The following is a 121,969-nucleotide window of genomic DNA, read 5'->3' as shown; positions in this document are numbered from 1 at the left end:
AGGGATAAGGATTTTTGATTCAACAGCAGGTAGATGGCATTTAAAGCCACGGGACTTGAGGTTATTAAGGGAATATAGATGAGAAAATGAGCCCTTGAGCTACTCTAGTGCTTACAGGTCGGGAAAATGAGGAATAACTGGCAAAGGAGGCTGAAAAGGAGTGGCCATAGAGGCGGAAGAAGATGCAGAAAGACTGGCCACCTGGGATTCCGATGTGGGTAGCATTTCATAGAGAAAGGAGAAATCAAGCATGTCTGATCTAATTCTTGAGCCAAATAAGAAGAGAAACATTAGATCCAGCAACAGAGAGGTAGTTGATGATATGTGAATTAAGAAGGAGAACACTCAATTGCACTGGATTTAGAAGAGAGTGGGAGGAGAGGATTTTGTGACTTAAGGAGCTGGTAGCAAATTTCACCAAAGGAAAAGAAAGAAATGAGCTGTACCTAGAAGTAAATTGAGTCTAGAGAAGGTTTTGTATTTTTAATGGCAAAATTGAGTATTGAATATTTTTATGGAGTGACTCAATCTGTGGAGCACAGTGGAGGATGTAGGAGAGAGAATTGGTAGAATGATGTAAGTGAGAAGAGATGGGCTCTTATGCACAATTAGCGGGGTTGGGTTGCACAGAAACATGGACGGTTCATGTGTAGTAGAGAGAAAGGTAAGTTGTGACCACAGATTGAAGATAATTCTCAAATTCCTTAATAATTAACAGGGCATACATAATTATATATGTAATTTCACTTAGTTATTATAAAGACCTCATGAGGTAGAAATGACTCTATAAATAGAGAACTGAAGTTTAGATAAGTTAAATAAATTCAGCAAACTCATGCATCAAGTGACAGAAGCAAGACTTAAACCCTGTGTCTTTGATCCTAGCACCTTTGAACTAGTGCATCAGTTTATCCTGCTTGTGGTCTTCCCACCTCTGATCCTCCCATTTCTTCTCTCTTGCATTCTTCCTCGCTGCTCCCTCATTCTCCACATCCCAATAATCACAGGTCCTGTCTTTGTTACTTGTTCCTTGATTCTGAAATTATTCCTTTTGTATCCTTCCTATTCTCACCAGGTCAGTACCTGTTCATTCCAACCCAGTGTATCCTATATTAGACCTCCGATGGAGGCTCAGAATGTTCCAGCTGAAATGCAGCAGTTCTCTCTTCTGGAATTTCCATACCTGAACTGCCTAATGAGTTCAGGCTCCTTAAGCCACGGCATAACCTGTCACTGCCTGGTTACTGCCTGTTTTCCTATCTCAAATCTTACTGGTTTCTTCCTTGGCCTTTTCCTCAATAGAGCTGGGCCTTGAAATCCCACGTGATATTTCCACCTCAGTGTCTGTGCTTTTTGCTTTCTCCCTGTCCCTTCTCCCAGATATTTTCTACTCATTTTAAATTCTCAGCTCCAGTTGTTTTCTCCATAAAGACTTTCTGATTCCTCTAACTTGGATTCCTGTAGTCCCTGGCCATATTTCTGTCTTACTCACCATGTGTCATTTAAAATGGTCTGTTAAACATGTTTGTCTCTACAGCAAGGATGGAGTTCCTTCTGGGATCCTGTCCTGCTCTGTCGATAGCCCTACCACATAGCTTCACATTAAATAGCAGAAGTGCACAGTTGACCCAGGGAAGAGGAGAGGGAGCATCTTTTCCTATTAGATGTGAAAAAAGTGAATGACTGTGTTAAAAAAATATTTTAAATTATAGGTAGGAGAATGCAAGAGAAAACTTAGAACAGTTTACTGTTCAGTAGACATTAAGCAGCTGCCTTAAACCAGGCACTGTTGGAAGAGCTGGGGTTAAACAGAGATTCCTCCTAGCATGTAGACCAGAAAATTAAAAAAAAAAAAAGTTCAGAGAATGATAAGAGCTATGATAACAAAGTGGGGTGTTACGGTCAGGAGTTCTTAGTGGTTACTTTAGGTGGTGGAAAAGACCCACTGTTGCAAGGAGGAATTGACCACAGGGAGTTTTAGGGTTCAACAGTTCAGTAGAGTGTGGTAGCTGGAGCACTGTGACTGAGGAAGGAGTTAGCCTATCCGCCTTGTGGATGGGAGAGGAGTTTGGATAAAGAGGAGCCATTCAGAAAATTAGAGGAGAATAATATGGCCTGAGTTATGGTTTACAAAGAATACCAATTACTACATGAAGAATGGAATGTGGGAAATGAGAAGTGGAATACCAGTTTAGAAGGTGTTGATGTGGCTTAGAGAGGGGAGATGCCTTAATTTAGGGCAATAGTAGGGAAAATGAAGATAAGGGCATGTTTGGGATACTGTGGAAAATGGATTAAGCTAATTTACCAATGATAGAAGTGAGAGTGAGAAATAGAGGGATACAGGATGATCACAAAGGTTTTGGCTTGAGTAAAATGACTCAATAATCATGTCACTCACTGACAGTCACCTGTTGGAAGGAGTAGGCAATCAAGAGTTCTGTTCAGGATGTGTTGATCTTGAGACGCTATTGGGCATCCAAAAGCACACATCGAGGTGCGAGATGTGAGTCTGGAGTTCCTTGCCAAAGTCGGAGTAGAAAGAGAACTGAGCTCTAAAGGCTTTACAGGCAGGAGGAAAACAGTGTGCTCTTGCTGAACCAGAGGTTTCAGGAACAGTGTTGTCAATATGGTTAAATATACGGAGAGATTAAGGAAGATGAGAAGTACCCACTGGGTTGCCAGAGGGGAAGTTATCTATGAACTTGACAGTCTTAGCTGTTTCTTTGAGGTAGTGGAGATTGAAGCTCATGTGGAGTAACTGAGGAGAGCATACAGTTGCAGAATTAGAGCCTGTAACCATAGATCACTCTCTTCCAAGTTTTACTCTTGTCTTAATTTCTTAGTGAAGTGCATAGGCCTTTGGACTAGTTTCAACTGAAAATGGGTAGCACATGAATTAAATTTTTGCCACAAGGGGTCGCCAATTTTTTACTGGTTTTATTAAGTAAAATAATGGCAGCACAAATGTATGTTACGTTAAAGAAATGTTGTTTTTTAAAAATCACGTTTATAAAGTAGGTCATTTGGAAGAAAATATTCGCATTGTGGAAGGGTTTGCTGTCAGAGTCTTTCCTGTTTGACAAATGTGCATAGGTGTAGGGTGATGATTTGAGCTTCAACAATGGAAGATCACAGCTCTGGATTTAGAGTAAGACCTGAGTTCAATTCTTGGTTTGCATTGCTAGATGTGTGACCTTAGTTAAAATTTAAACTGTAGTATTTGTTTTATTTTGTTGTTTGTTATTTTAAAACCAGAGATAGTAAAGCTTCCCTGCTCATCTTACTCAATGATCTTTATATCTCAAAAGAGATAATGTAACAATGTTTAGAAAAATGTGAAATGCTATGTTAATGAAAGATTTAAACATTATTTATGCCAAACTTTATACTAAAAATATAATATATGTTATATATATTACATAATGAAAGTCGTAATAATGTGGACTCTCAGTTGTTTATGTTAGAGACCTTGCTTGGCAAAAGGGGATGGTTTGAGGCTCAAAGGGCCTTCAAGAATGGGCACAGGAACTACCTGTGGGCTGCAGGTAGCCCTGGAGTTAGGGGCTTGAATGATGGCAATGTGTGTACCCCTCTGTTTTTTCAATCTGATGTCTTTGTACTTTTTTGTATAAAAAAAGTTCAACTTGCTTTATTTGCCTCTGGGGAACATTGTGATATTATGAAGGTTGTAAGGACATCCAGAGGACAACAGTCTGTAGGTTGAGTAGGTGAGATGCCAGGACTGGAGAAGTAGAGGCTATATAATTACCTTGATTTGGTAAAGAGAATATGAATTTTGAGTTTTGCAGTTGATACTAATCTTCAACATTTTAAAAAATAAAACTTAGGTGCTCAGAAGTAGTCTAATATGTTTGAATCTGTCTTTGTTTTCTTAAATTCGACAGTATTATTGTCTTTTTCTCAAAAGTTTGGAGTTATAAAAGGTTTAGATAAAGAGATTGATGAACCTAGTTTAGAATAAATTTAAAAAATAAAATAAATAAAAGATTAAAAACTAAAAATTTAAGCGGGGGTTGTAGCGCGTGGTAGAGTGTTTGCCTCCCATGTGTGTATGAGACACTGGGTTCAATCCTCAGAACCATATATAAATAAATAAATAAATAAATAAAAATAAAAGGTATTGTGTGCATCTGCAACTAGAAAAATATTTTTAAAAAAACGAAACTAAAAAATTACCCAAGAAATGGCTAGGCATAATTTTTGACAAAATAAATTTTAATTTAAAACTTTTTATAATGATATTTCTTTAAGACACATTCTGATATGAAATATATATTAATGCTAGAACCTTTAATTTTTATATAATTCTTCAGGAATATATTCTATTGCATTTTATGAAATATATTCTATATTTCACTTCTTTTACCTCCCCAAATATGCTAATTGTTTACAACCCAAAACTCTTGAATAGAACTTTTTTTAGTTGTAGATGGACACAATACCTGTATTTTATTTATTCATTTTTATGTGGTGCTGAGGGTCAAACCCAGTGCCTCACATGTGCTAGGCAAGTGCTCTACCACTGAGCTAGAACTGCAACCCCTAAATAGAACTATAAATAAATGTTGTTTCCTGTGTATGCATTAACTAATTCTAAATCCTTTAGTTATCTGAGAGATCTCATCTAAACCAAATTTTTTTAACCTGAATTCTCTTAGTAGGAAGCAAAAGTATAAACTTGCTTACACTGAATGCATGGGGGATCTTCTGCAGGACCGAGATTATACTGAAATCCAGAAGTTGGAGACACTGCGACAGTTAAGTCCCTGTCCTGTCAAAAGAAAAGCATCTCAAAGTAGAGGTTGGGAGGCTGGTGTCTCCTGCTTTTTCCCTTCGTGTAGCTTACCTGGTGTCTGAAAACACTGGTAGTATTGGTAGGGTGTGCATTGTTGTGTATGACTGCTTGTCAATATTAAACACTTGGGTCTCTTCAATAAGAAACTCTAATGTAATGTATATGAATAACTAGGCTCCCAAAGTGTGTTCAAGGATACTTGCCAAAAATTTCTAATATGTACTCATCCCTAGAATTTGTTTTAAAACTCAAGGCTTGGGACTCCTGGTTATAATGGCACAAACTGAAGGTGAAGTTTCTTCTAAGTTCTAATGAAAGGGCATGGGCAGCAGGGACAGGGCACATCCCCAAATCTGCAAGACCACAATGGGTGGAAGCAAGGTGGGGGCAGGGTGATGGGAATTGAGCATAGCAGTCTGTTTTTTGCCTGAAAAAGAAATTGACCATACACCAAGGTTAACAGACTGAGGTCAAGGGCAATTACAACATGTGTCTCTTGGCAAGCCCTGGGTCTGGGTTGACTTCCTTTGTTGGAGGATGGGGGTTAGGAGGAGCTGGAGGCTGAGGAAGAGGAGAAACTGAGCCTATAACAAGCCTGTCATGTAGGAGGAGGAAGGTTTTTTTTTTTTTTTGGTAAGATATTGGGGATTGAATCCAGGGGTGCTTTACCACTGAGCCACATCCCCAGCCCTTTTCATCTTTTATTTTGAGACAGAGTCTCACAAAGTTGCCCAGGCTAGCAGTCATCCTGCCACAGCCGCCCAAGTTGCCAAGCTTACAGGTGTGCACCACTGTGCCTGGCGGAAGCTTGCTTTGAACAATTAGACGAAGGCATCTCTTTGTTTTTCCTAAAGATGCCATTGGCACCAACAGGGTGTAAGAGCAGAGAGCCATAAAGGGAAGCATTCTTAAGAGTAAAGATGACAACTGGATGTGATAGGGAGTGATGTTGTAGGCAAAATAATTTTTTGAGTGCTTATCATGTGCCTGGAATTTGTGTTAGGGGCTGAGGATAAAATTGTCCTTGTCCTTACAGTTTTTGAGGTGCCAGACAGGGAGCAGCATGCCCAGCATGGTGTGCTATGTGACAGGGGGCAACAGCAGCACAGGGACCCCTGAACGTGTTGGGAGTTGAGACAGCTTCCTGTGGGAGAGGTGCCTCAGCCCAGACCTTAGGAAATGCAGGAGTTTGCTGGAGGAAGCAGGTGGGGCAGGGGTGTTCCGGGCCAAAGAATCTCCTGTATGTGAAGCCTAAGAGGTGAGAAAACCTCAGAATTTTGAGGAGTTGAGAGTAGTTCATTGTATCTCAATCAGAGTATGAGTCAGGGAATGTTAAAAAAAATAAGTGATTAAGAGGAAATTAAAAACACAATGATGGAATTCCAACCCACATTACAGAGTGTTGCTGAATGAAAATCAGTAATTTAAAGAACCAACCTGAGAAATGTTCCTAGAATGTAAAAGATTAAAATTGTTGACCAAGTTCATAGATACATAGGAGAAAGGATAATGATTCAACCTAAGAATCTTAGGTATTTCTATTGGAAAATACAAGCAATAGTTAAAGACCTCAGTAAACAAGTGTTTGCTGAGTTGAAAAAGTACTTGAATACACAGATCAAAAGGACGCACCCAGTTCAAGTGAAGCTGTTTTAGTCAGCTCTGCATCACTGTGGCCAAAAGACCTGACAAGACAATGCAGAGGAGAGAAAGTTTATTTGAGGCTCATAGTTTCAGAGATCTCAGTCCAGAGACAGCCTAGTCATTGCTCCAGGCCAAGATGAGGCAGCAAATAGTGGGGTCAGGAAGCAGATAAAGTGAGAGGGGAGAGGGGCCACAGGGAAGATGAGTCCTTCCAGGGCATACGCCCCAGTGACCCACCTCCTCTGGTCAGCCCCACCTGCCTACAGTGACCACCCAGTTAGTCCATTCAAACTAGATGCACTGATTGGGCTACAGTTGCACAATCTAATGGATTCACCTTGAACATTCCTGCCTCAACACAGGAGCTTTTGGGAGACACCTCATATTCAATCCATAACAGATGCTAATGGCAATATTTTTATGTTACCAGGATGCAGGAAACAGATCTTACAAGTATTCAGGCATAGAGAAGCCAGTAATCTACGTAGGAATTTGGAGTGGGGACATAATTCAACAGATAATACAAACCCAAATCCTATCTGCCAAAGAAAATTAACACTGGTGACTTACTTGAAAATATTGCCATGAATTCATTCTTTCCATTGATGGTGGGGGCTTTGTCCCCTTTCTCTGAGTTGGCAACTGCTTTGCCCAGTGATCATGACCCAGGCACCAGAGAGAGAATGAAAGAATTCCAGACATTTTTTGGTCCCCAGCTATCAAGTCTTATATCCAGCTTGAGTCTTATTGACCTGAGGTCCCAAATATCATGGAGTCAGGGCAAACCATTTCTACAGACCCTGTGAAATTCTGCCACCCCAGAACCAGTGAGCACAACAAAATGGTTATTAAGTATGATGTTTAATTTTATGTGTCACCTTGACTAGGCCACAGGGGGCCAAGATATTTGGATAAGAATTATTCTACATGTGTCTGTGAGGGTGTTTCTGGATGAAATTAATATTTGAATCAGTAGATTAAATAAAGCAGATTTCGCTCCCCATTGTAGATGGGCCTCAACCAATCCACTGAAGGATAAATAGAACCAAAGATGGGGTAAAGGAGCATTTGATCCCTCTGCCGATCTCTTAAACATGGACGTCAGTCTTCTTGCCCTTGGACTGGGATTTACACATCATTGCTCCTGGTTTTCAGTCCTTTACTCAGTCTGGAACTACACCACCATCTTTCCTGAGTCTCCAGCTTACAGATACAGATCGGGGACTCTGCACCTTCTATAAGCAGATGAGCCAATGCTTTACAATAAATCACCTATACCTAGGCACACACACATATACTATTGATTCTATTTCTCTGGAGAATCCTAATAACATCATAAGCCACTAATGAGCAGGGGGACCAGTTATACAGCAATGAAAATTAGAAGTATCAAGGATTTAAGTATTAAAATTTTAAATATTATGTCTTCTTTCTATGCCTTTGAAAACATATCTCTTCCTGAATTGAGTCATTAACTTCTTAGATCAATGAAAATGATAAATTCCTCAGAATGTGGTATTATTTGGAAATAGGGATTTTGAAGATGTAAGTAGTGAAGTCAGAATGAAGTCCTACTGGAGTGGGGAGGATCTTTAATTCAATATGATTGATGTCCTCCTCAGACAGGGAAATGTGGACACAGACAGACACAGCCATGCCCGTGGGAGCAATGCCAAGTGAAGATGAAGGCAGAGTAGGGAGGCACTTTTACAATCCAAGGGAGGCAAGACTTGCCAGCAAACCACCAGGAAAAGCATGGGGGCAGAACCTTCCCTCATAATCCTCAGAAGAACCAGCCAACCCTGCCAGCACCTTGACCTTGAATTTCTATTGTTTAACACCCCCGACCCAGTCTGTGGTACTTTATTACAGCAGCTCTGCAAAGTGAACATAGGAGGCTTTTAGTTTACTATTTATGTTTTTAAGCATTTTTCATATATTTGACAAGGGACAGATATTTCTTTAATAATGACAGAAGTAGGGTTGATTTCATATAACACTTTCAATTTTCATGCCCGTAAAACATGAAAGTATACCAAAATCTCGGTTTGGATGTGTCCAGGAGGTACTGTGATTATAGGTAATTTGTTTGATCCCTTCTATTTCTCTATGGTTGAATGTTCTCTTTAGTGAGTGTGTGTCACTTAGAGTGAGGAAAGGAAGGCCGGGGCGAGCTGCCAGGGATGTGGAAAGGGCCAGGGCTTCAGTGGCTTGCCCTGGGACCTCCAGGGCCACTGGGCAACTCTTAGCCTCTTTCCTGATGTGCAGCAGGGGAATACATCTGGGTACTGCTGGGAGGAATAAGCGAGCCAAGTAGGTGAACCCCAGCGAAGCACCTGGCACCCCCTGGTGCTGGTGCCTTTCTTCTCTGTGTTTGGCAACCTGTCGCCAGGATTATGGCTGGGTGGGGGAAGATGTAGGTACTCTAAGGGCAGGCATGTTCTTTTTAATGATTGTTAATGGAAGACCAAAGGCTTAAAAGAGTAGGGAGCCCAGAGGTGGCTCTTACTGTAAAGCAAAGCAGCTTGGGGCTCAGGGCCTCTTGCTTACAAAGGTCCCACGGAGGCTTTGGGAAGAGTCCATATTGGGTTCACGTGCTTATGTGACTTTGTAAAATCTCCAAAAGGTATTTTGATTCTAACAATTAAGACTGCTCTTTCCACGCTGACTTCCCATGGAGGGAGTGGCTGTGAGGATTTTAGGACCAGGTTAAGGGAAAGTTGACTTAATGATATATGTAGTTTAGGTTCATTGAGTGTCTTAGTCCCTTTGGGATGCTATAACAAAATGCCATCAACCATGTGGCTTGTAAACAACAGAAACCTAATTCTCACAGATCCGGAGGGTGGGAAGCTCAATGTCAAGGCACTGGCAGATTCAGTGTCTGGTGTCTGATGAAGACCCCTGTCTGGCTCATAGCAGGTGCTTCTTCCCTGTGTCCTCCCACGATGAAAGGAGTAGGAGGTCATTCTCGGGCCTCTTTTCTGAAGCACAAATCCCATTTGTGAGGCTGTACCCTCATGAGCCCAAGGTCTCAGCCTCCCAATACCATCACCTTAGGGACTGGGATTTCAGTCTACAGACGTTGGGGCCACACTAACATTCAGACCACAGCAGGGTTTCTTTATGTGCTTTGCAGTCACTTCCTTGAAGAGGTAAGTGAGGAGTAGCTGCCCTGGGGTTGGAAGGGTTTCCAGAGAGACTCCCACTAACCATGGTGGCTTCCAATAGGTACTACTGTAAGAACTCTCCCGCCATCTAGCCTTAGCAGTATGTGTACAGTGGAGGAACGAGGTTTGAAACAGATGGAGCCAGAAGGTAGTCTCTGGACAGATTCCCCCCCCCCCCCCCCCCCCGATTTTACATTGTCTTTATGCAAAACGTGATAGAGTTTTCTACAAACTCAACAATCTCAAAAATTTTACATGGCCATTACTGATAATGACTGGAGAAACTGAAATAAATCATTCTGAACTTCTGCTGTAGAAAGGAACCCCAAATTTCAATCAAGCTAAAAGGAAAACACCTGTCATTCTTTCTATAGAAAATATTTTTATTTTTAGAAAGAAATGATTTAATGCCTATGCAGTTAAAAATGTAGAAAAAGGAGCACTTGAGAAATATGTCAGGCGGTCAATAAAAGAGATGTGATCAGGAGGATTTGTTTGTTGTGTTTATCAGTTTTAGTGAATTTGTAAATTGTGATTTTGTTTCTCATTCTAGATAAATATTTGTGTTCATTTGTATTTGTAAACTTGCCTTTTCTTCCTTCCTTCCTTCTTTCTTAATAGAGAAACTCCAAATGTATATAAGCATTGGGGCCTTAAAACCACAGTTTGACCTGTCGAAGCAGAGCTTTCAGATTGATACTTGTTCTTCTGCCAAGTTGTTATTTGAACTGATGTGAGTACTTAGAATTGTAGACTCTCTACTTTTCCATTTCCTACAGAAGAACTCAGAATCAGAGAAGATATTTACTGATCATTTCCTTTTGATCTAGAAGCTTTCGGTGACTCTCTAGCAAGAGTTTGGGGATGCTCACCATTCACCCAGTCAGAGTAAAACCATGATTCAGAGTGTGAACAAATGGCTCTCATTTTCCTAGGAAATTTTCAATATAAAAACATTCTTTTGAATAAAAAGTAAAATTTAAAGCCAATGAATGGAAATTTCTTGTAAGAAAATATAAAAAACCCCTAACCCTTCTATTCTTGAAAATGAGAGTTGTTTTTGTCAAGAGATCTGAGAACTGAAGTTGGCAGGTAGTGGCAATGACTGTGATCTGTGCTTCCACCCGGGGCAGACCCCCTAAATCACATGCTGTGGTGTCTCACAGTTTAAAAACACAGGAAGCGTACTTATGGTAACAGGAGTACTTCTGGCTGTATGAGATTTAAATTTAAAGCCAGGTGTGTCTTTGCCTTTTTCTCTGGTCAAACATAAGCTTCACTCATTTTGATGAAACTATAGTGGTTTGAAAAATTCTTCAGGTCTGTCAAATATAACAGATTCATTGCAGAAAGAACATAAAATCAGAATCCATCCTTGAATATTTCCGTGCCCCGACCCCAGGCATGGAGTGAAATGGCAGGTTTTTAGGGTATGGCACCCTATGTTGAAATACCCGCTTCAGCTCCGCTTAGCTGTGGGACCTTGCACAAATTACTTAATCTTCTCCTCTACCACAACATGGGTGTTGTTACACACCTCAGGAGGTGGTTGTGAGAATTAAATGAGTTAGCAGTAAAAACAAAACAAAACAAAAACAAAATATGATAAAGAAAAAACCCTGCCTACCTCATCTAGTTGTAGTACCTGGCACAAAAATGTAACTAAGTAAATCTTTAAAGTAAAAGAAAGATAGGCCTTAAATGGGCATCCAAGGAGTGAAGAATCTAGAATGTGGCAGACAAAAAGGCTTCATGGGAAAGGTTAAAGTATGGAGCATGTGGCAAATTGTGAGGGAGAGGGGAGAAAGCGAATGAATGATACTAGTCTGGGGGAAATTCCAGTGCAGGGAAAGTTTTATTCAAAACTGAGATGCAAGTTGCTAAAATATGTGCAAGGAACCACTGTCATATTTTCTTGGTTGAATTGAAGAGCGCATGTTCATTTCTTTTTTTGTTCTTTCATTAATTAAGCAAGCACATAATGAAAGCTTTAACAGGTTTCAGTAAGTTTTTCAGCACTAGGGAAAGCAAGGAGGAATGGCACCCTTAAAGAAGTTCCAGTCTACCAGGGGAGAGAGGCAAGGGAACGATGAATTAGAGTGTGGGATACAAAGGAGGATGGGAGGTGGGCTTCAGGGGATTCCTGCGGTGAGGTGGAGGGGAGCCAAGCGTCCCAGGTGGAATAGGCTGGGGAGGGCACAGCTGAGCATCAGCTTTGCATGTGGTGGGAGCGGTACCGGGGTGACAGCTGCGGTCCCAGGGCACACTTGGAACAATGGGCTGCAGAGGGAGGGAGGCAGGGTCAAGGGAGGCACCTGGTCCACCTGCAGGTCACATTGAGAAGAATGACAGTAGTGGAGGTAGTGTCTCCAAGAGCAAATAGACGTCCTTAAGTGGAAAGCCTGAAAAGCCAGGCTGAGGGGGTGTAGAAGATGGGGCTTCCAGTCTTTATGATACCATATCAACCCCCCAGGGAAGACAAGTGAGGCAGGGACATTACATAAGGAGATGTTTTATGAGCCTGATGATGCGGTGCTCAAATCAGTCAAGTGTGGCTTAAATATTACTTGTCTTCTAGGAATGGCTGGAAATTTTGGGAAATCACTCTCTTCTATGGGGATAGATAGATACCAGGGTCCACAAATTGGATTTGAAATCTGTCTCAAATAACCTGCTTAAAAACAGATGTAATAGGAGGAATCTCACACATGCAAATGAACACCTGTGAAAATTCTTACACAAGAAATGCTGGATTTAGCAATACCACATTAGCAATTTGAGAGGGGATCTGTTTTGGGGCTAGATGCCCAGTTTCACAGATTGCTTTGCTACTTGGATCTGCTGCAAGGTTTGTTGAACAGACAAGCGATCCCTATCTTTAAAAGAGTTATGGAATGTTCTTTCTAATTAAAATTCCTGAAATGAGTGAATTTAGATTATATGCATCTCAATGTGCCATGAAGCCTGTGGTGCTATCCTTTAAAGAATTTAGACATCTAAGAATTGCCATACAAATGTTTTCTTAGGAAATATATGCATGTAATTCATGTGTCATACCACCTATAAATTGGCCAAAAATCTAGATGGAGGATCTTTCTTATTTTAAATCATAACAAAAACTTATAACTTTTTGCTACAAATCCATGCATAAAAATAGATTGGGTCACTAGTGAAATGATCAGATGGTGACTCTATCACCTACCAGTGAAAGCCCTCCACTTAATGTGTTGCTGTTTTATTTTTTATAAAAGACTTTAATATATCTTAACATTTATTTGGAACATATTTGCATTTTGGGAAAATGGCCAGTTTCTACATATATCTAAATAGCTCCTTGTACTGGATAGTACATTTACACTGCCAGAATAATTGTCCTAGAAATAATTATATGTTATCGTTTTAATAAACCTGTCAGTGGGCAGGGACACCAGCCCATGGTTGAGGACTCTTAATGAGGTGTTGCAGATGGAGAGGTAAAGGAGACTCACACCCAGAGGTATGGCTAGTAGGCCCAGCCTTCCATGAATAGCACTATAAACTCTGGACAAACCACAAAAATCCATGACCTAAGGGATTCGGGGAGTGAACAAAAAGCAAGTGGGGGCGGGGAGTTGAATCTTGGAGCTTCCTACTTTTAGTTTGGGCAATGGCCACAAAGTGTATATGTGTGTGTGCCGTCTTTCTTGTTGGAAGAACCAGGGACTGAGTCTGGGGCAATTATGGGCACAAGAGTTAAGGAGGAGTCCTTGAAGGGACCAAGCCATAGAAGGGGTGACCTAGATTCTGTGTTTGAATTCTGCCTAGGTGTCTAGCTGCCCCAGGAACCACATGTGTACAGGGCAGATTTAAAGCAGCTTGAAGGTAAGGTTAGTAGTGAACTGAGATTTGAATTGCCACCCTCCAGAGAAGAGACAGAATTTACAATTTGAATATAAGCAGGTCAATTGCCCATTAAAACAAAATATCAGCAATCTTGGGATGAATATAAAAGAATTTAGAGTCTTGACTATATAATACCCACAATGTCTAGGATAAAATCCTAAACTACTCTAAATCTGAAGGACTAGAAAATTATGACCTCTTTTCTAGAGACTTTACAGAAAAGGAAATTATGGACTAATTTCCCTCATGAACACAGATGAAAAAATCCTGAACAAAGCAACAGCAGATCAAATCCAATGACGTTGGAGAGAATGTTAAAGCAATTTGTTAAAGAGAACATATCATAGAGCATACATAGATAATGCATATTAAAGTTTATTCTATGAATTCAAGGTTTGGTTGACATTAACAAATCAGTTGCAATTCATCACTTTAACAGACTAGAGGGGGAAAACCATATGATGATTTTTATATGCAGAGACAAACTATAGAAAAATTCAACATCCATTCATAAAAAAATTGCATTGAACTAAGGATATAAGGGTAGATCTTCAAACTCATAAGCAACACTATTAAAAACCTATAGCCAGCATCACATAAAGGTGTAAAAATAATATCCTACTAAAATTAGGAAAAAGGTAAATGTCCTCATTTTCACCATTTCTACTTAATAGTGAAGTAGAGTCCTAGCCATTGCAATAAAGGAAGAAAAAGAAAATGACAAAGATTGGAAAGGAAGAAGCAAAATTATCCTTGTTTGTAGATTATTTGATTATTTCCATAGAAAATACTGAGGATATATTAAACAACTAGAAGTAATAAGTGAACATGGCCAAGTTTGCAAGGTTAAAATACAAAAATCAATTCTGTTCTTATGTTCCAGCATCAAAAAAACTAGAATATACATGGAAAAATCACTTCTATTTATAATAGGTTCCAAAACAAAATAGTTGGGAATAAATTTAATAACAGATGTTCAGAGAACACTGAAAATCACTGGACACTGCTGGGAGGAATTTTAAAAGCCCCACATGAGCAGAATTATTTAACACATATTATTTTCATGGAATGGAAGACTCAATAATTTTAAGGTATCAATTCTCATTAAATTGTTACATAGATTCACTTCAACTCAAATCAAATTCTCAGAAATTGACAAATTGATGTTAAAATTTGATGGCTGGCTGGGTATGGTGGGGCATGTCTATAATCCCAGTGGCTTAGGAGGTTGAGGCAGGAGGATTCAAGTTCAAAGCCAGAATCAGCAATTCAGCAAGGCCTTAAGCAACTCAGCAAGATTCTATCTCAAAAGAAAAAAAATAATACAAAACTTTTCTTAGATGGATGCAAAGGACTTAGAGTAATCCAAACAATTTTAAGAACAGAGTTGTGGGACTTATATCATGTAATTTACAGACATCCAGTGAAGTTTCAATAATCACAACAGTGAGATATAAGCAGAAGAATAGATATGTAGATCAATGGAACAGAATAGGGTCCAAAAATAGACCTGTGTGTACATTTATAGTCAATTGATTTTTCACAAAGACATCAAGGCAATCAGTGAGAAGAGTCTTTTTAAGAAGTAGTCTTTCAATGTGCAAGAAAAAAAAATCTACACTGAGTCTTACCTCATATCATACACAGAAATTAGCTTGTGGTGGATCACAGATAAGCCTAAAGATAAAATCTTAAACTTTGACACTTATAGCAGAAAACAGAGGAAAAAAATCTTCATGACAAGATTTAGGAAAGGATTTATTCAACAGAACATAACAAGCACAATCAAGAGAAATATTGGAATGGGTTTCAGCAAAATAAAATCATTTGAGCCAGGCATGGTGCAATACTCCTGTAATCTCAGTGACTCCTGAGGCTGAGGCAGGAGGATCACAAGTTTGAGGCCAGCCTCAGCAACTTAGAGAGAACTTAGTCTCAAAATAAAAATTAAGAAGACTAGTTTTGTACTTTAGTGGTAAAATGTCCCTTGGTTCAATCCCCAGTACCTAAATAATAACAACAATAATAATAAACAAAATCAATAGAAAATTCAAATTAAATGAGAGTCTATTACATTTCCATTAGAATGGATAATCAAGATAAATTTGTCAACAACAATAAAAAAATGAAGCAAATCTGATTATGCCAAGTCTTACCAACACCATGTTCAGTGTTTTGGCTGATGATGTTTCTACAGGTGTGAAAATCAGGTACAATTCCTCCAGTTGTACATTTTTAATAGATTCGTATATAAGTTATACCTCAATAAAGTTGATCAAAAATATAATCCAATGGAAGAATAAAATAGTTCATTATCTTGATGAAAGACCAAAGAAAAAGATGCTTAGGTACTTATTAAAGATGACATTCACATCCTAAGTGGAGCTGGATCAGACTATTTTCTAATGAGATCATACTGCTGCGACTTGAATGCAGGATTGAAGGGGAGGAAGAACAAGCAGGGAAAGAAATGTCTGAGAATTGATCTCAGCTTCCCCCAACAGTGACATCAAAACCCTTCCCCAGAATGTCCAGGACCTGTCTTGCTTCTGGCTGTGAGTGTGGGTTCTCTACTGAAAGCAAAACAGACTGGGAGTCCAGGCCTGGGGGCGGCCGTGATATCCTGGGGATCCAGGTTCTTTGCTCTCGGGGCGGCTGGGCAGGGCTGGGAGCTGGCACTTTTAGTTGTTGGTCACTGTGGGACAGGGCACCCTGCATTGGCATTGTGAACTGGATCCTGCAGATTTGGGCACTGTGTTCTCACTTTCCAGCTTTCCGGTCCTCTGTCCTTCTTGCGTAAGCCTCTGTGACTGGGATTTCGGCTGCATGGGTTCCCCAGCTCACGCACGTTACTATTTCCTCATTTCAGAGGTGGAGAGACCGCTGCTCAGACAGGGCTGGTGCCTTGTCTCTGGGAGTGGATCTTGGGGCATTCGCAGCTCAGGTTCTGTGCTCTGGGTTGCGTGCTCCGACCGGGTCCACGTGTTGTCTTTCTATTCCCACGGAGATGTGAACATCCTGTGTTTCCTTTTTCTGGCAAGAGTTTGCACTCTGCAGGGTTGCTCATCTCACAGCACTTCCCTCTCAGTACAGGAAGAGGGAGGCACGTCACGCCACTGGGTTTTCCTCACGTTTGGTGTGTATTCTGGAGTGGATGAAATGCAGGGTCTCAGCCTCAGCTGAAATAGTGTTAAAATGGGATTCACTTCCATCTCTAAGGAACTATTTCTATTTCTGTCTCTTTAGTAATTTTCCCATTGCAGGTGAAGAGTTGAGATTATATAAATCAGTTGAAAGAGAAACTTGAACTATGTGGGATCCCAGTGCATTGGCCTTTTGTAGGCTTGACCCTCCAGGAGGAAAGCAAGTATGGTGGTTCTTCCCACGAGATCACTGTCAGGAACATTCACCCATCTATCTTTTTGGTCACTCGTGAGGATCCACAGTGTTTGTAACAGCTCTTTGGACGTTCTCATCTCTGGTCAAGGAAGCACCATGGCCTTTAGCTATTATTTGACTTATTAGTGCTGCACACCCCAGCAGCTGCTTCGGCTGCCGGAGGACCTGGGGCAATGCCACTAGAGTACTTGCTGGGTTTAAGCTCTGAGGCATGGCAGTTGTGCTCGGCTCCAGCAAAAGCACCCAACTTTAGTTCTCTTTAGGAGGAGAGAAAATTTTCCAGGGGAGCAGACCTGGGTTTAAGGGGAAGCCTTGACTTCCAATCTCGTTTCACCACGTGCCTCACTCTGGGGCATCAGGCACATTTGTGACTGCCCCATTTGCCACGATTTGACCTTGTTATGGTTTAGATCTTTAATGTCTCCTGAAAGCTCAAGTTTTGAAAGCATGATTCCCGATGCAGAAAGGTCCAGAGGTCTGACTTTTGGGCAATGATAAGAGCTGTAACCTCATCAGTGGATTAATCCCCTTGATGGATTAATAATAACTGGAGGTAGGTGGGGTGGGGCAGGAGGAAGTAGGTCACTGGAGGGGCAGGTCCTAGGCATTATATCTTGTCCCTGGCTTCTCACAAGCTTTCTCTCTCTGCTTTCTGGGTGCCATGAACTGAACAGCTTTCTTCTGAATGCGCTGTGGCCATGATGTCCTGCCTCAGCTCAGGCCCACAGCTAGCGGACCATGAACTGAAACTCTGAAACCCTGAGCCCCAAACAAACTCTTCCTTCTCTAAGTTGTTCTTACCAGGTATTTTGGTCACAGTGATGGAAAACTGACCAACACAGGACCTTACGATGCCCATGAAGAACAGGACCCTGGTGTTCCTGGATTCTTGACTGAAGTACCATGCTAGTTCCATCCAGATATCTATGGAAGCCTTAGTCTTCTCGTTATGGTTAAGCATTAACTGAGTTGGTGTAATCAAGGTATCTTTAAGTACTATTTTGCAAAATTTGGTGATCTGAGATGAATTATGTCCCCCTCCCATCAAAATTCACCCACTTATTAAAACTATATGTGCATTTAACTACCTATACCTCAGAATGTGACTGTATTTGAAGATAGGGCCTATCAAGAAGTAAAGTGCTGTCATTAGAGTGGGCCCTAATCCAATGTGACCAGTGAGTGTCCCTATAGGTAGGGGAAGCTTAGAGACAGACACACATAGAAGGAGGACAACGTGAAGAACGCACCATCTGCGCCAAGGAAGGGGCCTGGCACAACCCTCCCTCACAGACCTCAGGAGGACCCAACCCTGCAACCCCAGATCTCAGAGCCACAATAGCTACCTGCTGGCCGCACCACCTGCTCTGTGGTACTTTGTTAGCAGCCCTTGCAAATGAATGTATGGAAAATCCCAATTGAAAAGTCATGGCCCACATGGATGGAAGGGGGTTCCCACACCACACCGTACCTGAGATGGTAACTGTATCTTCTCCTCCACTCTTCAAAGAGTAATGAGGATGATATTGCTGACTTCCAGGAGCCATAAGCATCTGCCAACAGTGTGGTTCACATGTGCCAGGGAATGCCAGGCTCACTCCCACTTCTTAATTTTATTTATTTATTTTTGTTGGTATTGGGAATTGAACCCAGGGCCTCATGCGTGTTGGGCAAGAAAGAATTCTGCTATGGAGGTACAGAGCTCTTGCCCCTACTTTTTTTTTTTTTTAAAGAAATTTGGAAATGATTTCCATAAACTGGGTAAGATCACATGGAGCTCAGGTCAGTGGTAAAGTGGGGACACATTTGATGCTTCCTAACTTACAGTCTTAGTGACCTTTTGAAGGGAATTCTCTGATTCCCATTAAGAAGTTACTAAGACCATAGTGGAAGATATGTTTATTTACATATATATCCACAAATCTCTCTATGTAACTATAAATACATTTTATCAAACACTGAAATACTCAGCAACTTAGTGAGACCCTGCCTCAATATAAAACATAAAAAGAACTGGGGATGTAGCTCAGTGGTAGAGGACCCCTGGGTTCAGTCCCCAGACCTAAAAAAAAAAAAAAAAGAAAGAAAATTTTCACTTGCAAATAAGAAAGGTAATTTATTGTAGTGAAATTACATTGAAGTTTTGTATATAAAATAATTTACCTCCAAACTGTTGCATGACACCATTGAACTACAAAGAAAACTCAAAGTGCTCTAAGTGAGTTAATATTGATGTAATGTGTTTCCACTAATCTATCCTAATTTAATTAGATAGTCCTTAAAAGGACTTACTTAAGTATTTTCGTAATTTTCTTTATGGTCTTTTTTCTAATGTTTTTTGACAACTCTGAACGCTGGACTCCATTTCTGTCTTCTGCTGTGGTTAGTTAACAAACAAACCTCCTTAGTAAATATACACTGACGAGTCAAACATTTTTCCCTAGATGGAATTGGTGGAAATTGTGAAATTGGCATGACATTTGAGGAAACATTAAAAAAAGCAAAGATGATTTTAAAACACTAACCCACAAAAATATGCCCCGGGGGGCGGGGGGCAAAGAATAGCAACGTACCACAAATACACAAATAAATGCATTCAGGCATTGGGTAGGTACAGTCCTTGTACCTAACACCTGTCTATAATACATTTGCTACATATTGCACAAATCCAGGTATGCACAGAAACTCTCTGAAGTGCCACCGTGACGCTGTCCTCCTGCAGGGCTCTACACAACTTTCTGAAAGAGCTTATTCATGACTTTTTTGAAGACAATCTACAAGCAGTTCTTTCTGTAGTTACATATTTACAGAGATGCCACCAGCGAGTCATGGCCGATGGCCTTCCTTCCTAAATGTAGGATTCTCTAGCATATTGGAGTTGGTCAGCCTCAAAGATGGGCTGGCTGCATCGTCGCCGGAGATAGTCCCGCTTGTCCTTCTGCATAAACTCGGACACAGTCCTGAGCCTGGGAAGCTCAGGCCTCCCCGGTGTGGTTCCAGGCCCTGGAGTTTCCCCAGAGGGACTCGCAGTCCCACCCTGTTCCCAACACTCAGTCATGGAAGACAGGCTGCGTCCACTAAGTGCTTCTTCATGGCAGACAATCCTGGAGCCTCCTCCATGGTGAGAAGGCAGAAGAGGCGGCGGCATGGAGTCCTGGCTCAGCATTCTCGCCCGCATACTTCCCACGGTCTGGCTGCCATAGGCTAAGAGTCCAGACGCCTGGCACTGAATGGCCTCTTCATAAGATGGCGGGCTTCCTGGGCTCCTCTGGTCAACCATCTGGAACACGTCATTGACTGAGGGGGCCCTAGGTGGCAAGCCGCAGCCTGCAGCTGCTTGGCTGTAGACGTCAGGCCTGCCCTCCTGGACGATCCTTCCAGCAAGCTGACTTTCTTTTCTCACGCCCTTCTTGACTTGGTCTCTGGTGAAGTCTTTGGGTTTCCCAGTCTCACCGCTCGGGGTCTTGGGCAGCACTTTTTTGTGAGAGGCAAAGGAAAATGACAGGGAGTGCTTTTTGATCTCTCTGCTGGGCTTGCTTTTCTCCGTCTTCATGGTGAAAGAAAGGTGTCTGGTGAAGAAATTTTTTTGGGGACAGGAAGGAGAAGCTGATGGTGAATTGTCAGAGGACCCACCCAGGGAGCCGCTGGAGAAGGCTTTGGGTCCTGCTCCCTGCAGCAAAGGCAAACTCTGGGTTGAGTTCTTGATCATCAGGTCCACTGGTCTCTTGGCTCTGCCTTCTACTGCAGGGAAGACCTCCTCTGGAAATGGGTCTTCCGTGTCCTCGCTTTCCAAATGAGGGCTGGCCTGGGGCGCGGTGAAGTCATCCTCACTTTTGGTTAGTTTTTGGTTTGTCATCCGGCTCTCAAGGCACTCTTGTGAGGGTGGCATGCTGGGTTCTGAGAACCTCCTGTCTGCCTGGTTGATGGAGCGTTTCAGTCTGGCTACTGTGCTCACAATGGGCTCTGGGCTTAACTCATAGGTGTCCTGGGGCCCTCTGCTGTCCAGACCGGCAGCCATGGCTGTGTGAACCTGGGGCTGCCTGCTGGGATTGTGGATGGCACTGGTGGGTTCAAAGTCAGGATCATAGCTGTCGTAGGCTGAGTCGTTCTGCAGGGTCGACATGTCTGGGGAAAGTTAATGAAGAGTTGAGCTTTGTGTTCAAGTTCTTTAAGAAATAATATTTACTAGAGCCCACCCTATTCATGCCCAATATGGTTCTAGGTGATTTGGTGGAACTGTTTTGGAGCGTGATATGACTAGAAATTTAAAATCACATTAAAATTTTGTTTCCAAATTTATTTCAGATGGGAAGAAGTAAAGAAGAAAGAGGAAATGAATGAGGGAGGGAGGAAGAAAAAAGGGAGAGGGAAAGAGAGAAAGAGTAAGGAGAAGAAGGAAGAAGGACAGTCTTCACTGAATTTTTTTTTAAATTTTATTTTAAATCTTAAAACTAATCCTTTGAATGGTTCCTTTGTAGGATCCATTTCCATTTTAATAGACTTGTACTTCATTACATAGAGACTAAAGTTTCTTACCCAGATATATAGTTCAAGGTTACTTAGTAAAGTTAGCATTTATTTGAGATCTAGAATATGAAGGAGAAAAGTTTCAGACTCAGGCTAAAAGAGTGACGGAAGAGATATTAGAAAGAAATTTGGGAGCAAGGTTCTCAGGTTTCCTGACTTTCCTATAGACTCGAGGCCAGTCTGATTGGTGATTGTAAAGGCAAATTCTTTAAATACCAGGGAGACTTCACATCACTAGTATGGACTGGCACAAATTTCTCCCCAGGATCACAATCGAATGAGAGCACAGTCTATACCTGAACTGTCGGTGTGTTCCAGAGAGTCATCAGAAGTGATGCTGGAATGAGCTGGAATGTTCTCCCCGAATATCTCAAAGCAGTTGTCAATGAGGAATTCCACCAATGTCTTTACCTTTGGAGAAAAAACAAGCAGATCGTAAACTTTAGGGCCATTTGCTTTAGGACAGAGGCAAGGAAGGAGGACGCACTGGAGTCAACTACTAGGGAGGTGCCCAAATGAGACTAGAGCATACTGGAATTTGGTAACAATATACATTCAAGTTAGATATATGTTTTGAGATATGCATTTTTAAATGGAAGAATTTTTAAAAAACTGACTTTAAAATAACTAAAGTATCTGAGTGGACATTTCATAATATTACTGTGAAAATGCAAAAAATATTGTTTAAGCAGATAGTTTCCCAAATTGGTAGTTGGACTGCCCGAGTGCTTTGGGTCCTGGTCCCAAAGACAGAAGCAAGAGGGCTTCCTACCCAGGGGGTGTGATGTTCTCTGTCTCCCAGGAAGACAGGACACAGACTCATTCAGTTTCCTCCACACCTCTAAGAGAGCAGAGCCACAACAATAGCACTCTGCATTTTAGACCTGAACTGTGACCTGAGTCACTTTGAGAAATCCAGAAGTGTCTCATTGCTTGGCTTTTGCCAAAGAGGGTGATATCATAAACCAGAGGTTTCTCATAAATAAGCAAAACCAACCTTATTGTTCAAGTCTCTCTGGGCCTCCAGTGATAAGTTGTGGTCATTCTCCAGGGTGAGCATGTTGGGGCCGATGCAGATAGCCAGGTTGCTGGAGTCCATCTTGTTAACCTCGGAGTTTTTGCTGATCAGGTGCAACACGTAGACCAGGTGCCTGAGCAGCAGGAGGTTGGGTCGGGGGAGCTGATCTGCAACCCTGGAATAAAGAGAAGGGACAGTAATTTTTAAGGGGGCTGATGGCCTATCCAGCCTTATTGTAGCTTGTTCAAAGCTCTGCCCAAACCAGACTTCCTTTAAAATGGGGAAGGTGCATTTTCCCAGTAATATTGTGAAATGCCCATTCAGATACTTTAGCGGCAACTGACACGGAATGAGACTGATTAACCACAAGGTTGCTAGAACCGTGACACCAGTAGCACCGCCCTTTATTATTTATATGGATCTTAAATTATGAAACAGAGCCTGCATTAAGCACCAGGATGTGCCTTTACATTTTCAAAACCATTTTGTTGAGTAAGCATTTAACTTTGTAGAAATTCTCTTTGAACATTACAAGACTGATTTTCTTGACATTTTTTTTGAACTGTGAGCACCAAACCAAGATGACCCATTTCTATACCATTCTGAGAATAAGTCAGACTGTCTGGATGTTTCCATAAATGTGGTTCTAGGAAGCACTTAAATAGAAACATTACTACTAACGACAATCATTGGATTTTTAAGTCTCACTTTTTCAAAAGAATGAAATGGTGACCCCAATATACAGATCCTTTTCCTTTCTCAGAAGAATTGTTGTTATCAAAGAGTTTTATGTCTAGGTAGAAAATTATTGTGATAATCTTAGGATTTTTTTTTTGGTGGTGGTGGGGCAAACACTCTGATGTCTTCATGTCTGCAAAGTTGGCATTGAAAATTTTTTTAGCTGTGGGGGACATTTCTAATACATAGATAGGCTTCCTTAGGATGTGGCAAAAGTGCTGTCTCCAAGAGGTCACACTGTCATATATGCAATCATTGTGACTCACTGGAATGTCTTATATAGTGTTCCTTTTTGATAATTATAAGAACATAGAGAATATGCAGTGGAATTTTATGAACAAAAAGTCCCTTCCAAATGGCTCTCCTACCCTTTACGGGAAGTTTATGGTAGAAGTGTCTTGCTCGACACCAATCACTGTAGTTAAGAATAATCCTAATTCCTACTCTCCGCTGATTAGTTTGGGTTAAAGTCTCCACGTTTGATTTTCTCTTATACCCTTTTGAACGCTTTATATTTTTGGATCCTCCACTCCTTGAACTCTGTGAGTATTAAAGTCATTTTCTGTGTTTTGAAGAAGTACTTTCTTCTATTTGGCTAAAATTACTTTTAAAAAATCCAGGGAACCTCCTGGTTTTTATCTTGGGAGTGAATGAGCGATTACACTCTAATTCCCCAAGGTCACAATTTCAGGGAATCATGGATTGCGGTGCACTTGGCCAGTTTTATGAAGGAGCAAAAGATGGAGACCCTTGGGCCCTGCCTCCTGGGATGACTTCGAGGACTTACTGCTTGAGGGCCTCAATTCTGTCCTCCTCGTTCTGCTTCTCCAGGGCACCCATCCACTCCTCAAAGAGGTCACAGGACAGCAGCTTCAGGGGAATGCTCCGGAGGAAGTCCTGGAGGGGAAAATGGGGTGTGGCTCTTTACACCTCGTGTTGTGCTGCGGCCTTACTTCCCCTGACTTCTGTTCCACCTCTAGGTGCCCCAGCTGGCCCTGTCACAGACGCATCCATCCCCGCATCCTGCCTTTGGTTCATCTGAGGAAACCTTGCTCAAGCTCACGCTGTGTCAGGAACTTCCTGACCAACAGGGAGAGGAAGAGGCACCATCTCCAGAGCAGTGAATTCCGAGGGTACAGATTTAGGGGTATGGGTTCTGCCCCAGGACAAGGAAATTTCCAACGTTTTGGAGGAATGAAACCTGGGATTGTTAAAGCAGCGTGCTTATGAGAAGAATCAAGAGGCTCAGCTACAGTAATGAGACTCCAGTTTCAGCTGTGCCTCGTAGGAAGAGGAGCCTGCTCCTTGCTGCCTGAGGCGGTGGAGGCGGAGCCCTCTGACCCAGGTGTGGTGGCTCACCTTGAAGACCACGGCCAGCAGGTGTACGGGCAGCCCTTCCAGGTCCACGGTTCCCCCGCAGTTGAGCGCCTCCTTCAGCTCCTTGCGGGCTTTCTCACTGGCTGCTTTCCTGAATATTCCTTCAGTCGAGGGGCCTTTAAGGCAGAGGATAGCGAGAATATCCTGTGGGAACAGACGTGGGATCAGGAAATGGTGACCCAAGGCTTGGACACATACTTTGCTGGTACAGATACATGAAAATCTATACAAGTTGGAAAAAGAGAATTAAGACAATGTTCATGAATAGTCCCTCAGTTTACCTGTCGTAAAATATCCTTTCCCCCCAAAGCTAATTCTCTTTTTTATACTAAGATAGTCATAACGAGAGTCTTGAGGCCAGAGCTGGCTCCTAGGGCAGCCACTGCCAACTGTCTCCCTTCACCCTGCTGTTTTTCTAAGAGGTAAGTTGTGAAGCGCTCATTTTTTCAGTCTCAAATGACATCGGGCCTCCCACCTGTTGATACTTCCATGAAAACGTGGGCTCTCTGATCATATCCTCTGTACTCTGTCTCTGCCTGTTCATGTTCAGAAGCTATACATTTCCAGCCTTCTTGCCTCTGTGAAGTCACCCTGAGCTCACTGGCAAACACTAATTTCTAGAACATAAACTGGCGTCTTCTCTTCCAACTGTGCTTGGATGTGGGAGCCCCATTTGCAAGAATGGAAAATTCCAAAGCTCAACCCCAATAAGGTTAGTAGGAGAAGCACCCTCATATTATCCAAGGATTTTTCACATGTCAGAAACCAAAGCAGGTTTACAAGTGAAGCACACCCACCTGAATGGGTCTGGGCAGGGCGCCGTTCTCTTGGCAGATAATTGACAAGGGTTGATCAAACAGTGACACTTTCAAGTCTGGCTCCAAAGTCCCAGAGAAATCTGACGAAGGGGACAGTCTTCTTATGAGGAAGGGCCAGGACAGAACTTTCTTTCTCTTCTTAACTTCTAGAGACAAGAAAGCATGAGAAAGAGAAAAATCAGCTTACAGGGTTCATAAGCAAGGATCCAAGGAAATGGCTACGTCGGTCGCACACTGGCATCTCTAGTAAGTCGTGTGGGGAAATAATTCAGAAAAACTGAGAAAGCAAAGGGCATGACTTTTGATCTAGAAAAACAGTTGAAAAAACAACCACTTGGTTACCAGGGCAACCAGCCCTTGTATATCACACCGAGGTTCCTCATCGTCCCCACCTTTCCTGTTTTTATCTTCTTCAGCTATTTGTTGCAAGAAATTAGCAAAACATAACTGTGCAGGTCATAAACAACCATCTTAAGGTACTAGCCTTAATAACTACAGGGGGCATTTATGACTAAATAGATTATTTTAATTCGCTACTTTGGCTGGTGAATGAAAACAAAACTTCACAGGAGAGGAAGTGACTTACTTGCCCAAGATCCTTGAGAAGGTTCTTGGCTGGGCGGGCCCCATCAACCCTCGGCAGCCGCACTAGCACTACGTGGTCACTAGAGGGAGCCACACCACTCAGGACTTCTGCTGTCCCCTTGGCTTTCAGGGTGCTACTTTAGGACAGGGGCCCCATGGGTTGCTTTAGGAAGGCTGGAACCTAGTCCTGGCATTTGAAAGTTATCAGCCACACATTGTCAGTGTTCTGTTCTTCCAAAAATCCAGAGTGCGCAATGAGTATTGTATCTCAAAAGTTCCCTTCCTTCTCTCTTTGGCCTAATCATGAAATCTGCATTCTCTAAATGACTGGCATATGTTACCACATGCTTTGTACTGGCAAGTAGAAGCCGGATGAAAGTGAAGTGCCCTGTCCTGAGTCTTCAGGAAAACGGGCTCGGGGTTATGTTACAATGAAAGGCACCGTAAAAATAAATAAATAAATAAGAGCAAATGTAGGTTCTTTGGGATTTGAGAGCAACAACAATCGCTTCACGAGCTCTTAGATGCATTCTCCATTAGGGAAGGAAGAACCCAGAAAAGGGGCACTGTGTATTTTTCAACGTGCACACGCTGTGACCATCAAAACAAGTGGCCAGGAGATTTGTCAGCCCCACTAAAACCCCCTGGCATTGCGGAGTTTGCCTGTAAGAGGATCTCTGTACTGACGGTGCTCGCTGTTCTAGTGAGCTGGAGCACACCGGCCAGTCAGGGGTTAATGTTCTGCGGTCTTTAGGAGAACAGTTATAAAAAAAAAATTCCTCGTAGAGTAAAATACTGTGGTTTTGCAAACCAAGAGCACTGGTCGTTAGCACTTGCAGAAAAGATCAGTATTTTTCAAAACTCACCAATTAGCTGGCAAATGCTGTCTTCACTCGCACATGATGCCAACAACAGGGGATGTTCCTTGATGTCACCCTAAAAATATAAATCACATATCAATCAGTATAAATCGTGACTGAAGAAATCTATTCAGTCTTTCTCCACAAAACACACAACATTTTATTCATCTTAACAATTAGGTCAATAGAATGTATTGATTTTTCTAGTAAGAATCAGTATCATAGGAGATCTCAATTAATATGTTTAATTTGTTGCATTTATCATGTTCATTTCTGACTGATAATCAAACAGCCTAAATAATATTCAATTAAAACAGAAAGCTTTTCATCTTCTGGTAATACAAATAAGAAGTTTAAAAAAAATCACTTCCTTACCTCTGACTGACATTCAATTAATGTCTCCATGTTACTGGCACTTAGTGTTTTTGACTAAAAGAGAAAAAAATAAAATAAAATTAAGTAAATGTCTTTTGGCTCTTGCCTCTAGAAAATATGAATGAGCAGATGTAAAATGGGCACATACCGCATCGAAGTTGCTTCTCAACCTCATTGGTATCTGGGCTGGCTTTTTAGGGACGGATTTCACTTCTGAGGGACCTTGGCTCTGTCTACAATAAATCACATGGAAAAGAATAAGTTGGCCAATTTCAGTGCCTCTTTGCCAAAGCGGAGTTTGAAACTGTTAGAAAAGTTTTCATTCAGCCTGTTACCAAATGTCAGATGCCACTAAGAACAGTATTTGATTGCACTTATTTCTGAATCCTTAAACCAGATGTCCTTACCATCACGAACTTTGCTATTTATTATTATATCCTCAACAAGAGATCGGCTGAATATTAATTCCAATAACAACTACCCTTTTTTTCCTGGAGAGCTCTCAAGTACTATATTAATTGCTCCGTATTATTTTTTTTTCATCCAACTCAAAAAGTATAAAGTGTATATCCAGGATGCTACGTATAGTAAGCACGAACCAAAGATAACATTTAAAGAATTCCTACTCCCTGAAAGTGCCACCTTCGCATTGAAGCCAAGCATTCCATGTTTGGAGCTTTTTAAACACGGACATACCCTCCGCATCGCTGTTTTCTGTTGCACGTCATTTCAGGGAGCTGTGACCTGGGAGGCAGCTCGTTTGCTAGTCCTGTTAGTTCTATGTACTTACCCTCGGAGGGTCTCTGGCCAGAGTGCTTTTATCTCGGGTGCGCTGTGGGAAAGGAGAGGCACGGCATGTCACTCCGCTCTGGCTAGCCCACTGACAGAGGGACTGACCTGCCCTAACTTCATGTGCTGTGCGTTATAAACTGCAGGGGCGGGCAGGTGGAAATTCACAATATTGCTGGGACCGGAAGGAACATCACGGGCTGTCACACAGACCGAGCCAGCCAGACACTGCTCAGTTCTCATTTCCTCATTCCTTTTAGGGCAGGGATGGTTCCCCTCAACCCTACCCCCGCCTCCACTTCAAAGCACAAAATCTGTAAACTCCTAGGGTTGGAAAAGATGACATCCTGCACAAAGGTAAAGGTGCTGATTAATGTCAGAGGTGGGTTGTGCAAATAAGAAATTGTGTTATTCTGTGCACAAACGTCGTTTTATTTTCTAAAGTGGTAATTTTAGGTGCCTCCCCCGACCCCCTGCCTTTGTATCCTGTTTTAATGCTGTTTCCCTTCCACCCTCCCTGAGCTCTGTCCACCAGGACCAAACATTGATTGGCAGCCCTGGGCGCAGGGCACTGTCCTGGAACCTGAAAGAAACCCCAGACATGTTCCCACCTTTGAGAACGGGTCACCATCAAGAGCCAGGCTGATTTCTTTGGAATGAGGGAAAACCTCACGAGGGACAGTAATCCACATATTAACCCCTTTATCCTTTCCATAACTCCTCGTCAAAGTGATTGATACCTGATTTATAGTCGGATCGATTCTAATTTCCATATGGAAGGAAAACAAAAAAATTCCTTTGGTCAGACCAATTTAAAGTGGACAAGGGAGGGCGAGTGTCTCTGCAGATCCCTCCTGGGCATAAGGAAAGTTCTGAACTTTTCTATGGATAAGAGGTCTGTGGGAAAGAACTTCCACACACACACAAACTGTGACACATCACATGCAGACAGTCATGGAGCACTGAGAGGAACAGCCTAAGCCGCCCAGGGATGGGCCCAATCCCACAACGTGGTGTGCAGCCGCGAGGAGCGTCCCGCACACTGCCGTGAACGCACAGCTCCAGTGCCACAAAGCAGTCTGCTCAGCAAGAAGTCCCAGGACGGCTCCCAAAGAGGACAGTGTTGACTTCAAGGGACCCCATAAGGGCTTGTCGTGGTCCATTTCTGGATCAGGATGCTGCAGACATAGGCGGATGTTATTAAGAAAAAGTTTCTGAATAACTTGACTGGTTCATCGTTAGCATCTTTAATTCCAGAACCTTTCCATATCGATAGCTCTGTGGTCCATACATCGACAGAGGTCATTTTGAGGGGTGTTCAGGATGTCCAAGGACAGAGCAGTGGAGACTCGTGGGTCCTGTAACTGGTCCTGTAACGTCCTGAGGGCAAATTCCAATTAACCGACTTCCTGAAGAGAGACAGATCCCTCTCTTAAAACTGCCACAGCCCATCGCCAGACTTTCCCCAGGGTCCCCAAGGTGGCTGCAGATGCTACACCCTGATTGTCCCTCTCTTGCCTTTATAACCTCCAAAGCAAATATGCTGATTTTTCTTTTAAATTAAAAAGGGCATTTATGAACTGGGGTTGTGGCTTAGTGGTAGAGCACTTGCCTCGCATTTGTGAAGCCCTGGGTTCCATCCCCAGCGTTACCATGAAGAAAGAGAAAGAAAAGAGCATTTGTATTGAATGCATGCCCGGACTAGTGCCAGGCTCACTCAAGGCACTCACTAAACAATTTCTGAGTAAACATATTTACTTATAAAACAGTTGTAATACATTATTTTATAATATTCTCTCCATGTTATGATATGTCTTCTTTGCTAGTATATTTTATAAAATTTTCCTCACTAGAAACACACACTTTTTTGATTTTTCTAGAAACCTTAAGGTAGGTATATATATACATACATACATATATATATATATATATATATACACTGTTCCTACAATTGAAATATCAATGCTTGATTGAAATATTTCCCTCCTTTTAAGAATGAAGATCATCTTTCCTAATCCTCAGGTTTTTTTCTCTAATAAGTACTGTGCCTACAATACACATTGCACCAGTGGTTTTAAAAACTACAATTCTGTTTTGTTCTGTTTTTGAGGTGCTGGGGCTAGAACTGGGGCCTTGCACATGCTGGGTAAGCCTCCCCCAGCATAGCCCTAGCACTTTTTCTTTTCTTTTTTCTTCTAGGTTCTCTGAGAGATGCATCCTCAGGGATTTGTCGTGGCTGGACATCAGAGTGTATAAGCATGACTTGACTAATTCATCATTAGCATCTCCAACATCACCGGGGATGGAATCCTAAGAGTCCTCCACTGAATGTCCAGTCTGTTGTTCACTGAAAGGTCATGTGGCATGTAAATGTTTATAGGACATAAAATTTTCTTTAATAAGAAGTATGTTTCTCTGATGGGAGAAGGGTGGGAAATCTTGGGACTGTCCACTTGCCTCTTCTGACAAACCCAAGCTGTGGCCCTGGAGGAGATTCCAGAAAACTCAGGATCGCTCTATATCAGGATTCTCAAAGTGTGTTCAGAGGCCCCTAGGAGTCCCTGAGACCTCCACAGGGGTTTGTCAAGTTGTTTTTGTAATAATACTAAGATCTTATTTGCCTTTTGAATTTTATTTTATTTTTTTTGAAAAATTCAGGGTCTCATGTTTCCCAGGCTGGACTCAAACCTGAGACCCTCCTGCCTCAGCTTCCTGCAGAGCTGGGATTACGGGCATGGACCACCAGGCCTGACTTGTCTTTTAAATTCTTATTTTCTGGAGTACACGGTGGCATTTTTCTAGAGGCTGCATGAAGTGTGTTGTTCAGATGGCTAATGAAATGCAATATTGTATGTGTGTGTGTGTGTGTGTGTGTGTGTGTGTGTGTGTGTGAGAGAGAGAGAGAGAGAGAGAGAGAGAGAGAGAGAGAGAGAGAGAGAGAGAGAGAGAGAGAGATTTGAGCCCAAGGCTTCGTACATGCTGGGCAAGGGCCCTACCTCTGGCCTACACCCCTACCTTCTAGTCTTGTATATTCTTGTGTTGGTTTAAGATTTCCTCAGTCTTCGTTTCTCCTGTGGAACGTAGCGATAGGCATGACTTACATAAATTAAAGCTCCTGAGCATTTGCCAAGAGGCTCCAGGGACCCAAACGTGTGAGAACTGCTGATTCACCTCGTGGGTTTTCAAGTGAGAAAACGCAACGTCCTTGGGTACTACATGCCTATGATTCCTCCCTGGTAGCCGTCGCTGTTTTCAAAGTCCTTCTCCAGGTACGTCGTCCCAGGACCCCCACCCTGTCATATTGCTCTCTTCAGTTCTGACAGTGCCTCCCTGCCCAGCGCACCGCAGCCCTGGCCTCCAGCTGCCCCACGTGGTCTTCACCCCCTCTCCTCCATTCCGGGACTCTGATTTTTTATGGTGGTCACTTCACTTCTCAGTTCCTCTCATGACACAAATGTCCCCCCATCAAAAGACCAGTGGAGAAAATGGGGAAGTCCGCTGTACCCAGCCAGGGCCATTTCCCCTTCGATGGTACTGTAAGGCTTTTCCAATTCCTAAGTGAGAGTTGATTGTTGCTGGGAAATATATTCCTTCCTCAGGAAGAGAATGATGTCTTTCAATTGATTATGCCTTACATCTAAACGTGTTCAGTTTTGAAGAGTGGAACGAGGGTTCCAGGCTTGTTAACAATATTGTGGCAACTTGGGAAGAAACGATTTAAATGCAAATGCTATAAATCACGTTGCATTTCAAAAATGCCTTCTACTTCGGCATCTTCTTCCTCTCCTCCTCTTCCTTCTTCTTTATTTGAGAATGAATTACGGGATTCTAGGCGGACAATTACTGACTACATGGGGCAGCTGGAGGCAAGAGCTACGAGTGGAGAGTGTGGGAAGCCTCAGCTCTGCGGGCCTTGGTGGGCAGGAAAGTATCCTTCCTCCTCTCTGAGATGCCTCAGGGCTGTAATAAAACAGAAGACACGTGGAGCGAAGGTGGAGCAAAGGCTGGATGGGTTTAACACCAGACCTGTGTTCTGGTGGTGTTAGTGCATCTGCACTGAGTTGTCTAAGATTGTTCCTTTACTTTTCAGTGCTGGGGACTGAACCCGGGGCTTCAGCATGTGCTCTACCACGGAGCCACACCCCAGTCTGGGTTGCTCTTGGCATCCTCGAGTGCTGCGGCATTGCTGGCCCTGACATTTCTTCATCAGGCAGCAGGCTCCTGGTGATGGGAAAATGGAGCCTTCCAAAAGCTTCCATCTGAAATGCTGACTTTTCTCTGGGAGACGCAGCTAGCAAGCTCAGCATCTTTCCAAACCCCATGTTCTTGCCCCAAACAAACAAATAAATAAATAGGATGTCTCTTTTTGAAATGAAAAGACTTGGATGTCTTCATCATCCAGTAGGAGCTGTTCTTTCAATACCATGCAGCATCTTAGAGTCTGTCCTTAGCTCTGTTTGCTATGATTCTGAGGCTGGAAAGCGGTGGAGGGTTTCTCTCAACACCTCCACGTGCTCTGCTGGGCGTTCTCAGATATTTCACTGCCGTCCGCGGCTCACTTGAAGGAGGTTGTTCTCCTGGTTTCATAGTGAGATAGCTGGCATCCTCTGGTCAGTTAACCTGCCCAGGCCATTTGGCCACATTCGAATATCTGGATCCTGAGTCCTGACCGTTCCATGCTTTGTCTCAAAGATAACCCTTTAAGAGCTTCATCTGTAGTGCATCGATTTACATCCGACAAGCTAAGGTGGTCCTGAGGGGGAGCACTCACCTAGCAGACAGTTAGACACAGAGCAAGATCCTGAAACTTCAGCATCTCTTTTGTCAGTTTCTTTAATAAAAGTAATAAATAAATAAAATACTGTTTACATCATCTTTAAGTGTACACCAATGATTTGGTGGCCTGCATAAGTAAATGCTTACATCAACAAAATTTCCCTCTTACTTGCAAGTCTTGCATGAAACTACCTACTTTAGTAACCAAGGAATGTGCTCTCTGGAGTCAAGTTAGTAGTAAAAGAAAGGGAAAGTTAGGGTCCCCACATTTTTAAAAGCAGGAAATCTTTGGCTCCTATCATAGACTCAGTTATTGATAGGACCCAGAGGGAGGTGTCCTCACTTGGTGGCCCTGGAGAGTTTGGCAGTGGGTATTTAATTAATAGGTACATTTTGTGACTGATAGAGAGCCACCATGGGCAGCTGGTTCTGGCAGGATGCTGCAGAAACATTCTTTTGTCATTAGTGTGGCCCTGACCAAAGACAGTTATCACATGGAAATGGAACTGTCCTGCACCCTTGACTCTGAAAATCTCACAGTAACTTTAATTGAAGTTTTCTGAGCAACAGCAGAAATATGTGTAAGTACAGTGTGAGGTTTGGAAGCAGTCATGTAAAAAAATTTTTTTTAAAAAGACGAATAATCAGTTTTATTTTTTCATATTTTTGGGTCCTACAAGGCAAGTTTGTAACATCATGCATGACCAGAGTCTTCAGAACATGGGAAGGAAGTGGTTTTGCTAGGTTGGATTGAAGGTAATCTCAAGGAGACCCCATATAGCACCTGTACAGGTGCTTCTTACACCAAGACTTTGATCACAGCTGACTTTTCTCCCAAGAATGGGCTTTGCCTTCTCTGTGGCAGGTCTGTAAAGGCAGCAGGCTCTGCTCCCAGGCCTGTCCTTGCTATACCGTGTGTGTGTGTGTGTGTGTGTGTGTGTGTGTGTGTGTGTGTGTGCACGCTGTCCCTGGAGGAACTATTGTCCCTTCTCCTGCTTCCAGGCTCAGGTACCACTTTGGTTCTGCCTGTTGGGAACAAGACTTTGGGAGATCTCTGCCCCTATTGTTTACCTATCTTGCCTGGGACGCACCTCCCGAACACACTTTCTTTTCTCTTCCTAGCCACCTAGTGAGTCAGACCTTGTGTCCCTTCGTTTCTTGGCCATATTTATGTCAACAGCCTCCTGCATACATGGCTGTTTTCCCAAAGAGTTCCGTTTCCTTAAGGAATGGCACATCACCCCAGTGTCTGGCTACCCAAGGGCCGGTCTTCTAGGAAGATCAAGTTAGGATGGTTTTTAAAGGAGGAATCCAATCTTTTCTCTACCCTCTTTCCCTCCCCCGCCTGTCATATGCTTTAGCTGCATGGTGAGGGTCATTCCCTAAAAGTGTCTCTGGTTCTCCTTTGGTAAACTGGCCCTCCTCCTGGAGCGCTGCTGGCGGAATCCCCTCCTCTCCCCAGGCCAGGGAGCCCTGTCTCCCCAAAGAGCCTCTTGCAGATTGGATCAAACTTGTTTTCCTGCCCTTTGGCATCAACCTCACCCAAAGGCTAACCTTACAAGCGCCTGACACGGTCTTTTGCACGTGGTAGGCATGCATTATGATACTTTCTTTTCCCGACTGAGATGGTGTGATAAAATGAGGACTTTGAAATGTTACTATATGTTTCTGATACTGAAATTTGCTTTGGGAGATCTTATTTTTACTTATTTTTTATTAACTATTTTCCTTTCACTGAGAGAGAGCCTTCTCCTTGTCACAATGGAGTAGTGATCATTCCTGCAGACTTGGATCCCTGTGGAGGCGGCCAGCCTCTGCCTGCACACCTGGCCCCGGCCCTCGGCAGGCTTATGTTAACAGCGGGCTTCAGAGTGCATACCTGGTCTTTCCACCTGAGTTGGACTGGAGATAACACCCAATCACCATGGACGGTGATTTCTGTGAGTAGACATCAGGGACAGGACAGGTAAGCTCGCACCTGTCCTGTGTCTCGCCTCCGTCTGTCTCTCACCTCTCTCCTCCAGAGGAGAACACCTCCTTAGGCTCCTCTTGAACTCTTTAGTTCCCTCTGCCCTGAGTGGTTTGGATGTGTGACTATTCTGGGGCCAACTTCCTTGGATGTGGAGGCTGAGGAGGTCCTGGAAATGGGGACTGGTTGTCCTGACACAGGCACCCGCTGGACTGGACTTCAGTGTTCTCCTTTAAATGACCATCTGGGATTCAGTGATCTGCAAAGTACCCCCCACCCTGCTAATACGGTGACTGCTTGCTGACTGTCCTCTAAGAAACGTCTAGGAAAGCCTGTGGGAGCTAGGATGTGGCTGACGAGGTGTTGCATAACTTCCCAGCCCTGGTGCTCACCGGGGGCCCAAGGCGAGAGTAGCTAGGGACTCAGGCTGGGCCAGGGTAAATGAGGCCACCGCCTTTTAGGGCATCGTCTTTTTCCTGGCAGAAAAAGGGCCGTCCTCCAGCCAAATTTTAACTCTCTGTGGTTTGAATGTCACCTGAACTTCTCCGAGGTTTGCTGGGACCCCGCATCCCTGAAATAAGGCTGAGCTGTCACTGTGTCTTGCAGAATAGTTCCCCGTACCCACAAAGGCCTGCATCTCTGAGGTGGTGGGTGCACATGTCTTAGGTTTCCTCTCAGATCTTTGTGATAATTAATTTATCTCTGTGTTGGAACACAAAACAGCCTCAGCATAAAATAATATTTTAAGAACTCCATGTTTTCAGAAAGCTGGCTTGAAAAAATAAAGACTAGAACAAAAAGATCTTTTGAAATTGGCTTCCACACCTATTGAGATTAAGATGAAGGATGAAAAATAAAACATCCTGAGATTAAGTGATTAGGATGTGTATTGCTGATGATATAAACTACAGGTGAAGCTTCAACTAATCGCATATGTCACCTCAAGAACCAGAAAACCCCTTCTTACTGAGAATAATTTGACCTGGAAAAGTGCCCACAGAAAACACAGTGTCAAAAAGGGCACAGCAGTGACCCTGAACATCAGTCTCCTATGATATGAGCCAGTAGTTTATTTTTAAGAAAGAAAACCGAGGTTCTTTGTTAGTAGCCTACAAAATTCATGTTTGGCATCTGTGAAAATATGAACAAAAAAAGTAGAAACTACAGAAAAACAGTTAGCCATGTGAATTTCTTTTAAAGATATATTTACTGCAGTTGAGTTTGATTTTTTTTTTCACTTAGTAGTTTCTTCATTTGTCATATGAAACAAATTAGCCAATTTATAAAAGTATTTGTTATTTTGAGTGTGTGTGGTCTCCTTTTCAAATGCTGTGCCTTATTTGGTGTCTCCTGAGGAAACCTCTTAGCAATGGCCTTTGAAGATGGCTCCCAGTCCTGGGGCTGGGTATGTGGGCAGCCGCCTTGCAGCTCTTGCCCGGGGAGAGGGGTACGCTCCTGCCTGGCTGGAACGGGCTGGCAAGATCAGGGTGCTGTGCTCATTGGCTGGTTTTGTCTTCTCGTGTCCCTTCTTAGCCCGAGTCCTGACAGCCACTCAGCAGGCCCTCACCCATGAGTGGTTGGGCCTGTTGAGTTAGCTGCTCACTGCAGACCTTTGCTGACACGACTGGTTCTGACTTAGACCCCGGGACACATCCTGGTGGGCTCCTGGAAAGCTCTCAGTGAGAACGATGTGGCTGAAGAGCACACTTGAAAGATGCAAGTATCAAGAAAGAGTACAAAGTAATGCACTGCGCCTCTATTCCTGGGTAGGGAATAGAGGCGCAGTAGGTTTAGTTAGTGGTGTCTTACAATCACTTGGTTATTTCCTGATTCTTTGCTGGTTTTCACACTTACATTTGCTCCTGAAATTAGACCACAGGCCATTAAAATGAAAAACTTCATCTGACACCCAGAGATAAGCCCCGGGATCCCGGCCTGCAGTTCACCAAGGCTCACTTTTGAGTAGGGGTGAAATGACAGGATCTCCCATTATAATTCATACTTCTGCTTTTTATGGGTTGTTTGGATACATTTCTGCTCCCAATTGCTGTGCTCAACCCTGTTTTCACAGACAAGGATGTTGGGGGGCTACTCCTAAGGAATTTTTCAAACATATACGTTAAGAATAACCCAAGGAGGGGGAAGGGATCGCGAGGTAGAGGTGGGTTGGAGTGGGTAACGGGGAGGGTGGATACCACCCAAGTACATTATACATATGTATGGAACTGTCTCAATGAAGCCATTACTTTGTACAATTAATATGCACCAATAATTATAATAACTTTAAAAAAGGAATAATCCCTAGAACTTTTACTAGCTAAACAGAGATAATTAAATAGGCTTTGCTAATTTTATGGGTTTTTTTTTTTTTCAAATAAACATGGTATTCCCCCATTGGTGACTCACTTCCAGTGGCCCTGGGTTAAGGAAATGAGATGAGCCACAAGCGGCACCAGCTTGCTCTGAGCCTGAGAGTCCGTGGTGTGCCTACAGGTGTCTAGTCCCCATCAGGAGAGCTCAGTTTCCCCCAGTGACCCTTGGAAGACCCGGGATACTTGATGGCATGCTTCCTTTATTGTCACCTACAAGAACACGCAGGGGTGTGTAACATGATCCTTTTCCTACATGTGTTTTCCACACACGAATGACCAGGTGTGTACAGTAAATAAGGCATTAGTTGATTCTTTCTTGCCAAACGAGAAAAGGCAGTTTAAAGTTTAAACACCAGTTCTCCTCAATCTTAGCTGCGTAAGAGAATCCTCTGGGGAGCTTTCAAAATTTCCAATGTCCCGGCTGCTTTTTATACCAATGAAATTGAAATTTCTGGAGAGGGGATCCAGATATTAGTGCATATATGTGTATATGTGTGTGTGTGTACATATACATATATATACACCCAAGTATATGCATACACACAGATGTTTATGTGCATTTATGTACATGTATACATATAATTTTTTTTCATTGTTGGAGATAGAACCCAGAACCTCAGCATGCCAGGCAAGTGCTTGACTCCTGAACCACCAGCCCTTGACCTCAGTATTTAAAAACAAAAAAATATCTCTCCACACACGATCCCAATATGGAGCCAAGTTTGAGAACCAGTGGCTCAGCAGCAGTTTTCTGGGTGGATTAATCTGTACGGTTTGTGTTGAATCCTCTCCCACGGCAGCCATAGGCCCTGGGCCACCTTGGAAGCAGCAGGTGCACTCTCCACGTGGGTGGGAGGCAGGGCCTCAGGCTCCCTCCATTGAAGAGCACCATCTCAGAGACGCCGCTTTCCCAACTCGCCGGTTTGTGCTCATCGAGTGAGAACACTGGAGCCACTGAGGCTGCAACCCTGCGGTTGACTGAATGTGGCCAGAAGCGTTTGCAGCCTCCCTGTCAAGAGATGGAGTCTACTTCCCCAGACCTTGAAGCTGGGCTGGTCCCATGACTTGGAGAATGTAGCAAAAGGGATGTTGAGCAAGTGCTAGAGCTGGGCTCCAATGGCCACGCGCTTCTACTTTTGCTCTCTCAAATCAGCCCTGCGACAGCCACGTGAGGAAGCCAGTCTGGCCTTCTGGAGGACGAAAGGCCACGTGGAAGAGAGGCAAGATCCGCCAGCCCACTTTCAGATATGTGTTTAAGGCCTTCTGGGGCTTTCCTCCTCAGACACTTTCCTGAATGTTGTCATTTGAGTGAGCCCTGTACAACCAGCAGAGGATGTGCCCAGCCAGCCCGTAGGATCAAGATAAAGCAGAACCTGATGCTGTTTTCACAGACCCGAGTTTTCCGGTTGTTATCACTCAGCCGTAGATATCTGATATAAATCATGACTCCATAACTAATTACCATGACTTTCGCACATGAGCCCTGAAGACACCACTGCAAAGCACTGCAAATGCCAGTTTGAAAAAGCGCCAAATGCCTCTCTTTTCTCAGCAGAAGCCATCTCGTTTTATTTTACAGCACCATAGTGAGCCATTCATACACTATTCCTCATGGTGTTAAGAATAACCCTAGGATTATTATGAAAGGGGAAGGGGTCACGGGTTAGAGAGGGCAACACTTGTCATTTGTTTTTAGTGCATTCAAGATAATAAAGTTTAAAATACTGAAGAGAAGTAAAATTAAAGCCAACCAGTTGTGTGGGGGGGGAAACCAGTGCTTATAGATAAAATTAAATAGAAGGTAGTTTTCAGGATGCAAAACTGAAGGGTGGAGAATATACAACTTTGAGCAGGACTTCTACAAATTCCAGAAAAGAATGACATTCTCTGGGTGTTCGAGGATTAAACTGGGATCCTTCTGGAAATTTAGTTTTGATATTATTTGTATTTCGTCAATCAATATTTTTGGAGTCCCCACAATATGCACAGTGTTTTACTGAGCGTTAAGGGAGTTTGAAACCCATGGCTCTGAAATGGATGGAGGGTATATGTTAGGCGCCTTCTGTTTTTACATTTTTCCACGTTGTCAGCTGCTGTCGATGTGTGTCTCTTGGTTCTTGCAGCAGGCATTCAAATTTAGTCTCTGGAAAGTTCCACGGTCCTTCCGTGTGAAGAGAGGAGCACTGGCTCACAGGGCATGCTGTGCCCTTAGGGTTCTATGGGGCAAAGTAGCTGACCACGTGTCAGAGTGTGGCCACAAGGGCCCTTACACCATTAGGAACAGAGAAGGGAGGAGTGGACTCTTCATTCTCAGTGTAGACAAGGGGCTTCCAGCGGACACCAGGATCATAGGATTCAACAATCAAGAACTGGTTCGGTGAGTAGGCTTTTCCTTGGGACTACTCAATCCAATTTTTATCAGTTCCTCATTTTATACACACATGTGCGCGCACGTGCGCGCACACACACACACACACTCACACACACACACACACACTCACACACACACACACACACACACACACACACACACACACACCCTATTTGCTAGAGCTGCCAAAATAAAATACCAAAAAGTAGGTGGCTTACATGACCAAAGTATATTTCCCACAGTTCTGGAGGCTAGGTGTTATCAGGTGTTGGCAATTTTGTTTCTTCCAAGACCTTTCTTATTAGCTTGCAGACGGCTGCCTTCTAGCTGTGTCCTCTCTGTGTACGCCTCCTGGTGTCTCTGTGTCCATATTTTCTTTAGTAAGGATGACAGTCAGATTGGATTAGAACCCACTCTAATGGCCTCAGTTTAACTTGATCCCCTCTTTAAAGACTCCATCTCCAAATATAGTCATATTCTGAGGAACTTAAGGCTTCAACCTCTGAATTTTGAGGAGGACGCATTTCAGCTCCTTTGTGTGTGTGTGTGTGTGTGTGTGTGTCCCCAGCAGCACACCTGCACTTGCTTTTCTGTCAAAGAGGATCAGTTCTCTACCTTGTGGGCCACCTTATGTTTTGACAGCTAAAGACAATAAATAAATAAATAAATAAAATAAAGCAGGTGGTTTTAAAGCAGCACCAGGAGAGCTGCTGGGTCTCCAGGGCTCAGGGTCAGTGGCATCAACTCAAGTGACTATGCAAAGCTGCAGGCCAGCCAATACCATCAGGAGGGGCATGGGCTGTCATTTCTAAGTGAATTAAGAGGGACAAAACCCTCACCTCCCCGAGAGATTGCTCAAGTTCTTATTCAGAAATAATTGTCAGAGGGGAAATTACATTTTTTGGCGGTTCTTTTCTTCCTTCTCATTTTCTAAGCTCCCCTTGGTGTGATAGGCAGACAGGAGTTCTGCTTCCTTAAACGAAACTCACTCACTTCCTATTTTCTCCAACTGGAGGCATTTCAAATAAAGAGTCAGGTTATCCGAGAGACCAAAAGAAACAGAGCCACACCCACTTCATAACTGAAGGGGAATTCTCCAGAAGGCTGGGAGATCTGGGCACAGGAGCCGGGGAGGCGTTCCCCGAGGTTCCCCGAGGTGGGCTCATTTCCCAGCTCTGCCCACGTGCCTCGGTTGGCTCAATCCTCCTGTCTGAGCTTCCTTTCCCAAACTTTTTTTTTTTTTAAAACTATGTCATTGTTTATTGACTTGTTCTATTGGTGACTGAGGTATTTCACACACAACCAGGAAAATTCTAGGTTACTTGCACAATGGTAGAAGTTTAACAAATATTCAGTCACTCACCCTCCAGCAGCGCTGTCCTTGGTGAGAGCCGCACTGTATGATAGGATGCTTTGCTGCTTCTTCTTCTTCTTTTTTTTTTTTTAAATAATTTGTTTAGTTATACATGACAACAGAATGTATTTTGACATATTGTGCATACATATAACTTATTCTAATTAGGATCCGATTCTTGTGGTTGTACGTGATGGGGAATTACACTGGTCGTGTATTCAATAGAAGGATAAGAAAGTTATTATTATTATAACTTTCCCAAACGGTTTTCATGCAGACTCTGCTCAGTGTTCTTGGTGGAGGTGTTAGGGGTAGGCAGAGGGGGACTTCCCGCACCCTTCCCCAAGAAGGGCTTGGAGCCTTCGGGGCAGGAGGTGACGCCCTTCTGCTGGCTGTGGAGGACAGAAGTGGGGTTTCAAAAAGGAAATATGAAAAGCCTCCCCAGGAACAGTGAGCCCATGCTGACACCACAGCCCCCAAACTGGAATTGCCAGCAAAAATAGCCAGGTGAAAACATCACATCCTACAGACGCTGAGTCCCACGGCAGAGGTCCACACGAGGAGACTGGGGGGATTCTGCTCATGTCCCCACAAGCGTCCCAGATGGAAAATCTTATTCCTGCAGGTTTCAGTTTTGCAGTTGGTTTGCCTTCCTGCACACTTTTGTTTTATTTTGATTTTCAAGAGGGAAGACTCCAAGAGAGCTTGTGTGATATTTCAGCAGTGTCCCTGGACATGAAGCTGTATACATTTTACTCAGAGCTCATTAAATGAGAGAAGTATGTAAATATTTCCTGTACTGCTATTTCTCAACAGGGAACCCCCTAGCAGGAGCCTTATCTGAGACACCTCATCTCACAGCCTCTTCTTTGGAAATGAAGGGTTTGCTTGTCTGGGTGAGATTGTCCAAGAGCAGAAGGCCCATGAGGGTCTCCTAGGGGTCTCTGCCCAGATTTCCTCACTTACGCTGTTGCTGAGCCTAATAATGGAGGTCTCTTCCTAAACACCAACAAATTTAAGTTGAGAAATAAGGCTGGCTTAGTGTGAACCTTCCCCGCTCTCATATTTATCAAGAGTTTCTCACTAACACTCACCTATGGTGAAATCTACTCTGTGATGCTGCTGGACTTGGTACAAAACTATGTGCAGTCATACAAAACTATTTTACAGTCAACATATTAAAGTCTTATGGTGACTCAAAAAGCTTCACCTGACTTTCAGGCACTCTGACACGTAAACAAGACTGGGGAAGAAGCCCTGGGGTATCTAGGAGGTCAGGAGCTGCATCTCATTAAGACCAGTGCCCTCCCACAGTGGGTACACACTGGCATTCCAAGGCTGCTAAGTGAACAAGTTCCTGTAGGGGACATGGGTGGGCTTCAGGCCCGCCCAGCTGTCGCTCTGCAGCTTGTGGTGATGAAATGTCATCCATTGGGCTCATCCAGGTGTTAGTCTACAGGCAGGAGAGAGGAGAGGCAGAGACCCTCTGGTTTGGGGACTCTGTGCCACCTGGCCCTGCCCAGGTGGAAAGGGAGATGTGTTTCCTATGTGGCTGACTTTCTCCGTGGCCCTTCTTGGAAGCCACACTTTCCATCATGAGCAGAGGAGAGAACTCCATCCTGGCAGCTTCTTAGAAAACTATCACGAGTTTGGGAAAAGACAATGGGAAAAGGTGGCCACAGAATCAGGAGGATGGCTGGTCTCCCAGTCTGTCTCTTGTTCTTTGATGGCCACAAGCTCAAGAAGTACTTTTCTGAAGCTGGGCAGGGGGTTGCTCACTATTAATGCTAGTGATGAGCCAATCTCTCCCTAAGGGTCAGCAGTGATGACTAGCAATACTGTCCCAACTGTGTATGGGGTCTATCAAGACGTGTGAGCTGGGCCTCCACATCTTCCTCACGGCCAAATGCTTCAGAGATAACAAAAACAACTATTTTTCCTCTAACAGGTGGAAAATGATCTCCAGACCTCTGGTCCTTCTGGGAGTGTGGATATTGGCTGGTCATGTCTTAGGACATCCCTCAGGGTTGCTGGAGCACTGGGATCCAGGGCCTGCCTGGACTGGACCCAGACCAAATTTCTCAAATATTTAATTTCTTAAAACTCATCAGTATTTATTTAAAAAATTTCTTCCATCAGTATGATTTAAAACTCCTCAAGGGTTTCAATGGGAAGCTATCCCTGGGCCCAACTGCTCAGGGTCCATATAGTCCTCAGATGCAAAGGTTTTTTTTTTGTTGTTTTTTTTTTTTAATTGTTAAAAGACTTCCTGGTTGATGACATTTATTTAGTTATTGTGGTGCTCTGGTTTGGGGACTCTGAACCCAAGGACCCCATGCAAGCCAGGCTAGTGCTTTACCACTGAGCTGCATCCCCAGCCCAAGTGCAATGGTTTTAATTTAAAAAAATGATAATAAGGCTAAGGTTTCTTTTACTTGGAAAAAGGTTGTTTTAAAAAGCAGTCACACACCTCAAAAGTTATTAACAGGATTTTTTCCCCCTGAACTTTCCATTAATAATAATCGCACATAAACAAAAAAACAAAACAAAACAAAAAAAAAACCAAGCTAGACTGAAAACAATTATGAGAAAATTCAGCCCAAATAGAAGTTTCCTGAAAGTTATGGGCAAGTGAAAAAAAAGCAAACATTATCACTGAAAAAAGAAAGTTTTTACAGGAATTTGATTTTAAGTTCATTTTAATGAAAGTTTCATCTCAAAGATGGATAAACAGCATTTGCCAAAAAGTCCCACCTCTGGCTGTTGCTAAGAAACTCGATGTCAAGTGGTGGAAATGCCCACGACAGAGTTAACTCAGTGTGACTCAATGTGGGTTTTAAAAGAGAAATTAACAAAGTTTAACAGTAAGAGCACAAGTTGGGGACAAAATGACTAGCCACCAAAGAACTACCTGAATGGATCATCTAGCTCTCCAGGACCGATGGCTCATTGTGCAAACACAGCTGTCTAAAGACTGTGACAACCCTATCTTTTGGTGTCAAAAGAAATGTGTGCCTGCATTTTGATAATACTATACAGCATATCTCAAATCACTCTGAAAAGAGTAGAAAAGGTAGCGTGTAATGTATCTCTTCTTGCCCCCGTCCAAATGCATCTAGGAATTGCCGACCTTAGCTTTCATCTGCCACAGACAGTGCCCTCCCTGATTCTATGGTATCATCTTCCCATTAATTGATGGACATTTATGAGCTGGTGGATACCTTGCATTAGCCACAGGATAAAGTAGAATTGTCCTAAGTCCCTCCACAGTGAGCTCACATTGTGCCTTTCCATTCTTAACATGTCCCACTGTGCCTCTTCCAGAGCCAGTGTCCCTAAACCTTTCTAGCAGGGACTCAATGACAAGTGAGAGTCCAAGAGTGTCTCCAACCCTTTGGTTTCCACTTTCTATCACTGCTGGAGCCTTCCTGGAGGCCAGCTCTCTACAGGGACTTTGTAGACTTTTACCTTTCTTGCTCCTCATATGAACCCACCCTGGGATTGACCATCTGCTTTCTGCCACGGAATCTCAGGGAACTGTCATAGTCTCCAGGGTGACGATCATAATAAAACAGAATGCTTTCTTCACTCTCAAATCATCAGGTAAAGTTGAGGTGCAGGGAGCTATGCATGCCTGGGCCCTGCTAATCTCCCTGGATACTTTTGCCTGAACATAGATATTTTAAGGGAATTGGAACAAAACAACTCTAGGCCAAGCTGGAATTGCTCTACAGGAAGGGAGGAGATGGGCACTCTGTGTTTGCTATTTCTGTTGTGTTGCTTGACTCCGTGTTGGAATTCGGCAATGACCTTGGTCATGACGGAGGTAGCTTCAGATACGAAATCCAGCTCAGCCTCTCCTCCAACATGGCTGCTGTCTTCTGTGTGGGTGCACCTTCTCCCGGCTTGACCTTCTGGAAGGTCCTTTCCACTTTTCTCCACAGGCCCAATCCTGCCTCTCCTACAAGACCCAGCTCAGAGACTCCCGGCATCTCACCCTGAACTTGAGGTTAACTGCATATAGTTGGTTGAACCGTGACCCTCAACAAGAGTCTAGCTCTTGGTACCTGTGAAGGCGATCTCACTTAGAAGCAGGGTCTTTGCAGATGTAATTAAGACAAGGATTTTGAGATGAGATCATCCTGGATTAGGATGGACCTTAAATCCAGAGGTGGGTCCTTATAAGGTCCAAAAGGGGGAAGACACAGGAGGACCATGTGACGATGGAGGACTAGTGCTAACATCTTCTGAGACTTCCAGGACCCCGCCCCATGCAAAAACTAGTCTGGCATGACATTTTCCAGCAAGTCCAGACACTGATGCTGATGGCCCAGCCATGACAGGTGTCAGGAAGGGCACCTGAGGCTCACTCCCACCTCTGGAGGCAGGGATTAAAGGAAGGAAGGCCAAGGAAGGCCACGGAGGTCAGAAGGACAAAGGCCCAGAAGAGATTCTTCCTCTGACCCTCCAGAGGGAACCCACCCTGTGGGTATTTCAGGTTTGGACTTCTGGCCTCTTGAGCTGTCAAAACTTGTTACTGTAGCCCCCCAAATGAACCCATGGCCATTCTCCTGTCATTCCACCTGGTTTTCTCTGGAGAACCGTCCCCTTGGACTCCATGTCTTACATTTGCATGCACTGTCCACCTTCTCCTGCCAGGCCATACCCTCCACAGGGCAGGATCTGTCCCATGGCCCTGCGTAGCCCCACTCCTGCCTGGGGATTTCTGCAGAGTTGGGGTTCAGGAATATCTGCACAGAGCTGTCCAAGGAAGCTGGAGCCCCTCGGTCAGTGCTGAGGGGCTGTAACAACCCGGGGGAGGGCCGGGCCCACAGGGCTGCTCTCCTCTGTGGCTGGGCACAATCCCATCCTCACCCAACCTCTCCTGGCCTACTCCAGGCAGCACGGGGCAGGAGGCTCTTCCTCGGTGACCCCCATTGTCCCTATCAGCACTTGGTCTCTCACAAGCCTGTCTTCATCAGACTCAGCTCCTAAGGACAGTGACGGCCTCATTTATCTCTGAATTCCCTTAGCCCAGGCGGAGGATGTACAGTGGATGATCCGTGAACACCTGTAAAGGGGTTGGTTTCCCGCTAGCTTTTCAGGCCCTTTGTCTTTTTTGTTTGCCCTGCCTGCTCCCCCGAGCCTCACTGTCCAGTCTCCTACTCAATCCAGTGGTACCCATCTCTTGCTGATAGGTTGAATTGTCCCTTTTCCTCAATTCATGTGTTGGAGTCGTGACCTCCAGCACCTTGACAGTGGCCTGACATGGAGATAGCACCGTTGAAGGAATGATCAAGTTTAAGTGAGGGCATTAGGCTGGGCCCTAATCCAATGTGACTGCTGGCTTTACAAAATGAGATACTTGGGCATAAAGATGCATAAAGGGAAGAGCACACGAGACCCAGGGAGAAGACAGCCATCTACAAGCCAACAAGAGAAGCCCAGAACAGGCGCTTCCTTTGAAGCCCTCAAAGAACCAATCCTGCCAACACTTCGATTTTGGTCTTCCAGCTTCCAGAGTGTGAGACAATCCATGAAGCCCCTTTGTCTGTTGTACTTTGTTAAGGAATCTCTAACACACTCTTTTTAAAAAAAAAAAATTAAAAAAAAATTTTGTAGTAGTAGATGGACAGCATGCCTTTATTTTATTTATTTTTATGTGGTGCTGAGGCTCAAACCCAGTACCTCACATGTCCTAGGCAAGCGCTCTGCCACTTAGTTACATCCCTCCCCCTCTAACACACTCTTGTAGTTCTCAGATCAACCAGGTTCTGCCCCAAGCAGGCTCTGAGCCTGGGGCTCACGTGCATCAGCTCATAGCAGCTTGGAATCTGAAGCTCCTCTGCATGAAGAGAAATGTCCCAGATGCTGGGTGGCCTGGGATGACATTAGAAATGGACTCTGGCTGAGCCAAGAAGGGCCATCATATGATCTCATGATATCCCAGTGGCTACAATAGGTCACAGGGCGTGGCCATCCCCTGGCCACCATGAATGGATTTGCAGAGGACCTCTGCATCTCCTGGTGGTGGAGGGAGTGGGACTCCCGCATTAGTAAAAGAAGTAACTTTCTGGAACTCAGGGGAAGCCAGGCTAGAAAGAGGAAAATCTGTCTGTGACGCCCAGTTTGAAAGACTTCCCTCACGTGTGACAAGGACATTTGGATCAGAAAGACAGTGGGTGACTTTAGGTCAAGTACTCAGAATGGTGTTGGGCAGGTAGGGAGCACCGTGTTACCGTGGCTCTTGTTAACTGTTAGCCGTTATTCTAAGGCATCTTTGCCGAGAGAATGTGTTCCAAATGTTAAATTCAACTCCTACCTTGGATTTGATGAGCTGAGCCTATGAAGTTTATGGGAACACAGTTTTATCCACAGCAAAGATGAAATACAAAGCATTTTTCAGAATATTGTAGCAAGTGGGAAAGTAACCCAATCCTGTCTGCTTCCTGCCCAAGCTGTCCTCTGTGGCTGCCGACTTTGTGGGAGTGAATTTCCTCACATCTCAGTTCTTGGGGTGACTCTGGAGGCCTCGGCCTAACGTGGGCCTCCTCAGGGCTGCAATGTACCTTCTTCCTAGCTCCCTCTGTGCAGATATATCTGCTCTACAATATAAAAACTCTCCTCAGATTTTACATTTAGCACTTTTAAAAACATTAAGCACTTTTTAAGAACAATTTGAAGCAAATAGGAAGGTTGTTGGTGAATTCCTAAAGTCATCATCAGAGATCAATTGAGACCAGAAACTTTGATTGGCAAATCTTTTTTGTTTGTTTGTTTGTTACTAGGGGTGGAACCCAGGGGTGCTTTACCACTGAGCCACATCCCCAGCCCTTTTAGTTTTGAGATAGGGTCTTGCTAAGTTGCCTAGGCTGGCCTTGAACTTGTGATGTTCCTGCCTTAGCATCCTGAGTTGCTGTGATTACAAGGGGTATACCAGAATATCCATCATTTTGATTGGCAATTCTAATCTTATCAATCATCTCGGTTAATGGCCTCAACTTCCCCTTGGAGAAAAAGCAATTAGCAGCCAACATTTCTATTACATATCTGCTAAGGGGTAGGAATTCCCTAATAACCATTTTAATTAAGGTGCCTCATTTCTCAATCCTCAAAACTTACTTATTCCTCAAAATTTTATGAGGCAGGTATAATCACTTCCTTAACAGATGAGGAAGCTGAGAGGGAATTTGCTCATGGAAAATAGTAAAAGGTAGGCCCCAGATTCCAAGGTAAGCCTCCGTGGTTCTAGGTTCTAGGTTCTTCATGTCCAGAAGAACCTCCAGAGCAGGTGGGTCCTGCCAGCTATCCAAGGGCCCAGGTGAGTTTGGAGAACAAAGAGATGAAGAAGGCGCCAGAGAAATGGCCAGAAAAGAGCAACTCAACACAATTTTTGGATGCTACCATGTGCCATTGCCAGGCTGGGGACCAACTGCAGGTGGGGGACTGGGAGGCCTCAGTTTCTGGGGATGAGGATGGAACCTGCCCCTAGCAGTGTGTGTGTTACAAGGGTCCACCTGGCAAAGAAAGTTGAAAACAAACTTGAACTTGTCTGCACGCGGAAGGAACAAGTGCTGATCTTTGGAGGCTCTTGTCCGTCCACGTGGCTGACATGGACAACCATTGCCAAAGGCAGAAACAATCACTGTAATAATGCTGTGCTCATGCGGACTGCAGTGGCGCACGCCTGTGATCCCAGAGACTCAGGGGGACCCAGGCAGGAGGAGTGCAAGTGTGAGGCCAGCCTCGGCTCAGCACTTTGGTGAGGCCCTAAGCAACTTAGTGAGACCCTGTCTCAAAATAAAGATTAAAAAAGGTTGGGGATGAAGCTCAGTGGTAGAGCACCCTTGTGTTCAATCCCAGTACCAAATAATAATGATAATAATAATAATAATTAATAATAATAGCATATCATTATCTTTATGCAATTTTACTCTGAGAAGGACTCTGGGAAGGGGCTGCTAGAAACATGTAAAGAAAGAAAAAAACATCTCCAATTCTAACCCGATTCGGAGTCTTCTCACGAGAGATCCGGGTAGGAGCAGCCCTTGTTCCTGTGCTAGTCTGCCTAAGTGACAGATTTGTTTATTGGTTGCATGGTCACAAGTGCACTTTAAGGAAAAGGGGCTTAGTTTGTGTAATAAGACCTTTATAGAGAAACCACACTAAGAGTCAGCCCGAGTCCTGGCATGGATAGGGAAGGATACGAGTCAACGCCTTCTCTTCCAATGTTCCTTTTGCATACAACTTACTTCTTTAATTTCTTTAAAAGCAAAATAATTTGGGTAAATTCAGGAAAAGGTAAAAACAGACTGAGAAACCCTCAGGGGACCATACTGCAGCCACACCTGGGTCTCCCTTCCGCAGACACGTCCATGTTCCGTCTGTTGTGATGGTCAAGAGTAATGGGAGGACTGGGGGCTCCTGGAACATTGTGTGGTCATTATGCAGTATAAGTGGCTGGTACTCACTGAAACTCTGTGACACAAGGGTCCAAGGCCACGGGGAGGAAGGGAGAATTTCCTCGACTGGGAATGAGATCACAGGCATCATCCAGCAGTTCCTCTCTGTCCCAGGACGCTGCCTGCAAGTCAGAGAGAGGCAGCTTCTCTTTGGATCTGAAGCTCTTGGTAGACCTGAAAAAAGAAAATGAGAAGTAAAAAAAAATTAATTGAGCTATAATCCTTGTTTATATTTACAGGGCACAGTGTGATAATTTGATAGAAGAATACAGCGTGTAAAGATCAAATCAAGGTAAACAGCATTCCAGCTTCTTACACATTTATTATTTCTTTGTGTTGGAAAACTTTGAACTCCTCTCCTCTAGATGTTTATAAAATGTATAATAAATTGTTGTCATCCTATCGTGCTGTAGAATGCTGAAAATTACCACTCTAACTAGGATTTTGGTACCAGTTGTCCAGCCTCCCTCCATCACCACCAATCTTTCCAAGCCCCTAGTGACCACTACTCTACTCTCCACTACTGAGAACAACTTTTTTTGGCTTCCACAAGTGAGCGAGAACATGTATTTGTCTATGTCTGGCTTATTTCGCTTAACATAACAACTTCCAATTGCATCCATGTTGCCACAAGTGACAGGTTTCCATTCTTTTTATGGCTAAGTAATATTCCATTGTACATATACACCACATATAAAATGAATGTTTGGTCTGGATCCTCCATCCAACTGTTGGACACTTCTGCTGGAGTTTAATGGAAAGTATCCAGTTAAGGGCCTCAATTGTGAGAGGCCCTGAGCAGCCCCAGTTTGGAAGATTGGCCCTCATGCCTTTTCTATCCATTCTTTTACTTGGTTGTTCATCTATTTAGTTAAAGATATTTCCTGGACAGAAAGAGAAGCATCAGCAAATGTTTCAGGATCTTCAAGGATGAGGCTCTCAAGGAAGGAGCTGCCTTGATTTGACATGGCACCCACAGGCACCCACACACCTGAGACTTCTACCAGGTCCAGTTCCAAGTGGAGAGGAGACCTGTGTTGAGATCTGGCACAGCCTCTATAACATGGCATCCTGAATGCAGTTGAGAGAGGTCACTCCCCTGCCCCCCATCCCAGATGACGCACTTGTGGCCAGGCGTTCTGATAATAAAAGCAATAATAACAGGTGAGGGTCGGGTCATTATTTTTTTCCATGACTTTGGTTTTGAAAGCATCAAAAGTCAATGGAAGGACCTCCCCTCTTTTATTTAGGAGCTTCCCAGCTTTGTTGTAGGTATAAATAAAAAGTGTAATTTAACAGATCAAAAGAAAAGTAAAACAGCAGGCCAATGGTAGGCACTTAATGAAAGGAAATTTACAGAAGAATCAGAATTTATCAGGAGCTTTGAAGGATGAATAAAGACTCCTGGGCTCCCAAGAGGTTCGAAACATTCCCTCCTGCCAAGGACAGACTTGAAAGTTTCCCTCTCAATCTTAGTGACCGCCACCATGTCCCATAATACAGTTCCTGCAATTAATAGAAGAAACAAATTCTGAACCTGCAGGAAATGTTCCCCCCAGCAGCAGGATGTGTCTGGACTTCTGGACTCTCATCAAGCTTTTTCTGTGAAGCTCCTAATTTCAGCCCAACGGGAGAATTGAAGGCAGAAAACAACCATGGCTTTGGCTGGGAGTGGAGAAGTTGAGCCAGGGCTGGGAGGAGGCCCCTGTTGCCCCTGATTTAGGAGGGGAGGATGGCTTTATCTTGCTGGGTTGATCTCAGTTGAATAAGAATGGAATCATAGTTCTGTGCAAAACAAGGGACCCATAAATATCACTGAGCCTCAGGATGTTTGCAAAACATCTCAACCATCTCTGGAGTACACGGCAACATAACACACAATGGGCAACAGTTGACCAGGGGGACCCGCTGGCTTAGGGAGCGGGGAATGGGGACAAAAGGGAGGGAGGGCAGGGGCTGGCCACTGCAGCAGGTCTCTCATTTCTCCATAGGTGAACCAAAGGGATTCTCCTGACTGCCTTGAAACAGCCCCGTTACTCCCTAGGGCAGGCTGACCTGTCAGTCCCCAATATATATATGCATAACAACAACTTTTTTTTGCCTAAAATAATAAACAAGAAATATGGGTGCATTCCATTTCCCTCTCTCACACTGCCACCAGGGAACCTCGGCTTATTTAGACTGCTGAGATTTAAGGAGGATGGCCAGTGAAGGTCTCCACCAGGACACCAAGAAAGAGGTCAGCATGCACTTCCCTACGGCTTGCACCACTGTGCAAATTTATCCTCCTGAAAGATGTCACCTGCTATGGTGAGATCATGGGCTATTCAATTGGAGGAAAATAGGATTTCAAGTCCTTCTTTCAAAACTTGCTTTTGTGAGGAATGGAGTATGTCAAGAGCTGGTGTGACAGCCCTCTTCCCAGCACCGTTTTGGGATGCGTCTGGGGTACAAACTTTGTACTAACCCAGCTCCCCCTTGCTGCCCATCATCTGTCAAAAGCATAAGAGAGGCTCAGTGTCTTTTTTTTTTTTTTAAAGCAGTGACAGTCGCCTCCTTCCTCATTTTGAGAACTTAAAGCCATGCCGTGGATACTCAGCAGTGACTGTCCCTTCTCCTGTCCCTCAGCCCATCCCACTACGCTTTCTGATCTTCATAAAGGATTTTTGCCCACCCACCTACTCAAGGGAAGCAGCCGGGTCTTGGTGTTTGCTTGTGCTATTGTGTTATTTACTGTGGGTGGCTATGCACACTACCAACTAATACAGGTCTTCCTCCTTTCAATCAACTCTGTATCTATCAGGACAAAGGATACTGAATCCAGTAAGATGCCATGTTTTATTTATTATTATTATTATTATTTGGTTCATGTGAACAAAAAAAGAAAATCAGGTAATGGTTAATATTCTCTCCTAGAAGATGGGATGAAGCCTTTATCTTCACAATCAGTTTTTGGCTCTTATTTTTTCTGGACTTTTGACTTCACCGTGACTGAATATAAAAATATAAGGTGTGACGTATGATCATCAAGTGGTGATGTGGGTTCCAGGAACCCTGTCCTTGTTTGTAGTCACCATTGGTACGTAGCCATTAGAACACGGAGTCCAGCGGGAGGGCCCTTCCCCGAGAGAGGGCCCCGAGTGGTGTGTATTCTGGGGGGCTCATGGTCTCCCTGAAGTGGCCAGCATCTTGCCTCGCTTGCAGAGGGCTGCTAACTGACGTGACGCTGACTCAGTGAGGCAATGTGTCTTCAATTGCTAGGCAGCTCAGATGCCAGGAGGACAGCTTTCCATGCTCCCGGGAAGAACTGCATTCCTATTCTGGAGACACACTCTTATTCCCAGGAGTAGGGGATGTGCAGTGGGGATGCCCCCTCTCTGAAGAGATGGTGGAATTGGCTGTTGAGAGAAGATGGCCAGGGGATGGCTCTGAGGCCTCAGAAGAGGGGGAGGCATTCAGAGAGGCCAAGATGGCGGCCCCTCAAGCCAGGGAGCTGTTATCCGGAAAATGACCATCAGTAAGTTTTACCAGGTGACACTGATTACAACCTGGGGAGTGCCCGGGTAGCGGGGGAGAAAAGTGAAAGTGAGCCAGACTCAACTTCCCCAGTTAATGGATGTGATCTTGCTAGTTGACTGGGCTTCAGCATGTGGTGCTGCTCCTCCCTCAGCCAGGATTAGAGGGTCAGAAATAACACACTTCTAGCACTTTTGTTTCCCATAGTCCTGATTTTGAGCTCTTCTGGGACATCTTGTTTAGAAGGAAGGAATGCTTCCACTAGAGGACTCAGTGGTGAGCCCACTGACTGGAAGATGAAGCTTCCCCTGAGCACCTGGGGATCCTCATGCCAATGAACCAGATGAAAAGGAAGGGAGTGACCTCTGGCAGGGAGCGGGCCATGCAATCAGGCATCAAGAGGAAATTGGGCTGTTGCCACACAGATCACAAAGGAGGACTGTCTGGGATCCTGGTGATTCACGGGGCTGTCCCTTAGTCCCTCTCTAGCTAGCAAAGACAGCAAAGGAAAACTACAGCAAGAGAGAAAACTGAGAGCCAGTGAGGATTTAGACCCCGTGGAATGAGGTTCAAGTCACTGTTCAGAGAACTTCCACAGACTGAGGACCCAGAACACAGAAGGGGTGGTGGAGAAAGAAGTTACAAATACCAACCACACAGCCGAGAGACTGGACTGCAGAAGCTGCGTCCATTTTCTCACGTGTTTGTCGTGTGCGATCCGAGGGTGGGCCTATTTATCATCCTGTCTTCTTTTCTTTCTCTTTCTCTGTATTACTCTGAACAAGTGTTCTGGGAGGTTGGTGGCCTTCCGGTAAACACCGTATTCAGATGGGACTGTGGCTGAACTGGAGGAATGACGGGTCCAGCCCAGAGGTTACGATGGTGACCGTTCTCCAGAGACAGCCACAGTGACCGCTAGGACCTGGTGTCCCCTCATTTTGGCGGGGAACGGGAGCTTCTTCATTTTTTATGAAAGAGTTTCACATCCTGTTAGGTTGGAACATGGAGTTTAAACCAGGAGAAAGGGGCGGGGGGGGGGGGGGGGTGTGTGGAAGCCAGGCTGCCGCAGGCCACGTTCAGCAGTGTTCTCCCAGGCCCAAACCACCTCTCTGCTCTGGGAGGCAGGTCTGGGCCCGCACACCTCATTCCTGCTTTTCGGTCTCTGCCTGGGAGGCTCTGCTGATTAGCAAGCTACAGAACAGAGGAGGGGCGTGGTGGTGGGGGCTCCTGCCTGCTTTTCCCTGCTCTGCTTGCTTTCATCTGGTTCTTATCAGCATCACCTGAGAAATGCATCCTCACTTTGGCAGAGCTAGTCCCACCCAGTAACTAGCTGATGGCTGAGTTCAGACCCCCCCATCCCCCACCCCACTGAAGATTCGCAAAATCTGCCTTGTCACACAGCTTTGGGGCCATTAGCCCCTGCTGTCCTGGCACCTCCTCAGAGCTCTAGGATGCAGCCCCAGGTCCCTCTTCTGATCTTGGAGATCCCCGCGGAGCCATGTCTGAGGATCCTAGTTCCTGCTCTGCAATACGCTCCTCCAAGATGCTAGGAATTCCAACTTCTTCCCTCTGTTCTCCCAGCCCAGCCGAGATAGCTGCCTCCGGCTGTCACATTGGTGACGTCTTGCTGCTTCCACTCTGCCTTTCCATTTCTTCAGCTGGTCGGCCACTCTGCAGGTCACACTCTCCCTCTCAAACTGGCCAGCATGGCTTCTGCCTCCTGCCTGCATCTTTTAACATCGCTTCTTCTCATTTCCCTTCCTGACTTCCTGGAACTGACCAGACTTTCTTTTAGGTTGTTTCAGAATTTTCTTTGATCTCCTGTTAAAATGTAGAAACATACATTTCTTTTCACTATTTTAGAGGTAACCCACTCATTTTGAATGTGTATACTTTGACCTTGAGTTTTTCTAACAAAATCTAGGGTAACTAATAGATCTATGCTTTTCTTGAAGAGTTGGAAGGGAAAAGAAGGAAGTGAAGTAGAATGGCTTCACTTCCTTCTTTTCCCTTCCATCTTTTTGTTATTGTTGGTTATATCAGGTCCAGTCTGATTTTAAGCAATTCCCAATTAGCAGTTACTATTATTTGTACAAGTCCATAAGTATTTAGACGTATGAATACACTTAATTGAATTCTTGGGCCGCCATGGTCTTTGGATCTCCACTTTCCTTCTAGATTTGACTTCCTTCTTGCAGAAGTACCTCTTTCCTTCTCATTGGACAACAACAACAAAATAGTTATTTTTTTTCCCCAATAAGACTATAGGCACTCATCTCTTTTAGCCTTTGTATGTCAGAAATTGTCTGTATTTAGCTGTTAATTTGAATGGTAATTTATCTAGAATTTAGATTTGTGTGATGATAATTTTTTTGCTGAGTCTTTTAAAGGCGTTCATGGTCTCTGACATACATTATTGTTTCTTAGAAATCTGTCAGTTGACTTGTTATTCCTTTCAGTTCATCTGTTTTGTTTCCCTTTAGATAGAAGTTCAGGTTTTTCTCATTTTCTTTGATAGTCTACAGTTTTATTACCAGGTGCCTGAGTGCTTTTATTTATACTGCCCTAGATCCAGGCTACTTAGAAAATCTGAAGACTCGAGTTTTTCCTCTAGTTCAGAAAAAAAAATTGGCTATTATTTCTTGAATTTGCCTCTCTTTTTCTTTACCCTCTGTTCTGGCATGCTGATTAGACCCCTGAGAGATTTTTCTCATTCTGCCTTCGGATCTTTTGTACTTTACATTTTATCTTTCTGACCTATATTCTAGGTGATTTCTTTAGTTCTAGATCCTAATTTACTACTTGGTCAAATACATGTAAAGTACTGTTAAACTCATCCACTGAATCTTTATTTCCAGGCCTTCTAGCTTAATTTGCATAATTTATATTTGGGCTTTTTGGGAAAAGGTTTATCTACCTTTCCCCCTTCCCCGTACTCATTCTTTATGATATATCTTTCCTTATCCCTATGTATATACATACATACATACATATAGATATATTCTTTAAAGATTGCCTTATTATTTCCAGATCTTACAATGCAAATATTCCTATTTTCTGTAATTACTAACAGCCCCTTTTGGTGTTTGCTCCCTGGTGTGATTTGGAGTCTCTTATGCTATTATTTATGGAAATATTCCCAGAGAGCAGTTTGGTTTTTCCCAGAAGACACTAGGAAAACTTTCTCAACATTTCATTGGCCAGAATAAAGTCACATGTCTATCTCTGAACCAATCATTGCAAGGGGTAAGGATTAGCCTTAGGTCAACTAAGTCCACCAGAGTCAAGCAGAGAAGGGATCAGCTTCCCCTAAGAACTGAGGGCTAAGGGGGAAGAGTGAACTTTTACAAAACCAGGATTCTTCAGAAAGGAAGAAGTGTATATGCATATGTGACACCAACACTCTGAGATCTGCAAATATTCACTTTAGAGTTCACCATCCATAGAGAAATTCTTCAAGGGATGTAGAAGGGGGAAGGAGAGAGAGAATGATTAAAAACAAAAACACAGTAAGGATAAATTCTGGTGAGACATATTTTGGTGGAGTGTCATTTGTATGTTCTTCAGAAATGCCTCACATTTTTGGGAAAGAAAACTTTGGTTTTTGTTGTTGGGTGTGGGGTAGTATTATCCATACCATGGTTTTTCTTTTTTTCCTTTCTTTCTGTAGGAAAATAAAAATGTAAAAGCCATTCACATGAAGAAAATGTGAATGAAATTATCTCTAAATGTCAAGAGTAACAAAACAAAAATTTAGTTTTAACAATTTGAATTAATCTGTACATGTGCTGTGGTCATTTAAAGGAATAAAAGTAATTCAAAGTAGAAAAGGCTATGTTTACAGTATTGGCCCAGAGCCATGCTTGGTTCCTGGTCAGACACCATGGTAGTGAGGTAACAGGGAACAGAATGTCTGACTCTTGGTCTAGCATGATCACTAGCCACACAAATTTGGCAACATCTCTTCTGTGCTTTGGCAAGCAAAGAATCATTTTGGGTGCCCCCCGCCCAGTTCTGTAAAGTTTTGCTAAGAGTAGTTCACCTTTCTTTATTCAGCCAGTATTTGATGAGCCCCTACTATGTGTCAGGCACTGTGATAGGTATTGAGGACACAACGGGGATCAATAGAGTCTCTGCCTCCACTGGAGCAGATTTGGGCACCCAATTTTTGAGGGGATGAAAACATTGCATCAGACTTTAGATGCATGTAAGTCTGTGGATACTTGAATTCTTCATCATTCATGGACACGTTTGCCACTTTGTTAAAGAGTAAAAACAACACTGGCCATACTTGTGGGTGCCATTCATAAATCCACAGATTTCGGAGCTCAGACGTACTAGGTCTCCAGCCTGCCCATTTGCTTGTGTAACTTCTTCCTGCCCATTTACTCATTCATTTATTAGGCGATGGATGCTGGATGAGATGGCAGGGAGACCTCTCTGCGAGGTGATCATTAGGCTTTGGGGAAGAACGGTGGGTTAGAGTGAGAGTAGAGGTTGTCTGAGGCAAGAAGAATATTCCAGAGACAGGGAGCAGCACATACAAACCACCTGAGGTGGGAAAGGGCTCATAAAGTTGAGAAGTCACCATTGCCTTCTTGTGTTAAAGTCATTGGTGCCCCCAGCCCATGTGCCTCACTGCCCCCTGACATTCCCATCCTAGCTGGGGATGTCGGCTGGCTCTCTGTCTGTTCTATCTTCTTTTGTTATTTTCTCCCCCTTAAGTCCCTTCTTAGTCACTCTCACCTCCCACCTTTCCTATCTTCTTATCATCTTCATCCTTGAACTTTAAGTCTGTTGACATTTTGTTATTTTTCTGACCAAAATGTTATTGTTTAAATTCTGAAATCTGTTGATTTATGAACATGCTTAGAATCCTTTCTGACTTTCCGGTAAACCAGCTTTCAAATACCACGCCATAAACCTGTAACAATTTCACACATAAACCGTCTGAAGAGCAGCATTTGCTCACCATGTTAGCTTTCAAGGTGGACTTTACACATCTCATTTAATCTCATCCCCACCCTGTCGGAGGTTTCTTTTAAAGGGAAAACCAAGGCTGCAAGGACTTTGCAAAAACCTCATAAATAGCAGAACTGAGACTGAAACCCAAGCCTTCAGATTCAAAGCCTAATGTTTTCCCCAAATCACTTCTTTGCCTTTTTTTAAAAAAAAAATAACAGATAATACCATCGTCCTGAATAAAGACAACAGATTTCATTTTAATAATTACAGGACACCTTTCACGAAGCTTATATTGAATAAGAATGAGTCTTGATTGATTTTGGGGGCTGGACATCTATTTAGATCAATTTAATATTTCAGGTGGCAGGAAAAAAACAGTTTATACCATTCAAGTTTACCTCCTTCTCCAACCCCACCCAACAGAATTAGGATAATTTCTTTTTTTTTTTTAAACAGCAATTTGGTTGATTCTTGGAATTTTTTACATCGGGAGTCAACATACTTCTTCGGTAAAGGACTACATAAGTTAACATTTTTTGCTTTGTGCAACTACTGGACTCAGCCATTGTAGTACAAAAGTTGCCTTAAACTATGTGTAAACAAATCATCATGACTATGTTTCAATAAAACTTTATTTACAAAAGCAGGAGGTAGAGTGTGGAATTTTCCACTGTGGCATCACTTGAAAAGGTTTGGATTTGGGCAATTTCAGATTTTGGATTTTCAGGTGAGAGATGTTCAATTTGTACTTCTTTTCCCACTCTTAATGCCCAGAACTTTCTTAAGGGAACCATCTGTTGGGACTTGGAGTGCTATTCAAAGATGACCATGGGGTTCATGGTTGCTCATGCTTTCTGCACACATCCTCTTTTACCAATTAGACTGGATGAAAGCCCCTTGATGTACCAGGGACTAGAATAGAACCTGGCATGAAGGTAAGTAGAGAAAAGCTTCCTGATAATAACAAGCATCAATCCTTTCCTGCACCTCCATGCCCAAGTGTACTAAATGATTTGTTTACTTGCAATGTCAGGTTCTTACTTTGGGGATGGAGTGAAGTACTATTCACGGCTCAAGCTTATGTTGAATGAAATCCTGACTGACCTCTGCGGCTCCCGTTGACCTGGGCAGGTGCTCCCTCCTGGGACAGTGCTTGGGAGGCAGAGCAGTGTGAAGCTCATTTCCAGAGGGGACAAGGAAAGTCAGTGAGTGCGATCCTGTTGCTGCCCACTGGCCAGAGTCACTGCTCAGCAGAGATGCAACTACAAGGCCTTTTGCCAAAAGCAGATCTTTCTCAGGACTGCAGCTGCCACAAAAAGTTTCAGATCTTTTTAAAAGAGGATAAGGACAACAGTAACTCCTTAAACCTCACGGTGGTTTGCTAGGGGAAACGGAGGCTGCCACAGGCTCCTTTTCTCAAAAGCCCTGGCAGGAGGAATCCCAGTGTCCAAAGAGAAGTGAACAGTGCTCATGGGAACCCGGTGAGCTTCAGTGTCTAAGCCAGTGCTTTGGGGCCAATAGGAAGAGGCCTGGTCTGTGATTCCCCTGCCTCTGGGGTGTGAGGCCTCCAGGCCCGTGAGTAATAGTGTCGGAGCCCACTCAGCAGCAAGTGGGAGGACAGGAAAAGTCAAACCACAGAGTGGGCTTCCAGCTGCAGGCGCCTCTGTCCTTCCACGGGGGGGCCCAGTGGAGGGAAGGCAGGGCTGGTGTTACCACAGCCCATCTTCTGTGGTCAACCATGGGTTTTCCGAACCCCTAATTCCAGCCCCCTGCAGCCCTGCACCCATCCCCTCCTGACCCAGTGCAGCTGTCTCCCACTGCCACCTGCAACAAGGACTGGACACTGGGCTCCTTCTCACTGAGAAGGCAAGCACTGATGTCACTTCTTTCTGATTTGTGAGAGATCCAGGGACAATTAACAACAACAAAACAATAATACAACGAGAGCTCATGGAACCAGGTTCATTTTTAAATGTTGGCATTTGGGGGCACTTCCCTCGTCCTTAGGTCTGTGGTACGTATTTCCCAATCATTGTCCTTCCACCACTGTGTGGTGGTACTGTTACTGCGTCTTACAGAGGAGAAGGCTGGCGTCCAAGGTTTAAGACCCCCTGATATCTGGGACTGAATTCTGGTCCAGCTGAATCATCAGTTTGTTCTTTATCATGGTCCTTCCTTGTATTTCTGATTGGAAATTTCTAGTTGAAACAACTCTTTCATAGGCACTAACTACCTCTTGGGCTTGCATTTCATTTGTCCATTGAAGTTCTTTGCACCTGTTTCGGGTGCCCCCCCATGGCCAGGGTGACCTGTCCTAGTCAGCTTTGTCATTGCTGGGACTAGAAAGACCTGACAAGAACAATTACAGGAGGAAATGTTTACTTTGAGGCTCGGGGTTCCAGAGGCCTTAGTCTATAGATAACTGTCTCCTCTCCTCGGGGCCTGAGGTGAGGTAGAACACCATGCTGGAAGAGTGGGGAGGGGAACGCAGCTGGGAACGTGGCATCGGGAAGGAGGGGGGGGGAGAGAGAGAAGGGGGGGGGAGGGAGGGAGAGAGGGAGGGGGGAGAGAGAGAGAGAGGGAGGGAAGAGAGGGGGGGTAGAGAGGAAAGAGAGAGAGAGAGGGAGGGAGGAGAGAGAGAGAGAGGAGAGAGAGAGAGAGCGCGCTCTGCTCAACAAGGACAAAATGTAAACCCCAAAAGGCAGGGCGCAGGGACCCACCTCCCTGCCTGTAGGCGCCACTCAGTTGATCCCTGTCAGGGGGTAAACACACCAAGGAGGTTACGCTCTCATTATCCAAAACCCCACCTCTAACCTTGCACTGTCTCACACGTGAGCTTTTGGGGGACAGCCCACATCTTCCCCTCCTGGGGGCACGTGTGGTCTAGTGCCATTATGGGGGTGAGGCCAGAGTCGGGGGGCCTGACTGAAGGGTCAGGCAGGAGTGGAGGGAGTGGGGTAGAACGACGTACTCTTGTTCACTGAATGGACCTGCAAGAAAAGGTGGGAGGGCATTTTGGCTTGTGCCCTGAACCCTCGGTCTCATTCTCATGATAAGGAGAAGTCTGTCTTGACTTAGTGTACCCCTAAGTGAGCTTTCAGGGTTGCTGCTATGTAAGGCCAGGGCGATCTCTTAAAGTTCCTATGTTCTACCTGGCCGTTTCTTTTATTTGTCTCCCTTGCATACTCTACAAGTAAAGCTAGCCCCTGGAGAGCTGTGCTGGAGGAAGTAGGGAGTCTCTGGAGAGGTGATGTAATTAGCTGTCAAAGACGGTGTCCCCTTCCCTGTCGCCTTCCAGCTGCTCCCTCCCTTGGGCTGGGCTCCCTGCATCAGAGCACAGCAACCTGAGGCTCACAGTTTGGGAGAAAAAAAATCTATTTGGAATGCAATAAAAAGAGACTGAGGCCTGCATGAGGAAGTATTAACCCCCAACCGGTGGAGGACAAAGTCTCTTCAAGGACATCTGAATGACCCAGAGCTTTAGGTTTTTATAAAATATGTGGGCTATAAAATGAGGAGAAGGAAGAAGACAAATTCAGACAATTTTCTTAATTAGAGAACGTTGGTAAAATTGAATTACAGTCTCCTGGGACAAGTTGTTTTTGTTTTACATTTTTTCCCCTTACTTTGTTTTATAATTTTTCCACTAGCTATTTCAAGAAAGCCTAGTTCACATAAACTATGGATGCATCTGGGCCCAGATCTATGAAGCCTCTGCACAGCAATTCAAAGCAGGGGCGAAGCCAGGTTCAAATCCCCAGGGGACTGCTCACCAGTGCTGCGGTTCTAGGGATGGAGGTAGCTCAAGCGTCCATTCTCCCATCAAAATGAGAACAGAAATGCCTAGGACCAGTTACCATGAGGACCAGATTGTGTAAGTAATATAAAAACGTCAGCACAGGGCCTGGCACATAGACAAGACAGAATAGAATGTGAGCTCTTTGTTGTGTCATCAACCTCCAAACTGAAGTCACAGAGTGGCATTTGGGCACATAAGGCTTCCTGGCCCTGCAGAGCTACCTTACTTGGTTTATTTTCAGAAACAGCTGTGTGCATCTGGAATTCATGAAACGGAGACTGGACCAAGGACCCTGGGAGGGTCCCTTGTACTTCAACAGTACAAGAGATACCAAACCTTTAAGAAGGTTAAAATAGCCCCAAACTTTGCCCACATCCTCCATCTCCCCAAATTCTGGGCCTGTACACAGCATAGAAGCTGTCCTTTGTTGACATTGGCCCAGTGCAACTGACCACATCTGCTAAGGGGAAAGTAGCTGGGCAGAGTATGGCTCCTGGGGCTTCCCCTGCTGCAGAAAGGGCTGTGGAGCTCAGATACCGAGTCCAGAGCCATGGAAGGTCCCTTTCTTTCCCTCCTGGCTGTGCATGATAGTGTAATGTCCAGTGAAGGGAAGAAAGGATCTCAAGGGCTTGTTTTGTTTATTAACATAACCCTCATTTCTATTATTCCTCCCTATGTGAAGCCAGCAATGGGATAAAGAGAGACAGATAAAGGGGGGTCCTCAGCCCCTCATCTGGCCCCACATCCCATGGCTGGGCTGTCCTGCCAGCTTTCCATCATCCTTACAATCAGGTGTCACTGTAAACAACAGATCAGGAGTAAGAGAATATATTGGGGGTGAAAACAAAGAAAAACAGACTCTACCTGAATTTGGATGTACTTAAACCTTCACACTTTCCTAAAAACCTACCCCATCTTAGTTTTTACATCAACATTTAAGGGAAGTAACTAATGTCTGTTGAGCACCAAGGACTTGACACATCAATTCTTCACTAATGCCCAATAGGGGAGTTCTGTTTCCTCTTTGCACAGGTGAGAGAACATGTGTCCAAGCTCTCAGAGCTCAGAAATGAAAAGAAAGAAAAATCCTTTCCAAAAGGGATTTGAAACTGCCCATCTCCAGAGCTCACCACGTTTACTTCAAAACTCTGCCCTGGCCATTGCTAATTAAGATAACACAGCACCCCAGGGCGAAGTCTCATCTCCCAAGGAAAGGAGATAAAGCAAATTGCTTTCAATAATGAACCTCCTAGAGCCAGTGCTGGAAAAAAGCAGCACACTGTGCAGAATCAGCACAACACAGAATCGCACTGGCAAGCAACAGATAATGGAATGTCCCATCCACCCTTGACTCTCAAGCTTTGAGAAAAGGATTTTGACATTCCAATTAACAACTAAAAAATTGCAAAAGGACAGGATTTTTTAGTAAAGTGAGATTCATTGTATGTATAGTAATTGACAGGGCTATAGCCAAATTTTATTTCTGTGAAAATGATGAAATTGGAATCTACTAATAGCAGACATGTGTATGTACATATCTACATATCGCTGTATATCTGAAGACGCAGTCTGTGATGGTGCACAACATCACTAGGCAATTTGCAATGTCCCACATTCACCCTATGGTATTGTTTAATGTGGGCCATCTGCTGGTGCTGCCGCTGTGCAGATTTTCTTTTTAAATGCTCATTGTTTCCTATAGTTCCTCTTCTTCCTTCTTGTTCTTGCCGTAATGAGATATATTAGTCTTACACGTTGTCATTTTTTTTGAGGGGGGGGGGATAAACTGATATTTAAAAACACTGAAAAAATATTAAGAAGAAAAAAGCAATCATCCACAATGCCACCACCTGACTATGTCTGCCTTAATTTCTGTGGCTTTATCTTTTGTTTTGGTGGATGATAGGGTCTGTCTCCCTACTATATTTGTAGACTTGCCTTGGCTATTTTGGTGCACTTAAGAAATTAATAATTAGATCTATTTAAAAAATATCTCCTGAGGATTTTGATCAACACAGCAATCATAGAATAATTTAGAAAAAAAAAAAATAACAGCCTCATAATTGAGTCTTGCCATCCATGTATATGGTATAATTTTCTACTGTTTAAGTGTTCTTTTATTTTTATGTAATTAAAGCTTTGTTTATAAAGGTATTGAACATTTTTTCCTTAGATTATTTCCTATTATAATTTAAAAAATAATTTCAAATTAAATCTTTATTTTTACATTTTATGCTTTTGTTATTTCAATTTAAATTTTCTTCTTATGTTTTTCTATTTGTATATATTTTAAATTTGGTTTTCTATACGTTTTAATTAAATGGATGATTCATGTATTATTTATCTTTTTTTATTTTGTGATCATTGCATTTAAGGTAAACAATATATGTGAGAGAAAGTCTGGTGGTACACTTTCAGAATACAGTATTTAGACTTCATTGGGATGTAAGCCCTTCTCTTTTCTCTTCCCAATTTTAAAATTAGCTAGTCTTCTAGATTGTGACCCCAAGCTCCTCCTATCAGCAAGGGGCAGTGCTGTTTTAGGGATAAAAACAGGTGGACTGGGGTGGCCATATAGCTCAGTGGTAGAGTGCTTGCCTAGCATGTGTGAAGCACTGGGTTTGATTTTCAGAACCACATGTAAATAAGTAAAATAAAGGTTCATTGACAACTAAAAAAATTAAAAATGAAAATAAAAACAAAAACAAAAAACACAGGTGGACTACCTACCTCAGTGTGCTTGCTTGTCAGGTTTGGTAGCACACCCTCCTGCAGAAGGAAAGCTTGCTTTGCTGAGCTACTTCTGAGTACATGTTTGATTCCTTGCAGCTCCCCAGTATTTCTAACATATACAACATGGGCTAGTTTTTAAGTTTTGTGTTTAAGATCAAAATAAAAGATTCCTTTAAAAATATTTATTATTTATAGTTAGTTTAACAATATGCTTAGATTTTTTTCAACCACAATTATATCTAAAGGCTTTGACAACCAAGATGAAATTTGTATATTATGTTTACAAATATGTGTCCAAGCTCTCAGAGCTCAGAAAAATCTGAGAAGAAAGAAAAATCCTTTCCAAAAGGGATTTGAAACTGTCCATCTTCAAAGCTCACGTTTACTCCAAAACTCTGCCCTGGCCATTGCTAATTAAAATAACACAGCACCCCAGGACAGAAGTTTTACAGTAAACCAGGGTGGCATATGCCTTTGCAGAATGACATAGTACATGAGAATCCTTTTCCTTTCTATGAAAGTACTAGGGTTACATCATCATCATATTGAGTAATTGCAACTTGATCTATTTTGGGGTTAAAACAAGTTTGTTATTTCTCCTTTGATGGTTTTTTCCTTTGAATTACTCTTTCATAATCCTTTTGCCTATTATGTATTTGATTTGGTCAGGAAAAAGAAACTGATTGATAAGGAACAGCTGCTTGAATTTTACTGAAGTTTTTAGAAATATGGTCCACATTGGCAACATTTTGCCATAATAGAAAATTAAAACATTGAAAACTTAAAATGTAAAAGACTCTTCTCATCAATTATAATTATGTTCATTATCTTATTTTGTTATGTTCTGTATAATTATTGGAAATATGAAGACAAGTTACATTGATTTTATTACTTTTTTATCTATTGCATGCAAAACTAGAGTACTAAGAAAACACTTTTGAAGTCATTGAAATTTATTCCTGTCTTAGACAAGCAAGTAGCATATATTTTCGGGTTCTGATAAAAATAGTTTTAAAAGGAAAATCTTTATAATTCCACAAGTTAAAATAATCTATTTCAAAATATATTTAAATATACTAAATGTATGACAAAGGCTTCTTATAAACCAACTCTCAAACAAGGGGAAAGTACTATAGTATATTTATGAATCATTTCTCATTTTTAAAGTTATGATTTTGTTTTGCTCTGTGCAGACTATTTGAATACAAATATAATGAAAAACGCAAAATATTGGATAATTCATGGGAATTTCAAAGATTTGGGAGTAACTTCCCCACTGTGACCATTTGTGACACTCCCTGGGCCTAGAGTGGGTTCTCTACACCCCGCAGGCCACCGGATATGAAGACAGGCATGGCGCAGCTCAGGCAGGACTGCTCTGAGCTGGCTCCATCTGCTCCTCCCCTTGGCCTTTTTCTGGTCCATTTCTGACCCTTTGTGTCTTTTCTTTTGCTCACCTCTCAGGCCAGCCTGCGTGAGAACTGAGCCCTGGGTCCACTTGGATTTACATCTGACATTAGTGGGACATAGGGCAACTCTTCTACCTTGTCTTGGTGTCTTCGTTTTTAAATGACCATAGTAATAGTGCCTGTGCTAGATTTGACTATTGGTCTCAGTTTTCACCCAGACATGGCCTCATAGTGGACACAGCCTACTTCCCTGACTCTGGACCTTGGGCCATCTGACTTGTTTGGACAACAGGATGAGAGTGTCATTGAGTGAGCTATGTCTGAGGCCCTTGTGACTTGGGTTTACTCTCTTGCACTCTGCACCATCAGAAACACATGTCTTGGGCTCTGGTGGTGGGGTAGCTCAGTGGTAGAGCACCAGAGAAGCATGTGGAGGGTCCCAGGTTCCATGCCAGGCACCCTGCCCACCCCCCCTGAAAACAGGCCTTGAGTGTCCTACTCATCCCTGAAGAATGAGAGACCCTAAGAGCTCTTGACCTTCAGCTGTGTTGGGCAGCCAGCCTGGCTGAGCCCAGCTTAGATCAGCTGAGTGCTACACAAACTCCAGGTGCCTGAACAAGAAATACAGGCTTGCATTTTAGAAGCTGCCATATTCTGACATTTTGGTGTCAGGAGCTGTCTTCTCCAGTATCTGACGCATAGAGTTATTGTAAAGGCAGAATTAGGTATTATAGCACAGGGCTTCACACAGAGTGTATCACACAGCAGCTGCCCCGTGAGCGCGGGCTTTTGGTCTCCACTGCCAACCCTCTCTGTCGTGTCCCGACTGCATTCTTGCAGGGGGCTGATTTTTCTGACTTGGGGCTCTTTTGAGGAAGGCACCCAAAAGAGCGAGGGCCTCAATGGCCGCAGGCTGACTCGGAGGACGAGTCATTTCTCGTTTGGTGCCGCGTAGTCAGGGCAGGTCCCCATAGGTGGGTTCTCTGTGGAGACGCTCACTTCATGGTTTCACCTGTTTATAAGGAGGACAGTGCTCAGATCGACACTGGGGCTTTATGTAAACAATTCCCCCGAGTCGTACGAGATAGTCAAAATGACCTACTCCTGTGGATGGAGGTTACTTTTTCCCATGAAGCCCCGAGGAAAAAAAATTATCTAAGACTGAATAAGTAAAATGAACCTTAATCTCAGCTTTTCACTTCCAATGCCAAAAACGAACCCGGGTTCTTTTTTAAACAAAGGCTGATAGTTCACCTTAGTTCTTTTTTTTTTTTTTTTTTACCGGACACGTGACAACACACTGTGAGGGGTTATTTTGCTCTGTGATTTGGGCAGGTGTGTGAGGTGCCATCCAGGGATTCCAGCTGTCAGTGATCAAACAGATCAATTCTGCAAAATCATAGACATGGCACTTGTGCCATTGGTGGGCAACTTGTGAAAATGTGCTGCAGGCCAAGTGAGAGCCTGGGGGTAGGGTCCCCTTCCATGTATCCAGCAGGGAGGACAGGAGCAGGGGTAGCGCACTACACCAGGAGTGGGCCATAACTGGATCTTTTAGATGTTTTATCCTATGTAAAGAATTTGATGAACTAATATGAATCCTGGGACGTCTGTTTTTACTTTATCTACTTGGATTACAGTAGTATGTTCTTTGGGGCAGCTTGTCCAATCATTTTGTATCAGTTCTGTAGCACTAGAATCGACGTAAGTTTTTCAAGATAGTTAACTTATAAAGTGAGTTTGAATAAAAGCTGTACTCAAACTTTTATGTCATATGTGATTACATGACATAGCGATTAAGAAGAGTTAGACCTTACTGAACTAATTGAGTTTGTGATTTTTTTTTAAAAAAAAAATCATGCTTCAATTTGGAATGTTATTTCGTGTCGTACCTCCGCTGATGCTAGCTGATACTTTTCTTACCTCTAAGACAATTTTTAATAGAAAAAGTATGTGGAGTAATGTGACCTGGTAGAAGACAACTACACAGTCCGCTCCCATAGGCAGCTGCCTCCTCACATCTTCCTTTAAATGTCCAACATCTCCAGGTCAACTTGTCCAAGACCAAACTGCTGGTCTCATGGTCCAGAACCTTCCACTCAGACTTTCTCGTGTCAGGGAAGGCCAATCCATCATTCTGGCTCCTTGGGCCAGGAAGTCATAGTCCTCCCGGACATTCCCTTTCTCCAGCACCCTAAGGTGGTGGGTGGTTCTGGCCTTCACAGTGTCTGCATTCGGGACCCATCCCCCTTTCAGCGCTGTGCTGCAGGTCTGGGCGCCAAGACCCCACCAACCCTGGCTTGGTTCTTCTTTCTACCCCTGGCATCTGTCCTGAGCCCTCAGCTGTCTTCAGCACAGTAGCCAGAGGGACACAAGTGAGACCATCTGCCATGAACGGCCCATTCCTGGGGCCCGAGTCTGGACCCACGCAGTCCCCCAGGTCCTATATTTATCCAGCTCTTCTTTACCACCCCACCCGTAGCACCCGACATACTGTATCACTTACGATTCTCACCTATCTCCCATCTCCCCTTGCTGGACTAGAGCTCCATCAGAGCAGGACTGCTTTTCCCTTTTATCCCAATAGTGCCTGGCATGTACAAATGCAGTGGATATTGGTTGAACAGACGAACAAGAAATTGTGCAATAAACTAGTGGCAGAAACTTTGAGGCCAAGACTTCCAGAAGGAATGGATCCCACACACCAGACCAAACAGCAAATACCGGTTTATGCACCTTCATTAGCCTTCCTATTTGCCCAACTTGGTCACTAGCTTGGTGACCTTGGGAAGCTGTGGAACTTCTGTGCCTCAGTTGCCTCTCTAAAAACCAGAAATCACAGCTTTTGAATGCTGAAGCATCCTAGGGCTCAGCCCTGGTATCCTGTCCACACTCACTCCTAGGTGAACTTACTAGATTTACTGACACCTTAAAGGGTAATCTAGACATCGATGCCTGGTTTTAAAGGATGCCCAGAAGTTCTTTGGTATTTCTCCTTTCACAAGACAAAACTTAACTTTCCACCTCTGGAGCATGGGCTGGGTGGGGCGACCTGCTTCTCAGCTTAGATTAGCAGAAGTGATGGAATCTTGTTTCCTCCCAGATGGTTTTTTTTTTTTTTTTTTTTTTTTTTGCCAGGATTCGAGGAATTACTGCAAGCAAAGGGCTCAGAACAATTCCTGGCACAAAGTGAAAATGAACGGTGACACCTGAAATCTTGGGCAGGTGTGCTGTGTGACAGCCCTAAGGTCTTCCTTCCAGATGGACTGCCCTGGATGAGTGTTGATGAGGAAATTTCCCAGCATGTGGGAAATAAATGGATCTCTATTATGGCAGGCAATAGGAACAGATGAACTATAATTTCTAAATTCACCGTGTTTGATGGTATGGCCTTTGTAAAATGAGAAACTCAGGTTAGGTCAGCCCCTGCATGAGATCACCTGATACAATCTATATCAAATTCTCATTTTCACTTTAAAATAAAGTTATTTATTTAAATGCACATAAAATGTGAGAAATGAATTTATGTAACTTTTAAAAATAATGTTGAGCTTGTGTCTGTTTTATTTGAAAGCATGATTTTTGGCAAAGAAATGAGTTTTTGTTTTTGTTTTTTTAAGCAAAGTCAATGTTGTTTAATATGGTCAATGTTGGTAAAGGGCTTCACTTTGGAAGTGAGGATTTAAAACTCATTTAATCAGTAAGAGGGGAAGCCAGGGCCAGAGCCCTGGACCCATGCAGTCCCCCAGGTCCTCTACTCAGAGGCCCTTGTGTTGGGCTTAATGTCCTGCTTTTGCTGTCTGAAAATTCTATTACTTTTTGAAAACAGGGCCCCCTATTTTATTTCACCCTGGGTTCTACAAATTTTGTAGCTGGTACTGGAGTTGCTTGTTATCAACTGTGAGTAGTTATTGCCTAAAGGCTAAAAAGATATTTCAAAACAATTCAGGCAGGTTATGAAATACTTCCTCACATCTACTATTTATAGTAAAATGCAACTGACAAAGTTGCCCTCTGGCTTTGGAGGCAAAGGGCGTGCTTTTCTTGTCAATGGATGGAGGAGGCTAGACTGGATTTTCACTCTCAGAGGCTAATCTCATGGATCGGAAAATAACTACGTGGCTCTGCATTCTTTGTGCTCTAAAAATCACATCTCCAAGCTTGTAAAAATATGGTAAAACTGCTTTAAAACAGTTCTTCATGTACATATTGGAGTATAGTAGCAAGTACATCTTGAAAACATAGAGTAGAAAATTCAACTCCAAGTTAAAATTGGATATTTTGGATAAATTCCCCACACTCAGCAATTTCCCTCTTGAATAACACACACGTAAACCAGGGAGTCATCCAGCCTGGTGGATTGTAAACTCTTCCATTGCGTCATAAACCCTTTAAGAGCTGGGACTGAGGCTCCTGCCCCAGAGTCCAGCAGACCCTCCGCCACGTCAGCAGCGATTAGCTAATAAGCCATTAACTTCAGTCTAGGGGAGGAGACTTTTTTTGTGTGTGTTTGTATGTGTGAAACGTGGGGCACAGAACCCTCCTGGAAAGCACACAGGAAGCAGCCCCACTTCATAACAAGCACGGACACATCCCAGCCCCGTCTGGTTCTGCATGGCAAATAATCCTGCTCACTCCCCACGACGCCTCCTGGAGGCAGGCCCTATTCTCATTCCCGTTTTGCAGGTGAGACATGAAGGCGCACAGCATCGGTCAGTAAGCGCAGGGCTGAGCCCCAACCCCTGCACTGTGGCTCCAGGATGTGTGTTTGGATCCACCTGGGGCCAGGTCCCCACACATGGAAAGAGCTGGCCACAGGAAGAAGGTGTGGTGTCCCAGGTGGCCTGAGCAGCTGGGGAAGGGAGGAGCAAGGTCCACTGAGGAATGTGACAGGGCAGGGGGTGTGTGCACTGCGCCATACCTTCCCGGTCCCCTCCTTCTCTATGGGGTCGTGGAGGAGAAGGCTTTCTGGATCATCTCCCTCTTGGGGAGTGGTGTGAATGTTCAGCTCCTGGCGGTGCTAGGTCACTGCCCGGTGGGCATTTCTCCAGGTCTGGCAATGTCCCCTGCCTAGGGTGGCCACAGGGCCGCGAGCTTGGCGGTGTGCTGGAGGCTGACTCTGAGTTTCCCCATGGCGGCTCCTCCCCACACCCTGCCCGCAGCGCTTCCTTCCTCCTCACTCAGGTGAGCAGGAGTGCTTTGAGATCCGGTGAGCCCCGGGCACAAAGCCAGTGGCAGTTGGGTGGCAGCCTGCTTAGTGCTCTGTGAGCTCCAGCAGCTGAGAGGCTGTTTCACTTTCTTGGGGACGTCCTCTGCCCGTGTGGAGACTGAGTCCCCTTCCTGACCCTGGGCAGGCAGGATTTCCCCAGCCTCTGTTTGTCTCCGGGGCTTTCTGGGGCCTCTGAAAACATCGCATCCCTGGCTGGATACGGGCAGAGGATGCCAGATAGCTTCTGAATTCTTTGAAATCTCTAAACATCTAAAATAATCATAATAAGCCTGGTGGGTAGGTGTGAGAAGCTCTTTAAAATGTGGCGCGTTTCCCCACAAAGCTTAAATTAGAACTCTTCAGGGGAAATTGAATGAAAGTCTCAAAATATGTAAATGTTCTTCTTCCTACAAAACAGGACTCAGTGTTACCCCCACCCCAGAAGGCAGGCCCCCTCTCCAGGGCTCTGGGCTTCAGCCAGCATCGATTCTGACCTTGACCCTTGATATCCCGTGCTGCCCCAGGGGGTCCCACTACTTGTCTTATCAATCCCACAAGCCTGTTTCTACATTTATTTCCCTGCTTGCCTTTCTACTGTGGAATTTTTGGAAGGCTGGTTTCTTTTGAAAAGTGCACAAAATCCTGGGAGATGTGGCTCACTGAGAAAGCGTCCTCTAGGGCCAGGGCCAATGGGCCCCAGTGCAGAGCTGTACCCTCGGAGGGACAGGTGGCCCAATTAAGTCCTGCTTTTGCCCCTTATTTTCTGTGGACGCAGGGCCAGTTCCATCTCCCGAGCTTTACTTTGCTCATCTGTAAAATGGGTCGTGAGGCTGGAACTGAAGCACGAGAAGTCCTGGAAGCTGCTCCGTCACAGAGTGGCGGGTGGGGCCGGTGTCTGTCCCTTTGGTGCTGCAGCTCTGCTCTGGGGCTCCTCTCCGGATCTTGTGGCAATCGAGGGGCTCTGAAGCTGCAAGCACAACTCGTGTCCAGGAGGTGAGCCTGACCCTCTGAGGTAACCTTCGTGCATTTAGTCATGGCCCTGGGATTCCACCTGGGGCCCCGGGTTCTGGTGTGGGAGCTCATACCTTCTCATCCCCTGTGTTCTTCCTCACGGCCACTGGGTCCTTTACTCAGGCTCAGAACATCTCTGGCATCCAATGCCAGTGGGCAGCCTTTCTGGCAGCCCATGCCACTGTCCCTTGCTTGAGTTGGTACTTTGCAGACAATACCCGGGTCCAGGGCCTGCTTCTGGGAAGGACTCCTTTACATTTCCATTAGGCTTTGTGATCCTCAGGGAACAAGAGAGAATCCCAAAACCGAGGGGAGAAGAGTGGGCAGGGAGGTGAGGAGGGTGGGTGCTGGCCCTGGGTGGCTGCCCCTCCACTGGGCCATGAGGTACTGTCCCACTCTGGTCCCATTCTGCTGCTTCCCCGGGGGTTCTTCACACCCTCAGCCTCTATGGTCCCTTCCCCAGCTCCTGGGAATGCAAAGGAGTGACCTCGTTGGTGCTGACCCTTGGTCCCATTTCTCCTTCAGTTAATATGAGAAAAATGTGAGGAGGAAGGGGCAGGGGACCCGGGAGCGGGGCAGGGAGAGGCCACCTGGCCTCTTCCTTTCCTCTGCACACCAGGTCCAGGCCGCGGCCTGGGGAGGCATATTTGCCCTGCAGATTCAAACTGAGCTCCTGGAAAAGAATTTATTTGGGCCTCATTAATGACCTTGATAATTAATTATCTGGGCAGTTTTAAAGATCTGTGGAGTGGGAACTCCTGTTCCAGAGAACCGTGTGAATTAGATGGACGCGTATCCAGAACACATAGAAACGGTACAGTACGTGTGCACACCCGCATGTCCTGGGAGTGGGAAATCAGGAGGAGGCATTGCAAGCACACAGTTGTCCTGCAGGCACACAAATTCACATTGCATTCTGTTGACTTACCTTCCCTTAATCTAAGGCAAATGCTGAAGAAGTAATAATTGAAAAGCTTCCCAAAGAGAAAAATGATGTGGGCAACATTTGGGTTTCCAAATTTCCAATTTATGGGTGTGAACCCGTTATCTACTTTGGATGAGATCAAAGGGTCATGTTCTCATAGGGCTTCTTTTTGAATGATGGATTTCTCATACTTTCTTCACCCTAGTTTTCTACACATTATCTGTGTGATGTTGTCCCAGGGATTTAGTCCTTTGGGGCTTCACCTGACAATCAAAAGGTTAGAATCAAACCATCCCAGTCCTTGCAGCACAGAAATGCCATGAATGCTCCGGGTCCCTTGCAGCGCTGTGGGTGGTGGCAGGGTCTTGGTAAGAGACTGTCAGCAGAGGGAGAGACTGTCTACCACTCACCTCTGCTTGGTGGTGACCAGCCAGTTCCTGAAGAGCAGGAGGCGCCTCCTGGTGGTCTTGGGGCCTGGGGTCAACACCACAGGGCTCTGGAGGCCAGGCATGGCATGCTCGCAGGGCAGGGTCTCTGCGGACTCCTGGCTTCTCCTGGGGGGAGAGTTGGGGTCAGTCTCTGAGGGTAACTCAGTGGAAGCCAGCACACACAGTCGCATCCAGGATGGATGCAGCAAGACACCGCTCCTGTTTGGCTCCACCAGGTGGAGATTAGCAGGGGAGAGAGCCAGGGGCCAAACTGTAGTTTTGCTTCTCAAATGTGAACTTTGTAAAAAAGAGATTTACAATAAAGCACAGCAAAGTGAGTATTGTTGGACCCACTTCCAGGAACAGCTGATATGTGCTTGTCGTGTCCATGTTAAGAATTCCTCTGAGAATTTTAATCTAAGGAAATACTTTTCAGACTTTTTTTTTTTTAAAGAGAGAGTGAGAGAGGAGAGAGAGTGAGAGAGAGAGAGAATTTTTAATATTTATTTTTTAGTTCTCGGCGGACACAACATCTTTGTTGGTATGTGGTGCTGAGGATCGAACCCGGGCCGCACGCATGCCAGGCAAGCGCGCTACCGCTTGAGCCACATCTCCAGCCCACTTTTCAGACTTTTTTTACACCATAGCACACACAGTGGAGGGTAATTATTCAGGTCACGTGTTGAGGTAAGCCAAGGCAGCTCAGGCCACTGGCCCACCCAAGGAACTGCTCAGAGCTGAGAGGATCAATAGCGTGGTTTGTCCTAACTCCTTTGTGGAACATGCTGGAAGCTCCTGCTCGCTCATTTACCCAGCAGAAATTTTCCCCAAAGGCAGAGAAGGTTAGCTATAGGCTCCTGCCGAATCTGAACAAATCCTCTAAATGAGAGTTTCTTTCCTTGAATGGTCTTCTTCCACATGCTGTTTCTAGCTCCTGCTCACAGCCAAATTCTTTCCATTCTACAAACAGCCAAAGTAACTCTTTGAGCTTAATCTTTTGCACAGAGAAACTTCTATTTCATTCAAACATGATATTTGAATAAAATTGTATTGGGACTTAAGGACACATTTCTGTAATTCAAAACACAAACACTGAAAATGTCAGTACCCTGTAATTTCCAAAAATCAATTATGTGGCACGAGTCTTTGATTTTGCCCCTGACAACAGGTTCCCCATCAAGGGCAACTGCTCCCCGGCCTTTCTGCCCACCAGACACCTCCCACTCAGCATTTCCCTCACCTCCAGGCACTGTCCATAAATGACACAGCCCCAGAGAAGAACTGGGGGCGGGAGGCAGGGGGTTTCAGCCCTTGCTGAAGACTGGTTGACTGTTCAGGGAGAGAACAGCGTAGAGAAACTGGGGCTCAAACCATGGGGCACGGGACCCAGAACTTCCTGTTCTGCTTTTAAACGTTTTCTGGTTTCCTCTGAATTTATTTGGGGAAAGGATTTTCCTTATATTTGAGGGATAAATAACTCACCAGAATGGAGGACCACTTGGTCCACCTATAGCTAACTTTACAACCTTTGGGGAAGACTTCTGCGGGGTAAGTGAGTGAGCAGGAGCTTCCAGCATGTTCTACAAAGGAGTTAGGACAAAGCCACACTATTGATCCTCTCAGCTCTGAGCAGGACCTTGGGTGGGCCAGTGGTTTACCTCAACGTGTGACCTGAATATTACCCTCCACTGTGTGTGCTACGGTGTAAAAAAGTCTGAAAAGTATTTCCTTAGATTAAAATTCTCAGAGGAATTCTTAACATGGACACGACAAGCACATATCAGCTGCTCCTGGAAGTGGGTCCAACAATACTCGCTTTGCTGTGCTTTACTGTAACCCCCCCCCCTTTTTTTTTTATAAAGTTCTCATTTTGAACTTTATGGTTTGGTCCACCTGGTTCTCCCTTCAGAGCTGCCTCACTGTCTAGCCTACAGTAGCCGTCTTTAGCTCCTGAGGGGATCTGGCTGTGGTGTTGCCACCTGTAATCTCAGCTGCTCAGGAGGCTGAGGCAGGAGGATCACAAATCTGAGACCAGCCCGGGCACAATGGTACTTGAGGGAATCGCTCTGACCTCCGGCCCAATTCCTCCAGCCACCTGCAGATTTAAAGCAAATGAGAACACCCAGCTGATATGGAACCTCTGGGGGAGTGGGTAAAATATTTGAATAGTTTCATTAGGATGTTATAAACCAGACTGAGATCACAGGTCTGCATCTGTCAGATAAGCATAGAGTGGCCACGTCCAGAAACAGGAAGCAAAGGAAGTTTCTTCCTTGAGGGATCCCTGCCGAGCGCCTGGTCCTGGGGTGGCCGGGAATTCTGTCTCCTCTCCTGGGATTTCTGTTCCCCTGTCCTTCCTCTGCCCTCTTTCCCTCATTTCTTTGGGACCCCAGCAGAGCTGCCAGCTTCCTGGGGCTCTACTTTTCTGACACACACAGAGACTAACCCGAGTGAGTGATGTCATGAAAACAGAAAACCACCCGGCGCCTCGTGTTAACCAGATTTCACAACAGAGGCCTCGGCCTCTCGCCTGGGGAAATTTTTATAACACGCTGAAATAGGAAACAAGTGACGTAGCTAATACCTGGCGAACGGAAACAACTTTGCCCGTTGCCTCTCTGGGCGGTGACAAATTTCCAGCTGACAGTGGGCTGGCTGGTGGCTCTTGCAGTGCAAGTGCTGCTGGCCTTGGCTTCTGGGACCTCACCTTCTCTCCTGAATGCTGCAGGGGAAATGGTCTGGTGTGCGGTCAGCTCGTGGCCGGAATGAGTTTGGGGGGTGCATCCTGGTGGGGGTGGAGCAGGGAGGTGTGCTCCTCCAGTCTCTCCAGCCCGAACTCCATCACCCGCAGTGGGTTTGGCATAAAGGAACAGAGCCGGATTAAGTATTTGGGGCTCTCCGAGTAACTGGTGACTTTGTTAAAAAAATTCGCAGACGAACTGATTTCTGAAATCAGGGACTGAGCAGGAAGCTGTCCTTCCTTGGGGGCCTGGGGTTCGAGGTGCACAGATGTGGGTCTTCTGTTCCACCCGGCTTGGGCTGGGCTGCACACGAAGACCCTGTGCATGGAGCCTGGGGCACGCAGCTCTCAGCAGCAGCCGTGGAAGGCTTGCCCAGCACTGCCCCAGAGCCCCTCCTCTCCACTCATCCCTCGCTCCTAATGTTCACCCTCAACTCGACTCAGCCTAAGGCACAAGTTACCATTTCCTTCAGTGGGGCTAAGTTTATGGCTGCCTGTCACGTGCGGGCTTAACCTCTTTACCCTTGTTGTTTTTCAATCCTCGAAACACTCTGTAGAGTTGGGCCCACCTTGCAGATGAAGAAACCAAGGCTCAGCAACCTCAAGCAGTCTGCAGGTCCCACAGCTCCCACACGGCAGGGCTGAGAGCGGGAGGAGGTCTGTGTGGCCCTGGTGACCTTCCCTTGGAGTCCATCTGCTAAGTATTTCCCATTCTCTGCTTCCTTTTCTTTTTAGTTGCCATTGCTGAAGTTCTGTGCTCTTGGGGGCAGGTCACCCACATTATTTCCAATATCTTCTTCCTCCTCTTCTTCTTTTTCTTTCTCTTTTTCTTTTTCCGACATTTTCTTTATTTCACATCTTAACTCCCTCAACTCTCTGTCCCCTCCACAAAGCTGCTGGGGGAAGCTTCTGCATGTGTTTAACCCGTTGCCAGGCTTCCTACCTGCAGTGCTGCCCTCTCTGTGTGACAGCGCCCTGAAGCTCTTGAGGGGCCTCTTCCCATTTCAACCCAGGGATGGTGTGCACTTTGGAGACCCAGGGACTGTGTGCAGTTTGGAGTGGGTGTCTGTTTGCAAACTGCTATTGCCTGATTATCCTGCTTGTCTATCTTCTCTATTGTAATGCACAAGGAATCTCACTCATTTCTGCATCCCTGGTAGCTGCTGGGATGTGGAACAGGCCCCAGGAATGAATGAGGCATTCAAGGACATATGGGGCTACATTCTTTTTTCCCCCATATTTTTTTAATTGGTGCATTATAGTTGTACATAATGGTGTTACACTATGTAACATATTCATATGTGCACTCGGTATCACACTATAATTTGGCCAGCATCACTCCCCAGTATTCCCCGTTCCTCCCACCTCCCCGCCACGTCCCTTTCCTCTACTCTACTGATCTCCCTTGTTTTCATGAGATTTCCCAACCTTTCTTTTCCTTTTCCCTCTCTAGTTCCACATAGGATAGAAAACATACAACCCTTGACTTTCTGAGTTTGGCTTATTTTACTTAATGTATTGTTCTCAAGTTCTACCCATTTTTCCTGCAAAAGACACAGTTTTATTCTTCTTTATGGCTGAATAAAACTTGTGAAACTACGTTACACCTTTCTGTGTCTTGCTTAATTTGCTTTCCACTGAGGTCATCTCGATTCACTTCATCCTGAGCCATCACCTCCTGTGGCCATTTTGAAGTCAGGGGCAAATTGTGGAACGATGTGGAAGTACCAGGCTGGGGAACCTGGGGGTGGTGGGAATCCATCCAGATCCCTACCTGGATCAGTCACCTATGGCCTGTGTCCCAGGGTGGCCTGGTGGGGAACATTCCTACACAGTCCTTCAACACAGCAGTCCTTCAAGGCCAGCACACTCCTGAACAATAAAAACAAATGTTTTCTGAGCACCTACTATGTGCCAGCGAGGGCTCTAGGTGCCAGATGGAACTAGCAGAAAGTGCCTAACTTTTATTCGGAATGATATTAAAGGTCCCATTCTTTCCTTCTCTGTTCTAAAATTGTCCAATGGACAAACATAGCAGAGATTGATGATATTTTCTCTTGTAGCTGGGGGTTGAACCCAGGGTCTTGCACATGCCAGGCAAGTGATCTATCACCAAGCCACCGCCCCATCCCCACTGGGTGTCTAGATTTTTAACTTTTTCCCCTGTTGGTATTTTATTCTTGAATTGCAGTAAAATGCAATTTAAAACCCAGCACGATGCCAACACCAGGACCTCTATATTTTCTACAATAACAACAATGCATGCTTTTTTTTTTCCCCCACAAGATTTAGAGTTCAAAGCACTTTTACTTGTGTTATCTCACTTGATTTTAATTCTTTCTGGTCCCATGAATAGGATGGAAACCCTCCAGCTTTGCTTATAGATGGGAAACCTGAAGCTCAGAGGAAAGAAGGGGCGGAGGATGATCAAGGCAGGGCCAGGTGGAAGTGGGGCCTCCACACTGGGCCTTCAGTCATGCGCACCAGTCAGAGTTGAAGACTGCGTCTTTCTCCCTGTAGGTGTCATCTAGAGCCTCCCACTTACATGAAGGCCACCATGGAACGTTCTATTTGCAGAGGCTGTCTGCTATGAGCTCACCCGGGGCTCAGGGGAAACACCACGGTCTTGGAGACGCCCACGTGTGTGAGCGGCAGGAAGAGGACCAGGTCGCCTGCAGAGGAGCTCGTGCTGGGCAGCCCACGGCTGGTGCTCAGGGTTGCTCTGGGCAGAGGAGGCCCAGCGCTGTGACATTTCACTCTTCCCAGCACAAACTGGTGAAAGAGACTAGGGTGGTTTGGAAGGGAAGCCAGACAGGGGAGGCAGAGGCAGAGGAAGGCAGCCCAGCCCTGGGGGCCTGGGTGGAGGAGGAGGGCTCCAGATGGTTGTCAAGCTCTTTATGTTGTATAAGAAGATTTTTTTTTTTTCATGAACATGTAAATAACATGTTCATCTAAAGCGAGGGTGTTCTTATTGCCCCCAGGTGGTTGTTGAGGTAGGGCCACACAAATGGCATTTCCTGGGGCCTTTCAAGGTACCATGGCATTTAGGGTGCTGCGCTTCTCCACTTGAGCAACACACTCTGGCTCTGCAAGCCCCTCTGGTCTATCAGAACCCAGATCAGATCCCACCTGTAGGTGGAACTGCTGGACCTTTCAGATTCCCCGGGCATCTCCCATTAAGCTTCCTAGCGCCTGCTCCATCTCTCACACCGTCTCCTGGCGACTGGCTCACCTGTCACTATGTTGATAGCTCCTCGAGAGTGGGGCCTTTGTTGTGTTCATTTTTATATTCCCAGCACCCATCTCTGTGCCAGGTACATGGAAGGAGTCCAGAGATCCTGCTTTGACTGGCAGTCTGCAACTGTAGTTGTGAAACCAGATCTGAGCTAAATCAGGTCAGGATTTAAAGACGTGGTTAGTCTGATTCACAGACTCTTTAAATGTCATTGGAGATGATCACTGGCATTTGGGTCTTTGTGCAAACAGGGCAGAAAATTCAATTATTGAGCACCTAAGGTATGCAAAGCACTCTACAGGATCCTGTGGGTAGGGGGAAGTTTCAAAGAGGATGAGGAATCGCCCCTTCTTCTGGGAGGTGTTTGTATTGTATCTGATTGGGTGAAGCTCAGAGGACATGTAAGGCCCCCAGCCTGGGTCACACCATGAGAACAGTGGCCTAGGTCTGCAGGGTTCCGGGCTGGAAGGCTGTGTGTTCTCAAACTGCACGTTCCAGATCAGCAGGCAGGACAAGCAGGTTTCTTTTCACGCATCCTTACAAGAGGAGCCAGCAGATCAACTGGGTCAGACTGAGGTAAATAAAAAAAGACTTAAGGATAGGTCGGAAGGAGACGTATGAGACACCCAGGAGTGGCCAAGATTCAATTCCAGGTTTAATGTACTTTCCCACCTGGATTAAGAGTCACTTTTGCTCTCCTTGACCCCAACCAGCACTACTCCATCAGTTATTAGGCCCTATCCACAGGTAAACCAATGTAGTACCGTGTTCAAAGGCAGAAGGAGGCAGAAAAAAACGACCCTCCACGCCATTGGGGGTCCACAAGTAAATGATCCCCTGCTCTGGGAGGGGCCCACTGCACAGTTAGCAACCCAGGGGGAATTAAAACACCCTCTTAGATCACGCCCCTGTGGATCTTCCCTGTGTAAATAGGCAGCTAAGCTGGAGCCAGGGCTTCCTCTCCAAAGCCCCCACTCCTCCCTGTCTCTCAGAGTGATCTGCGCCTCTCTGGTCTGTCCTCAAATTCCTTTCTGTGACGATCTCCAGGGCCCTCAAGCCTGGGTGGGTGGGGGGGACTCTCAGGACCCTCCTCCAGTGAGAGGATCACTTACTGGTGACAGAAGCACTTGAAGATGCTGGAGGAATCTGGGTCCCCCAGCGGAGGAAAAGGTCTGAAGTCCATCTGCATGAGGGACAGTCGCACACGCTGTAGTGCCACTTAGCTTCTTTATTCAAGACCAAAAACTGTTTATTTGACTTCTGTAAACTGGGTTTCCATTCTCATTCGTCCCTACTGTACATATTGGCTTATGACCGATCATTCGTGTCTCTTTTTACTTTTATTTTCGCAGGGCTGGCCATTGTGTCTTGACATTGAGCTACAGCCTCAGCCACCTATACTAGAATCTTTTATTTGAGGTTTTAAACACTAAAACGATTGTTTCAGTCACAGTGTGTAGATTTAGATACTTGGTTGTTGGCGAGCAAGTTGACAGTAACTCCAACCATTGTCTTAAGGGGCTGCCATTGTTCCTGCAGTCCTCCCTGGGAGGCACAGGAGGGGAGTGGCCTTCAGGTCAGTGGGGACCCCTGCCCCAGGCCAGACGCTCTGGCCCCCTGGAGGCAGTCATTCTCAGGCACTACTCAGACCCGCAGTCAGTTTCTCTGGTGTTTGGGGAGTTTGGAAAAGCAGTCTTCCTGTGCTTCACGAAGAAGCACGTTTCCGTAACTGTCCATCCTCGGTGCCCTAGGAACTCCCCAGGTCCCTGACCACACCTAGGTCCCAGCTAAAGGAGGCTTCAGCGGATCCCCAAGTGCAGGAGGCTCTGCTCCGGCCCCTCCTCCGCAGTCCCCTTCCTCTCTCTGCTCCCCTGCCCGCAACCTGGGCTCAGTCGGGGAAGCCACCTGCGGAGGGTCTCTCAGCAGAGGACAGGGCGGGGTATGCAAATGCCCCCTCAGCCTTTCCTCCCCCCAGCTCTCCCGGTCCTTCCCCAGAAGTCCCCACGACACAGCCTGTGACTCAGAGGTTCGGATCGCAGCTGTATAGCCTTGGTTCCCAGACGCCGGGCGACAACGAGGGCGAACACTGCCTCCCCTCCACCGCCGCGGCCAGCTGAAGCAGGGACTACGTCCGACCGGGTTCCAGGCTCAGCAGCGCGCTCCCGCGGTGAGTGCTCCGGCCTCCGAGGGCAGAGGGCGCCCTCTACAGGCGGCCCGGGGCGGTGCCGCAGCAGAGTGGCTGCAGTCGGGCGTGGAGTGAGTCCTGCCTCCAGGGCAGCCTAGGGTGGCCTTTGGGCCCCAGGAGAGTGTAGGGTGGGAAGGGGCTGCCGTGATATCACCGGACGCCACCTTTCCTGGAGGCCACTCTGGGCTTTCCCAATGCTGTCCACTGTCCGGTGTAGCTTTGATGGCTCCCAGACCCGCTCCTTCCAGTCATTTAGGTCCATCAGGTGCACTTCATGAAGAGCTGTAGGTAAGAGCCCAGGCTTTGGCGTCCACCACATCCGAACTGGGGTCCCAGTTTCTTACACTCTGTGCCGCCCACCGTCCCAAGTCTAGCTGGGGTGATCTCTGGGTCCACAGCCCAAGGAGGTTTTGAAGGGAATGGCTTCACCGTTGTCATGGTGAGAAGCATCTGGCCAATGACAAATGCCCAATCCCAGTCCAAGTTTTGTCCTGCCCAAGTTCCAGCCAGTGCTAAGTGAGAGCCTCAGGGAAGGATATTGAGGCTCATCAATTTTGGGCCAACTCAGTGAAGAAAAATTTAAACAACCTTCTTGGATTCACTGCACCTTACTTTTTGAACTTGTTTATTTCCTGCTCTTTGGTTCTTTTTGGAGTACACCCACATTGATGCCAAAAATACCTGAGTGACTCAATGAACAACCTGATGTCCTGTCCCTGGGATGCCATGTATCTGAGAGCAATCTGGGCCTTACTTACTGTCTACATAGTTCACATTCTGCTGCTGTGATGTGAGTGCCCAGAAATGAGATCAGCCAAGCCGGCAGCAGTGAGACCTCAGTGCAGAGAGAGGCTGGGTGGTTGGTGAGTTCTGGGATGGCAGTTCCCCTCAGTGCGTTTTCACCTACCTGGTGATTGTCCATGGCTTGCAAAAAATCTTCCTCCATCCAGCAGTCTGTGCTGAGGTACAGCTCTGGGCCAGGCTCTTGAGCTGTGGAAACAAAGCAAAGCGGGTTGGTCTTTGTCTCTGCCTTGGTAGGAAACAGCAGCTGAGCTCCAGGACAGGAGCACTCCTGTAAAGCATGTTCTTAAACAAGGCTTACAAAGCAAGCTCTCTCCTTGTTACCACCATCTGTCCTGCCGTGCTGTTGGGAGGGAGTTACACCTAAGTCAGAATACGTTCACCTGGTGAGATGATAGGTAAGCCAGACCCAGTCCAAGGGCTGGGCCGTGGACCCTTTGAGAGCTCCAGTGGTTGAACTGCTGTTAGACCATCAACCCAGTTTCGCACAGAGCAAAAGCTGTGGTAGCACAAGCCATTGCCGTCACCCTGGCTGAGGAGCCACCAGGGCTGGAGAGATGAAGCAGAAATGCTCCCTCCCAGGCCTAGTCCCTTAATCAGGAGCCCTGACTTCTGGGTCTCCAGTTTACCACCTCTCTGTCCTGGTGTGCCGTCCCTGCTCTTCCATGTGCAGCCACTGGACGACCATAAGCAACACCCTGACTGCAGGTCTTCACGTCTTTCCTCCACCGTGGGCTGCGTTCATCTCAGTGAGTCTTGTTCTCCACCCTGTTGGGAATGGCTGCAGGACCCTGCCGGCACTCTGCTGTATTCTGTCATTCACCCCTTATGTCCTCTGGTTACTCCCAGTTTGTAGGCCGTAAGGAATCCCCAACAGGTCCTGGGGGCATCACTGCTTCCCAGGCTGGAGGTGGTGATGGGCCGTGCAGAGCACTGGGCATCTTCCTGCCGGTGGAATGAGGCCCCCAGCTTGGTCACCCATTTTTGGTCACCTTCCTTCTAGGTGTGGTGCCAGATTTCAGTGCAAGTAGATTTCCCTGAACATCAGAACTGCTGACCACCAAATGCAAAGACCTATCCCAAGGTCAAACAGAAGTCATATTCACTGTTGGCTCCCCAGCCCCCCAGGATAAATAAGATAAGAATAGGGAGATGGTATAGGTCTCACTGCAGGTGAACTTGAGGGTAACCGAGGAGCCAGAAGAAAGGAAGACTGGGAACTGGACTGAGGGCTGCAAAGCTGTTGGGTGTGAGGCAGGGAGTCAAGGTCCCCCAGAGGAGGAGGCACTGTTGGGCTAGGACCCAGAGCCTACCACCGCCCATAGAAAGGCATCCTTTTACAAAGGCTTTCTTTCTTTTTATGACTTTTATGGGTACATTGTATACATAATTGTAATTACATATAACAATGGGTGTCATTGTGGCATATCTCTGCAGGCACATAGCTAATTTGATCAGCCTCATTCCCCAGGGCCTCCCCCTCCCTCCCCTCCCTCCCCTGCTTCCTTCCTTCCACGGATCTCCTTTTGTGCTGTATTTGTCCATGGACGCAGCATCATGGGGTCAATTTTGTTTCCCAGAACTTCCCCTCCTCCTCCGCCTTGTCCCCTTCCTCTGCTCTATCTGTCTATGTCCTAGTTTGGTTTCCTTTATCACAGCACAGTTCCTAATAGCCAAGTTATGGAGCCAGCCTAGGTGTCCGAAAATGGATGAGTGGAAGAGGAAATGTTGTCTCAACATACAACGGAGAAAGCTCTGAATAAAGATTCGGCCATGAAGAAGAATGAAAGCATGTCTTTTCTAGGAAAATGGATGGAACTTGAGAGCATTATGTCAAGTGGAGTGAGCCAAACTCAGAAAGTCAAGGGTCATATGTTTTCCCTCCTATGTGAAAGCTAGAGAGAAAAAAGCAGAGGTTTTCTTGGCCAGCTAAAAGGCCAGCATCCCGTGGAGGTGCTCCCACTCAACTGTTCCCCTGGACGGACGACCTGACTTCGTCCCCACTTGCCATCTGGTTTTTACCGGAGAGAAGCAAAGTGAGTGTGAAGATCCTAGAAAAAATCTCTTGGAAGACCGCAGGATGCGACTTCACATGCCAGTGGTCCAGCCCTGCGACCCAGTGGAGGGTTTTTGGAAACTTCACCCCAGTCTCGCCTGGTCTTTCCTGCCGTCCTTCCCAAAGAGGCCAGGGCTAGAGAGGGAAAGGTGGCTTTGTTAGGAGGAGGAGCTCATGCAGGACGCATGTCTGTCACAGTGATGCTCAGGTGCACCTGTCAGCCGCTGTCTTGTGGGGTGGGCGGGGAAGAAGTGGCTTCCCCTTCCTACTTCTGAGTCATCGGTCAGGTATAAACCATGCCCCTTCCCTCACACGGCCACCCCGCGAGGCACCCGATAAACGCCCTGGCTCAGCGTGTAAGCAGGGGGTTGCTCCCAGCAGACTCTGCAGAGCAGCTGGTTGCAGCTGAGCACCTGCCCAGTGTGTGTGTGGGGTCCCTGGTGCCCCACCGCCAGGTGGCCTCTGCTGGTCTTCCTCAGCCTTTCCCCACTGACTTCCTGAAAGTCAACCCTGCTGGGATCCCGGGAGGCAGCAGAAGGCTCCGTACACCTATGACGGTGCCCTGGGCGGGCACACAGGGACACAGAAGAGACCAGAGAGGGAGGGATGCCTGAGGACCAGCAGGTTTGCCTTGTGAACCCAAGAATGGCTGAACTGTGTCCTCCTCTCTACAATGGGATGCCTCGTGTTTATTCCTGAATTTTCTTGCTTCTGTCAGGAATCTGATCAGAGTTGAAGTCAGTTTTCTAAGCCTTGAAATGAAATACTTAATTTTCCCATGAAAGGAAATGAAAGTCTCAGAAACGAAGTGGGAGAGGTTTTAGGGTGTGTGTAGGAGGCTACAGGTGCTCTCCTTGTCCTCAGAATACTCCTGCCGTTTTACTCTTTAAAATGTGCAGTATGATTGCTTCTGAGATAGGTGTATAGCATGACTCACGTGCTAACACCTCCGCCCAATCTTCTTGGCTGTCTTGCCTTGGACAGAGGTTCCCCAAGGGGGACGGTGTCCTCTTATCCGGTCTCCCACTCCCCAGAGCCAGGTGTTTCCTAAGTGTGCCCGGGGCTGTTGAAAGGACATGTCAGTTGGGCAACTAGACTGTCTGTGCGTGGGGGGCAGGAACCGGCCTGTCCTGTTCACCCTTTCTTGTCCAGTTCACTGTGCATCTCTGACTTCAGGGCAGTGGCCAGTCACGTAACTGCTAATGAGTTTCCTCATCAAATGGAGTTCTACATGGGCCTGCGTGAAAGGGCAGATGGCCCAATAGGCAGCCCCGGGAAAGGCCAGTGAAGAGGAGCTGGGGGACTGGGAGGGCAGGGAAGGCTTCCTGGAGGAGGCGAGTTATGAGCAAGACCCAGAGGTGCCAGCAGGACCAGGGAAGGGGTGGGAATGGGCCAGGCCTGCTCAGGTCCTGGGGAACAGGCTAACCATCTGCCTGGAGGAGGAGCAGAGAAAGAAAACAGGAGGGTGACTGCCTGAGGGGCAGATCCCACATTCAGGAGGTGACTATGCACGGTAGGGTGGCTGGCCCATCCTAGATAACCCTGAAGAGACCCCAGAGTCAGAAACACTGTGCATTGCCAGCTGCAAGAGTGCCTCCCGCCTGCCACCCCCTCCCGCCTGCCCCACCCCCTCCCGCCTGCCACCCCCTCCCGCCTCCCTCTGCTACACAACCCCCCCACCCCCCCCCCCCTGCACTTGCCCTTTCTAACCCTGCCGTGGGCAGAGAGGGAGGTGCAGGGACTTTTCAAATGATCTCCCGATGCGACTTCCTGCAGAGGGCCTTATAAACCTGGCATTCTCTTGGTCCTTATAAACTCCCCTCTGCCCCACCCCCAAACGCCTTCCCTCTCGCTGGGCTCCAGCTTGAGGAGAACTGACGGCCACCCTGGACGCAGGGGCCTCCTGCTGGTGAGACTTGGCAACTACAACATCTGCACACACCTCCTCACCCAGAGCCAGGTGTGGCCACGCTCCAGGGAAGCTGGCCCACCATCGCTCAGTGGGGACCTCTCCGCTGTGTGGTGCTTCACCTCCGGACCCCTCTCCCTTTAAAGACCCATCCTGTCCTCAATTACATCTACCCGTCTTCCCAAATGGGCCTGTCCTGGGTCACATCTCCTTGGAACCTTGCTCCTGTGGCTCCCCCACAGTCAGAGCTAAGTGCACTGATGGTGAATTCCCAGGAGCAGGCAGGAAGGTGGCCTGGCCTGGGCTTCCAGCTCTGCCACTTACTAGTTGTGTGGCCTTGTAGCTGCCTGCTCTGGGCTTGAGTTTTCTCCTGTGTGAAGCAGGGATGATGATCAGCAGCCACCACAGGGGATGGTGGTGGAGCAAACGGGGTCTGCCGTGCCGGACGTCAGCCACCGTGTTCAACAGTCGGGACTCTCGGCAGGGCTGGTGCTACTCCCCCACCCTCATCATCCGCGTGGCCAGTCTTCTCCACCCACCAAAGCAGCTGCCTTCAATGCAACTGGAGCCGTCCCCACCCCAGCACTGTGTCACCAAGGGCTGGGGCTGATGCTCCAATTCTGGTGAGGAGGCTGGGACAGGTGTGTTCTTGGGCACCGGCTGACAGCCAGCAAGTGGACAATATACTATTTATAGCGTCCTCTGAGGTTCATCGCTAATGTTACCTGATATTTATGTACATCTGCCTCTCCCTGAAGCTGTCCTGCTCCCAATTTTGTTGCTACCAACCAACGTGTGCATGGCTGTCACCACCCTCCTGACCCCCAGGGTTCAGGGTTGTCACTTAAAATCCCTAAAACCCAGTGACCCGGCCCAGCCCCACCTCCGGGCTTCCGTCACTTCCCCTGCTGCAGTCCCAGCGGCCTCACTGGTCAGCTGGCCTCCCAGAGGCCCTCCGCTCTGTGGCCTCGCTGCCTTTGCAGCTCTGCTCCCCCACCAGGACGCGACTGCCACCTCCTCCCACCCCACACCCCACTTCACCAGTTACTCCGTCACCCATGCAGCCAAAGGCTGAGGCCTGTCAGATCTGCACTGCTGCCCCCACCACCTCACCTTGGGCCAGAAGGCCATGTCTCCTCCCTGCATTCCCTTAGCATTCATAGCATTCTTCTAGAATGTTCTCTTTGTGTTAGTGTCTCATCACAGATACTGCATTGTGAGTTACTGCATTGTGAGTTACTGCATTGTGAGTTACTGCATTGTGAGTTACTGCAATTTGCTCTTTGTAACACTGTCATTCGTCCTCGCAGTATCCCGCCAGAGGCTTGCAAATCACATCTGATGTTTGCTGAGTTGAATAATTTTCATTCTTTCAAACGATTGAGTTTTACCATTAACTCCCTAAATAAGCATTTCCCTGTGGTATAAATTCATACCAGTATGACACCTATAAACCCTGAGTCGGGACAGGCGGTCGGTCTCTTGGTCAGTGTCAGGGCTGGGACAGCAGGTTCACCCTGCTGGCTTCCTGGCTGGGTGGACCCCATACAGTTGCTGTGAGGAAAAACGGTCAGTCTGTGTGACATCAACGAGGAGAGCGTGTGTCACAGAGGGAGTCTTCAGTGTATTCAGCTGCCATTCCCATTCCCCATCCCCGGGCAGGAAGCCAGGGGCACTTCACCACCAAGCTACATTCCCCAGCCCTCTTATATTGTTAATTGTGAGAGGTTCTCACTAAGTTGCTGAGGGTCTCGCCAGGTTGCTGAGGCTGGCCTCAAACTTTTGATTCTTCTATCTCAGTCGCTAGAATTACAGGAGGGCGCCACCAGGCCCCCAGCCCCGTTATTCCCCCTCCCTGGCTCTGACCCTGCGGAAGTCTGGCACCGTTCGTGTCTATAGTACAGCACTGTGTAGCATGAGCAGCTTGTATGGAGTGCGTAGCATGTGTGAAGCATATGTGCAGTGTGTGGCACATACACAGTGCGTATGACATGTATACAGTGCCATGCAACATGTATGAACACACATTCAGTATGTGACGTGTGCAGGGAGGAGCATAAGTGAGTGAGAGACATGTGCACTGAATGTGTGGCACACATGAAGTGCGTGTGCAGCACACTGTGATGTGTGGCACACCATGTAATGTGTGCCATGTGTTTAACATGTGTGCATTGTGAGTGTAGCATATGCAACTGGAAAGTCACCCACTCTGGCTCAAGATGGTGCTGGAAATTCCCAAAGAAAAGATTTATTTCTTCTCTAGGCACCTCTCATGGGGTTATTTTCCAGCAGGGCCATTAGCTAGGAAGGAAAGGATTTGCTGAGTACAGCCCATGCTGCAGGAGATCTTCCCAGCATTCGCCTGTGAGCGTCTGACAGAATGGATGAAGATACCCAAGAGCCTCACAGTGCATCACTTATGATCACGTCCACCTACATTATTTAGTTAATTTTCACAAGGACATCACAAAGGCACTCTCTTCATTTAAGACACTTAACACACAAACAACAACAACAATAATAAAAGCCACTGAGATTCAGAGAGGTCAGTTCAATTATCTGGGGTCATACAGCTCTAAACAGTGGGATGACTGGAGGCAGCCACCAGGTCACATGATTTAATGGATTCTTCTGCACTTTCCATCTTTAAATAGAAAGTCCTATCTTCATAGGACACAGCAATTCTACTCCTTTGGTATACCCCAAGATAACTGAACATATGTCCACACAAAAACATGTACACAAATATTTGCAGCAGCACTGTTCATACAGCCCCAGAGTGAAAAGAACCACAGAGCCTATCAGTTGATAAACAGAGAAGCAAAATGTGGCTGATCTACAAAATGCAGCACTATTCTGCTGTACAAAGGAATGAAGAGCTGAAGCATGTCACAACCCGGGAGCCCTGAGACATTGCGCTAACTGAAAAAAATGTCAGACACGAAAGGCCAGGTGGTGTGTGGAACATAAATGGAATAGGCAAATCCGCAGAGACAGAGAGAGGCCCGTGGTCACCAGGGCAGGAGGAGAGGGACAGCTACCAGCACATGGTTGCATTTTGGGTGGTGAAATGTTCTGGAATTAGATAGTGGGGACGGATGTAAGAAAGGATAAAACCAGCTGGGCCCCATGGCACATGCCTATCATCCCAGTGGCTCAGGAGGCTGAGGCAGGAGGATCACGAGTTCAAAGCCAGCCTCAGCAATGGTTAGGTCTAAGGAACTCAGTGAGACCCTGTCTCTAAATAAAATACAAAAAATAGGGCTGGGGATGTGGCTCAGTGGTCGAATGCTCCTGAGTTCAATCCCCGGTACACCCCCTCCAAAATAAATAAATAAATAAGTAAAGGATAAAACCAAAATACTGAATAATAATTTAGTGTCATGAAGGGTCAGTAATTCTCTTTGCCACTTTGTCTGTAGTCCCATCCATCAGAGGAACATTTGGGTTGAGAAATGCCTCTTTAAAAAGGCCAAGGGCTTACCAAAGCCATGGGTTATCTGTATTACAAAGGTTTTGTTTCTCTCAACACTTAAGAGTAGTAGAAAGACTACTTGGAAAGCAACTCTTCAGGAAGGAGGAACAGTGTTAGGGATCCTCTGTTCCCCTCTGCCAGAGCCCAGCACCACCTGAGGCTAGTTACCAACCTCTCTATGCCCCAGTTTCCTTTCAGTAAAATCAACATAATGAAAGCCCTTTTCACCCCATCAAGTCGGTAGGGGTGTTACTGGGCTTAGGACAGTGCCCACCACTCAGCAGAGGCTCAAAACTAGTTGACATAAGCAATCATTTCAAGAATCTGATAAGGACTCTAAGCAGTAGGCTTACCCTCTTGGAAAGGTCACTGTAAGCCACATTCTGTATTCTTCTAGATGGTTTTCCAGTTCACCCCCCTCCCCATTTGTCCACCTGTCAGGAAAAGATTTGTTACAACCCGCAAAAGAAAACTAGTTCTACTGTAAACTATATCCTATTTCTGTGCCTGATGGAAATGAAATTTCCAAATGAGCAACACTTTTGTGACTTTACACACATTCTGAGGACCACAGTTCCGTGTGTGGAAGGCACTGGGGTGGGTAGTTTTTCCTGGTGAGGATTTAGTTCTCACACTCAATCTTTTTGTTTGGTAGGGCATCCCCAGTTGAGCCTTAGATTTGAGCAGATAATTCCAAATCCATGGAATGCAGAGCGATTCCTTTCTAAAGAGGTGCAGGAGCAGATGACTCAGCCTCCGGCTCAGGGAGTCAAGGGCCCGAGAACTTTCTGAGGAGCAGGTATTCCCCCAGTTCTGAGGGATCACTGCTGAATAAGACAAGGGTCAGAAGAGCATGTCCCGTGACGTGGGAGAGCCTTGCCAAGTGGAGCCGACTCTAAGAGGAATTCCAGGGCTGGGTACCTCTGGAAACTTGGCAGGGGAGATGTGAGAGAGGCATTCCTGGGCTGTCACTTGGCAGCATTTCCCTGATGGCACACAGCATTGCGATGGAATCAACTGGCATCGAAAAATAGAACACCTTTGATGATGTGCTGCTGCTTTCCACAAAGGCGGCCAGAGGGATCCTCTTCTTGCGGCTCTGCAGAAGAGTCATCTTGAAGCACGGCAGGCTGGTTCTGAGTTCCAACCAGCGGGACTTGGAATGTGGGTGACCTCCCGAGCAACAGTTGTCTTTGATATGTTGGGTTTTTAAAGTTGTATTTCGGCAGATGTGAAGTAGATGAAGAGTCAGGTTATAACAGGATAACTCCTCCCTAAACGTGTGGGAAATCCTCACGATTCACGGAAGCAGGGGGTCAGTGGGTGACAGAACGCCCTCCAACGTCAGAGGTGGAGACAGATGTGCTGGATCAGGCTGCCATCTGTCATACACTCAAGATCACGGCTGGCAAACTCCTGAGTGCAGCTGCTGGGGGCTACAGGGAAGGACTGGTATCAGGGCCTTGGCGGATGGGCCCATCAGGCCAAGCGGGAGGCGGAATCCCACCCGGTGTTGGGATGGTGGCATCGGGTGTCAACCCCACCCAGTCACTAGTGACATGTAGAGAGGCCCTGGCGCACTGTGAGGAACTGCTGCTCCCCCTCAGGCTCCCCCGTGGGCTTGGTGTGTGGCTTGTCATTCACACCACCACCAGCCCTTGAGGCTGTCTTTTCCTCCGTCTCCTTGGCTTGCCAAGAGAGCAAAGCACTGATCACCCTCCCAACTGCTGTGGCTGGGGTGAGCCGGCCGGGGTGGGGGACAACCAGTGGCTCCTCCCATCTCAGGTTTGTTTGTCCCCCCCCCCAGAAGGCTCCAGAAACTTCCCAAACTCCAGACCTCCCAGGCTCCAGAGATCACCCACAAAAGTGAACAAACATCTGAGTCACCCTTGAAAAAGGGGGATCCTTTCCTCCTCCTCTTAGTCCACGGAACAGCCTTCTTTCCCTTCATCAGAATAAAAAAGAAAAGAGCTCTTTGCAGAATGATTCTGTGGTTTGGAAAAAGCAGACAGCTGTGGCTGTGTGGGACAGGGGTTCAGTGCCCACGACCCCTTCCTGGTCTCCTGTGGCTGAGTCCCTCGGAGTCTAGTCACAGGGAACCTGTTTTCCTCCGAGAGCCTGCAGAGGCTTTCTCAGGATGACCTGGCCCTCTTTGTTGCCACAAGCATTTCAACCTACATATAATGGAAGGAACTTAACAAATGGACAAGCCAGAGACAAGAATATATAACTACAGAGAAGCAGCCTGAGAGAGCCAGGCCATCTCCCTGGTGCCTAGAGGCACGATGGAGGAGGATGCAGGGCAGGGCTGGTTCAGGAGGCCCAGGGAAAGGACAACTGAACTGCTGAACTGCAAACTAGATAGGCTCCCCTGTGTCCTTAGGGTCCAATGTATCATCTCTTGCAGAATCTGACACTGTAGCAATTTTGAGTATGTTCCCCTTAGCTCTGAAATTGTTTAAAGAAACAGAAGCAAAGAAGAATTTAGGTCACCTGAAATATAGGGAACACAGGTCTAGAAAATTCTTTTTTTTGTGTGGCGGAGGGACTGGGGATTGAACTCAGGGGCACTCAACCACTGAGCCACATCCCCAGCCCTGTTTTGTATTTTATTTAGAGACAGGGCCGTGCTGAGATGCTTAGCACTTTGCTTTTGCTGAGGCTGGCTTTGAACTCCTGCCTCAGCCTCTGAGCCACTATGATTACAGGTGTGCACGCCACCGTGCCCAGCTTAGGAGGCAACCTGCCTACAAGAAACATCACCAGTATGGCAGGGCATATACTTCCCTTGCTTTTATAAAAAGATCAAAATGGTTGAATTCTATAAATGATATTCTTTTTCCTTTTTTTTTTTTTTTTGCAAATGACCAGTTAGTTGGTAGTCACCCATCAGTTTGTCTGTGGGGTCTCCTCTGGGACTAAGGCTGGTGGCTTTCCACCCCTGTGGTCTCTCACAAGCTCTCTGTCTGGTTGGCAGCCACCCAGGTGCTCTTCCCTCCTCAGGGGCTGATCACCAGGAGGTGTCTTCGCTTCAACTTCTCAACTTCCTCCAGCCCCCTCCCCGGTGTGGCTGACTCTCAGTTTAAAGCAAATTGAATCATGTCACTGTCCTCTGGAAGAGTGGCTTGTTGTCACCCATGCCATATGCTCCCAGCTCGTCACAGAGACCATGGGCCTTCAGCACTCTGTTCCCTGACACCTTCCTCCTGAGACCCCAGACAGTACACTGCCCTGCCTGTAACCCCTCCCTGGCCCCTGGTCCTCTCCTCCCAGAGCTTTTCTGTCTTCCCTGGTGGGGAGCCTCCTTTGCAGCGCTCCCATTCCTCCAGGTGGAGCCCAGCACACTGCACAGGGGCGATTCTGCACTGGTCCATGCTGGCCATGAGCTCCGAGGTATGGCCAGACCTGTGCTCCAAGTGCAGCACTTGGTCAAAACTGGTGGCATGAGCAAGTGTCTGAATGACAGGGACACTACTAAACGCAACCCAAAAGAAAAAAAAAAAATCCAGAAAGCTTCTGTTCCATAGAGCATGGGTGGTGACATGGAGATTCCTGGTATGTTCTCTTTGAGTCTGTGACAAGCTCCTACTCTCCTTAGTGGCTAACAAACCCTGGGCCTTTGTAAATCTTACAAAGCTGGTTGGTTTTTGTTTAACAACTTCTGCTCTGAATTGGGGCTGGGATCATATGCTGCTGCCTCCCCTTTAAATCGGCTGACACTGGTCTGTCTACTTTAAATCACATACCACTTCCCTGGTCCCTTTGCTGCACGATGTATTATTTCACATAAAACACTATAGGGGTCTTTCTAAGAAAGAAGTCCACTCCTCAGATGAATTGAAGTTTCATTTTATTTGACTAGTGTCCCCTGAACATTAACAAGTACTGTTGATTTCAACTTAACATTTCTAAATTAATTAACAAATTGTAATTTGTCATCAAGTATTATCTAGGTGTTGCTCCTAATGCTGAAGTGATTGTTTTTGATCCTAAATTCTGAGACGGGTGTTCCTGAAAGTGTGATGGCTCATGATTTATCTTCTATGCTAATGTTTCTAGTAGAATTTTAAAAATCACTTGGAGCCTCTATTGCACTTTTCTGTGTGATCTACCCCCAGCACTTGGAGGAAGATGCCAGAATTAACCAGGAAGGGGCAGAGGACACACAGGCGAAGGAGAGTCTTGATTAGAATGTAAGAGGCCAGCTCTTAGGCTCCCCCAATGTCCCTTTATTTAGTTTGGTATTTCTAAATAAATATTTCTTTTAAAACTTAAAAGAGAAATACATGTTCGTTTTAGAAAAAGTAAAATTATGAGTGCTAAATAGACAACAAGCAACATCTACCCAAGTCCCCGCATCTCAGCTACTTGGTAACATTGGGAACCCTGCAAACATGGGCCGATTTTCCAGATACCACGTCAGCACCTCTAGATACCTCACAGCCAGACCCGGGTCGGTCAGGAGCGCTCAGGAGAACCAGCGGCTCCAGGTGGAGGCTATTTTCAGTCTCCTGGGGAGGGACACTTGCCATCTCCCACCTCCTCCAGTCGGAGGTCCCCCTACTTACCATGCCCATGGTGGCAGGGACGCTGTCGCGGCTTTCCCCCTGCGGTGCTCTGGGGGGCTGGGGACCAGGCATAGTGGTGCCTCCAGGGTGGCCAAGGGCTGAGTTTAGAGTCTCATGGTCAGCACCCTCGCTGGCCACTCCAGGCAGAAGTGCCCCAAGAAGGCCTCTCCGGGCAGCACGGGCCCTCCACGCATGCGCTCTGTCCTCCCTGCCAACTGGCTAGAAAGTAGCCATCTCCGTTCTCTCTTCTCTCCCCCTCGCCCCCCCCGCCAGATTCTTAGGAAAATCGTGCCACAAGGGTCTATTTTCAGCAAATGCTGCTCGGAGGGGAGGGTTAGGGATCGTTCTTGTGCAAAGCAGGTCACCGGAGCACCTCTCCCTGGGGAGGCCTCTGTCGGCAACTGCTGGACACTTACTGAGGGCACGACGTGGGCGGGGACTGCCACACTGCGCTCCGGTGATCGGGCAGTGGCTGCAGGCAGGGTCCCTTTTTATAGCTGGCACAGGTGGCTGTGCTGCAAGCCCTGGTCTCCAAAGCGGAGCGTCCTGCTCCTCGCCTGCGGTAGGAGAAGGGGGAGAGAATGGCCTGCTCGCTCCTGGGAATCCAGCTCATCGATCGTCAAGGCTGTCCTTATTGATGGATGTCAACTAATGGAACGAGCCCATTCTACCTGACAAGAACTTTCTATCAGCATCTGTGTTGATCTTTCAGAAGACCTTGTAGAATTTCACACTTTGTTGCAACTTGAAAATTAATCTGGCCCAAACTTCCATTTTCTAAGCAAAGAAAGGAAGATTAAAAAACAATGACTTCTTCAAGGTCAGGGAAAGGCACATTTTGCTTTACAATTAAGATAAAGTCTCTGCTACCGGATCCATCCTTGGTGTTTAGTGTTGGTGGCATTCCATACCAAGGTGCACGCTCCACACATCAGCAACACATAGCTAATGTGCAGTGACTTCATCCATCTTTTCATAGACATAAGTTCCTTAGAGTGGTTTCCACACACTTAAGGACTGTCAAAAATTTGTAAAGGAGGGCTGGGGTTGTGGCTCAGTGGTAGAGCACTTGCCTACCACATGTCAGGCACTGGGTTCAATCCTCAGCACCACATAAAAACAAATAAAGATATTGTGTCCACCTACAACTAAAACTCTCTCTCTATATATGTATTTTTGTAAAGGAAGCTCTGTTCTTAAGGTTGCATTTTGAGAAAAATTGTCCCTTGATAATCTCCTGTGAAAACTCTCTCTCTCACACACACACTCTCCAGCACTCTTGGTTGTTATGCTTGTGTGTGAATACACTGCGCTATATGCCTCTGTAGTTCCAGACCTAGGAGGATGCCTGGTATTTGTAAATGTACAATCAATATTTTTTAAAAAGAATTATGTATGATCCCGAGGGAAGGGAAACTCCAGGTTTACAGAAGCAAAACCATAATTTCCAGTATTTTAAACTTTACCAAACCTTCTACCAAGGGGCATGGCTTCTATCTTGTGTTGCAAAACCTTGCAAATAAACTAGATAGAGCATTAGAAGTCATTCTTGGGACATGTTTACTTTATACACCCGCACTTTGAATGCAACATTGAGTTTGATTCTGCGTCTTGTCTCTTTTTACTCCTTTCATAGTACGGGAATTGGTGTCAAGGTCAGATTCACTGACGTTACCCAGGAACAACTATTTCCTCCCAGGGTCACACAGAAGAACAAGACAGTTGGGGACTTCTAGTGCTAAGTGAAGATGAGGCTTTGTTTGTGGCTGAGGCCTGCTTGGAGGAGCGGGGACACTGAGGGGCTGCAGGTGGTGGAGGGGACGGTGCGGAGGTCTCTGACTGACAGGGGAGCTGCCACAGGAAGCTGGTGCGGCTGTGAGATGCTGCTGAGGAGGTGGGAGTCTGTGGCACTGGAGCAGGTCCAAGGGTGGCAGTGAGGGTGGCAGGTGGCTGTGGGACGGCTGCTGACCTGTGTGTGCTGATGTCATAGAGCCCTTGCCCTTTGATTAAGCCTGGAGGGGACAGGAGGTCACTTCCCTTCCTCAAAGGATAGGACCTTTATTTTGGAAAAATCCAGTGGGGTGGCAGGATGTATCTTATATAGTCACACTACCATCGCGAGGACAGTGCCTCTGGCACTATTATCCCGGTGACTTCCTTCTGCTGGTCATACCTAGCGATGGCATCTGGCCTCCCTGCCAGCGCCTGTTTCCTCTCTTTCCCTCACTCAGCTTAGCCCCTGTCTTTCTTGCGTGTTCCGAATTAGTTTCGCTTACTCAGCTAGAGGTAGAGGGGGCTCTTTGAGGTTAGGGAACCAGCCTTCCACGACTTTATTTCAGTGCCAAAACCTGTCCCGCAGTCGGAGCACACAGCAGGAGTGGTTCGCTGGTTGAAGAACAGCTTAGGAAGTGGTTTTCAATCTGTCAGGACCCTAAGGAGTGTTTTGGAGCGTGGTCCTGTGAGAACTGTCCCCTCAGTGGAGGTGAGAAGTCTAGTTGGAATTCAGTGACACCCTGAACCCTGGGAGTCACCAGACTTATCTTTTTCTTGTCTGTGGTAGGCACCGAAAGTTTGTTCAATAAATACAAAGTAATAAAAAGAAAATATAGAGAAAACCCTTTTTAATTTCAATTAGTTCCACATTCACTATGCATCTCTGCGTTGAACAGTTTTGCCTTTAGGACTCAGGGAGAAGAACAAAGGTACTTTGGCCTCTACCAATATGGAGGAGCCAGCGCCTCTTTCCTGCAGTGGAGCTCTAGTTCCCTCTGGTGGCAGATCCTGGGACTGCAATGGACCCTTCTGAGGCTCCAGCAAGGAGGTTAGATTGGAACAGAATGGATTGTTCCACTGGGAGGGTCCTTGAAGGTCTGTGTCTGCAGAATTTCTCCAGCTGGAGTACTGTGATAAATTTGAAAAAGCATTTCCTTCTCCAAAAATATAAAGATTTGCTTGAATTTCGACGTATAAGCATATAAGTGGATGACCACTTTCTTATCCCGACTGCCTCAGAGTTCTGTTTTGACCTTTGTGTTTGCGTTTATAGTCACACTGGTGCCCCTTCAGTCACCATGAGAGGCTCACAGCAACCTGGGTTTCCTGTGCCAATGGAAGCTTAGCAGCTTAGAAATGCACGTAGCACAGCACAGCACACGTGGGCCCAGCGCACAGCCCTGACCTGTCTTCATCCTCGGCCATGAGGGGCAACGTGGTTTCAGACACGTGCCCTTCTCTCTTATCTTAGTTTTGCCAACTGAGTCCTAGTGAATTCAAAGTTGTTATTTTAAATACGTGTTTTGCAATGCAGCGGACCCCTTATCCACAAGAGAGAAGTTCCAAGACCTCAAGTGTATGCCTGAAGTCACAGACAGTACCAAACACTATATATATATCATATATATTATATATGATTTATATACACATATATTATATATGATATATATCACAAGTTATATATCATATATAATCATATATATATAATTTTTTTCCTATTCATACACGCCTATGATAAGGTTTAATGTACAAATTAGGCACATTAAGAGATCAACCATCACCCTGATAAAATAGAACAATTGCAAGAAAATGCTATCATAAAAGCTGCATGAAATGTGGTCGTCCTGTCAAAGCATTCACTCCTCCCAGCACTGTGGGACAACGTTCAGTGCAATTGGCTGTGGGTGTCTGAAACCGTGGAAGGTGAGTCTGCAGATGAGTAGGCATTGTACTTTACCTGAGGGGCTTAAGCCTAAATGGTTTATACCTTATATTTAGAAGTTTTTAAATGTGTTATTACAGTAAAAAATGAAATAATTCAAGAGTTCAGTCTTTAAATTTTCTCTTAAAAAGTAATTCAAATGTTAATCGTGTTTGAGCAACAAATAATACAACCCAGGCCTGGAAGAGGGTGTCACTTTCCCAACTGGGTTGGACTCTTGGATGTTATATGTCTCCAACCTCAGCCCCCAAACATAGGCCTTTTATCCTTCCAAATTCCAGGCTAATTAGCTATAAATCTGCTGAGTGTCCTTAGAAATGGTGTCCCCAGGACCTATGGAGAGAGGTAAGTCCTATATCCACAACGGAAGGAAACAAAGGCTGCACCCTGCTGTCACATTGGCATGCTATGATCCCAGTGCTCTGTGGGCAGCCTGGGCCAGCTGGGTGGTCTGGGATGGTCCAGCATGGCGCTGTCAGTCTTATCCAGTAGTTGCTTGATGTCAGTGGGAGCATGGCCCCGCATCTAGCCTGGGTACCATCACACAGCGCTGGCCCAGGCTTCCCCACCCACCACTTTGCTGGTGTCCTGCTAACCCAGATGCACATGGCCAAGGCCAGCTTTGAGCAGAGCTGGGGGTAGGGCAGGGGTAGAAGGCTGACGACCTGTTGGCAGGAGTTACCACCAAGTCACAGTGAAAAATAGGTAGAGGGAAAATGGACTGAGAACCTTGGGAATCCGCCCTGTGTTTAAAGAACAGTGATTAACAGTCACCCCGCCTCACAGGGTTCACAACCTGGCTGGGGCCAGGTGGAGGCAGGGGTGGGTATGTTTTCAGTCCATAGGACCCAGTGACAGGTGGCCTGGAGACCCAGAGTGGCCCTCAGGAGCCCCTGTTAGGTGGCCAGGAAGATGCAGAAGTGGGCAGCACAGAGAAGCTTCTCCCCTGATGGAGGGGCCCAGAGCACCTGGGGTCTGTGGCAGGTGGGGAAAGGAGGCAGGTGAGGCCCCAAGGTACAGCCTCTGAGGCCTCATTCCTGAAGGGGTGCTTGGAGATTTTATTACTTTTAATTCAGGCCCACATTCCTGCTCAGGTAACTTGAACTTTCACTCACGACCGTCCTAGCGAGTTTACCGGAAAGTTCTCTGTCTCTCTCTGGCATTTATTAGTGCAGCTGCCACAGGAGAATGGAAACTATGTGGATGAATTTATATCCCCGCTCTAAGGATGATTTATTTAATCCTCTTTCATTTTCAGACGCATGTTGATATTTCTGTGGGAGTTCCCTGTATTATCCCAATTATACGGTCAAAGGGAAAACACATTTATAAATTTGTAGCTGAGGGGGTTGCAACTTCAGCTTTTCTGATTAAACTCGGCACAAGGATTCTGGCAGCATTGTAAGCTGGAATTGCTGGGGATCTATTTATTATGGCCTGCAGCCACTGCAGCAGAAATGGAATTTTGTTTGAGACTGTGAAGGGGGAAAAAAGAAAGGCCTGAGGGTTTATGGAAGCACAGTTGGTGGATATCTCTGTGAGAGGTGTCAAATACAAACCTGCTCCAGGTGACCAGGAGGCTGCCGCCCTCCCTCCCCTCCCTCTCCACTCCTTTCTCACTCGCCTCCACAGCCCTCTCCCCTCCTGCTCCCTCTCTCCCTCCTTTCTTGCTTTGCCCTAAGAGCAAGTAGCCATTTGTGCACCTAAGTCTTTTTCACAAACGGAGACTGGCCTTGGGATGCTGTGGGTCACAGGGGCAGGTGAAAGTGTTCCTCAGGAGATGAAGGACGTATAAGAAGATGGATCTGAAACTAGAGTGTGCTTTTTTTTAACATAGTATTTTCCATCTTTCTCTTGGGGAGTCCCTAGCCTGTATCCCAGGGTTGGGCACTGAGTGACCTGGGAGGAAGTCAGCTGGGCAGGGTCCTATTCTGAAAGCTTCCAAGAGACAGAGAGAGAGGGAGAGAGAGAGAGAGAGAGAGAGAGAGAGAGAGAGAGAGAGAGAGAGAGAGAGAGAGAGAGAGGGAGAGAGGGAGGGAGGGAGGGAGGGGGCGGCAGGTGAGAGAGAGCCAGGTGCTGGAAGGATGGTGTTCCTGCAGGTGGGTGGAACCAGAATGTGCCCTCTGGGAGGCTGGGGAGGGGATTTGCAAAGTGCCTACTCAACTAAGTGCACAGACCAGCTGCTGGGAGGTCACCCTCACAGTGCTGTGATGACCCTGTGGGTTGGAAACACCTTGTATTTTCTGTAAGAAAGCAGTCATTAAAGTTACAGCTTTTTCTTTCAATGGGAAACTAAGTGGACATTGAAATAATATCATAGAATTCTACTTATTGATATTAAAATATTCCTAATGACTTCTAAATTAAAAAAAGTTGCAAAATCATATAAAACAGCACATCTACTGTGATCTTGAAAAAAAGGGTATAACTATTTATACATAGAAAAAATCTGGAGTGATTATATATTGGAATATTAACTGAGATGTTTTCACTGTAGTGTTTGAGGGCTGTTTTTACATTCCTCATTATGCATTTTTTTTCTGTATCGCCTGACCTTTAAAAAATTAGAATTTTTGGAGGCACTTTAGGCTCATAGCAAAATTGCGGTGAAAGCACAGAAAGTTCAAACACAGCCCTGCCCTAGTCGCACAGCCTGCCCCGTGTCCCACAGCAGAGCAGGACATTTGAACAGAGGCTATGCCAAAGCCTACAGTCCACTTCAGGGTTCTTGCTTCGTGCTGTGCATCCTAGGGTTTTGACAAATGCTAATGATGCGGATCCTTCACTGTCGGGTTGTACAAAGGATTTCAATCACCCTAAAAATCCTGGGTGCTCCGGGATTTTTCCCATCAATCTCCTGGCAATTACTGATCAATTTACTCTTTTCATCTGTGCTTGTCGGGCTTCTGTTGCTGAGACCAAAACACCTGACAAGACCAACTTAGAGGGAGAAACATTCATCCTGGCTCATGGTTTCAGAAGTCTCCGTCCACAGATGGCCCCACTCCACCTGCCTCCAAGGTGAGGCAATGCATCCTGGTGGAAGGGGAGAGCAGAGCAGAGCTGCTCAGTTCCCCATGGGTCAGGAAGCAGACAGGGAGGGAGAGGGGAAGGGGAAGGGGAAGGCACACCCTTCCAGGGCACTCCCCAGGTGACCCCCTCCCTCCAGCCCCGCCACACTTGCCCTCCAGCCCCGCCACACTTGCCCCTAGTTGCCACCCAGACAGTCCACTCAAACCAGGATGGACCCAACAGGTTGGAGCTCTCACATTCTGGTCATGTTCACCTCTGACTGTTGCTGCAGTCACACAAGGGGCACCTCACCTCCAACCACACACCACAGTTCTACCCTTTCTATGGCGCCGTAGAGCTAGAATCCCACACTGTGTGTCTTTTCCAGCTAGCTTCTTTCGCTCAGTGATATGCATTTAGAGTTCTTCATACCTTTTCATGGCTTGATAGCTCTGTTAGCTATTCCATTTTCTGGAAGTAGTACCACAACTTATGTATCCACCTACCTGCTCTAGAACATCTTGGTTGCTTCCAGGCTTTGGCAATGAAGAATAAAGCTGGTATAAACATCTGCCTGCAACATCAGAGTCGGCACATACCAGGACGCAGAGGAGAGAACTGATTTCAGATGAAGTTCAATTTACAGGTATTTGGGGGTTCACTATGGATTTTATGTTTATTCACGAATCTGTGCTCTGTATCAAGCAAAAAAATGATCTTACAAATTGAGGAGTTTTCACAATATTTTGAATATTTTTAAAGGAACACTTACATTAGAAAATTGGAAAGGAGACCATGAATTTTCTTTGAAGCAATCTTTCCTGTTTTAGAGCAATGGTTCTTGAGGTTGATAAGTGCAGCACTCCCCCATGGATAGCTAGCTACCTTACCCGGGAGCCTGTTAGGATCCTAGTTCTCAGCCCCACACTGACCGACTGGTCCAGGAATCTGCATTGCTACAAGGTGGTTCTCATGCACACTGAAGATTGGTGATTGTGATTTGGAAAACCAATCAGAAGAGTCTGAAAGGTGATTGAAGGTTTAAGAGTTAGAAAGGGAAAGCACACAGGAAAAAGGTCTGAGGTGGCCAGGGCCTTCTTCAAGGTGACAACTCCAACAGGTGCCACCCCCTGCTGCTCAAAAACCTCAGGGAAGGATTCCTCCTGGCCAAGGTCACCAACTAAAAGTGATGTCTACATTGGCTCAAGCGGAGAGACACTCTCCACCCTGGGTCGGGGGCGAGAGTCTGTCCACAGGAGCGCAAAGCAGGAGAATGCTCCATCCTGGATCAGGTGAGTGAGTCGTGTACCCAGTCTCAAGACCAGTGAGTTCCTGTCAACACGCAGAGGGAGGCACAGAGGTCCAGGCCTGGGAGAGGACGGCTGGTGAGCCCCTGCGCTCAGCCTGAGGCTCACGTTTCTTTACATTATCATACATTTTAAACTTAGGAACAAAACAGTCATGATCCAATTTGTCTGAAACCAATTTATTAAGAAACATCTGAGAAGAATGGGGGAGAGGAGAGAGAGGCAGGGTGGAGTGTCCCAGCAGGGCGAAGTGTCCCAGGCAGAACAGTCTCTGAGGTCTTCCGCAGGTGGGGGCAGAGGAGAGATGGCCATCCGCTGGCGCTGTCTGTCTGTCTGGCTCTCCACTTCCTTGGAGGCAGGCCGTCTATGGGTGTGGCACGTCTCTTCTCTATGACATTGGAGCCACTTTATCGCTGACACGTGGCACACAGCAGCAGCACAGGGCTCGCACACAGGCAGCGATCCTGCTCCTCACCCGTTTCCAGCCATTGGTGTGGCCAGGGCCTTGCCTCCGGGCTGTGTCCTGGGAGGAGGAGCTGCTGTGTGCCCTGGGCCACCAGGCGAGGACCCTGGAGGGCTTGGGCCTGGGGAAGCCCGAGTCAGACTGGGAGCAGCTGCGGAGAGTGGGGGCCCCTGCAGGCGGGCAGTGCAGAGGAATGGCAGGCAGGCTGCCACCCCTGATGCCCCTGTGCCCTGGCTGTTGGGCGTCCTCGGGCAGCGGGTTCTCAGAGCGCAAGGGGGAGGTGCGCAGGGCAGGCTGGCTGGCGCTCCTCTGTGGGAGGACAGGGACATGGGAGAGATTCTCGGGGCGCTGGCGAGGCCTAAGCCACTGAGGCACAGGCTGCCCCTGGAAGGCGCTCCCTACCCCCTGGCCTTGCTGGTGCTTCAGGATGAGGTACGTCGCCATCACCGCATCAAACTTCCTCTTGGCCAGAGACACCCAGGTTTGGTAGGGATCAAAACCCATGTCGAACAGCATGGTCAGGATGGCGGGGTCTGGGCGTGTGGGGAGGGCCTGGCTGGAAGGATGGGGTGCACACGGCTCACCCTGCCGCAGCCATGGGTGCTGCAGGATCTGCTTCACTGTGGGTCGCTTCTTGGGTTTCAAGACCAGGATCTGGCGGATGAGCCTTCGTGCTTTGACGGGAACAGAGCTGGGCACCTGGAACCTTGCCAGAAGGATCCTCATCAGCATCTCCTGAGGGGTGTCCCCCCTGAATGGGAGGCTCCCCGTCAACATAAAATAGAGAGTGACGCCCAGGCTCCAGATGTCCGCTGAGGGGCCCTCATACTCTTGCTCCAGGACAATTTCTGGGGCGATGTAAGCCAGAGTACCCCATAAGTCATTCAGCTTCTGGCCGGCCGTGAACCTGGCGCTGAGGCCGAAGTCAATGAGTTTCACGTGTCCTCTGGCATCCAGCATGATGTTCGCTGGCTTCAGGTCTCTGTGCATGATGCCCTTGTCGTGGCAGTGGCCCAGGGCACACACGATCTGCCTGAAGAGTCTGCGGGCCTCCTCCTGCGGCATGCCACCACGTGGGATGCGCTCAAGTAGCTGTCCCCCACCTGCATGCTCCATCACCATGTACAGGTTTTCCCTGGTCCTGATCACCTGGAAGAGCTGGATCACATTGGGGTGCTCCAGGCTCTCCAACATTAGCGCTTCGGAGAGGTCCGACATGTCCTCTGTCTCCGTCTTCAGGACTTTCACTGCCACCTCTGCCCCCGTGAGGTGATGGCGGGCCAGGTGGACCTGGCCAAACTCGCCATGCCCAATGGCCCTCAGGACCTCATACTGGTCCAGGAAGCCTGGCTCCTGGCAGGAGCCCGGCCCCAGCAACGCTACTCTAGACTGACTACTCTTGCTAACCATGGACATCCTGAGCAGGAACACCCACCCTCTAAGGATGCTAGCTGAAAAAAAAAATAACAAACCAAAACAACAAATCCAAATCAAAAACCAAAACCAGACAAAACAAAAAACCCAAATCAAAAAACCAGTATCCACAGACCACAACCACCGACCGCCAACCACCAAACGCACTAACTACCTGGGAGTCCGACAGGTCACCACCAAGAGCTTCCTGTACTAGTGGACAAAGCCCAGCCTCAGCCGCCCCCTTATATACCGGCTGCTTGAGATTCCTCACAATGGCCCCTTGTGAGGTCAGAGGTAGAAATGGCCCCGTCATGGCTGGACACAGCCCCAGTGGACGTCTCCCTCTGGGGCCTCCAGAACTTTTTCCATTTTCAGAATAAGAACAGAAAAGGACTCCAGATGTTTTTCCCTTCAGTGGGGTGTGGAGATGATGTCTGCTTGTTTAGAAGTCAACATTTGTACACTAGCGCAATGGACTTGTCACTTCAAGTCTCCACATTTCTACTGACTTTGGGCTTTGGAAGACCTTGTCCTATCTGCACTCAGGGCATTCAATTCCTCTCTCTTCGTAGAATTACCATCAAAAATGTGGTAGCCCCTCATCCACCTTGTGATACCACCACAGAGTGCTCTGTCCCCCGAGACGCTGGAGCGCTCAGTCTTCACACCTATGGGGTTGGGAGGGAGGAAGGCGTCCTCACCTTTCCCCAGATGGTCCTCATAAGACCTCCTCTTAGAAGCCCTGGAATGCAAGAGACTTGATAGATTCAAAGTGAGAAAGGACAAAACGTGGAAGCCAGGAATCCCACCACAGGCTGAAGTGTCCTTCCTAACGGAGGAAGAAACGGAGGCATTTCCTTGTCCCTGCGTCCTCCTGGCGTCGTCCTGCGGCCGTAGCAACACACTCTAGAGTGGGGAGTTTATTAGTTGGACTGGACCTTTAGTTTTGTGGACAGGCAGGTTTTAGATCAAAGCACTGTTTTTCTGAGTGCAGCCCTGACGAAGGGGCAGAGGGTTTAACTGAAACCCCCAGACACCCTTGTTTTATTACTTGCAGAGGACGTCCTGGTGACCGCCCTCAGGGCCTCACACTCACCAGGAAAGTGCTGCACCACCGAGGTGCCCGGCTCCCCACAGTGGCTACGGTTTTGAACTCAAGCAGAGAACACATCCTAAGCTCTCACACTGGGAGTTGAGCCCCGGAGGCTCACAGGCACTGCCGACAGCACCTTGGGCTTCCCTGGGGTCCTTCCCCCACTGGGCCTGGGCATCTAGTTTTTTGTCAACATGATGATATTCTTCTCTGTGGCCGTTGCACTCTTGGGCCACTTGGAGAGCCAGCTACATGCACAGTAGGTAGCCACATGCCAGGTTCTGCAGGGGAAGAGGGTGCAGCTCAGAGTGGGTGGGAGGATTGACTGCACAGGTGCCACCAAGGAGTCCTATAGGAAAATTTGACCTGTGTCCCTAGGCACACCCTCAGGAGAAGCCACTGTGTCTGGGTTCCCTCAGCTCAGAGGAGTCTCCTGAGGTCCAGACAGGATGGGTGACAATCCCCCAAACTGAAGTGGCTCCTGTCCAGGGGAGCAGGTTCACCCAGGCTGGTGTGCAGCCCAGAGTGTCCACCCGGATCAGGCCACACAACGCCCCAGCTTACACAGGGGACCTGCCGTCGCTCACACGGTGGAGACGGCTAAGCAGGTGGCAGAGGAGGAAATGTGGCTCTTCTTCTGGGGGCTGAGTGCCCAGGGCACTGCCTGTCCCGGCTCCTCCGTCTGCCCAGGTGCAGCCACCCATCTCTCCTGCATCTTGGCCCTCCTGCCGTGGCATCCTTGTTCCTCCCAGATGACAGTGTTCTTCCTGCTCCTCGGGCTGTGGGACATGGGGGACACTGACTGGCTGATTCAGGACAACCGTGAGTCCCCAGAGACCAGTGCCTCGGCCCTCTTGTTCAGACACTGGGCAGGTGGCAGCTGGTGGTGTGGTCGCCAAACCCCAGCAAGTCCAAGGCTCCGTCTGAAGCCAGGTGCGTGCAGGGGGGATGTGAGAGGGACCGAGGCTGTGAGGGATTCCCACCATGCTCTGGGTCTGCAGCATGTTCTCTGAGCTTCCGTTCAGGTCCATGAAGCCAAAGAAGGACCTGTGCAGGGTGACGCTGCCTGCCTGGCCTGTGGTCCCAGGGGTGAGCAGCGGGTGCACACAGAGGAAGAGGAGGAGGAGGAGAGGGGCCTGCGGTGTTCAGAGAGTGGACCAGAAACAGGCTACAGCCTGAGCATGGTGACTCCTGTCCTGTGGGAGGCGAGGCCATGGGAAATGGTGAGACAGTCACCTGGGGCCCACCTGGCACAGAGATGGCACAGGACCAGAATGCCCAGGAGGGGTGACAGGGCCCAGGTGCAACCCCATCGTGCTGCCTGCAGGGACCCTTGAGCTACTTGGAGGACTGGTGGCTGGGAGGAGGTTGAATACTTATGAGGACAGCAGGAGCCACAGGCCAAAGTCGTCCTCAGGTCTGGTGGCAGGATCATGGCCAGGAAAACCCGCTACAAAGAGGTGGGCATCTAAGCAAGCCACCATGCCCATGGGTGTGGAGAGGGGCTCTCCCAGGCAACGTGGCCAGCGAGGCCCCCAGGAATTAGCAGACAGAGCAGCGGTGCGAGTCTCTAGGCTGTTTGATGGCTGTGCTTCCTGCAAGAGAGAGGGGAACAGGTTTTAAGGGAAGGACTTGGGGGGAGCAGGAAGCAGGAGGTTCTGTGGGTGGCATGGGTGGGAGCAAACTTCTGCATCTGGGTGGTGGTGAAAAAGGCAGGGAACCTTCTGGCCAGTATTGCCCACAAACCCTATGGAATGAGGGTGTTCAAGACAAGCAGACCTGCACAGTGTCTGGCAGTTCTGCACAGTGTCTGGCACAATCACAGGTCCCCATGCAGGAAAATGGCATACAAGAGCCCCTCTTCCCTTGAGATGGCTCCATTCCACTTTTACCCAGGAGACACTCAGGGATTAGAAACTTGATAAAGAAAATCTACAAACCAGCTACACCCCAGTGTGCCAGGTGGGGGGGGGGCTTTCCCCTACACCTGGTATAGAAGTGCAGTCCCCACAGGTCCTGGACTGGACCCCAGGGCAGCTCCTTTCCCATGACCAGAACGAGCTGCCTGTTCACAGTCCAGCCTTAACCTGATCCATGTGGCCACTGGGGCCCAATGTTCTGCAGAACTGGTGAGACGTGTGCTAGAACCTTCTGGGAAAGCTCCCTCTTCCTGCCTCTACCCCCAGTGAAGTGCTGCTCGACTCCAGGAGGCATCTCCCCCATGGGGCCACCCTCCCCCGTTTCGTGATAAGGGGCATTGGTGAGGCCAGCTGACCAGCCCTCGAGTCATATCAAGGCCCCTTCATCCCGTCTCACCCCATCTGCAGCTGGTTGTGCTACCACAGAAGCTCCCTGGCACCCCCAGCTGTCCAGGCCCCTTCCAGATCAACCCTGTCACCTGATTATGTGTAGGGTTCTTCACTAATGTCACAGGGGAGCTGCAGCCATCTTTCCAGAGTCGACATCCGTACACGTGACCCTGAAGACCACAGGACTCACTTGGCCATGTTCCCCTGGGCCATGGGGCAGCACTGCACACATTCTAATGGACAAACCAGGAGGAAGAGTGACCATAAGTTTTAATCTCCAGGTTTTTTATTCCTTGATTCCAAAAACCATGGCTCCCTGGGGAGCTGGGCCTGTCCCTCAGGGATAGGGCCCTTGCCTGATAAGTGTGAGGCCCTGGTGAAATCAACAGGTTGTCTCCAAAGTAAATGAAGGTTGCTTGAGGGATTTGGTTAAGTCCTCTGCCCCTTTCATCATGTGTGGATTCAGCAACAAAGTGCTTTGACCTTGAACTTGCCAGTTTACAGACCTGGGAGAAGGTAAGTCCCGTTCATAAATCGCCCAGTCTAAGGTATTTTGCTACAGCAGCCTGGGGGAACCCACTCATGCGGAGTGCCTCCATTTCTTCCTCCTTTGGCAAGGACATTTTGCCTCTTCTAGGATTCTTGGCTTCCGCGTTTTTTCCTTTATCGCTTTGAATCTATCAGTGCACCTGTCGTTTGCATTCTAAGACTTCTAAGAAGAAATCTTAGGAGAACCTCTCAACCCCATGGGGGTGGGGGGAGACTCCTCTACAGTGTCTCAGGGAACAGAGCGTTCTGTTGTGGTGTCACAAAGTGGATGAGGGGTTAATACTTTTGACAACAATTCTTTGAAGACCAAGGAATTGAAGTGACATAATCAGGTTGGTCTTCGTCAAGGCCAAGCTCAGGATGGATGGCCTGGAACTATTCATAGACCTGGTACAACCCGGTTTCAGAAGACGAATGTTCCGTCCAAACAGAGACCATCGGAAAGTCACTTTGGCTCCTCTCAACAGTCCAGGATGACGGGCCAGTGGCACAGAGTGTCATGTAGAACTCCTAGACACCTTACCCAGAAAGCCCCAGAAAGAACTGACTTCAACGTCCCCTTGGGGGTCTGAGAGTCCCAGCTTGTTCACGGACACTGCAAATGCATGACGTAGAAAGTAAACTCACTTCTCAAACCACTAGAATGTTCTTTGTTTCTTTTTTTGTTTTTAGTACCAGGGATTGATCCCAAAGGTGCTTAAACACTGAGCCACGTCCCCAGCTCTTTTTAAATTTTTATTTTGAGACAGAGTCTCTGGCTTTGAACCTACAATGCCCCTGTTTCAGTCTCCTGAGCCACAGGGATTACAGTCCCCACAGATCCTGCCACCACACCTGGCAGGAGAATCTTCCAAAGTATTTATGCACTCCAAGTGAAGAAAGACTGGGCTAAATAGCCCCACAGTAATCCATGCTGTCACTCTCTAGATGTTTAATATAATTGTAATAAGAATATTTGGTTTTATTTCTCCAGGCACACATGAACAATGGATTTATGTCCCTTCTTTATATTGACATAAAAGTTGAAGTTACCCCAGAGCCAATGCATAACAAATACTGAAGCCCCAGGAATGACTTGAACCAGAAGCCCTTGGATAAGAGATAATTTGTAATAAAATGATTTCTCAATTTTTCCTAGGTAGGGGTACATTATTGTTTTCTAAGACAAAACATGTGGGGTGAGCAGTGTTTCTCATGCCCTTGGTGATTTCTTTTGTAGTATGTATTTGCAGGTGGTTGTCTTGGCCAGGAGTGGCATTTTAAGTCTGGATTCCTGCTGCTGGTTCCACTGAGCTTCCTTGAATTTGCACTGCACTAGAAGGCACAGCCCCAAGTCCAAGATGGCACACAGCGGTAATGCCAGCATCTCAAGAGGCTGAAGCCGATGAATGGCAAGTTCAAGGCCAGCCTCAACTTCTTAGCAAGATCCTGTCACAGGGTTGAGATTATCCAACTGCCCTATGCTGGTGGGGACTCCCCTCTGCTTGGAAATATCAGGAAATGGGGAGGAGCAGGGGGAGACTAGTATGTGTCTAGGCAGTAGGAGGAGGGAAGGAGTGGTCAAGGCTGTCAGAGGGCCTCGTGCACAGTAAGAAGGGTCTGCAGTGGCAGCTGAGGGGCTAAGGGCGGTATGAAGAGTGTGTGGTGTTGGGAGGAGGAGCAGGCCGGCCAGGGCTGGTACAGTGACCTGGAGACCCGAGGGTAGGTCTCCCTGAATCAGCATGTCATCTTACAAGGCTGGCCTCCCAGACACACCTGCCCCTCAGTCCTGTCCCAGAGATGGGATTCTAGCAGATCTCATCCAGGCCTGTCAGAAACCACACCAAGAGCGACAGGAAGCTAAGTGATGTGCTTTCACCAGACTGCCCAAGTTGGCACCAGCCACCCAACCCACCCTAGAGCCCGGGGACTTGAGCGTGCACTCACGTTTCTGGGGGCCAGAGTCTGACAGCCAGTGTGGTCATGGCTGGTGCCCGCTGAGGCCTCTCTCTGAGCCTGCAGATGGTCTCCCTGCCTGTGTTCTCACAGTGGTACCCTGGCAGTCTATGGCTCCATTTCCTCTGCTGTAAGGACACTGCTCACATCTGATTAGGACTGTGAGGGGCTAGGAGTCAGCCCATCACACAGACGGGGCTCATTCCTCTCCCAGCATCAGGCCATTGTGAGAAGTTATGTGATCCCAGACCTGTGAAGACAGCTCCCCCAACACCCACCTACTAAGGCCATTTGGACCTGTACCAAATCCTGTAGGACAGTTGAATTGATACCAACCCAGTAAGGCCACTTTAATCATTACGAACCCATTCAGGCCACATTAGTCTCTAACAATCCAGTGATGCCACTTGAATTGATACAAAGAACTGCAGTGTTGGGATTGTGTGATATTTTGCAGGTCTATTGCATGAGTCCTTGGCCTGAAGCCGTTGCCCGTGAGTCACACTATGGCTGAACTGCACCTTAAAGAATCCCAGTGAAGCAGAGAGGCGCATGGCTTGTTTGGTCTTTGTGGAGTCACTTTGTCCTCTGGGCTCTGTTGGTGGTGCATGCACAACCCCTGAATCACCGGCACGCAGGCCCTTCCCTGCCTGCCTTCAGAGGTTCCCATGTCACCTTCCCTGTCATTTAGAGGGTGCTGGACTGACTGGCCAATGCCTAGGCTCTGCTTAGTTCCTCCTTCTGCAATTTGTATGGGTTCCCCACCCTTTTGAAAGAACTGTCTCCAGACTGTGGGACGAGCAAGGATCCCAGCCCCCTAACCTCGGTGGGGACACCCTGGAGGAGGAATCTACTGCGGGGCTCCTCTGCGGGCTCAGGCTGGGGCTGCCCTCCGTGGGCTTCTGCTTGAGTTTGAGCCTCCGCATGGCCTCCTCCCTTTCCTTGGCCTCCCTGCCTGTCTCTTGCTCTGTGGTCTGCCCTGGGAGCATGGCCTTCATACCAATAAGCCACCCACACGTGAGTCTCATCGTAGGTTCTGCTTCTACTAAAGTCTAACTTAAAGTATGAACCATGAGGCTTACCTCAACATAGGTAATCTCCACAGGATCATTACCAATAGTAAGTGTTCTGGTGGGCTCCCTGCTAGGCGGTAAGGACAAAGTGAGAGCGACACAGTGGCTTGCTGCAATCTGGCTGGGCACAAATCACGAGCCACTCAAGCAGGAACAAACTTTATTTCTGAACTCCACCAGCACACTCCACACACGCTCCCGGGAACTCTCCCGAATGCCACGCGACTCCTCCAGGAACACCACATACCAACCAGAACTCCCTGTCCCAGAAGTTCCCCAACCAATGTGACCTCTCCAGGCAATCCTCCTGAGAACTCCAAAGTAGCGGGCACCCGAGGCGGACAGTAAAGGTCTAACATACAATTGAATCAATCCAGCATCATCTTAATGGTTCGCCTCTCAACCAATACTATTGGCAAAATGTCAGGGGCAATTCCGACTCAGCTGCGGCTCTCAGCAGTGGCTGTCCTGGAGGCAATCAGAATCTTCCCTGGATGATGTGAAACACACAAAAAATGAAAATTAATAATTCATGGATTATTATCAGACGTATTAGCTCTTGTTTTCACTTCTGGGTCCTTCTTGTCCTTTGTCCCCTTCCACACACCATCCATGCAGCAGAGTGGGGTAGGGCTGGGCTGTTGGCTGGGTCTGCTCAGCCTCTCTGAGCCTGGCACACCTTTGGGGTGCGGGAATAGCTGAAGGGTCCCTGTGTCTTTGGTGTGGCACAGAAGTCACAGTGAGAGCTGCCGGATATGAAGGGGAGCTGAGTCCAGGAACATGAGGGGACTTGTGGACAGGGGAGATGGGGACTCTCCAGGTGTCCTAGCTCTGAGAAGCCACTCCAGGAAAGGGGAGCCGAGACCCCAAGCTGACGGAGATGCTGCCTCTCCTCATCCTGGTAGATGGGCCATTGAAACAGAAATCCAACTGAGGTGCAGAAAATGAAGACAGTGTATTCCTTGCACCACACTCTTGAGGGCTGACACCCACACCCACTATCAACCCAGGGGCATGCACCAAGTCAGTGGTCTAGAAAGCAGCCCTGTGGTATCTGGATTGCCCATCTTTTATGGATTCTGCGAGGTCCTGTAGTACATGTGTGTTCTTGTATAAGATCCCTAGTATCTCAGACCTTCAGGGAAATAAAGGAGTCACTAAACCAATAAATAAGGAAAACCCTGTGCAAAAATCACACCCTCATTTCATGCTGTGCTTTGACTTGCTTGGTTTTAAGCTCAGCCTGAGGCCACCTAATCCCCAATTCAAGGCTGGTTAGAGCCAATCAGGAGAGTTTTGTTGAACAAAGCAGAGGGAGATCTGCTGTTTGGAAATAAAACATTCAAGGAATTTAATTTTTATGAACACAAATGGATCATGTTTACTGAGTCCCTACTCTGGCCCAGACACTGAAGCAGCCCTGTGACCTTTTCTACAGGTTAAAAAGGTCGAGGGCCTGTTTCCTGACTGGTTATCCCTTCTGGTCCTTCTTTGATGGTACCTTTTGAAATGAAAGATAACCTTGCTCCTTAAGGAAGTTCTATTTCTTTCCTATTTGTAATATGGGGAGGGTGATATTTTCCCTGCTAATGATGAGGGAAATAGAAGATAAACAAATCACTTTCAAGACCTGACCTACACAGAGCCTGTGTTTTGTTTTCTAAGAATTGATTGATAATGTTGATAATAATATTGACAACAATAATGTTGACAAGTCCCCTGTAGCAGTCAGGGTTCAGAGAAGCAGAATCACCAAGGGAGACTGTTAAATCTCTATCATCTATCACCTACCTGTAATCTATCTATAGAACACATACACACACACACACACGTCTTAAGGACTTAGTCACAGAGGTTTGACCTCACACAGTTCTGGGAGCTGGTCAGCCAGTCTCTGTAGGGTGATCACTTTCATGTCTGATGCTAGAGGTTGAAACTTTCAAGGCAGGCAAAGGGGCAGAGGGGTGGGCACTCTTGAAACCAAGAACAAGCTGAGGTGCCAGAGCAGGACCCTGGAACCCACGTCTGTGGTCACTGGCCTGGCTACATGTGTGCATGTCCTACAGAAGCTGGGCCCTCAGTCCCAGAGCTGGACATGCACAGCTGGCCTGGGGATTAGGGAGGGTGGCGGGGTCTAGGGAAGGGAGGTGATTGCAGGCCTTGTTGCCTGCTCATGCCAATGAGGTGCCAGCATTTAGGTGTCAATATGTGAGCTGGGGGTCTCCTAGGTCACCTTAAGTTTGTTGATGTCTTTGGGCAAACAGGTTTTTTCATTGCGGAATATAACTAGTGACAATATTTAATTGCATATGTTTTCATTTATTTCTATGTAAATTTTGAAATAGGTGCTTCTGCATATAGATTTTATATTCTTATGTATAATTTATACCCTTCTACATATACCTTTTAAATATTTAATTATAAAATTTTATATTATCATCACCTTATTAGTGGATTTTTCCATAGTTTTTAATTTTATCCTTTTTCAATGATGGAGTGGCATCTTTTTGCTCACATTTAATTATTCCTTAAAATAGACGGGTATAAATGGAATAGGTATAAATATTATGTGTCTTGTACTATGTTCTAATGAGTATGTAGAACTTTATTTAAAATATTTAGGTAGGTCACAGGGATTTATATATTTTTTCAGAAGTACATTAAACCTTACATTGATTTGGGAGGAATCAATATCATATTCAATCTTCATAACTTGGAACATCAGGTATTTTATGGATACTAAGGACCTTCTTTTCCCTATTGTGACATCTGTGAAATCAGGGTTCGTTCACAATAGATGGCATTTCATGATTTAATTGGCAGCGTGTTTCCTCAGTGTTTCATACAATGATGGCGCGTCCAACCGTCCCTCTGTGGCAGTTTATGTTTGATGCATTGAGTGGTGCTTTCCTTTAAGTTTCTTAATGAAGATGAATAGTTTTCTGTTTTGCGTCTCAGTAGGATGATTCTTAATAGAGGGGAGATGGCGGCTGAGAGGAAGGACACCTGCCCAGGTTCCTCAAAGAATAAAGACCACTGCTGAGCGCGGTGGGTGACCCAGGGGACTCACTCCAACTCAGTCCTGGACAGTGAAGGAACCGAGAGACACAGAGAGTCAGAAGCTTCAAACAGAGGATAAGAAATAATAGGGTGGCCGCCGAGGGGAGGGGCGCAGGCAGAGGGGGGACAGATGGCCGGAAATGGTGGCCTGGGGGCCTCTGGGGGATAGAGAGGGGGCTGAGCTTAACCAGAGACGGTGGTGGAAGTGGTTGAGTGAACAGCAACCAAGACCAGTCAGCCCAAGGGCAAAGAGTCTGGTAGCAACCATTTATAAGCCGCGTGAGCAGAGGCGGGGGCTCAGGAAGGAGGTTTCCAGCGGACCCCACAGTCACCTGTCATGGGCCCCGGCGAGTGCCTGGGCCAGTGTGACAGAAGCACCCAGGCTCTGGGCACCAAGGAGAGAGCGCCTTTTGTTGCAGGTGCCCATTAAGAGGTTTTGGGGAGATGCCAATGATGGCTGTCACAGGAGACGGGGAGCTGAAACTGGAAACCTTGGTTCCTGTGTTCTGATGAAAGAAAATTTACAGTCAGACACCAAAAGCCTTGCAAGAGAACTTCATTATAAGTGAAAATAAAGTAAAAGCAAAGTGAGGTTTAGACAGAGCGCTCCCTCCCTCCCTCCCTCTCTCTCTCTCTCTCTCTCTCTCTCTCTCTCTCTCTCTCAGAAGGAACAACACAGGAGACAATGCTGTGTCCAAATTTATTACCGTGGGACCTTTACCAGGACTGCGGGGGACCACTTTCTGCACTCCTTGCCAATCAGGTGTTCAGCTCCTCCTTCACGTCAGGCGGTGGAGTTTCTGTCCTTGGTTGGTCCTCTCTGGAACTGTCATGATGACCATCCTATTTAGGGGGGCTTCACCTACAAGTCAATCCCATGCTAATGGGGCACTGGGGTTAGTAGCTGGTCAGCGGTTACCTTAGTGCACCTGGGCTGCTAAAGGAATCTTCCTTCCCAGACAGAGGGAGACACCCATAGCCATAACTCCTAGCTTCACACCAATCTCAGTGCACCCTGTCAAGAGTTAGTCTCATTCTTCCTTTTCTTTTGATGTATTTTTCCCGTTAGCTCCTTTGCTTTCTCATCCATTTTGAAAGTAGTTTAAAGAAGACCTTAAAGTAATTGAAAAAATCCTTATGACCTTGCCATGCATTTTACTGCTCATGGCTAGTTACTACCTAACAATGGCCACATGGGAGCATCCACACCCCAGGATGCATTCCGGCCATAGCTGTGAACGTGAGGCCTGTGGAGGTTTAGACATCTCACCCTAAAAGTGGAATTAACAGAAGGCCTGAGGCTCCGATGTCCAGCAGAGACCAGCATCTCCCCAGCAACAGGAGATACCCACCCACAGAGTTCAGAGGTCAGCCAAGACCAAGCCCAACCTCAGAACTTCCAGTTTAGAAGGCCGCAGCAGCCTTGCCCGGGGCACAGCACTCCAGCACTCCCGGGCTGTCCCCCTACACAGGGAGACGGGAGCTGAGAGCCACTGCACCAGCCTTTGCTCCTGGCCACAGTGGCTGGCAGCTCCGTGAGGACCACAAAGGGGTGGGACTTAACAACCCCCGGACCTTGACCCAGGGGTTACAGAGCCCCCAGATAAGCACAAAGAATGAAAACCCATCCTTGCCAACAGTTTGACCATGCCGGAGGAAACCAGCTCTGGATATCTCATTAAGAATTTTTTTCTTTTTCCTATTCTTTCCTCAACATTTTCTTTTTTTCTCTTTTTTAAAATTAAAAGTTTTTATTATTTTATTTTTTATTCCGCGTGATTTTGTATGTGTTCTCACTGCATGGATAGGTTCAAACACACACACACACACACACACACACACACACACACACACACACAAACACACACACACACACATTCATAAACTTTAGCTTTCATTTTAATTGTTTTCTTCCTCACCCATTTTTATTTATCCTTGGTTTGACTATGGTGAGGTAAAATTATAGGTGGGTTTAAATTGTTTTAATCTTATATTTGCTTTTTTGTTCACACTTTGTTTTATATTCTCATTGCCCCTAATTTACTCTCTTTCCCTATCAATAGCCAAGTTTTTTTGATCTATCCTCTTCTCTTTCACTATTTTATTAATGTCACTCATTTTTTAATTTCTCTCTCTCTCTTTTTTTGTTCCAGGGATTGAAGCCTTTGTTTTTTATTTTTTTTTAATTTTTTTATTTTGAGACTGGGTCTTGCTAAGTTGCTTAGGGCCATGCTAAGTTGCTGAGACTGGCTTTGAACCTGTAGTTCTCCTGTCTCAGCCTCCAGAGTTGCTGGGATCACAGGCATGTGCCACCACATGGGCTTACTCCTTGTTGACAACTACCATAGTTATCTCCCACTTCTCTGTTCACTCTTTAAATAGTCCAAACTTCCTCTGTCACCTACCCTATTTTCTCCTCACTTAAGAAACTTCAATTCTACTGACAGAATTAAATAATTTATGTAATTCCTAACCTATTCCTGTTGCTGTGATCATCAATTCTGTGGATGAGGTGGTAGACACTGCTGTTGAATGTCTGATCTACATTATGGTTGCTTGTTGCTGATACTGATGCTGAATGCTGACCCCACAATTCCTATCCAGGTGGTAATAGATGTCAAAGTAGACAGGAGCCATTAATTTAAGACTACATTGGTCATAAACATTAGTGTGATTTCTGGCTGCCTTTTTTTTTTTTCTAGAAAAGGGGCTGGAAAGTGATTGGGACATTTCACATTCACAGAGTAGAGATCCTGCTGCCAAGCAATACTCTCAACTCAGCCAAGTAACAGGGAACTTCACTCCTCATACGACCTGCCCCCCTTGGGCCTCAATAAAACTTCAACATATATAATGGAGGGAGACAAAGACCCCTAACTACCAACCAAGCCCCAAGAAGGAACAACCAGATGGGACCTGGACACTTACGCATACCTCAACACCACAGAGAAGTCCCTGGAACAAAAAGGATCACTACACACAAAAGGTCCCACATATAAAAAGGTGGGAGAGGAATCCATCTCAAGTGATGCACAAGTCCAGGGCTTCTGAAAACTTGAAACAGGCAAACAAATCTCCCTCCAAAATTCACCATCTCCCAAGAAAGGAATCCCAGATATGGAAGTAGATGACATTCCAGAGAAAGATTGTAAAAATCTGATTTTTGAACTGTTCAATGATCTAAAAGAAGGTCTAAGGAACGAATTAAACAGCAGTTACAGGAGATGAAAGATCATTTCAATAAGGAAATAGAAATATTGAAAAAAAAACTACGGGGCTGGGATGTGGCTCAAGCGGTAGCGCGCTCGCCTGGCATGCGTGCAGCTGGGGTTCAATCCTCAGCACCACGGATACAAACAAAGATGTTGTATCCGCAGAGAACTAAAAAATAAATATTAAAAAAAAAAGAAAAAAAAACTACTACTGGAAATGAAAGACACTATGAATCCAATTAAAAATTCACTTGGAAGGGTCACCAACAGATTGGATTGCATAGAAAAAAGAACTTGAGAACTTGAAGACAGAGTATATGAACTTGAATATTCAGTTTGCAATAAATGGGAAAAAAGTCATGATCAGAACATATAAGAACTTTGGGACAACAAGACAACAAACCCGAGAGCCACTGGGATAGAAGAGGACATTGAGACACAGGATAAAGGCATTTAGAACCTCTCAGTGAGATGACAGCAGAAAACTTTCCTCACATTAGATAAAAGACATCCACGCACAGGACGCATACAGAACTCCAAATAGCAAGACTAGAAAAGAACCTCTCAAAGACACATCATGATCAAGACGCCTAACAGAAAACAAGGAAAATTTATTAAAAGCTATATGAGAAAAACGTCAGTCACATTTAGAAGCAAGACAATAGAGCTCACTCTGACTTCTCAACACAGACCCTAAAATCAAGGAGGGCCTGGAATTAGATATTTCAAGCTCTAAAAGAAAACTTTTGTCATTATATATCCTAGAGATTAGTGCTCTATCTGATGTGCATGTGGTAAAAATTTGCTCCCATTCTGTAGGCTCTCTATTAATCTCACTGATTGTTTCTTTTGCTGAGAAGAAGCTTTTTAGTTTGAATCCATCCCATTTATTGATTCTTAATTCTATTTCTTGGTCTATAGGAGTCTTGTAAAGGAAGTTGGGGCCTAATCCCACATGATGGAGATTTGGGCCTAACTTTTTCTTCTATTAGGCGTAGGGTCTCTGGTCTAATTCCTAGGTCCTTGATCCACTTCGAATTAAGTTTTGTGCATGGTGAGAGAGAGAGGTTTATTTTTATTTTGCCACACATGGATTTCCAGTTTTCCCAGCACCATTTGTTGAAGAGCCTATCTTCTCCAATGTATGTTTTTGGCACTTTTGTCTAGTATGAGATAACTGTATTTATGTGGATTTGTTTCTGTGTCCTCTATTCTGTACCACTGGTCTTTTTCTAGATGAATTTCTTGACTGCTTTTTCTATTTCTATGAGGAATGTCATTGGGATTTTGATTGGAATTGCATTAAATATGTATAGTGCTTTTGGTAGTATGGTCATTTTGACAATAAATGGAACCACCATTTGACTCAGCTGTCCTATTCCTTGGTTTATACCCAAAGGACTTAAAAACAGCATACTACAGTGATGCAGACAACAACATTTATAGCAGCACAATTCACAATAGCTAAATTGTGGAACCAACCTAAGATGCCCATCAGTAGATGAATGGATAAAGAAAATGTGGTCTATATATACAATGGAATATTACTTGGCATTAAAAGAGAATAAAATCACAGCATTTGCAGGTACATGGATGGAGTTGGAGAATATTATGCTAAGTGAAGTAAGCCAATCCCCAAAAGCCAAGTGCCGAATGTTTTCTCTGATATGTGGATGCTGATCCATAATGGGGATGGGGGGGGCGGAGCATGAGAAGAATAGAGGAACTTTAGATAGAGAAAAGGGAAGGGAAGGGAATGAGGATAGGAAATACAGTGGAATGAGATGAACATCATTACCCCAATTACATATATGAGACACAAATGTGTGACTATACTTTGTGGTACAACCAGAGATATGAAAAATTGTGCTCTATATGTGTACTATGAACTGTAATACATTCTGTTGTTATGTATAACAACCTAGAATAAATAAATAAATTTTTAAAAAAGGAAACCTTTGTCAGCCAAGATTTCTATATCCAGCAAAGCTACCCTTCAGAAATGAAAAATAAAAACTTTCCATGATAAGGATAAACTAAAAAAATTCAAGACCATAAAGCTAGCAATACAAAGAATACTCAAACATCACACAGGGTAACAAACAAAACAACAACAAAAAAAACCCAAACTCCACAACTCCACAGCAGTGGAAGTTCACTAGAAGAGCAGCTAAAAAAATCAAGATTGAATTAAATATAGCAAACAAACCAAAATGGCAGGAAATCACAAGCATTTATCCATGATAAGATTCAATATAAATGTCTCAACTCCCCAGTTAAAAGACCTAGGCTGGCAGAACAGATTTGGAAACAATATCCAGCTCTCTGCTGTTTATAAGAGACTCATTTCATAGGCAAAGACACCCATAGGCTGAAAGTAAAAGGGTGGAGAAAATATCCCATGTGAATGGAGTCCAAAACCAAGCAGAAACAGCTGTTCTCATATCTGACAAAATAGGTTTCAAGCAGAAACTAATCAAGAGAGAGAAACAAGGCCACTGCATCCTGGTAAAGGGAATAGAAGAATCTAACAAGAAGATAAAGTGATAATAAATATATATGCCCCAAATGTTAGTGCACCTAATTACATAAAATATACTTCCTGACTATTAAATACCAGATAGACTCCTATATAACAATAGTTTAACACACCCTACCACCAATAGATAGGTCATCCAAGCATAAAATCAAGATATTTGTGACCTAAATAACACTATAAATCAAATGAACCTGACATCTATAGCATATTTCACTCCAAAACAGCTGAATTTGCTATCTTCTCAGCAACTCATGAAACCTTTTCCAAAATAGATCATATTCTAGGTCACAGTGGAAGTGTTGGACAATATTAAAAAAAATTTTTTAAATCCTGTATATCCTATCAGATTATAATGGAAAGAAACTAGACTTAAAAGCAAGAAAAATAATAGAAAGCACATAAACACATGGAGATCACACAAACACATGGAGATTGAAGAATATTCTTTTAAACGAGGAATGGATCATAAAAGAAAGGAGAAGTCAATAAATTCTTAGAAACAAATGAGAACAGAAGTACAACATGCAAGATCCCTGGGTCAGCATGAATGCAGTTCTAAGAGGAAAGTTGATAGCATTGAAAATAGAGTGATCATCCCAAATAAATAATCTAATGCTTCACCTTCAGGCTTTGGAAAAGGAAGCACAAACAAATGCCAAAATTAGTAAAAGACAGGAAATAATTAAGATCAGACCCTAATTTAATGAAGTTGAGAATAAAAGAGCAATGTAAGGAATCAAATCAACAGAATTGATTCTTTTAGAAGATAGATATAATTGATAAACCCTCAGACAAATTAACCAAGAGAGAGAGAAAGACCAAATAAACAAAATTAAAGATGAAAAGATGTCACCACAGACACTTCTAAAATCTGAATGATTATTAGAAACCATTTTGAAAATTTCTATGCCAATAAACTGGAAAGTCTAGAAGACATTGGCAAATTTCCAGACATGTATGATTGGGCCAAATTGAACCAGGAAGATACAGAAAAGCTAAACAGACCAATATCAACTGATGAAATTGAAACAGCAATTAAAAGCCTGCCAACAAAGAAAAGCCCAGGACCAGATGAATTCTCAGCTGAATTCTGCCAGACCTTTAAAGAAGAACTATCACTGGTCTTTCTCAAATTATTCCATGAAATTGTAAGGAAGGGAATACATTCTATGAAGCCAATATAATCCTAGTATCAAAACCAGATATAGACATATCAAGGAAGGAAAACCACAGAACAATATCTCTGATAAATATAGGTGCAAAAATCCTGAATAACGTATAAGCAAAACCACATTCAAAAACCTATCAAGGGACTGGGGATGTGGCTCAAGCGGTAACGCACTCACCTGGCATGTGCGGGGGGCTGGGTTCGATCCTCAGCATCACATAAAAATAAAATAAAGATGTTGTGTCCAACAAAAACTGAAAAATAAATATTAAAAAATTCTCTCTCTCTCTCTTAAAAACATATCAAGAAGGTAATAAACTATGATCAAATGAGTTTTATCCCAGGTATGCAAGATTGGTTCAACATATGCAAATCAATAAATGTGCTTCACCACATAAATAGAGTTAAGGTCAAGAATCCTACGAGCATCTCAATAAATGCAGAAAACACCTTTGATAAAATCCAGCACCCATTCATGTTAAAAACACTGAGAAACTAGGGATAGAAGAAACCTACCTCAATATTATACAGGATATATATATGACAACCCAAAGCCAACACATAACTGAATTAAAAAAAAACTGAAAGCATTTCTTCTAAAATCAGGAATAAGACAAGGACGCCCATCTCACCACTCTTATCCAATATAGTACTTGAAACTGTCTAGAGCAAGCAGGCAAGAGAAGGAGACTAAAGGGATACCAATAGGAAAGAAAAAGTCAAACTATCTCTGTTTGCTGGTGACATCTTATATCCAAAAGATGCCCCCCTCCCCCAAAAATACTCCATCAGAAGACTCCTAAAACTTATAAATTCACCAAAGCAGAAAAATACAAGATAAACATTCAT

The 121,969-nt window shown here is 46.0% G+C and overlaps 3 protein-coding genes across 3 annotated transcripts; all 3 read right to left on the bottom strand.

Annotated features, from left to right (window-relative positions):
* Positions 1–19,213: 19,213 nt before the first annotated feature.
* On the bottom strand, positions 19,214–28,202 carry Tagap (T cell activation RhoGTPase activating protein). Its single transcript, XM_005321413.5, has 10 exons — positions 28,003–28,202; positions 27,361–27,445; positions 27,213–27,266; positions 26,844–26,913; positions 25,372–25,538; positions 24,557–24,718; positions 23,985–24,094; positions 22,439–22,634; positions 21,738–21,852; positions 19,214–21,039 (listed from the first exon to the last, which is right to left on the bottom strand). Exons 2-10 carry the CDS (start codon positions 27,385–27,387, stop codon positions 19,763–19,765), a joined length of 2,178 nt encoding a protein of 725 aa, XP_005321470.3. The 5' UTR covers positions 27,388–27,445; positions 28,003–28,202; the 3' UTR covers positions 19,214–19,762.
* Positions 28,203–49,074: 20,872 nt separating this feature from the next.
* LOC144365970 (uncharacterized) lies at positions 49,075–94,542 on the bottom strand. Its single transcript, XM_078018802.1, has 4 exons — positions 94,270–94,542; positions 82,368–82,450; positions 73,283–73,426; positions 49,075–49,479 (listed from the first exon to the last, which is right to left on the bottom strand). Exons 1-4 carry the CDS (start codon positions 94,339–94,341, stop codon positions 49,311–49,313), a joined length of 468 nt encoding a protein of 155 aa, XP_077874928.1. The 5' UTR covers positions 94,342–94,542; the 3' UTR covers positions 49,075–49,310.
* Positions 94,543–102,691: 8,149 nt separating this feature from the next.
* LOC144365979 (sperm motility kinase 2B-like) lies at positions 102,692–104,182 on the bottom strand. The gene has a single exon (XM_078018822.1). The coding sequence runs from the start codon at positions 104,180–104,182 to the stop codon at positions 102,692–102,694; it is 1,491 nt and encodes a 496-aa protein (XP_077874948.1).
* Positions 104,183–121,969: the final 17,787 nt, after the last annotated feature.

Source organism: Ictidomys tridecemlineatus, chromosome 8, assembly GCF_052094955.1.
Source record: "Ictidomys tridecemlineatus isolate mIctTri1 chromosome 8, mIctTri1.hap1, whole genome shotgun sequence".
Lineage (NCBI taxonomy): Eukaryota > Metazoa > Chordata > Mammalia > Rodentia > Sciuridae > Ictidomys > Ictidomys tridecemlineatus.
The sequence above is the reverse complement of the archived record's forward strand: the minus strand, read 5'-3'. Positions and strand labels throughout refer to the sequence as shown.

Coding starts and splice junctions, on each gene's coding strand:
- Tagap (XM_005321413.5), bottom strand. CDS start 27,387: ATGAGGTTGAGAAGCAACTTCGATGCG. Junction 26,914..27,212: donor TAATTGAATGTCAGTCAGAG/GTAAGGAAGTGA, acceptor TTATATTTTTAG/GGTGACATCAAGGAACATCC. Junction 25,539..26,843: donor CAGCATTTGCCAGCTAATTG/GTGAGTTTTGAA, acceptor TCTTGTCTCTAG/AAGTTAAGAAGAGAAAGAAA.
- LOC144365970 (XM_078018802.1), bottom strand. CDS start 94,341: ATGCCTGGTCCCCAGCCCCCCAGAGCACCGCAGGGGGAAAGCCGCGAC. Junction 82,451..94,269: donor TCCCTGCCACCATGGGCATG/GTAAGTAGGGGG, acceptor TTGTTTCCACAG/CTCAAGAGCCTGGCCCAGAG. Junction 49,480..73,282: donor CTGGTCACCACCAAGCAGAG/GTGAGTGGTAGA, acceptor TTCTTTTTTCAG/GTCTACCAAGAGCTTCAGAT.
- LOC144365979 (XM_078018822.1), bottom strand. CDS start 104,182: ATGTCCATGGTTAGCAAGAGTAGTCAGTCTAGAGTAGCGTTGCTGGGG.